We start from the raw sequence: 144,179 nt of genomic DNA, 5'->3' as shown, positions 1-144,179 counted from the left end.
ACTTTATAGTATCAGTGGAAATTTACAGCTTCTCGTTGCATCGTTTTTTTGCAGCATTTACTGGGTTAAGCAGCAAACCTATATTGCATTCGATCATTCCTCGGTTATTTCGGAATAAACATTAGTTATCAAGTTTTGCAAAATTATCGAATATCACAGAATCATTTAATAAATATCGAATGAATATAATTTATTTACAGGGAAACCCGAACAGGTAGCACTTAACTATATATTATAAAATAAGCTGCACACTCTAAATCGTTTACCTAATAAAATAATTGGATTACAGCAAATGTTGCTCGCCACGAGATTGTTCTCATTAAGATTAAAACATTTCTACTTTATTCTCAATTTTAAAGTCTGTGCATGTACGAACGTCCTACGTGCAATTAAATTACACATTTTACTCATTATTAAAATAATCGTCAGCAATTTGTAGCATTTTAAGCACTATATTTCACTCCAAAATACGAATAACAAAAAAAAGTTTCAGTCCGCTGGGAATCCATTCCCTGAGACGCTTAATTGGCTAGTTAATTTAACGGTATGGTCAGAAATTCCAGTCATTTGTCCCTTTGCAGTCACGGCCAGGATAGAACCCAAGAGTGTATTTTGCCATGTTATTATTTCTGAATTGGAGTTAATCTGAATAATACTGAACTATTGTGAAGACTTTCTGATCGACCTAATGAAAGATTTGTACGCTCTTTCAATCCTAAATAGGGCAATTGCAATATTAAATAATTTTATATGTATGTTATTGCATTTTACAGGACTACACCAGTTATATAATCAGCTGGCAGCATTTGGTGAGCCGTATAATCCATTTTATCGGACGAATTTTACACTCTTAAAAGCTTCGAAAGTAACTACAATAGTAACAACTAAAATATTCTAATTCACAGGGGAGACCTATCAGACCTCAATGTACTCAGAATAACCGTACATGGTTTTAAACCCGTAAGACATTTTTGTACTTCGTGAATCTGGTAGTCTGTGGCATTTGTATCCCAAAATGAAAAAGATCTTACTGCAAATTCCTAACATATTTTAGCTTGCTAGGATGAAAATTTAAAGTATGAAGTTGGATGCACGGTATTTTACAGGCGCTTTCCTTTAAACTATATTCGCAGGAAAAAATATTCATGTTATTAAGTCCCAAAGGACAAATTTAGATTGTCCATTAATGACTACAATTCTTAACTAGAATTAGAAACTATCTCCTAAAATCACTAATGATGCTTTTCCATGCAATGATTTCTCATCTATTTTGTCGATATGAACATTGTTCAAATAAGCGCGCGTCAAACTGCAAAAGCTGATCAGGTAATAACCACAGTTGAAGCGAACCAAGGTCGCTACTAATTGTACTGTACGTGTTTTTATAACGTGCGACATTACAGCAAAAATGCTATAGTTTGTTGTAAATTGTATCGTATTGTGCTGACGCTATAGAACGAACATTATAGTAATTTATAATTAAGCCGTGTAATTTAATCAGATTGAGGCCACCAAGTGCTTCCGAAAACTAGAGGGAGTATAATTCGCAGAAGAACACCAAAAGTCCTAATTGCACGCAATTGGGTTCCGGCAGAAATGACGATCTGAATGAGCATCCTCCACCATCACTGTGCCGAGCGTCTCAACGAAATCTGTGAACACACATTATAAATGTTCTACCCTGAGGGGGTTGATTATTTCTGTAATGAACTGTGCTTTTCAAACATGTTTTATACATATTAACCACATGTAAGTAGTAACGCCATAATTGTATCGTTTCCTATTACTGAACATGTCACTATATTCTGCAAAACTATCCAGAGTATCCTGGTATTCCAGGCGATACAGTGTAAGAACATGCGACCTGGGGGGGGGGGGGGGGGACAGAACAAACAAATCAAAACTGACAAATGAATTATTGTAAAAGCCACTCTCACATGACGCATTGAAATACTGATTAGTGAGCCTCCGCCACACACGCATCTGAAAAGCACAAATTTCTGCGGTAACAAGCAATGTTAAAAGTTAATAGCAGACACATGAAACACGAAGAATAACAAATATTTCAGCCTACAGTATAAACTTAGTTTAAATTGATTTGAAATATTTAATAATTAAAACGCACCGTTTTATTGCCGTAATGGCAACATGATTTCTTAATCAGTGATGAAATATAACAATGCTCTATCAAACTTGAGTTTATAATGTGTTTTTGTACAACAAGCGGTAACCGTAATATGGGTAGTTTGAATACTACGAATACATTCTGCTTATCGATGCGCTTTCATACAATTGTAAAAGATCGAAGTAAATATTTAATCAGGTGACTGGAGATAGGCAGCCGATGATTTGTAGATTGTAAAACAGAGATAACAGGCAGTTTACGACTTCCACTTCGCACTGTTTTTAATTAAATTCGTTGGCGTCGTGAAACAAAGGCAAGTTTGTGCGTATTCACTGCGCGCAGAACCTGTGCGGTATTTATTCTCTAAATTAAAAACAGCCCACTCTGTAACTTCACTTTTTTATGCTTTCAGAACAACTACCAGGACTCAAAAAACCGGCTTATTGCAGCAGAATGTTGTCAAATAAGGATTCCCATTAAATAAAGCAATACATCCAGTGAGACCGGGTTGCGCTCGTGTACAGAATAAGATACACCGTTTGAATGCGTTTTTTGTATTTCTTTACTTTATGAGTGTCAGTTACCAATGGAATTGTTTTCCCCGAGTTGAAATTATTTCTTTGAGAATTGAGGCTGCAGCAGCTAAAAAGGACAGGCCGTTGAAAGGCAGAGGTACAATGATCTCTGTCTCTTCGGAAAAAGTCACAAAACGCAAGCTAACAGTCATGTATAAAAATCTAAACATTTTCCTCATAATATTTAAGAATTATACTGGGCACATATCCGTAATTCATAACATGGACCTATTGGAATTACAAACGCGTTTGTGTTTACTTAAGCAAAAACAGAAATACGGGTGGTCTTCACATAGTTTGTAAGATTGAATGCGTGAATAAATCATCTATTGTACAGTATACTGTCAAAATAACATCCAAACCATTAAACATTTTGACGACATAATGCTGATTCTCACACCACCGCGTAATACTGAAATGTTCCGAGGACTGAAAGAAAGAGACGACTGGATTTGGTCAGGCGCTTCCGATCAGCATAATAATTCATAACGATATTTAGAATGTTTAATTCCAGTAAGTATATCCCATATTTGAATGCATTCTTGATATGGGATTATTCAAACAATTCACACTTCTTTATTCAGTTTCATCTGCTCCTTTGAATCTACTGGCAATGGGCAGATGGCTGCCAAGAAGGCAGCCAGCGATGTTTTTAACAAATAAGTACAGCAAGATTACATTTAAAATATATTTTTCTTGATAATTTTCACTGAGTTTACGCTGAATTTTGAACAATTCAGAAAATTTAAGCAGGAACTCCGAGTGCATTATATTCTTTTGACTACAATATAGAAAGCATGACAAAACAAACTTTAAAGGGGTTTTGTCCAAAGTGGGAGACCAAACCATTTCTTTTGATGGACTGATAGGGCGAATGAACAAAAAATGTACTTACGCCGTACATTCGAAAAAAAAAGCCTGTCTGTGTATCGCGATCTGGGCCAGAGGCTGACGACTATTATCGCGTGTATAGGCGTAGTCTTCCAACAAACACACACACACACAAACCTATAAAGGACACTTCTGCGTAAATCAATGTATAAAAGAATGCTTGTTTATATCGACAGTGGTGTGATAATAACAGTTTTATGTGTACGTGCCCCAACAGCGAATGTGTTGCAAGTAAAATGGCTCGCTCTCAGGGAACGACGCTCATTCCGACAGCGCGCCTACGTGCGGTTGTGGACCGTTGGTGTATGGGAATTACATGCACGCGCGTATCGCTCCGTGCTTTGCGTGCGAGGACGTAAATTGTGCAAGTGGAATTATCAGCAGACTGCGCGCGCACGTACTCATGACTGCGCCTCACCGCTGTCAGTTGGGCACGTGGTTGAGGCAGTGGTTTGCTTCCGCGCACGCACGGTTCGTCCTGCTAATTGGGCCCGTAGCTCGAGAACTGGTTCGCGGCGCGTGTCAACCCTGCCGTTGGGCGTGCGGTTTTGGCAGTGTGACCTCTGTTAGTAAAGAACTTGATGTGGAGATGCCGGTGATGGACTGGGGTTGACAATTGTAAACAATTTTACAACACCAAGTTATAGTCCAGCAATTTTATTTTAAATTCACAAGCTTTCGGAGGCTTCCTCCTTCGTCAGGTGTACGATGTGAAAATGAGGTAAACGAAGTAAAGAACTTGGCTGGGGTGATGAACCCTGGTAGATGGACAGACAGCTTGGGCAATGGTTCCCGCGTGGGTGTGAAGCATGTGCGAACTCTTGTCAGCCGGTGGCAATGGTTCGTATACGTGAAACCTGCTACTTGGGTACGTACCTGTCACCCCCGCCAGTGGCGTGGTCACTGTCAGTCCTGTCAGCTGGAGCAATGACTCTCGCGCAAACCCTGCCACTGAGGGACATCCTGGCAATCGAGCGCGAGGTTCCGGTAGTACACTGTCTCTGTCGTATGCGCGACCCTTGGCAGTTGGGCGCGCGGCTCAGGGGATCCCTTGCGCACGTGAGTGAACCCCAGCAGGTGCTCGAGACTTTTTCCCCCCGTTAGGTTAGGAAACAACAGCCATATCCCATCTGCTTACTCTAATTCTGTGCCTTATTTTAAGGACTTTTCCCCTTTCTGTGGTAGTCCATTCCTGTCAAGATGGGCGGAGTAAGTATAAAAATACACTTCCTGTATATTTGCGTTGAACTTGTCAGTGTTGAGACAGTTTTCACGGGGAGCCTCACAAACATACTACTGTGACCGAGTTTCGTCCTTCTCCATCAGACTTTAGAATATTTTCCTGACGTGAAGATGATAAACTGCCCTGGGGACACCGAGGCTGGTGTTGGGGATGGCTTGATTATTTTTGGCCAAACTTGTATTCTTTACCCACTCGCAGCGACAGAGATTTGAGTAGGAAGCGGGGCCGGGGAGCTGCGCTCTTGACCCTCGGTGACTGTAAAGTGAAAGTGCAGGGCGAGGTGTTGTCCATCTAGGTATTATCTGTCGGTCAGACTGTTTCCCGTTTAATAGAGGACAATTTTGCTGTGGTCTGCTTGGGGATCCTTGGTTACTTTAACTCTCACAGCCGACTCAATTGTACAACCAGAGGGAGCGATGGCGTTGTCCCCTTGTACAATAAGCGGATTTCTGCAAATGCGATAGATTTCTGAATAAATGAAAGCTCCAGTTGAAAAAAACAATTACAGAATTGTGAATTTTTTTTTAGTATTTCTCCTTTGTGTTTGAGGTTTCTTATTATTACTTCAGTGACGTGTACTTACAGTTAACTGTTATCAAAAATATTAAGTCAAAGCTTTTACCTGCACCCCTATGGCTTATAGACCAAATGTACTGCTCAGTGTTGCACAGAAGGTTCAACTTCAATCCTTTGTCATTATTGAGTTACCCATTCTTCATTTAGTATCCTCCACACACAATTGGAGTCATCCCAGATCTGGGTCATGTCCTGGGTAACCTGTGATGGAGCCTTTTAAAGTGTTTCTCCCATGTTATATAAAAACCCTGCATACATAGAATCATAGAAAGTTACGGCACAGAAGGAGGCCATTCACCCATTGTGTCCGTGCTGGCTGAAAAAAAGCTATCCATCTTAATCCCAATTTCCAGCACTTGGTCCATAGCCCTGTAGACTATGGCACTTCAAGTGCACATCCAAGTACTTTTTAAATGAGTTGAGGGTTTCTGCCTCTACCACCCTCTCAGGCAGTGAATTCCAGACCCCCACCACCCTCTGGGTGAAAAAATCTCTCCTCAGCTCCCCTCTAATCCGAATGGAAATCCGTTTCCAGTGGTGTGCCACAGGGCTCATGTTGGGTCCCTTGCTGTTTGTGGCATATATTAATTATTTGGACTTGAATGTAGGGGGCATAATTGGCAAATTTGCACACGACACAAAAATTGGCCGTGTAGTTAATAGTGAAGAGGATAGCTGTAGACTCCAAGAAGATATCAGTGGGTTGGTGGAGTGGGCGGAAAAGTGGAAAATGAAGTTCAACGTGGAGAAGTGTGAGGTAATGCACTTAGGGAGGGGAAACAGTAAAAGGGAATAGGCAGTAAACGGGGATATATTGAGAGGGGTAGAGGAAGTGAGAGACCTTGGACTGCATATGCACAGGTCCCTGAAGGTGGCAGTACAGGTAGATAAGGTTGTGAAGAAGGCATACGGAATGCTCTCCATTATTAGTCGAGGTATAGAATAAAAAAGCAGGGATGTAATGATGGAACTGTATAAAACGCTGGTAAGACCACAGCTGGAGTATTGTGCGCAGTTCTGGTCACCATATTACAGGAAGGACGTAATTGCTCTGGAGAGAGTGCAGAGAAGATTTACAAGAATGTTGCCAGGGCTTGAAAATTGCAGCTACGAGGAGAGATTGGATAGGCTGGGGTTGTTTTCCTTGGAGCAGAGGAGGCTGAGGGGAGACTTGATTGAGGTGTACAAAATTATGAGGGGCCTAAATAGAGTAGACAGGAAGTACCTGTTTCCCCTAGTGGAGAGATCAAGAACTAGAGGACATGGATTTAAGCTGATTGGCGGAAGAATTAGAGGGGACATGAGGAAAAACTTTTTGGTGGGTGTACCGAATTTGCTGCCCGAATTGGTGGTAGAGGCAAGGACCCTCAATTCTTTTAAAAAGTACCTGGACCTGCATCTAAAGTGCTGTAAGCTACAGGGCTATGGACCAGGTGCTGGAAGGTTGGATTAGAATGGGCACCTGGTTGTTCTTCGAGCCGGCGCGGACACGATGGGCCGAATGGCCCCCTTCTGTGCTGTATCTTTTCTATGGTTCTGTGGTTCTAATCCTTCTATCAATTACTTTAAATCTATGCCCCCTAGTCACTGATAAGGGAGATAGGTCCTCCCTATCCAATCTATCTAGGCCCCTCATAATTTTATACACCTCAATTAAATCACCCCTCAGCCTCCTCTGTTCCAATGAAAACAACCCTAGCCTATCCAATCTTTCCTCATAGTTAAAATTCTCCAGTCCTGGCAACATCCTCGTAAATCTCCCCTGTACCCGCTCTAGTGCAATCCTTTATTGTAATGTGGTGACCAGAACTGTACTCAAGCTGTGGCCTAACTAGTGTTTTATACAGTTCTAGCATAACCTCCCTGCTCTTATATTCTATGCCTCGGCTCATACCTCATACACATTTAGAATCATATAATTTTACAGAAGGAAGCCATTTCGTCCATTCCGCCAGCTCCCTGAAAGGTTTAAAAGGGGTATTGGATAAGTATTTCAAAAGGAAGAACATAAAAGGAAATAGGGAAAGGACCTGGGGGATGGGATTGACGTAGATTGCTCCATTTGAAGAAATGGCATTGGCACAGGTGCAGTGGTAGAATGACCCTCTTCTGTGCTGTAATTTCTATGTTTGGTTGAGCACTTTGTTTTTTGTCAGCCAGAAACAATATTATTCCATTCCTTAGCATCAAACTATGTTTATGAAATGATTATATAGTACAGTTCAGTGTGTTTTCTTTATTTAAGGGGATAAGCATAGATAAGCATACGCGGTAGAAAGAAATAGAATGGTATGCTGACAGAGTTAGATGAAGTAGGAAGGGAGGAGGCTAGTGTGGAGCATAAATGCCGGCATAGACCAGTTGGGCTGAATGGCCTGTTTCTATGATGTAGACGTGATGTAACTCAATATTGTTTGAGTTTGAAGTTAGTTATTGTTGTAAAACAATTTTTCAAAGTTGTAAATAGCTAATATCATTCAATATCATTTGACACTATACTTGCTGCACTGACGTCTTCTTTCATTGGTACCTTTGTCAGTGTTAGGATGTTTACTTTTAGTTTTTTTCATCAATCCATTAAGCAGATTATTTTATCTCTATGAAGTCTGATGAATCCTCAATTCCGATAAGAGTATCCCTCTCATAATGTATGCATCAGAATTTTCCCTTGTCCTATTTCATTTTGCCAATCTACCTTAATTCAGACAAAGGTTTATTGGGTGTAAAAATAGGAGGTATGTGTACCTCATGGATAGGATAGAACTTGCCACGGGGCAAGTTTAAAGAGATCTAAGGGGTTAGTTGACTTGTTGCTTGTCATGTCCAATGTGAGGCAGCTACTACAATTTCTGGGCTTCTTGTACCCTTCTAACTAGGTTATCTCAGATCTCAGGTCACTTATAGATGAGTCCCAAATCTCCATACCTTTGGCAGTGTTTATCCTTGCCTGGCGTACTAGGCAAGCTTTCAGTAACATGAACAGGAAACAAATAACAAACCCTGTCTAGTAATTATTTTTTAAGCAACTGGAATTTATCTTATGCTACCTAAATTCCCAAGCATCATATTAGACCTCATTTTAAGTTTAAGCAAATTAATTAAAGTAACAATGAGTAAGTGAATAATCTCAGTAATATAATACAATTATATACTTATAGTAGAAGTTTATTATCTGATTCTTTGAGTAGACAAAATAATAAAAAGATTGCAACTCTAGGAACCAAACTATACCTTTGCAAAAACAACTTTTAAATATATAATTATTTTTCTTTAATTTCTTACCAATGTGGGAGTCTAAATTAATCTAAACCTTTTCTTAGAAATTTAAAACCATTTTTTTTCTCTTTCAGCAATTTCAAACTGACCATCCTGCAAAAGAGTTAATATGACTTCCTGGATTTTGAATATCCGACCACTCAAATTTGAACTGTCAGTCATAAACAAACTGCACTAATTACCCAATATTGATTAAGTTTGAATTAATCTCTCTCAAGCCTGTAATCACTGAAACTTACAACACTGTATTGGAATGAACTTGGTGCAGGAATCTGAACTGCAGTGAATTTTTTTTACATATGTACTATGATTGGATTTAAAATAACAGACACCAAACCAAAATTAGACAAAAATACCTAATTTTTATTAAAGTAGCTATAAACAACATGAATAGAATGTAGGCCTATTTTACCACAACAGGTGAGTTCAAATTTCTAGGAGGCTGTATAAAGAAAGAACTTGCATTTATATAGCCCTTTCCATGACCTCAGAACACCCCAAAGCGCTTTACAGCCAATTAAATACTTTTTGAAGTGTAGTCACTGTTGTAATGTAACAAATGCAACAGCTAATTTGCGCACAGCAAGGTCCTACAAACTGCAATGTATAATAACCAGATCATCTGTATTTTTTAGTGGTATTGGTTGAGGGATAAATATTGACGAGGACACCAGGGAGAACTCCCCTGTTCTTCGAAATAGCGCCATGGGATCTTTTACGTCCACCTGAGAGGGCAGACAGTTTAACGTAGCATCTGAAAGATGGCACCTGTAACAGTGCAGCATTCCCTCAGTACTGCACTGTGTATCAGCCTAGATGCTCTGGTTAGGCTGCACTTAGTTGCTGAAACTTAAGGGGGCTATTTGGGCATTAGAGGTAATGTAGAGGAGCACAACAAGGCTGGCCCCTGTGTCAAATGAAATAGCTATCCGAAATGACTTGATAAGCTAGGGCTTCTCAACCTCAAGAAGAGGTGTCTCAGATGGGAAATTACAGAGCAGGAACAGGTAAATGAGGCCAGAACATTAAGTTAATTTAAAAATAAACAGCTATATGCTGTAATGGGAAGATTGTAGGGCTGGTATGATATGAAATGGGTTGAAGGATCCATCCACATCTATATTGTGATCCACTCTGCAGCCCATAGATTTGAATCCACATTGTGGTTTTACTGGGAGAACGGGAGGGAGACTGATCTGATGGGGATGACAGCATTGAAAGTGGTGGCAACGCATTTGTAAATCAGATTGACAGAGGCATCATTGTTGCTGTGGATGGCAGGCTAGAGCAGAAGATTGGGAGTTAGGGAAAATAGATTGAGGGAGTTAGGAGTTAGTTCTTCCCAGAGGTGGAAGTCGAAAGTGGGAGGCTTAGGGACATATTGCAACAGTTCCCACAGCTAGTTGATTCTTTTAGCATCCTTCTCACACTTCTGAACAGGATACAAGACAAATCATCATCTGATTTTAATCTTTTTCGCACCTGTAGCCTCCCACATCCACCACAATCTTTCTCGACATTCTCCCTTTTCCCATTAGCCCTACTATGGTCGTTGCTCCTTTCAATTTTCCTAATTTTTGCTTAACATGCTCAAAATACGCCCTGTTTCACATTTTTCCTCGTCCCTGCATCCTCACTTTGTTGAAATCACGATTCATTGCATAGTCTTCTACTCTAACTCGTTCTTTCCCAGCACCTCAAAACTGGAACTCCTTGTTACAATTTGGGATTTATTATCAATATCTTTTTTCATATAAATGGTTTAACTACCATTTTCCATAAGAAGACCAAGTTTCCTATGAGCTGAAACTTGTGTCTTTATTCTTTGTCATATGGAGATTAGCATAGACCAGATTTAACAATTGACTCCAGTAAATTGCTACATGAGGAAAAATACCAACGTTCCTTTCATTTGCACCTGCTTTTTGGACACAATTGGGAGGAATTGTGCAGAGCCACAGAACCCAGTTTGCAACTGTTTAGCCCCAATATTTCCTGTGGCTTTCAAATTTCCCTGTGCTTCAGTCAGGCATTTCTGTTAAAATTGCGGTTGATGCTGTCATCGGCACCTGCTTTCCACTGCTTCCACCAGTTGCAAATAATGTGTAAATATGATGCAGTTGCCCCTATAAAGTGGGTGCTGAGCAGAGTGAGGGTATGTCACTGAGGCCATTATTTGGATAGGAGCAGGCAACCAGCATTTCTCAAGTGAGTTTCTGACTGATAATGTTTCTGACAGCAATATTACTGAGTTCCAGGGTGGTATTAATGATATTGGACTTGCTTTTGGTGCTGTGGAGTGCTGAATAACTCTGTCCTTGACACCAGAATGGCATCCCATTATACTTGGCATATAAGGAGGGAAATGATGACGGAAATGTAGGAAACTCTTCTTGATGATAGGGAGTGCAGGCACCACAGATAGAGGAGGGCACTATCCTGCCCCTGTCCTGCTGGCTACGTTGACCAGCTCTGCTGCAGTTTCCTGAAGCTTAACACAGAACAATGTATCCTATGTTAAGCTTCAGGATGCATTGTATCCTGCTTAGTTTTACCTTGTGCAGAAACTATGTGACATGTTGCAGGCTGAATTGGAGCCATTGTGCAGGGCTGGCATGGCATCGTCTGTCAAAGTAAAGATGATCATCACTTTGCATTTGCCTCAGGAGAGGAGTGTTCATCGGTGACATCTGCAACATTAGTCAGCGTGCAATCCATAGGTGCACTCACAAAGTGACAAATGCATTGTTTGCTAGAGCTGGAGTATTCATCAACTTCTCCATGGAATTCAGGGATCAGTAGGCATGTGTACTAGGCTTCTTCCAAATGGCTCGGTTTCCAAAGGTCCATGGAGTCAGCAGTAGCATGCATATACACTACTGCAGCGGAATATCATGGTATGAATAGGAAATGATTGTACTTTGTTAATGTGCAGCTCGTGTATGACCACTCCCATAAGTCTATGCATATGAATACTGGATGTCCAGAGAGTATGCACAATGCTTTAATTCTTAGGTAGTAAAAGGTTCCCCCACTGGTAGTGGACACACCTCGAAGGGTTACCTCTTGGAGTCTAGGGTACCCAGTGCGGCACTGGCTCATGCCACCTCTGTGCCATTCTCAAACCCCAGCACAAAGAAAGTACAATGATGCCCATGCCTCCTATCATAGAGCACACAATAGGCATACTCAAACAGTGGTTCTGGTGCCAGCACAAGTCGGGGGCATCCTGCTCTACTGACCAGCAAAAGTGATCAAAATAAGAGTAGTCTGCTGTATGATTCACAGTCTGGATATCAACTTCGGCACAGGCCTGGAGGAAAAGCAGCAAAATTCCTTAGAAGAGATCTGAGGAGCCAGAAGATAAACAGGTTGCTGCAGCAGCTTTTTTTTTTAACTTGTTCATGGGATGTGGGTATTGCTGGCAAGGCCAGCATTTATTGCCCATCCCTAATTGCCCTTGAGAAGGTGGTGGTGAGTCACCATCTATGAACTGCTGCAGTCTTTGAGGTCATAGCAAGTTGTATAACTGAGTGGTTTGCTAGGCCATTTCAGAGGGCAATTAAGAATCAACCACATTGCTGTGGGTCTGAAGTCACATATAGGCCAGACCAGGTAAGGACAGCAGGTTTTTATGACAATCTGGTAGTTTCATGGACCACCATTACTGTTCCTAGTTTTAATTCCAGATTTTTATTTAATTAATTGAATTTAAATTCCCCAGCTACCATAGATGGGATTATGAACTCATGACTCTAGATTACTAGTCCAGTAATATAACCACTATGCTACCATACCCCCTTATGAGCTGCTAGATCCTTTCACCTAATATTATGACGTGCAACTTTCTCCTGAAATACCCTGGAATATTCCCATAAGCATTACATTCCTCAAAATCACCACTGAACTTTAAATTTTCTCCACATCAACCACAACCCCCTAAACAAAAAACAAAGGTCCTCTGCCCAGCACAGCACTTACAAATGAAGCAGTCAAAATGTCTCTGTACACAGAATAACTTGTATCAAATTATTTATCAAAATAAGTGTCTCTGAATCTAAGGCCCCGATATTTACTCTCGGGGCGGGGAAAGTGGGGTGGGGGGGTAGGGGAGATTTTCGGACACAAAACCCAGAAATGAAGCAGGTCGAATTCTGCGACCTCAATTTGATTGAACGATTAAATTTTTTCTTCCGGGTTTTGTGTCTCCTGCTGCAGAGCGGGCGTCATGTTTACCTGCATGACGCAATCTGAAGTCCACTATTTAAAGGGCCAATGCAAAAATGGAATTTGAAGGAGCCAGTAGGAATTTAACCATGGATTCATAAAGAGCAAGGCCAGCACCCGGATTCACTGATGCTTCCCTTGAAGTATTGCTGGGTGCAGTGAGGAGCAGGATGGACATCATTTTCCACAGCAATGGGAAGAAGAAACCTGCTTCTGTTCCAAGAAGGTGTGGCTGGAGGTGAGCAGCAGGAGCATTGTGCCTGTTCTTGGATGCAGTGCAGGAAGCACTTTAATGACCTAACCAGGTCAGGAAAAGTGAGTGCAGTTGCTGATTCAACCACATCCTGTGGTGTACAACAACTCTCCCCCCCCCACTCTGTCTTGCAAAACATACTCCATCACATCATTCCTCACACCCACTTAAGTTTCAGCAGCACCCATCCTTCACTTTCTATGCACTTCCTCAGCTCCCCATGTATCCATCCACCACTGCCACTCACCCCAAACTATATGCAATGTGATGCATCTGTCTGATAGTCAGCTTCACCCAATGCACTACATCCATCAGGTGACTACGTGACCTTCAGTCACTCTCAGGTCTGTTCTTTCGCCCCTTGTAGAAGAAGAGTGTGCAAACCGCAAGGAAGAGGGAGAGGGAGAGGACTGGAGGTGGCCCTCCACAAATTGTGCAGCTCACTGATGCAGAGGAGGAGGCCATGGAGATAAACATCCCTCAATCGGAGATGGAAAGACTGGGAACTCGCAGAAGCCTGGTGACAGAATTTAGAACATCTTTCACACATATGCTGACTTTACTTCATCAACGACTGAACTATGAGAAGCCTGAGTATGGTGATTGGCAAGATTGTTACTGTGCCAGGACCAATTCATTTCACATTTTTGTTCCAGGGCCTTCACGCATACAAGATTCTGCAGCGATGCATGACAATGATTCCTCAGAGGACCTCATTCCTTCTGAGGGTGCAACGTCACAGGACATATAGCCATGCACCAGTGCAAATACTCGCACTTTGGTAGGTCCTGTTGCACAATTAGTTGGGTTTTCACCTGGTGATTCATAATTCACAAGTGAGCACGAGCAGACACTCGTGGCAGAGGCAGCTGAGGAGAGTCTGCATCGGAGGGTGCTCTCCTCTCCAAGCTCTGCTCAGCTGGACACAGATGTTGAACCCCGGAGGCTATCGTTGAGAATGGTTAAGGTACAGCTGCAACTTTGCGAGATACAGGCAAACATGCCACGCATACAATTGTGGAGAGGATGGGGAAGCCCAACTCCAACAGTAGTGGATTGGTGTCGCAGGTAATTGCGAGAATGTCTGCCATGGAGAGAGTGGCCACCTCCGTGGAGCTTGAAGCATGGCTCTCAAATGAGTCTATGCAGGAAGAGGTGTCTGCTGCATTAAACAGGATGACAGATACCTTATTCATGATCTTACAACACTTCGCTGATGTGCACCAAGCTGCTATCCGGCAGAGTGGTAGGACTGATGTGCTGGCCCAGGAGAGGGATGATGGCGAAAGGGGACATGGAAGTGGGAACTCCACTCAAAGTGCTCCTACGTCTCACCTGTTGCCCCCACCAGTATCCTACATGCTGTCTTGTTTCCCAGTGGGTGAGTCTGCCCCTGCGCAGGCACAGGTGGAGCAGTATTTGGTGAGGCCCTCATGGGTTCGAAAACCCAGAGGTCGTAGGCCAAAAGCACCTCAGCAGTCAGGGCAGGGATCTGAGCAGCCTGCCACTATCTCTGCTGAAGCCACAGGGGTTGTACCACATAGAAGAGGCGTAAGTTCAAGCAATTATAATTCACCAAGGGTATGAACATGGGTATTTGAAGAAATGTAATGTTGTGAAGTTTCCTTTTTTTATATCGGCACACAAAATTTATTGATTAGTACCACTTCCACGTCCTGCCCATTATTGCATTGCGAGTGCCAACTCGCCCTTTCATTTGCTTCATGATGAATGTCAATACATGATGGGACCCAATGGATGGGTGTGCAGTGGGTTTATGCATGGTTGAAGGACTGCTTTGTGCAAAGTGGTAGGGGATAGTGGGGTGGTGGTGGGAGCGGGCCGGAGTATTCCAATGTTTCTTTTTCCCACCCTAACCGACTAAGTAAACTGTTATCCCTGGCTGCAATCTACACGGCTAGTCTAGTGATGGATGCCTCATCTTCATATTGCTTGTTGTCGTCCTTCTCCTTCTCTTCAATGTTCTCACCATCAGAAGATGAGCGCCTTGGTCGTCCTCCACCTCTAATTCACTCTGCTGTGCAGTGTTGTACAGGATACCACTATGATTCGGGACACCCTCACTAGCGAGTACTGAAGGGAGCCTCCAGCTCTATCTAGGCAGCTGAAGCACATCTTCAACATGCCGATGGCTTGCTCGATGACATCTAGTGGTCATGTGGCTCTTACGCCTCATTGGTGGGATTCCTCACAGGTGTCGTTAGCCAAGTTTGAAGGGGGTATCCCTTGCCTCCTATGAACCAGCCCTTAAGTCTGTCTCCTGGTAGGAAGAGGTCTGGAATGTTGGACTGCTGCTGTATAAGAGGCACCATAACAGCTGCCAGGGAATCTGGCACACACCTGCATGAATCTCCTGTGGTTGCACACCAGCAGTGCTTTGATGGATTGAAACCCCTTGCAGTTGATGAAAACTCCTGGCTCTCGTGGTGGTCCTCTGATTGCCATGCGTGTGCAATCGATTGCACGCTGCACCTGTGGGAAGCCAGCTAGAGAGGCGAAACCGACTGCCCGCTCATTCTAGCTATTGTTGTCGCAGGGGAAGTTCACATAAGCGGACGCCCTGGCAAACAACCCATCTGTCACCTGCCTGATACATTTATGTGCAGCCGACAGAGACCTTGGAGATGTCTCTGGTAGCACACTGGAAGGAACCAGAGGCAAGGAAATTGAGGGCAGTGATGACTTTTGCAGTGAAGGGCAATGCGTGGCCACCAGGTCCAGCAGAGAGCAGCTCTTCTCGAAGGAGGCTGCAGATGTCTGCAACCACCTACTGCCTTAATCTGAGCCTGCGTAGGCACTGCTCTTCGGATAGGTCAAGGAGGCTCAGCCTCTGTCTGCAGACCCTCTCATATGGGACGTGCCTCCTGCGACCTCGGCCCCTCTGTTGCTCCCCTCTCTGCTGTTCTCCAGATCTGTGTTGTGCACCTCTCTTTCGTGCACCTGGAGATCAACGTCGCTGCCATGGATGGTGATTGTCTTCCTCGTCCAACATCCTAGTGAATACATCAATGGCGCCTCCCATCCTGTTCATGTCCGTTTGACAGCCTCTAAAGTTCTGAAAAAGCTGTATGAACACCGAACTCTCTGCCAAACGTTTGCCAGAGGGAACTGAGACACCAGCTGTAATCATTGAGCTATCAGTGGGTGCTGCTTCTTAGTGCTGTCCCTATGCAGGAGCCAATGCAGTGGCTGTCAGGTGTGTGTCATTGAGATGCTCCTGAATTGTTCTGCTTGAAGCTGCTGCACCTTTTTTTATTTGTACTTGGGATGTGGGCGTCACTGGCAAGGCCAGCATTTATTGCCCATCCCTAATTGCCCTTGAGAAGGTGGTGGTGAACCACCTTCTTGAACCGCTGCAGTCCGTGTGGTGAAGGTTCTCCCACAGTGCTGTTAGGCAGGGAGGTCCAGGATTTTGACCCAGCGACGATGAAGGAACGGCAATATATTTCCAAGTGAGGATGGTGTGTGACTTGGAGGGGAACGTGCAGGTGGTGTTGTTCCCACGTGCCTGCTGACCTTGTCCTTCTAGGTGGTAGAGGTCGTGGGTTTGGGAGGTACTGTCGAAGAAGCCTTGGCGAGTTGCCTCTGCTTGTGCGTCAGCCTGGCTTTTCCACTTCTAATCTTGGTGAAGTAATTTGGGTGGGTGGGACGTTGTTTGGTGTGAATGTGTTACAATCTGAAATCTTCAGTAATTGGAAGGTTGCACCTGCCCCTATTCTTAGCTCCCATATCAGTGTGTCCAGGAATCAGCAGGTTCACAGACCTCACGGCACCAATGATATTGTGGATGCCACATCTCTCGCCTTATTTGAAACAGCTCATAAGCTTTCCTGGCCAACAGGAACTAATATTGCTACCCAAGGCCATTATGGCAGTAGTTAGTGATGTCATAAAACCTTTGCGGTGAGGGACTGTGCTGCAATTACCATTAGTTACAAGACTGTTGTATGCTTTCCATGCCTTGCCTGTGAAGCCCACACATGTGACTAGCAGACTCCTCCAAACATCCCACCATTTTCTCAAGGGAGATTCCTCAAAGATTCCAAAAATTGCTTATGCTATGAAATCGTTCTTTTTTAAAAAATAGGTTCCTGAGATCTGAATCTCTGGCCACAGCAGCCAGGGAGGCAGGCAACCAGCCCTCCCAAACAGGTGCATCCATTTCCAAGTAGCTGGCATGCTTTACCTGATACATGGAAACTTTGAGATCATTGCTTGTGGTTGTCAGTGTATTCCTGAGCATGCAAGAGGAAGCAGTGTCACAAACTCTGAGCTGGGGTGACACTCTCTTCTTCAGCATCTTCCTTATAATTCTAGCCCTAGATTTCCAAGGCATACTCCTTGAACATGATGAGATTAGCCATTGTGCAGAGGACCCCTCTAGTACTGGTTGTCTCCAAAAATTGTTTGCAGATTTTCCCTACGAAACAAGACAAAGACAATCAAGATGAGTATGTGTACTTGAACTCTGACTATCCCCATTTGTTATGGTGCACATCAATGGTGAGGATAGAAAAAGACAGCATGGCAGGTGGAAGTCAGGGAAGGAATGGTATATGGATTGTTCTGGTGTGCTTGTGCATAAGGAAATGAAAGTGAACAAGGGAGATGGTTCAGCTTTATAGACTGTCATGGATCAGTGCAAAGAAAGGGAAAAAGTGGATAGGTGAAGGGCCCAAGATGATGCAAGTACTACAGAAAGCAGATGGATCATGTCCACTGCCTACCTTAATTCTCCTGGTGAGATTGTAGAATTTATTCATGCACTGTATCCACATTCTCTTTACAGTATTGGAGTCATTTACCCTGCCTGTGGCTTCCTGTCAAGCTCTTCAGACCAGTTTATGCCAGGTTTATGCCAAGGTTCAGCCACAACAGGGGAACAAAACCTCTATTATGCTCTCACTGTGCCCAGCAGTATCTGTACTGCATCCCATCAAAGCAGGGACCAATCAATTTTCTGAAAATACTTTTGCAAAATGTTTTAGCTGCCATCTTTTGGATACCTAGTCCACTTGTATCTTCAGTTCTGGCTGAATCCACCTTACGCACAAGTGACAATATCTGAGCTTACTTCATTCTCACCTTTCTCTGATCGCAAACACTTAAAGTTAAATGAAACTTTTCTCTGCCTGTAACCAGCTCATACAGCCTCATAAGCTAACTTTGGTATTTTACTCCCTGTCCTTAATATGTTGTACCTGTAAAGGCACCTTTCTATGTGTGCTAGGTAAAGGTTCTTACAGAACAAAGAGAACCTAAGCAAAGTAACAAAGACAGATACTGCAACTTCTACAAAGACAAAGAGAGACAGCTTGCTCTCTCTATTACTGAACAACTTGTAGAAAATGATTACTACAGATGGTCTACACTGTTAGTAACTGATGGGTGTAAAAGCCTTCTATTTTATATCTTGATTTCATAGGGAAATCTCCTGACATTTAATTAACCAATCAGGGTGACACGAGTGCTAGAAGGTCTAGTCTCCCTATTCTGTCCCATCAAACCTGATAAATGTAGAGTACTGTGGCTGTCAATTAGTCACTGGAACATGGCTTTCCTCAGATTTGTGATTTTTATGACCCCCTACTGATCCATTTTGCATTTCAAGGGTTTTTCCCCACACATATGGGGAACAGCAACATTTTTATTGCAAAATGTCATATATATATATACTGCATTTTCTGGGGTCATTAATTAGAGCCTTTTATGGCTTTAATTGCTTGATGGCTTTTAACATATTTGGTTACAAGAGCCTGGGTCATTTGAATTAGCTTAGAAAGCTGATAGCTTAGTAATTTCCCAGATTCAGTTCCACAGTCAAACACCATTTTAAGTGAGCCACTTCCAAGCTAATGTCCATTTTAGGCAGTTTACAGGGCATTTCACCTACAAATCTTGAAGGCACCCTTCGGGTAATTTATAGGCCACTGTTGCTACAACACATCACTTATCCTAGCACCTGGGAAGCAAGAAAGCATCCAGTGCTGTTTGTTTGGACTGTCGTGTTAATGTCTCTAACTGTTGAATCTCCTATCACTGCATTTCCAGTTGTGTTGCTGTCCCTCTCCTTGCCTGCTCCCTACCTCTTATTGGTGTGGCTAGCCTCAAAAATTGTTTTCCCTCCCTGATGTGTTGAATTGTCTCCACTGCCTTCTCAAGTTCTGAGATTTTGAGCTCAAGCAATGTGAGTTGGTGGTACTTCCCATGTTTGCCTGAGTCAATACCTGGGGGTAAATTTTGACCCCCAAGAATGAGTGGGTTGGGGGCAGGTGGGGAGTAAAAATACTCAGTTTTCAGAGTGGGATGGCATCCTGGCTCCAACACACCTGTTTCTGGGTTTAACCTAGGCAGGTTTGTCTGCAGGTGGAGAGCAGACACCAGGAAGTCTTGCCCCCACTTAAATCCAGTGGGCCGATACTTAAAAGGGCAATGTACCTCATTGAGGTACTTAATATTTTGTGTATTGGAATAAAATGAATTTAACCTTACCTGTTCGGGTTTCCCATCACTTCCCATTCATGTCAGGTGAAAGCAGGCGGTAAGGGCCAGATCCATGAGGTGAGTGCTTTTATTGCACTGCTTGTGGGATTCATGCCCAACAAGCTCAACTGGTCAACAGGACCCCCATAATCAGCCTATGATCCCTCTCTCCCTCTGATCCCTGGCTGCAGCCTGATGCAGCAGGCCTTCCTGGCCAACAGCCAGCCAGGCTGGCTGCCGAGTGCAAAACCTGGAAGTGCCATTGATGGGCCTCATTAAGCATCCACTTACCTTCCGGGTTTCACCACCCGGAAAACTCCCCCCCCCCTCCCGGCTCGCAGTTAAAATTTACCCCCTGGTGTTTGAAACTCCCATTTTTAGGTTTAGTTAGCTTGTTCTACTTTAAAGTTGATTTTACTTGTGTGTAATATCAACTAGTCTACATAAACTCTCACTCTATAATGTGTTCTCAGTTCTAGTTGGAACTTGTGCAACTCCCTCTCTTTATATACCTTCAGACACAAATCCGTTTCAACTGGTCAATCAGTCTCCAATTACACAGTATCTAATTAAAACCTGGCCAGGGAGCTACTTACAGTTGACTGACAGTTAACTGCCAACTGCTAACTTCCAGTTACATAAATTAAAATCTAATCTTTAAATTCAGTTCAATGAAAAACACAATTGTACGATAAAAGCACTACTTACCCAGTTTATCAGCTACTCTTCACTGAATTCCCATTATCAACAAATTCCCATTTTATAAGTCCTTAATCTCACCAGGTTCACAGGAGTCTTAGTAGACTCAATGCTCAACATGTCCAGGCAATGCAAAGCAACAATCACCAAAGCCAATAGAATGTTGAACTACAAAGCAGTAGAATATAAGTCAGAGAAAGCTTTGATCAAACTGTACAGTGCTATGGTCAGACCACACCTTGATTGCTGGTTCTGGTCATTGAGAAACAAGGGAAGCATTCAAACGCTGGATGCAGTGCAGACAAGAACCAGAGGCTGATCCCTGGTGTCAGGGGTTTATATTATGAGGAAAGACAGGGGACAGGAAAATTGGGCAAGATCCCTGTCCATTTACTGGTCGGTATTTATCTTCTAACATCCCTTCCACTGGATGCCGTAAACACGTGATGAAATAGGGTCAGGCATAACCAAATAGGACAGTAATAATGGAGTGATGTCATATGTCATATTTTTCACCATGACTGGCAGAGCAACACTTGGGGCATCATTTTAGCACCCGCTATCGGGTGCGTTCCTGGCGGGGGGGCTCTGAAAATCGGGGAATCCCGGAGCGGGACCGGAGCCCGGCTCCAACCCGCCCACTTCCGGGCTCTCCACTGACGCGCCGGCGTGCGCACGCAGCCCCCGCTAGTGGGAATCCCGCAGGCAATTAAAGCCAGCGGGATGCCACTTGAAAGTATTTATTGTGCTATTTCAGGTTATTAACTGACCTGATTAAGGGATTATGTGAGGAGGGGTGGGATTTTATAGAAAACTGGGACTGTTTCCCATACTGGGGGAAACACTCCCAGTTCAAATGGTCGTGTTGCAGCTGTCAGCCTGTGGCAGCTGCAAAGGTCCATTTGACAGGTGGTGGGGGGAGACCCTCACTCATTGCAGGAGGCCACTCTGTCACTTGGGACAAAGTTTGGCCTCCACCACCCTCCTCTTGACAAGAAAATTCACCAACTTGCACACTTACCCCGGGGTCCAGAGACATGTACCTACCTTGCGGACCCCCACAGATGTACATCTTCCGGATGGGGGCCGTCGCAGCTGCAGTCATGACCTCCTCGGAGGGCGAACAGCCTCACCAGCCTCGCCATCCACGCCGTCCACCTCTGACACATGGAGCTCCACAACAGAGTGCTGTGACACATCCACCTGTACAGCAGGAGGGAGGGCTACCGCAGAGAGAGATGCGTCGCAGAGGGCACTACCCTCGCCACAGGATCCACAGACCAAGGCTCAGCTTTTCGGACCTCTCTGAGCAACAGTGCACACGGAGGCTCAGAGTCACTCGACATGTAGTCGTGGACATCTGCAGCCTCCTTCATGCCGAGCTGCTCCCGGCTGGCCCAAGCACCATCTTCTTACCTGTCGCTGTCAAAGTCACCACTGCCCTCAACAACTTCTCCTCCGCATCCTTCCAGGGTGCCACCGGGGACATCGCCAACGTCTCTCAGCCATCAGCACAAAAGAGCCCTGCAAATACACCTACACCCACTCTGCAGTGACACAATGGGTGGCATCAGTTGTGGGTCTTCATAGTGATCCTCAGGAAAGGGCATTATTGCACAAACCAGACAAGATTCGCAAAGACGTGGCAGTAGTGGTGCCAATATAATATGTAATGTGATTTGGTCAGAAATTCAATATAAGTAACAACCATGACAAACCCTCAAACACCCTTGTGCATCCCCTTCATGCTCACGACACGTTTGCCTTACGCTTCCTACTGCACATATGTGATGCATGCCCTGTGGCTGCAGCACAGGTAGTGGCAGGTTGAATGAGGCTGACTGTGAAAGAGATGCACGAGAGGGTGAGTATGAGATAGAGCTATGAGATTGTATGAATCATAGAATCATAGAATCATAGAAGTTACAACATGGAAACAGGCCCTTCGGCCCAACATGTCCATGTCGCCCAGTTTATACCACTAAGCTAGTCCCAATTGCCTGCACTTGGCCCATATCCCTCGATACCCATCTTCCCCATGTAACTGTCCAAATGCTTTTTAAAAGACAAAATTGTACCCGCCTCTACTACTGCCTCTGGCAGCTCGTTCCAGACACTTCACCACCCTTTGAGTGAAAAAATTGCCCCTCTGGATCCTTTTGTATCTCTCCCCTCTCACCTTAAATCTGTGCCCCCTCGTTATAGACTCCCCTACCTTTGGGAAAAGATTTTGACTATCGACCTTATCTATGCCCCTCATTATTTTATAGACTTCTATAAGATCACCCCTTAACCTCCTACTCTCCAGGGAATAAAGTCCCAGTCTGTCTAACCTCTCCCTGTAAGTCAAACCATCAAGTCCCGGTAGCATCCTAGTAAATCTTTTCTGCACTCTTTCTAGTTTAATAATATCCTTTCTATAATAGGGTGACCAGAACTGTACACAGTACTCCAAGTGTGGCCTCACCAATGCCCTGTACATCTTCAACAAGACATCCCAACTCCTGCATTCAATGTTCTGACCAATGAAACCAAGCATGCTGAATGCCTTCTTCACCACCCTATCCACCTGTGACTCCACTTTCAAGGAGCTATGAATCTGTACTCCTAGATCTCTTTGTTCTATAACTCTCCCCAACGCCCTACCATTAACGGAGTAGGTCCTGGCCCGATTCGATCTACCAAAATGCATCACCTCACATTTATCTAAATTAAACTCCATCTGCCATTCATCGGCCCACTGGCCCAATTTATCAAGATCCCGTTGCAATCCTAGATAACCTTCTTCACTGTCCACAATGCCACCAATCTTGGTGTCATCTGCAAACTTACTAACCATGCCTCCTAAATTCTCATCCAAATCATTAATATAAATAACAAATAACAGCGGACCCAGCACCGATCCCTGAGGCACACCGCTGGACACAGGCATCCAGTTTGAAAAACAACCCTCGACAACCACCCTCTGTCTTCTGTCGTCAAGCCAATTTTGTATCCAATTGGCTACCTCACCTTGGATCCCATGAGATTTAACCTTATGTAACAACCTACCATGCGGTACCTTGTCAAATGCTTTGCTGAAGTCCATGTAGACCACGTCTACTGCACAGCCCTCATCTATCTTCTTGGTTACCCCTTCAAAAAACTCAATCAAATTCGTGAGACATGATTTTCCTCTCACAAAACCATGCTGACTGTTCCTAATTAGTCCCTGCCTCTCCAAATGCCTGTAGATTCTGTCCCTCAGAATACCCTCTAACAACTTACCCACTACAGATGTCAGGCTCACTGGTCTGTAGTTCCCAGGCTTTTCCCTGCCGCCCTTCTTAAACAAAGGCACAACATTTGCTACCCTCCAATCTTCAGGCACCTCACCTGTAGCGGTGGATGATTCAAATATCTCTGCTAGGGGACCCGCAATTTCCTCCCTAACCTCCCATAACGTCCTGGGATACATTTCATCAGGTCCCGGAGATTTATCTACCTTGATGCGCGTTAAGACTTCCAGCACCTCCCTCTCTGTAATATGTACACTCCTCAAGACATCACTATTTATTTCCCCAAGTTCCCTAACATCCATGCCTTTCTCAACCGTAAATACCGATGTGAAATATTCATTCAGGATCTCACCCATCTCTTGTGGTTCCGCACATAGATGACCTTGTTGATCCTTAAGAGGCCCTACTCTCTCCCTAGTTACCCTTTTGCCCTTTATGTATTTGAGGATTGGGTTGAGTGGTAGTGGCGGGATGAGTACTGGCGAGGTGAGTAAGTGCAGGTAAGATGAGGATGAGGTTTGAGTGGGTGTGAGGGGTGATGTGACAGAGTAGTGTTGGCAGTGCAGAAGGAGGTGTGGGGTGGGGGCGGTGATGTGGCAGATGGAGTGTAGGGGAATGAGTAAGTGTACTCACTTTGGCTGACCTACTGAGGTCATTGGAGCGCCTCCTGCACTGTATGCAGGTGCGTGATATGTTGGTGGTGCAGGTGACCTCCTCTGCCACCTCGAGCCAGGCCTTCCTGGTGGCAGAGGCAGGCCGCTTCCTCCCGCTCGCCGGGGGGAAGATCTCTGTCCTCCCCCTCCTCCTCACCCCATCTATTGATACCTGGAGTAAGGCATCATTAAACTGGGAGCAGCCTTCCCCCTGGGCTGCTCCATGCTGTAATTTTTTCTATTTGTTGCAGCATCTGTCAGTGGAGGACTGCCCCTTTAAATAGAGCTCCTCGAGCTGACAGATCTTACTGCGCATGCGCAGCCCGCCCGATGCGTAGATCAGCAGTGGGGAACCCGGAAGACCAGGTAAGTGGATCCAATTGGGCTGCGATCGCGCGGGTGGCTGCCTAATTTCACCGGGCGCGTTACCCATGCGCCCAATAGCCCCCCCACTGCAAACCCGCAGCCCTGGTAACATCAAGCCCTTGATGTAAGGGGCGTCCAACATTGCTAGGGCTGGTGGACGCCTTATAAAATTTAAAAGAGCCACCTTAGTGAGTGCAATCAATTGTGGGGCAATCAATTCGCTTTCCCCTACTGGTACTTTGAACAAAATCTGTCAAATGCCATATGCTTTTTCCGGGCCTGACCGCATTTATTGCAAATCCCTAGTTATCTTGAGGAGGTGGTAGTGGACTGTCTCCTTGTACTGCTGCAGACCTGATGGTGATAGTGCTTCCACAATGGTGTCAGATAAAGAATTCTGGAATGTTGGTCCAGCAACGATGAAGGATATATGTCCATGTCAGGAAGGTGGTCACCCCGCAGCTATGGAGATTTCAGGCGGAATGAGAGTGGGTGACCACTGGACAGACTAGGAGGAACAGGCAGGCGGTGCTCTGGGAGTGTTGCACTCACAAACCAGTATTACCAGTGAGGGTGTTGGCACCTCGGGGGAGTGCAGTCAGGAGCAAATCCACTGTACTCTGGGAGACTCGGCTGCACAGGAGGGCAAAAGAAATGCAGTTGTTATAGGGGATTTGATAGTCAGGGGGATAAACAGGTGTTTCTGCAACCACCGACATAAGTCCCACATAGTGTGTTGCCTCCCTGGTGCCAGGGTAAAGGACATCACTGAGAGGGTGCAGAACATTTTGAGGGGGGAAGGGGAACAGCCAGAAGTCGTGATCCGTGTGGGAACCAATGACATAGGAAGGAAAAGGGTCGAGGTTCTGCAGTCAGAGTTTCAGGAGGTAGGAGGAAATTAAAAAGCAGGACCTCAGAGGCCGTGATCTCTGGATTACTCCCAGTGCCAAGCGCTAGTGAGTATAGGAATAGTAGGATAAGACAGGTGAATGCGTGGCTGGAGCAATGGTGCATGAGGGAGGGCTTCAGATTCCTGGGGTATTGGGACCAGTTCTGGGGCAGGAGGGATCTGTTCAAGATGGACGGGTTGAGACCAATGTCCTCGCGGGGAGGTGAACTAGTGGTGTGGGGGAGGGTTTAAACCGATTTGGCAGTGGGATGGGCACCAGGATGAAACATTAAAGAGGAGAAACAAGGTGCACAGAGGACTGGGAGGGACAAGTAGCACTAGAGTAAAGAATTATTCAGAAATGGGAGGGATCAGACAGGGGGAAAATGCAAGGCAATCTAAGATGAGTTTAGAGTGCATGTGTGTAAACACATGTATCATGGTAAATAAGGTTGGTGAGCTACAGATTCATGTCGCCACATGGAACTATGATATAGTGGCATTAACAGTGACCTGGCTCAAAGAAGGGGAGGATTGGGTACTTTATATTCCTGGCTACAAGGTATTCAGGAAAGATAGGGAAGGAAAGAAAGGAGGGGCAGGGTGGGAGGGTGTTGGTGGCAGTATTGATCAAAGAAACTAGTATAGCAGTGGAAAGGGATGATGTAATTGAGGGGTCAAAGACAGAATCTATTTGGTTAGAATTGAGGAATAATCGAGGAACTATTACATTACTGGGTGTATACTATAGGCCACCAAAAATTGGGAAGGATATAGAGAAGAAAACCTGCAGGCAAATTACTGAAAGATGCAAGAACAAAAGAGTAGTGATAATGGGGGTCTTCAATTATCCCAATATAAACTGGGACAGTAACAGTATAAAGGGCAAAGAGGAGGAGGAATTCCTCTTGGTGAGGGACTCGATGATGGTGACATGTTGAAGGTCAGGGGAGATGCCTGGGTTTCTCTTGTTTGAGATCGACATTACCTGGGACGTATGTGCTAAGAATGTTACCTGCCACTTGTCAGCTCAACCCTGGATGTTGTCCAGGCCTGCTGGCAAGGCTGCTTCATTATTGGAGAAGTTGTAAATGGAACATAGGAACAGGAATAGGCCATTTAGCCCATCAAGCCTGTTCTGCCATTTAATGAGGTCATGTCTGATCTGTGACCCAACTCCATATACCTGCCCTAGCCCCATATCCCTTAATACCTTTGAATAACAAAAATCTATCGATCTCAGATTTAAAATTAACTGTTGAGCTAGCATCAATTGCTGTTTGCAGAAGAGAGTTCCAAACTTTTACCACCCTTTGCATGTAGAAATGTTTTCTAACTTCACTCCTGAAAGTCCTGGCTCTAATTTTTAGGCTTATGTTCCTAGCCCTAGACTCCACAACAAGCGGAAATAATTTCTCTCTATCTACCCTATCAGTTCCCCTTAATATCTTGAAAACTTTGATCAAATCACCCCCTAATCTTCCAAATTCAAGGGAATGCGTTTCTAGTTTGTGTAATCTCTCCTCGTAATTTAACCCTTGGAGTCCAGGTATCATTCTAGTAAATCTACGCTGCACTCCCTCCAAGGCCAATACATCCTTCCTAAGGTGCGGTGTCCAGAACTGAACACAGTACTTGAGGTGTGGTCGAGCCAGATCTTTTTATAGCTGCAGCATAACTTCTACCCCCTTGTATTCTAATCCTCTAGCTATAAAGGCCAGCATTCCATTAGCCTTTTTGATTATTTTCTCTACTTGTTCATGAATATAAGAGCAAGGAGGTTATGATGGAGCTGTATAAAACACTGGTTAGGCCACAGCTGGAGTACTGTGTGCAGTTCTAGTCGCCACACTACAGGAAGGATGTGATCGCTTTGGAGAGGGTGCAGAGGAGATTCACCAGGATGTTACCAGGGCTGGAGCGCTTCAGCTATGAAGAGAGACTGGGAAGATTGGGTTTGTTTTCCTTGGAGCAGAGGAGGCTGAGGGGGGACATGATTGAGGTGTACAAAATTATGAGGGGCACAGATAGGATGGATACTAAGGAGCTTTTTCCCTTCGTTGAGGGTTCTATAACAAGGGGGCATAGATTCAAGGTAAAAGGCGGGAGGTTTAGAGGGGATTTGAGAAAGAACTTTTTCACCCAGAGGGTGGTTGGAGTCTGGAACTCACTGCCTGAAAGGGTTGTGGAGGCAGGAACCCTCACAACATTCAAGAAGCATTTGGATGAGCACTTGAAATGCCATAGCATACAAGGCTACGGACCAAATGCTGGAATATGGGATTAGATTAGACAGGGCTTGATGGCCGGCGCGGACACGATGGGCCGAAGGGCCTCTATCCGTGCTGTATAACTCTATGACTCTATGACTCTATGATATTTTAATGATCTATGTACATGGACCCCTAAGTCTCTTTGGACCGCCACTGTTTCAAGCTTTGCACCATTTAGAAAGTACTCTGATCTATCCTTTTTAGGTCCAAAGTGGATGCCCTCATACTTGCCTACATTGAAATCCATTTGCCACAGTTTTCCCCATTCACTTAATCTATTAATATCTCTCTGTAATTTTATGCTTCCATCTACACTGCTTACAATGCTGCCTATCTTTGTGTCATCGGCAAACTTGGATATGTGGCTCTCTATCCCTTCATCGATGTTGTTAATAAATACAGTGAATAGTTGAGGTCCCAATACAGTTCCCTATGGGACACCACTAGTCACATCCTGCCAATTTGAGTACCTGCCCATTATCCCTACTCTCTGTCTCCTGCCGCTCAGCCAATTTTCTAACCAGGTCAATAATTTGTCCTCAATTCCATGAGCTTCAACTTGAGCTAACAGCCTCTTATGAGGGACTTTATCGAATGCCTTCTGGAAGTCCATTTAAACAATATCCATAGACATTCCCCTGTCCACTACTTTAGTCACCTCTTTCAATCAGGTTTGTCAGGCATGACCTACTCTTTACAAATCCATGCTGGCTCTCTCTGATCAACTGAAAATTTTCACTGTGTTCAGCCACTCTATCCTTAATTATGGACGCTAGTAATTTCCTGACAACAGATGTTAGGCTAATTGGACTATAATTCCCTGGGTTCCCTCTCTCACCTTTCTTAAATAGCGGAGTGACATCTGCAATTTTTCAATCTTAAGGAACGGTTCCTGAATCGAGAGAACTTTGGAAGTTTATAATTCGGGCTTCTACAATGTTTTCACCTACTTCCTTTAAACCCTGGGATGGAAACCATCTGGCCCTGGGGATTTGTCACTTTTTAGTGCCATTATTTTCTTCATTACTGTTAATTTGCTTATGCTAATTATGGTGAGTCCCTGTCACTGATTCAAAATTAGTTTCCTTGGGGTGTCCGGCATGCTATCCTCTTCCTCTACTGTAAATACGGACGCAAAGTAATTATTTAACATGTCCGCCATTTCCTTATTTTCATTTATAATATCACCATTATCAGTTTTTAACAGGCCCACATTGCTCTTGACCACCCTCTTTTTCCTAATATAATTGTAAAAAATGTTTGTGTTGATTTTGATATCCCTTGCAAGTTTCTTTTCATACTCTCTTTTTGTAGCTCTTCCTATCTGTTTTGTCACCCTTTACTGTTCATTGTATCTCTCCCAGTTGCCAGGATCTGTGCTATTTTTTGCATTTTTATATGCTTTTTCTTTCAGTTTTATGTTGTCCCTTACCTCTTTTGTCATCCATGACAGTTTTTTTGACAAGTAGAGATCTTGCCCTTTAGGGATATAAACTGGCTCTATATCACGTTAAATTCTTTTTTGAACACCTCCCACTGATCTTCTGTTGTGTTACCCATTAACAGATTTGCCCAGTTCACTGTGGACAGTCTGTCTCATCCTGATGAAATCGGCCTTACCTAAATTTAGAATCTTGGTAGATGATATGTGTTTCTCCCTGAATATTGTGGAATCATCAGTGATCAGCCTCACTCCTGATCTTATTAAGAAGGGAAGGTTATTTATGAAGGTTAATTACAGAAAGATGCAAGAATTATAGAGTAATGATAATGGGGGACTTCAATTATCCCAATATAGACAGTAACAATGTAAAGGGCAAAGAGGGGGAGGAATTCCTGAAATGTGCTCAAGAGAACTTTCTGGAACAGTGTGTTTCCAGCCGAATCAGGAAGGAAACAGTGCCGGATCTAGTTCTGGGGAATGAAGTGGGGTAGTTGAAGCATGTTTCAGTGGGGAGGGTTCTAAAAGCCGTGGCTACAGAGATAGTGGATGCATTGGTTATGATCTTCCAAAATTCTCTAGATTCTGGAACGGTCCCAGTGGACTGGAAGGTAGCAAATGTTACCCCACTATTCAAGAAGGGAGGGAGAGAGAAAACAGGGAACTACAGGCCAGTTAGCCTGACATAGGTCATCGGGAAAATGCTGGAATCCATAATTAAGGAAGTGGTAACAGGGCACCTAGAAAATCATAATATGATTAGGCAGAGTCAACATGGTTTTATGAAAGGGAAATTGTATTTGACAAATTTATTAGAGTTTTTTGAGAATGTAACCAGCAGGGTAGATAAACGGAAATCAGTGGATGTAGTATATTTGGATTTTCAAAAGGCATTCGATAAGATGCCACATAAAAGGTTGTTACACAAGGTAAGGGCTCATGGGATTGGGGGTAATATATTAGCATGGATAGAGGGTTTGTTAAAGGACAGAAAATAGAGAGTAGGGATAAATGGGCCATTCTCGGGTTGGCAGGCTGTGACTAGTGGGGTGCCGCAAGGATTGGTACTTGGGCCTCAGCTATTTACAATCTATATTAATGACTTAGATGAAGGGACCAAGTGTAATGTATCCAAGTTTGCTGACAATACAAAGGCAGGTGAGAAAGTAAGATGTGAGGAGGACTAAAAGGCCCCGATTTTCAAATGAAATTGTGGGTGCGTTGGGGGATGGGGTGCTGCGAAAATCAGGAAAATCCCGAAGGGGTGAGGAAGCCGGCGGAATGATAGTTAAAGAAACAAATGTACCTCAGTGAGGTACTTAAGGTACTTTATTTCTGACACAGTAGATAGTTAAACCGATTTTAAAATTATCTGGGCGGCTTTCCCACGGCTTCCAATTCACACCTAAGGGCCGGATCAGGCAAAAATAAAGTAAATAAATTAAATAAAAAACCATTGCACAAAGTTAAAAAACAAAATAAACCTACCTTTCCACCGATGTCACCTGCACCCCCCCCCCCCGCTCCAATGTCCGATGTCCCCCTCTCTGATGTCCCCCCCGCCCCCTGATGTCTCCCTCTCCAATGTCCCTCTCAGCCCCCGATGTCTCCCTCTCCGATCTCCCCCTCTCCCTCCCCCAATCTCCCCCTCTCCCCCCAGATCTCGCCCTTTACCCCCCTGATCTCCCCCTCAACGCCCCCCACTCCGATCTTCAGGGCCCTCCACTCTCTGTTCCAGCGCCGGATGACGTCTCTCTCTCTTTCTCACCCCGCAAGGAGTTGCAGCTTCTGTCGGAAGCCAGCCTGTGAATCATGCTGGCTGCCAGGCATGAAACCCAGAAACAAATTTAATCACCATCAATTACATTGTGATCGTGTGGGAAAAGTTACTTTTTTTAATTCGGGTTTGTCATGCACACCTTCACCCTCCTGCTGCCGTCCCGCCACCGTTTCAAAATTGAGCCCAAAGAGTCTGCAAAGGGATATAGACAGATTAAGTGAGTGGCAAGAAGATGGCAGATCAAGTTATTCACTTTGGTAGGAAGAGTAGAAAAATAGAATATTTTTTAACTGGTGAGAAACTATTAAATGTTGGTGTTCAGAGAGACTTGGGTGTCCTCGTACAAGAAACACAAAAAGTTAGTATTCATGTATAGCAAGCAATTAGGAAAGCAAATGGCATGTTGGCCTTTATTGCAAGGGGGTTGGAGTACAAGAGTTGTACAGGGCTTTAGTGAGACCTTACCTGGAGTACTGTGTACAGTTTTGGTCTCCTTATCTAAGGAAGGATATACTTGCCTTGGAGGCGGCACAACAAAGGTTCACTAGATTAATTCCTGGGATGAGAGGGTTGTCCTATGAAGAGAGGTTGAGTAGAATGGGCCTATTCTCTCTGGAGTTTAGAAGAATGAGAGATGATCTCATTGAAACACAATCTGCCTTTAATAAATCCATGCTGGCTTTCCCTAATCTATCCACCCTCGTCCAAGTGATTGTTAATTCTGTCGCGGATTATCATTACTAAAAGTTTCCCCACCACTGAGGTTAAACTGACTGGCCTATAGTTGCAGGGATGGTCCTTACACCCTTTTTTGAACAAGGGTGTAACATCTGCAATTCTCCAGTCCTCTGGCACCACGCCCATGTATCCACGGATGTTTGGAAGATTATGGCCATCAGCTCCGCAATTTCCACCCCGACTTCGCTCAGCAACCTAAGATGCATTTCATCCGGACCGGGTGACTTATCTACTTTATGTACAGCTAGCCTTTCAAGTACCTCTTCTGTATCAATTTTTAGCCCATCCAGTATCTCAACTACATCTTCCTTTACTGATACTCTAGCCACATCTTCTTCCTTGGTAAAGACAGATGCAAAGTACTCATTTAGTACCTCAGCCATTCCCTCTGCCTCCATGAGTAGATCTCCTTTATGGTCCCTAATCAGCCCCACCCCTCCCCTTACTACCCGTTTACTGTTTACATGCCTGTAGAGGACTTTTGGATTCTCTTTTACGTTGGCCACCAGTCTATTCTCATACTCCATCTTTTCCCCTCTTATTTCCATTTTCACTTCTCCTCTGAACTTTCTATATTCTGCCTGGTTCTCACTTGTCAACCTGACATCTGTCATACGCCCCTTTTTTCTGTTTCATCTTACTCACTGTCTCTTTTGTCATCCAGGAAGCTCTGGCTTTAGTTGCCTTACCTCTCTGCCTCGTGGGAATGTGCCTAGACTGTACCCGAACCATCTCCTCCTTAAAGGCCGCCCACTGTTCAATTACAGTTTTGCCTGCCAATCTTTGATTCCAATTTACCCCGGCTAGATCGGCTCTCATCTCATTGAAATTGGCCCTCCTCCAATTGAGTATTTTTACTTTAGAGTGGTTCTTGTCCTTTTCCATAGCTATTCTAAACCTTATGATACTGTGTTCGTTGCTCCCTAAATGCTCTCCCACTGACACTTGCTCCACTTGGCCCACCTCATTCCCTAGAACCAAGTCCAGCAATACCTCCTTCCTCGTTGGGCCGGAAACGTACTGGTTAAGAAAGTTATCGTGAACACATTTCAAAAATTCCTCCCCCTCTGTGCCCCTTATATTATTGTTATCCTAGTCTATATTAGGATGGTTGAAGTCCCCAGTTTTGACAACTCTATAGCTTTTGCACCTCTCTGTAATTTCCCTGCAAATTTGCTCCTCTGTATCCTTCCCACTAGTTGGTGGCCAGTAGTGTAATGGCAACTCTTTTATTTCTTAACTCTAACTAAATAGATTCTGTCCTTGGCCCCTCCAGGGCATCCTCTCTCTCCAGTACTGCAATATTTTCCTTAATCAATATTGCCACCCCCCCCCCCCCCCCCGCTTTCTTTGCTTCCCTATCTTTCCTGAATACCTTGTATCCAGGATTATTTAGTACCCAGCCCTGCCCTTTTTTGAGCCAAGTCTCCGTTATCGCCACAAAATTGTATTCCCATGCGGCTATTTGCGCTTGTAGCTCACCAACCTTGTTTACCATGCTTCGTGCGTTTACACACATGCACTGCAAACCAGTCTTGGACTTTCTTGTACTCTCTCTTAGTCTGATTCCACCTAATACTGTACTATTACTTGCTTTAGTACTATTTTTCTCGCCTGATCCTTTGTGCCCCTTCTTTCTCCTTTCCATTGCTACTTTCAGGTACCCATCCCCCTGCCAAATTAGTTTGATCCCCCCCCCCCCAACCCACAGCACTGGCAAACCTCCCTACGAGGACATTGGTCCCAGCTCCAGACTAGCAACTGTCAGAAAGGTAGTGAATTTCTTGAGTGTGTCCGGGATAGTTTTCTACAGCAGTATGTCCTAGAGGCAACAAGGGGGAAAGCCATACTCGATTTAGTAATGAGTAATGAACCAGATTTAGTTAACAGCTTAACTGTGCGTGAACATCTATCCAATAGCGATCATAACACGATCAAGTTCAAGGTAGTGTTCGAAAGGGAAAAAAGTGAATCAGCTGCTAAGATTCGAGACTTGGGTAAGGCCGACGTCAATGGGATGAGACAGAGACCGTCCACAGTAAACTGGGCAAATCTGTTAATGGGTAAAACGACTGATGATCAGTGGGAAATGTTTAAAGAAACATTTAACGTGATACAGAACTGGTTTATACCCCTGAGGGGCAAGAACTCTACTTGCCAAAAAAAATACAGCCATGGACAACTAAAGAGGTAAGGGACAGTATAAGACATAAGGAAAGGGCATACAAAAAGACAAAAAATGGCACAGATCCTGGCGAATGGGAAAGATACAAAAATCAACAAAGGGTCACAAAACAGATAGTAAGAGCTACAAAAAGAGAGTATGAAAAGAAACTTGCAAGGGATATCAAAACCAATATGAAGAACTTTTATAGTTATATTAGGAAAAAGAGGGCGGTCAAGAGCAGTGTTGGCCTTTTAAAAACTGAAAGTGGGGATATTGTCATTGACAATGGGGAAATGGCGGACATGTTGAATAATTACTTTGTGTCAGTATTTACAGTAGAAAAAGAGGATAGCATGCCGGAAATCCCAAGAAAATTAATATTGACTCCGGGACAGGGACTCAATAAAATTAACATAAGTAAAACAACAGTAATGAAGAAAATAATAGCACTAAAGAGTTACAAATCCCCGGTACCAGATGGTTTCCATCCAGGGTTTTAAAGGAAGTAGGTGAGCACATTGCAGATGCCCCAACTATAATCTTTCAAAGTTCTTTAGATTCAGGAACCATCCCTCTAGATTGGAAAATTGCACATGTCACTCTGCTTTTTAAGAAAGGAGAGAGAAGGAAACCAGGGAATTATAGACCAGTTAGCCTAACATCTGTTGTGGGGAAAATGATGGAGTGTATAATTAAGGATAGGGTGACTGAACACCTCGAGAATTTTCAGTTAATCAGAGAGAGCCAGTATGGATTTGTGAAAGGTAGGTCGTGCCTGACAAACCTGATTGAATTTTTTGAAGAGGTGTCTAAAGTAGTGGCCAGGGGAATGTCAATGGATGTTATTTATATGGACTTCCAGAAGGCATTTGATAAAGTCCCACATAAGAGACTGTTAGCTAAGGTAAAAGCCCATGGAATCGAGGGAAATGTACGGACTTGGTTAGGAAGTTTGTTGAGCGAAAGGCGACAGAGAGTAGGGATAATGAGTAGGTACTCACATTGGCAGGTTGTGACTAGTGGAGTCCCGCTGGGATCTGTCTTGGGGCCTCAATTATTCACAATATTTATTAACGACTTAGATGAAGGCATAGAAAGTCTCATATTTAAGTTTGCCGATGACACAAAGATTGGTGGTATTGTAAGCAGTGGAGATGAAAACATAAAATTACAAAGTGATATTGATAGATTAGGTGAATGGGCAAAACTGTGGCAAATGGAATTCAGTGTAGGCAAATTTGAGGTCATCCACTTTGGATCAAAAAAGGATAGAACAGGGTACTTTCTAAATGGTAAAAAGTTAAAAACAGTGGATGTCCAAAGGGACTTACGGGTTCAGGTACATAGATCATTGAAGTGTCATGAACAGGTGCAGAAAATAATCAATAAGGCTAATGGAATGCTGGCCTTTATATCTGGAGGACTAGAGTACAAGGGGGCAGAAGTTATGCTGCAGCTATACAAAACCCTGGTTAGTCCGCACCAGGAGTACCTGTGAGCAGTTCTGGACACCGCACCTTCGGAAGGACATATTGGCTTTGGAGAGAGTGCAGCGTAGGTTTACTAGAATGATACCCGGACTTCAAGGGTTAAGTTACGAGGAGAGATTACACAAATTGGGATTGTATTCTCTAGCGTTTCGAAGGTTAAGGGGTGATCTGATCGAAGTTTATAAGATATTAAGGGGAACAGATAGGGTAGATAGAGACAAACTATTTCCGCTGGTTGGGGAATCTAGGACTGGGGGCATAGTCTAAAAATTAGAGCCAGACCTTTCAGGAGTGAGATTAGAAAACACTTCTACACACAAAGGATGGTAGAAGTTTGGAATTCTCTTCCGCAAACGGCAATTGATGCTCGCTCAATTGCTAATTTTAAATCTGAGATTGATAGCTTTTAGCCAACCAAAGGTATTAAGGGATATGGGCCAAAGGCAGGTATATGGAGTTAGATCACAGATCAGCCATGATCTTATCAAATGGCGGAGCGGGTTCGAGGAGCTGAATGGCCTACTCCTGTTCCTATGTTCCGCTGAAGTGCAACCCATCTGGTCTGTACAGGTCCCATCTTCCCCTGAACTGGTCCCAATGCCCCAGGAATCTAAAGCCCTCCTGCACCATCTCTCCAGCTATGCAGTCATCTGTTCTATCCTCGTATTTTTATGCTCACTAGCGTGTGGCACCAGAAGTAATCCGGAAATTACTACATTTGAGGTCCTGCATCTTAATGAATACTTTGCATCTGTATTCACTAGAGAAGAGGATGCTGCCATTGTAGCAGTAAAGCAGGAGGTAGTAGTGATATTGGAAAGGTAAAAATAGATAAAGAGGAGGTATTTAATAGATTGGCAGTATTCAAAGTAGAAAAGTCACCCGGTCCAGATGGAATGCATCCTATGTTACTGAGGGAAATAAGCGTGGAAATTGTGGAGGCTCTAGCCACAATCTTCCAATCCTCCTTAGATATGGGAACAGAGGACTGGAAGGTTGCAAATGTTACACCCTGTTTGAAAAGGGGAGAGTGATAAACCTGACAATTACAGGCCAGTCAACCAATCATCGGTGGTGGGGGGAAACTTTTAGAGACAATAATCCGGGACAAAAATAATTGGCACTTGGAAAAGTACGGGCTAATAAATGAAAGTCAGCATGGATTTGTTAAAGGAAAATTGTGTTTGACGCACTTGATTGAGTTCTGTGAAGTAGGACATTTAGGTCTGAGATGAGGAGAAATTTCTTCACTCAGAGGGTGGTGAACCTGTGGAATTCTCTACCACAGAAGGCTGTGGAGGCCAAGTCACTAAATATATTGAAGAAGGAGCTAGATAGATTTCTAGACACAAAAGGCATTAAGGGGTATGGGGAAAGAGTGGGAATATGGTATTGAGATAGACGATCAGCCATGATCATATTGAATGGCCGAGCAGGCTCGAAGGGCCAAATGGCCTACTCCTACTCTTATTTTCTATGTTTCTGATGGAGAGGGTTGATGAGGGTAGTGCAGTTGATGTTGTGTATATAGACTTTCAAAAGGCATTTGATAAAGTACCACATAATAGACTTGTTAGCAACATTAAAGCCCATGGGATTAAAGGGACAGTGGCAGCGTGGATACAAAATTAGCTAGGGGACAGAAAGCAGAGAGTAGTGGTGAACGGTTGTTTTTCAGACTGGAGGGAAGTATACAGTGGTGTTGCCCAAGGGTCGGTATTAGAACCACTGCTCTTTTTGATAAATATTAATGACCTGGACTTGGCTGTAGAGAGTATAATTTCAAAGTTTGCAGATGACACGAAACTTGGAAATGTGGTAAACAATGCAGAGGACAGTAACAGACTTCAGGAGGACATAGACAGACTAGTGAAATGGGCAGACACATGGCAGATGAAATTTAATGCAGAGAAGTGTGAAGTGATGCATTTTGGTAGGACGAATGAGGAGAGGCAATATAAACTAAATGGTACCATTTTATAGGGAGTGCAGGAACAGAGAGACCTAGGGATGCAAAAATCTTTGAAGGTGGCAGGACAAGTTGAGAATGCTGTTAAAAAAGCATATGGGATCCTGGGCTTTATTAATAGAGGCATAGAGTACAAAAGCAAGGAAGCTATGCTAAACCTTTATAAAACACTGGTTAGGCCTTAGCTGGAGTATTAGGAAGAATGTCAAGCCCATGGAGAGCGTACAGAAGAGATTTACTAGAATGGTACCAGGGATGAGGGACTTCAGTTATGTGTAGAGACTGGAGAAGCTGGGGTTATTCCCCTTAGAACAGAGATGGTTAAGGGGAGATTCGATAGAGGTATTCAAAATAATGAATGGTTTCGACAGAGTAAATAAGGAGAAACTGTTTCCAGTGGCAGAAGGGTCGGTAACCAGAGGGCACAGATTTAAGGTGATCGGCAAAAGAGCCAGAGTCGATGTGAGGAAACATTTTTTACGTAGAGAGCTGTAATGATCTGGAATGCACTGCCTGAAAGGGTGGTGGAAGCAGATTCAATAATAACGTTCAAAAGGGAATTGGATAAATACTCGAAGGGAAAAATTGTACTGGGCTATGGGGAAAGAGCCGGAGACTGGGATTAATTGTACAGCTCTTTCAAAGAGCTGGCACAGGCACAATGGGCTGAATAGCCTCCTCCTGTGCTGTACCTACTATGATTCTATGATACTGTGTGTGTGACTTAGAGGGGAATTTGGAGCAGGTGATGGTATTCCCTGCCACTGCTGCTCTTGTCCTACTCAGCGGTAGAAGTTGCAGGGGAGAGAGGTGCTGCCGAAGTAACCTTGGTGAGTTGCTGCAGTGTATCCTGTAGATTGTACATATTGCAGCCACAGTTTGTCAGTGATTGAGGGGGTGGACATTAAGCCTGTTAGCAGGAGTGCCAATCAAGTGAACTGCTCTGTTCTGGATGGTGTTAAGGTTTTTGAGTGTTGTAGCTGCACTCATCTGGGTCAGTGATGAGTATTCCATCAGTGTCCTGATTTGAGCCTTTTCGATAGTGGATAAGCTTTCAGGGATCAGGAGGTTGTTGCAGAGTGTCCTGCTCTTATAGCCACAGTCGTGATAGAGGTGGATATAGGTGATCCAGTTAAGCTTCTGGTCAGTGGTGTCCCCCTAGATGTTGATGGTGAGGGACTCGATTATGGTGACATGTTGAAGGTCAGGAGAGATGCCTGGGTTTTTTCTTGATTGAGATTGTCATTACCTGGCACTTAGGTGCTATGAATGTTACCTGCCGCTTGTCAGCCCAACCCTGGATGTTGGCGAGGCCTGCTATAAGCTGACATGGCTGCTTCATTATCGGAGAAGTTGTAAATGGAGCTGAACATCCACATTTCTGACCTTATGATGGAGGGATGGTCATTGATGAAGAAGCTAAAGATGGTTGGGCCTAGGACACTACCCTGAGGAACCCCTGCAGCAATGTCCTGGGGCTGAGATGATTGGTCTCCAACAGCCGCTACCATCTTCCTTTGTGCTAGGTATGACTCCAGCCACTGGAGATTTTTCCCCCTGATTCCTATTGACTTCAACTTTACTAAGGCTCCTTGGTGCCACACTCGGTCAAATGCTGCCTTGATGTCAAGGGCAGTCACTCTCACCTCACCTCTGGAATTCAGCTTTTTTGTCCATGTTTGGACCAAGGCTGTAATGAGGTCTGGAGCTGAGTGGTCCTGGGGGAACCCAAACTGAGCATCGGTGATCAGGTTATTGGTGAGTATGTGCCACTTGATAGCACTGTCGACGACACCTTCCATCACTTTGCTGATGATTGAGAGTAGACTGATGGGGTGGTAAGTGGCTGGATTGGATTTTGTCTGCTTTTTGTGCTCTGGACATACCTAGGTAATTTTCCACATTGTCGAGTAGATGCCAGTGTTGTAGCCATACTGGAACAGTTTGGCTAGAGGAGCGGCTAGTTCTGCAGCACAAGTCTTCAGCACTACAGCCGGGATGTTGTCGGGGCCCATAGCCTTTGTTATATCCAGTGCACTCAGCCATTTCTTGATATCACGTGGAGTGAATCGAATTGGCTGAAGACTGGCTTCTGTGATGGTGGGGATATTGGGAGGAGGCTGAGATGGATCATCCGCTCGGCACTTCTGGCTGAAGATGATTACAAACGCTTCAGCCTTTTCTTTTGCACTCACGTGTTGGACACCGCCATCATTGAGGATGGGGATGATCATAGAGTCTCCTCCTCCCGTTAGTTGTTTGATTGTCCACCACCATTCACGAATGGATGTGGCAGGACTGCAGAGCTTTGATCTGATCTGTTGGTTGTGGAATCGCTTAGCCCTGTCTATAGCATGTAGCTTCTGCTGTTTAGCATGCATGTATTCCTGCATTGTAGCTTCACCAGGTTGGCATCTCATTTTTAGGTACGCCTGGTGCTACTCCTGGCATGCTCTTCTAAACTCTTCATTGAACCAGAGTTGATCCCCTGGCTTGTTGGTAATGGTAGAGTGAGGAATATGCCGGGTCATGAGGTTACAGATTGTGCTGGAATACAATTCTGCTGCTGCTGATGGCCCACAGTGCCTCGTGGATGCCCAGTTTTGAGCTGCTAGGTCTGTTCTGAATCTATCCCATTTAGCAAGGTGGTAGTGCCACACAACATGTTGGATGGTGTCCTCAGTGTGAAGATGGGATTTCGTCTCCACAAGAACCGTACGGTGGTCACTCTTACCAATACTGTCATGGACAGATACATCTGCGACATGTAGATTGGTGAGGATGAGGTCAAGTAGGTTTTTCCCTCATGTTGGTTCGCTCACCACCTGCCGCAGGCCCAATCTGGCAGCTATGTCCTTCAGCACTCGGCCAGCTCGGTCAGTAGTGGTCCTACCAAGCCACTCTTGGTGATGGACATTGAAGTCCCCCACCCAGAGTACATTCTGTGTCCTTGCTACCCTCAGTGCTTTCTCCATGTGGTGCTTAACATGGAGGAGGACTGATTCATCAGCTGAGGGAGGGTGGTAGGTGGTAATCAGCAGAAGGTTTCCTTGCCCATGCTTGACCTGATGCCATGAGATCCAGAGTCAATGTTGAGGACTCCCAAGGCCGCTCCCTCCTGACTATCACTGTGCCGCCACCTCTGGTGATGGATGAGTCTGGGACATTGGCTGAAAGGTATGATTCTGTGAGTATGGCTACATCAGGCTGTTGCTTGACTAGTCTGTTAGACAGCTCTCCCAATTTTGGCACAAGACCCCAGATGTTGGTGAGGAGAACTTTGCACGGTCGACTGGGCTTGGTTTGCCTTTGTCACGTCCGGTGCCTCGTGGTCCGTCTGGTTTTATTCTTATTATGACTTTATGTAGCGAGATTGTACAACTGTAGTGGCTTGCTCGGCCATTTTGGAGGACAATTAAAAATCAACCACATTGCTGTGGGTCTGGAGTCACATCTTCCTGGGTCAGGGGTCATTACATATGCACAGTGGACTCCATGGGGAATTCCCGCATTTCAAAAGGAAACTCGCCAGTACAAAGACAGAGAATCTCGAAGGTGTTGCAATGCAGATACTGCTGCAGCACCGGAATATCCAGAAGCAGTGTTAAAGGTGCAGAAATGCTCTGAAGATTAGAGGAGATGTCCCACTGAAGGCCTCGGCCAAGACCAGTGCCTTCAACAGGCAAGTATTGGGAGAGGAGGCCACTACAAGACCTTCTCCCTTCATAGGGGGCACATCAGAACAATTACTGGCACTACCCCGGGCCTAGCCACCCTCCCCATAGCAGCCCCAGAAAGCAACAAGTCCCACCCTCTATTTCCATTTTCATGCAGCAGATGGGGAAGGAGCAGCTAACAGCAGTCCTGGCAGGGTAGGAGGAGTGAAATCCTGGTCGAGACAGTGAGGTGCAGTAAGTCTCGACCCAATTTTGCCTTTCCTTGTGCTGCAATCCCGCTTGATTTCAGATGGGATCATGGAGGAGAATCCCCCCCCCACCCCCGCAGTGTCTGCCCTCACTAAAATGAGTCAAGCTGTGGAATTGCCTTTGTGTATTACAACTGTTATTAAGTTATAAGGCATAGTTTTGTAGTTTACATCATACATAATCTCTGAATAAACAAAAAAAAGCCAAAATGTCCATCATGAGTGGGAACAGGATATTTTCAAATATTTCCAAAGATAGTATCGTCTGTTGTCATCTGTTAAATTTAATATAACAAAATGTAATAAGTTAAAACAAACTTAATCTGGCATAAATTTAAACAGACAGCTTCCTTCCTTTTTTGCAGTTTTTGCCAAAACTGACCATATAGTATTCTCTTAAATTAGAAAATATTTTATTACATGGTTTTTAAAGAACATTTACTCTGTACTATTTAAAAGGTGTTGTGAATGATAATCACAATTCAAATTTCTGGAATAAAAGTAAAGATGACTGCTTATTTTATCCACTTAAATCACTGAAAAAGGAGCCAACCTTAGGGTACACTTTCAACTTTCCAATTAAGCATTTGTTAGATAGTCTGGACTGTTGAATCGAATGTAAATCCCATGCAGGCTCATTAGTAAGGGATTTTTGAATTCCACTGAGCACCAAAGACACATGTTGCATTTTAACTTTTACCACTTCTAGCAAAGCTAGCTATGAACCGAACATCAGGGAAAATACGCTTTTTATATATAGGATTAGAACCAAATGGGGAGGCCAAAAAAGTCAAACCCTGTTCCACCAACTTGTTAGCCTTCTGGTGGGCAGTTGAAACTTTTAGACATCAAAGAAGTTTTTGAGAGGTTAGCACATTACAGCCTATTTTAATAATTGAGATGAATTATATAAGTAGTTTCCTAATGGTATGGTTCATAATAATATCTCATTACCTGAGAAAAATAGAAAGTTAACCTCGCAAAAAAATTGAGCAAATCTTTAGTTAGTGGTTTATATAATTTAAAGCAATATACTTACCAACTCATTTTGTACGTTTGAGATATCAAAGACTATGACATGGATAGCAGTTAACCTCTTACATGGGACTAATTGTTAGTACATTCGTAACAAACTTAAATATCCTGTTGAAAACAAAAAGGTTTATTGCAAGTGTTATGAAGTGTTTTCTGTTAGTCTGCAAGTTTTAAGCTTTCCTTGTGGTTGAGAATTGGTATTGGAGTGATAAATGTTCAGAAGAATAGATTAAACTTTAAAGCTCAGTAATTTTAAGGAAATCACCAATTTTCATAACTTTCCTTTCATTGCATCTTCATGGGGTGCAACACTGTTACATTGGGAAGTCAGACATAAATATCTAATCAATTGGTTTAAAATTACTGTTGACAATTTTAGACGACGAATACTTAATGCGTTTGTCTGAGATTCCTCTACTTGCTACTTTAACACAGATATTAATCAGTTTATTTTAAATAGGTTAATACCTACGTTACAGTAATAAAAGAGGACTGTTATACAAATGTGTTAAACATTTGGCTATTAATCTGGCTAACAGCGATTTCTAAGTTTATTTCTTTTGATATATAAGTCTAGACTTTCTAGTCCTGGAGCAAAGGAGCCAGAACTGGATTGCAGCAAATGATGTGCTTATTAATGCTGCAAAGTCCAATGTCACACTATTTTGTGACAATTTAAATAAATTTTGCAGGCTCCCAGCCTAGTTTGTGCCTGTAAGTACTTCATTTTTGTAATATGCAGACCAGCTGATACTGCATATTATAAAAATGATATAGAGGTACTAGAAAAGGTGCAAAGAAGATTTACTAGGATGATACAGAACTGAGAGGTTATACTTATCAGGAAAGCTTGAGCAGGCTTCTAGAAAAGAGAAGACTGAGGGGTGACCTGATAGAGGTCTTTAAGATTATGAAAGGGTATGATAGGGTAGACATAGAGAACATGTTTCCATTTGTGGGAGCCATAAATATAAAATAGTCATTAATAAATCCAATAGGGAATACAGGAGAAACTTCTTTACCCAGAAAGTGGTTAGAATGTGGAACTAGCTACCACAAGGAGTAGCTGAGGCGACTGGCATAGATGCATTTAAGGGGAAGCTAGATAAACACATGAGGGAGAAAGGAATAGAAGGATATGCTGATGGAGTTAGATGAAGCATGGAGGGAGGAGGCTTGTGTGGAGCATAAACACCGGCATGGACCTGTTGGGCCGAATGGCCTGTTTATGTGCTGTACATTCGATGTAATTCTCAATAATTCCCTCACCCCCTGATATCCCCACCATCACAGATGCCAGTCTTCAGCCAATTCGATTCACTCCATGTGATATCAAGAAACGGCTGAGTGCACTGGATACAACAAAGGCTATGGGCCCTGACAACATCCCGGCTGTAGTGCTGAAGACTTGTGCTCCAGAACAAGCTGCGCCTCTAGCCAAACTGTTCCAGTACAGCTACAACACTGGCATCTACCCAACAATGTGGAAAATTGCCCAGGTATGTCCTGTCCACAAAAAGCAGGACAAATCCAATCCGGCCAATTGTCGCCCCATCAGTCTACTCTCAATCATCAGCAAAGTGATGGAAGGTGTTGTCGACATTGCTGTCAAGTGGCACTTACTCACCAATAACCTGCTCACCGATGCTCAGTTTGGGTTCCGCCAGGACCACTCGGCTCCAGACCTCATCACAGCCTTGGTCAAACATGGTCAAAAGAGCTGAGTTCCAGAGGTGAGGTGAGAGTAACAACACTTGACATCAAGGCAGCATTTCACTGAGTGTGGCACCAAGGATCCCTAGTAAAATTGAAGTCAATGGGAATAAGGGGGAAAACCCTCCAGTGGCTGGAGTCATACCTAGCACAAAGGAAGATGGTAGTGGCTGTTGGAGACCAATCATCTCAGCCCCAGGACATTGCTGCAGGAGTTCCTCAGGGTAGTGACCTAGGCCCAACCATCTTCAGCTTCTTCATCAATGACCATCCCTCCATCATAAGGTCAGAAATGGGGATGTTCGCCGATGATTACACAGTGTTCAGTTCCATTCACAACCCCTCAGATAATGAAGCAGTCCGTGCCCGCATACAGCAAGACCTGGACAACATCCAGGCTTGGGCTGATAAGTGGCAAGTACATTCGCGTCAGACAAGTGCCAGGCAATGACCAGCTTCAACAAGAGAGAGTCTAACCACCTCCTCTTGACATTCAACGGCATTACCATCGCCGAATCCCCCACCATCAACATCCTGGGGGTCACCAATGACCAGAAACCTAACTGGATCATCCATATAAATACTGTGGCTACAAGAGCAGGTCAGAGGCTGGGTATTCTGCGGCGAGTGACTCACCTCCTGACACCATCTACAAGGCACAAGTCAGGAGTGTGATGGAATACTCTCCACTTGCCTGGATGAGTGCAGCTCCAACAACACTCAAGAAGCTCGACACCATCCAGGACATAAGAACATAAGAACATAAGAAATAGGAGCAGGAGTAGGCCAATCGGCCCCTCGAGCCTGCTCCGCCATTCAATAAGATCATGGCTGATCTGATCCTAGCCTCAAATCTAAATTCATGTCCAATTTCCTGCCTGCTCCCCGTAACCCCTAATTCCCTTTACTTCTAGGAAACTGTCTATTTCTGTTTTAAATTTATTCAATGATGTAGCTTCCACAGCTTCCTGGGGCAGCAAATTCCACAGACCTACTACCCTCTGAGTGATGAAGTTTCTCCTCATCTCAGTTTTGAAAGAGCATCCCCTTGTTCTAAGATTATGCCCCCTAGTTCTAGTTTCACCCATCCTTGAGAACATCCTTACCGCATCCACCCGATCAAGCCCCTTCACAATCTTATATGTTTCAATAAGATCGCCTCTCATTCTTCTGAACTCCAATGAGTAGAGTCCCAATCTACTCAACCTCTCCTCATATGTCCGCCCCCTCATCCCCGGGATTAACCGATTGAACCTTCTTTGTACTGCCTCGAGAGCAAGTATGTCTTTTCTTAAGTATGGACACCAAAACTGTATGCAGTATTCCAGGTGTGGTCTCACCAATACCTTATATAACTGCAGCAATACCTCCCTGTTTTTATATTCTATCCCCCTAGCAATAAACGCCAACATTCCGTTGGCCTTCTTGATCACCTGCTGCACCTGCATACTGACTTTTTGATTTTCTTGCACTAGGACCCCCAGATCCCTTTGTACTGCAGTACTTTCCAGTTTCTTGCCATTAAGATAATAACTTGCTTTATGATTTTTCCTGCCAAAGTGCATAACCTCACATTTTCCAATATTGCATTGCATCTGCCAAATCTCCGCCCACTCACCCAGCCTGTCTATATCCCCTTGTAGGTTTTTTATGTCCTCCTCACTCTCTACTTTCCCTCCCACCTTTGTATCATCTGCAAACTTTGATATGTCACACTCGATCCCCTCCTCCAAATCGTCAATATAGATTGTAAAGAGTTGGGGACCCAGCACCGACCCCTGCGGAACACCACTGGCTACTGGTTGCCAGTCCGAGAATGAACCGTTTACCCCAACTCTCTGCTTCCTGTTAGATAACCAATCCTCCACCCATGCCAGAATATTACCCCCAATCCAGTGATTCTTTATCTTGAGCAATAATCTTTTATGTGGCACCTTGTCGAATGCCTTCTGGAAGTCTAAATACACTACGTTCACTGGTTCCCCTTTATCCACCCTGTACGTTATGTCCTCAAAGAACTCAAGCAAATTTGTCAGACATGACTTCCCCTTCGTAAAGCCATGCTGACTTTGTTCTATTAAATTATGTTTATCCAAATGTTCCGCTACTGTCTCCTTAATAATAGACTCCAAAATTTTACCTACCACAGATGTTAGGCTAACTGGTCTATAATTTCCAGCCTTCTGCCTACTACCCTTTTTAAATAAGGGTGTTACATTAGCAGTTTTCCAATCTGCTGGGACCTTTGCCGAGTCCAGAGAATTTTGGAAAATTATTACCAAAGCATCCACAATCCCTACTGCCACTTCCCTCAAGACCCTAGGATGTAAGCCATCAGGTCCAGGGGATTTATCCGCCTTGAGTCCCAAAGCAGCCCGCTTAATTGGCACCCCATCCACCATCCTAAACATTCACTCCCTTCACCACCGACGCACTGTGGCTGCAGTGTGTACGATCCACAAGAGGCACTGCAGCAACTCGCCAAGGCTTCTTCGCCAGCACCTCCCAAACCCACCTAGAAGGACAAGGGCAGCAGGCACATGAGAACAACACCACCTGCACGTTCCCCTTCAAGTCACACGCCATCCCGCCTTGGAAATATATCGCCATTCCTTCATCGTCGCTGGATTAAAATCCTGGAACTCCCTACCTAACAGCACTGTGGGAGAACCTTCACCTCACGGACTGCAGCGGTTCAAGAAGGCGGCTCACCACCACCTTCTCAAGGGCAATTAGGGATGGGCAATAAATACTGGCCTGGAAACTCAAACAGCTGCCATGCAGACTCTGGGCTCAAACCTGTGATTTGCCTTGGAGAGGTAGCTTCGCCTTGCAGAGGCAGATGTCCATCTTGGAGAGGTTGGTGGAACAAATCAATAGGGGCTTTTAAGATGTCACTCATCTTCCGCAGCCTGCTCTCCCATAGATCAGTGGAAGTGATGAGCCCCAGCCCACAGAAGTGCCAGTGATGTGATGGTAGCAGTGTGTGTTGCCCTCCCTCAGGATGTCAGCAAGTCTGCTCCTTTACCATGCCCTCAACCAATACCCACCATAGTGCTCGGAAATCAGCTGGGCCATACTGTCTCGGCAGCAGCCGAGGTACAGGAGTCTGCAGCATTATCTTCACAGAAGTGCACCCAGAAGTCACCGGTTATGAGCACCACATGAGCAATAACAGTCTTCCGCTAGCTTTGCTGTGGCCACTAGGGGAGCACTTCGTCCGATAAGAACTGCTTCTCTCAATACAGGCCTCTCTGTATGGCTACATTGTGTAGTATGCTATTTAGCCACAAAGCTTTGCCTGTCAACCTGTTCTATAGGAACATTGGAACAGGAGTAGGCCATTTAGCCCCTCGAGCCTGTTCCACCATTCATTGAGATCATGGCTGATCTGTGATCTAACTCCATATAGCCGCCTTAGCCCCATATCCCTTAATACCTTTGGTTAACAAAAATCTATCAATTTCAGATTTAAAATTAACAATTGAGCTAGCATCAACTGCCATTTGTGGAAGAGTGTTTCTAACTTCTACCACCCTTACTTCCATATTTACTGCTGACATTTGCCACCCCTCACTCAACCTTACAGCTCTGTTGTTGCATCCGAGGCATACTCATACTTTAGCAGGGTGTATATTCAAACTGTCACTTACAGTTGATAGACTTTACACACTCACATCTTCCAACTGTTTTGTAATATCACTGTAACCTAGCTGTGTGATGCATGGTCATTCACCAACACACAAATTGGCCTGCAGACTGGGCACATGTGTATCACTGTGTATGTGCTCCTTCAAATTATAAGAGCTCAAGATTATTTATCTTCTTTGATGAAAATATGGGACAGAGAGAAGGTGCTATCGTGAGGGGACCGAGCAGTGACCCTCAACGGTCCTGCTCCTCCCGGCTCCACATTCAGTTAAGTATTTTTTTAGAAACTTATCGTTTGGTGGAGCCCTTTAAGGACTGTTGGTTAGACGCTGTAAACATGGTTATCCTGAACGCAGCAGACCTGACGTCAGCTGCATGCAGAGCAGGCCAATTTCAGGGATACTGCATTGAGCCTGAGGCATAAAAATGGAGGGAAGTGCTAATCTTAACTGCCACTGGCAGTCCTGTACTTACAGCAAATGCCATAACTCTGCAACTGGCTCCTTGCTTATTCAGAGTTTGCAAAGGCAGTTGGGCTAAGTCATTGGTAAATAGGTGTGCTGAGGCCTGCAGATGTGGTTGCTGGCATAATAGCAGGTACAGGCAGTTCTCCTAGTGTCCTGGCCAACATTCCACCCTCAACCAATACTATCAGGACCAAGCAGTCCACTTGATCAGCAGCTCAACCACTACCTTAAACATCCACTCCCTCCACCACCAGCACACTGTGGCTGCAGTGTACTATCTACAGGATGCACAGCAGCAACTCGCCAAGGCTTCTTCGACAGTACCTCCCAAAATCCCGACCTCTACCATCTAGAAGGACAAGGGCAGCAGATGCATGGGAACACTACCATCTTCAAGTTCTCCTTCAAGTCACACACCATCCTGATTTGGACATATATCGCCGTTTTTTTGTTGCTGGGTCAAAATCCTGGAACTCCCTACCTAACAGCACTGTGGGATTACCTTCACCATATGGATTGCAGCGGTTCAAGAAGAAGGCTCACCACCACCTTCTGAAGGGAAACTAGCGATGGGCAATAAATGCTGGCCTTGCTAACGGTGCCCATTTGCTGTTTGCGGCGTCCTGCTGTATGCAAATTGGCTCCTGCATTCATGTATACAACAGTGACTGCACTTCAAAAGACATTCATTGATTGTTAATGCTTTGGGACATCCTTAGGATGTAATAAGACACTATATAAATGCAAGTTTTTTTCTGCTGACCTCCCTGGCATTCCTTCTTCCATCTTATACCATTTGAACTATGAAACACAGGGGCCAATTTTCAGGTATAGTGCACATCAGGCGTACAATGGGCAGAGCAATGCCTGCCCAATGACGTGAGTCATAGTTAGGTCTTGTTTGATAGGCAAGCTGCCAATGCTCAATGAGACGGGAAATCCGATGGCTCCTCCTTGAAGCCGATCTAGAAGTCCTTGCTTAAAGAGGGGAGGGAGGAGACAATCCATGGGGATGGGGGAGGGGGGGTTGGCAACCAGCAGTGGGCTGGTACCAAGAGAAGCATGAATGCTCCTTCTGGCCCCTCAGAAATCAGTGCCACAGGTGTCTCTTTAGTTTTTGGAGAGGCCTGCGATGGTCCCTTTAAGAACCGTTGCTTAGGCTGCTCAGCGTTCAGTTCCAAATTGGCACAGCAAGCACTCTGCCTAGGTGGAACATGAAACTGGCATTGGGGACCTACAACCGTCATAGAACCCCAATTTAAATATTTTAATAAGGCTCCCACTTGTTCAGGCAGGAACTCTGTCTGCCAATTTTGAGGCCCGCTCAAAAATTGAGTCAGGGGGGCCTAAGGCCATTGGCAGTAGGTTATTTTTTAAAATTTCATCTGCCTATCACATTTCAATGTGAATGAAATGGTTCACAGACAAAAATCACCCTCACTGTCTTTGGGGTGGATCAAAACCAACCTCTATTATTAATTTTGCCGTGGCTTGGCAACTGCCACAGGACTTTTCTTTCATTTGTAATCCTTGAGCTCCTGCTAAAGTTGGTATTGGAAGAGCTTTTTTATGGGCCCTCTTTTTTTCATCTGTTTCTGTTCTGCTAATGTCTTGTAAGTGCTTCACCTATAGTCCACTTTCTGCTGAATTATTGTCGTGGCTGTCATAGTTATGTAGCACTGAGGCTCAGGAGCCACATATATCAATGTTCCAACGGATTTGCATATATCTCAAATTGCTGGTGTTCTGATGTAGTGAAGTCCACAGAATTCAAACATGACAAACCAGCAAACAAAAAATATAAGCACAAATAAGACTGAGTTGTTTGGGCTTTGAGGACATGTGGCCCCAGGGCTGCAGGATGGATAATTAAAAATTGACTTTTTTTGGGATGTTTAAAAAATGCCTACCAATATTAGTAAATAAGAATAGTCCCAGAACAAAAGTCCAAAAAATTTCAAACATTTATTAAAAAAAATCTAAGAAAACAAAAGAATACTATAAAGGTACTATAAAATTAGAGAAAAAAATAAACATAAAAAGCCAGTGCTCCTTTAAGGATGGTGCACACGGAGCTTCCCTTTAGCCCAGAATGGGTATACAAGGCAAACAGCATGAAATGTGCAAAAGAAGTCTCAAGCCAATTAACCAACCAACAAGAAAATTATGGAGAAGGCCTACTGATTTGATTTGCCAACCCTTATTCACAAGATCCTTGCCAGATAAACCATTGAGAAACATCAGAAATTCTGCAGGACTAGGCTGAATTGGTAACGTTCTAGGTAGGGGAAAAAATTACAAAATGTGACCTATTAAGATGTTAGATCAGTTAGGTCATGACATTGAGACATTGATTAAATGACCTTTACATAACCACTTGGTAAAAAGGTTATGTTCCAATCTTAAAACTCCAGTATGTTTTTTCAGTTAAATGGAAAACGCTCCTTGTCCCCTTTATGGTTCTATCATTGATTTGTCCCTTTCCTTCCATGTTTGATCTTCAATCAACATAAATAAATGTTCAACCTCGTTCAATTAATGTGGTGTAGGGATACAGATGTTCCAGTGTTTCGTGAACTTGGACAGTAGTCAGTCAAAGAAAGCCACACTAACACGGTAGTTTTGTTAATCAGTGCGATTATTTAATGATTCAAACAATTCACACAAGTATCAAACAAATCAAGCAACACATACGACCTTAAAACCAAGGATTTCAGTGTCAAGGCAGTAGTGATCAGCTCTCTCGTAGCTCTTGAAGTTTCTTCTTTTGTAGTTGGATGTCTTTCCTCTAGGTGGAGCTTCTTCAAGCTCCTCGAACTGCAGTAAAGAATCTGCCACGATGTCCCATTTTTATATGTTGGGCTAGTTGGGGTGTGAGTAAAAGTCAAGGGAAGTCCCATTTTGACTACTCGAAATTAAGGGAAGTCCCATTTTGGCCACTCACCCATTATTACATCAATGATGGACGGTTGGCTGTTAGTTCTCGTGCATCATTCAACTTCCCAAGATTGTTTAAAACTGTGTGAAACCAGGTGCAGCCTCTCGACCATGTGAAACCACCGTTTGAAACCTTCTGTAGGTTCTCGACTGTGTGAAACCAGATGCAATAGTTTTAGTTGTCTTTCCTAAGGATTTCTAACGGTCTCAGCACTGTTTACCAAGTTGGTATCTATCTGTTGTTTTGAAAACCAAAGGCCTGCTTCTTGAAGCTTCGTTCTTATCAGTTGTTTTGAAAATCAAAGGCGCATTCAAAGCTTCTCGAAGCTTCTGTACATTGCTGTGTTTGCAGTTTAAACTCACACTGTCCAAACGGTTTTGAATTCACAATGTTTAAAGGGTTTTAACCTCTGCTCTTCAGTCACGCCTCAAGTGACTCTGTCTGATCTTCTGACTGATTCACTTCGTACACCTTGAGCATTGTCCTTGGTGTTAGGTTTTTATCATTGGATCATGTTCCTGTTCAGGACAGGTTTGCCAAGACATATGTAAAAAGACTATTTCCTTGCCATGTTTTTGGATTAAACATCTGATTACACATAAGCAAATTATCATTACAAACACTAGAATACATTGCGTACAGATTAAAGCCATCCTAATTATTCTGAGCCATGGGTGTTGCCTGATATTATACACTGCTTCCCACCATTTGTGGTCTCCCAGCTTTTGTATCTTTTGTTCCATAAGCGCGTTAGCTTGTCTCATCTTCACCAGGTGGTGAAGTGAGGTGTGTCACTGTGCCAGTATGTACTTAAGACTTAATGACAATGGAGGAATAGGGTGACCAAAGGGTACTATGGCTTGCAATGCCTCCTCTTGTGGTGTGAGATTAACATGAATCTCCGTTACATTGTGTGGTCGTATTGGCATGAGGGTATGTTCCCCAACCTGAGTAATTTCCATGGGTGTGAGGAAGAAAGGGGGATAGTTGGCATGGCAGATGGTAGTGCCATGCCTGAATGTATCGTCACTAGTGGTTATACAGTACCAACCTCGGTTCTGATGATACCCACCCACCGATTGATAACTCTTACCAGGCACTCAGGGTTCTCATCTCCCAGGGTGAACCCGCAGGTCGACATATTTCTCCACAGTATGTCGCATCGACAGATCCAGGTGGATGCTACCAGTCTACAGCAAGTCAGGTCCACCTCATTCCATTCTCCTACGTGACGCTTTACCAGGTGTTTGGGAAAGATGGTGAGTTCTTTGAAGGTACTCCCCTCAAGTGTACCCACTGAATGTGCTCTAAATACTTCCCTTGGCTTGTCCCGTATTCGAGGCACTGCTATCAATTGTGAGAGAACCATTTTACTCTTTGTGGTTTTCAATCCAAATATACCGTTCCAAATCGCCGAGCCTTGCTTAGGCCATAATCTGCCTTATACCTCTCCCGTAAATGTTTGTCAGTAACCTATTTTGATATTTTGTTCTCTATATCGTTCAATCCTTGTTGTATCTGATTTAATACAAAACCCCAGTACATGCTGCATGTGATGGCTTTGGCAACATTCTGGTCCTTATACTCCCAATTACTTCCATTGATTATGTAATTTACTCTTGCCATTATTTGCTCCATGCCTATTGTTAGGTCGGTTATTGGCACTGTGCCCTGTTGGGTTTCATATATCAGATCTCTTTCCCCTTAATCAAGATGAAATGTCTTTTAAAATGCCCTCCAGTTGTTTCTGCATCGATTCATCATGTTCCCACATTGATTCATTATCTAATCTATTCCATGCTGAAATGCCTGCAGTAATCCTGATACCTAGCCACTCAGTTGCACCCCTTTTCTGTATTTAATGGCCTGGTTTGTGAGGTGGTGGGGGCCATGCTTGGTCTATATCTAGCCCTACATTGCATTGGTGGAAGTCACGCACTATTTCTTGCAGCATTGCACTATATAATTTAGTGTGGGCCAGATAGCATAGCTCTGGTGGAAATGTTATCTCTGATAGGGATATCAATACCAGTACCAATTCATAACGGATGTCATTATGAACTCCGTTCTGGGTCTGAATGATGACTGATCGATTAGATGGCCCTGGCTCTGTTTCTGAGCATTCCCCTTTAAGACTTTCTTCCTTAGGTTTTCTTCGGGTACCATTCCCAGAGTTCCCTTCCAAAAAATGTTTGGTCATTATAGATGTCATTTGCTGTTAAAAACACTCATATGCCTCATTACACAGAACATTGGGTAAATGCATCCTTGAAAGATCAAGAATTACAGGAAAAATTTCATATCTTACATCATTATACAACCATTCATGAGTTTCATAAGTCACCAGATCGTTTTTGGGTCCTGGGTTTAGGGTTGGGCAAGGTGGCTCCCTAGCCAAGGTCCCAATTTTATTGTTACCTCAAAGGAACCCAACCCTGAATTTGGAAATCCAAATTTCTACGTCCCTCTTTACTTTAATTTTAATCCCTCTGATAGGTACCAGTGCGTTTAACACTATCCTAATTGTTTCATTAACTAGTCGGTTTCTCTATGGAGCATGTGTCAATGCCTTGGTTAAAAGGTTTTTTCACTCTCCTAAGCCACATTAACCATTTCACCTCCACCTGCATGGTGCCGATGTCTCGGGTAGTGGCGAGGCTATCAAATGCAGTTTTCTCATTGTTCATTATAGGCGAGGACACAAACATCGCCAAGAGAAAGCTACCAATTTACCATTTCATCTCATTCACGAGCCTGGTAGGAACTTTACCGTCCAATACAATATTTACAGTTTGGTTCAATAACTCAATACATTTTTTTGTTTGTTTTACTTAAGCTCTTCTTGGACCGCTTTTTATTTCCCAAAATATCCCGCTATATTGTGCTTGAGTCCATTTTATCATTTCAAAATTATCCCAATTCCGAACAGCAGTATTGTTGGACTGACAGGACTTGTCAATTGGGCAGGAATCACTTAGACTTAAAATTTTATTATCCCCTTAAATGTCAGGTAAATTTTCCCTTCTCAAGTGCTTGAACAGCAACAATTTATCTTATCAATTTCAATTTCATAAACAAATTATGCCCAGGCTTGGTGGTTTTACAGTAGAGTCAGAAGTGCTTGTAATTACTTTTGGATACATCTCCATATCTCCCCCCCCCCACCTTTCCCTCGAGCACTCTGTCTTGGAAAATAACAAATAATCCTGAATGGGTTAAAGCCGAGCCTTTGAGAGGCAAAGTCTTAGTCCAAATTGTCACCGTGCTGTGACATTTGATATCTGCTGATGTCTGGAGATAAGGTCTTAAATTCTTAACACCACTGGATCGCTTCCTGGACCAACACTTTTGCGGTCCCCTGTTTTAAAAGAAAAGAGAAACAGAAAATCCATTGTGGCTCTTCTTGAGAGCTTAAAAATTTTATACACTTGATTTAAGCACTGTGACAATAGCCCTCAATGATCTTGTTTAAAGAATAGTCCCTTTAACCGAACAAACCCAGAAAAATATGTTCAGAAAAACATGGGAGTGACTGCTCAGCTTCCCTGTCCTATCTCCCATGGTTTCTCTCCCTCTTTTGGAACACATTGGGCTCGATTTTACAATGGTGGAGGGTTGGCAGCAGGGGGGTGAAGGTGTGCGTGGCAAACCCGCATGAACAAAACTTACCATTTCCGATGCGATGGCACGTTGATTGATAGTGATTAACGTCTCTCCGGATTTCGCGACCGGCAGCTAGCCTGATTGACAGGCTGGCTGCCGTCAGGAGCTGTAGCGTGAGGGTGCGGGGGAGGCGAGCAAGAGAGAGTGAGACGTCATCCGACGCTGGAACGGAAGACCGGGGTGGGGGGGAGAATGAAAGATCCAGCGCTGGACTGGAAGACCGGGGGAGGGGGAGAGGGGAAGATCGGGGGGGCGGGGGAGAGGGGAAGATCGGAGCAGAGAGGGGAAGATAGGGAGGACATCATGGGAAGACTATGAGGACATCGGGGGAAGAATCAGGAGGACGTCGGGGGAAGATCGGGGGGGTGAAGGGGGGACATCAGGGGGGTGAAGATGGGGACATCAGGGGGTGAAGAAGCGGACATTGGGGGGGGTAAAGAGGGGGACATCGGAGGGGTGAAGAGGGGGACATCGGGGGGGGGGTGTGAAGAGGGGGACATCGGAGCAGGAGAAATTGGACATCGGAGCAGGTTTCAAAGGTAAGTTCATTTAGTGTTTTCACTTCCTTCCATAGTTTTTAATTTAGTTTCTTTTTGCCTGATTCAGCCCTTCACCAGGCGTGAATCAGAAGCGGTGGGCAAGCTGCCCAAGTAAGTTAAAAATCTTTCTAATCACTTACTCTGTCGCAGGTAAAGTGCCTTAAGTACCTGAATGAGGGACCTGTTTTCAGGTCGCCCGCATGCACACAGGTGGGTCCCTGGGAAACTTGGAAGTCGACAGGCTGGAGCCAGCTTCCGAACCCAAACAGGATTTCCGTGATTTTCGGAGCTCCCCCGCCCCGAACGCACCAACAATTGCCTCCTAAAATCACCCCCATTGTTTTTATTGAGGGATTATGAAACTGTTCGTACAGTGACTGCCACTCAGAGCTGAAAGCTCAAAAGGTAATAAACTTTAGCAATGTGGAAGTAAGGTTTAATTACTTCTTGCTTGTCAAAACCTTAGGGGTGGGGGAGGAGTCAATCACAATAGCATGTCTCAGATGTAACCAAATTAAGAAAACAGTGCTTTGTAAACATTCAAATTGATTTAAAACAAGACCACGCATCTTTAATTTAAATTGTATAAAACAATAGCAGTTTTTAGCTGTCATCCAATTAATACAAAGTACTTTGAAGAAGTTCAAATTGATCTTTTTTTCCCAAAAAATTCTTTGTGTTGTTAAAACAGTGATAACTTGCACAAGGATGCCAATACAATTAAATTCTGGATAATAAAATCTGTTAAAACAAGCAGAAATCATTATTAACATCACTATTGTTTGAACACATTCTTGTCAGGAAGACAGCATTTCAGTTTGTTTATCTCAGTTTAAAAAGAGTAGGTTGTGCCTGGCATTTTTATCTACAAATGTTTCAGATAAAACTCCAATTGTTGTTACAGCATATAGCATTTATTTAGGAGGTGTCCAAAATGTATTGACTCTTATATAGTTAGTCCAACTACAAGACATCTCCAGATTGTTGGTATAGAGAGAAGAGATAGAGATCTTTCAATCATTACTTTTTTTTCGGTCACTTATTTTCTGACCACAGTCAATCACAAGATCAAAAGGTGCTGTCAGTTTGCTAACAGCTATCACATTCCAATATAACCAAGATGATTAAACAAAATAGAATCACCTCAAATGTCCCAAAATGTTAACACATCAATTCACACTCTCCGATTCTCAACACAACTCCAGACACATCAATTCACCTGACATTCACTCCTTACCCACTTCAAATCATCAAATCTCATGTCTGGAATTAGAAACTCTCACATAATTTACAATAACCAGAATTTCACCATGGCCACAATAATAATCTGATTTTCACAATTTAATAGGTTAGTTAACCTCAATAACTCCAATTTAATTCAGCAATACCAAAATTAAACACAAGACTGAACAGATCACGTGCTTACAAAAAAACCCAGTAAATTACATTGCACAAAAGGGGAAAACATAAAGCAAGCATGAAAGGGGGCGTAGCTGCAACATTGAAAAGGAAGCACTCACATAGGCTTTTAAAGAGACAGTACACTGAAAACAAAAGAATATGTTCTATAGCTTCCTCCTATATTCCATCATAGACTAATTTAGCCTTTTTCACTTAAACCAATTTTCAATTTCCATTGTTTCCTACTAATTCAATTTTGTACCGATTTAAAACCTCAGGGCTGCCTTCAAATCCTCCCTTTGTTTTTCTATGTTTCCCAATTATCTAACGTCGCTTGTTGAGCTGCCTGATTTAGGGTCAAATTACTTTCTTTAACCAGGGCTTGACTTTGAACGTACTCTATTGGCCTTCCAGGGTCTGGATACGTGTTTCACTATTCTGACCATCCTTCTTTCCAATTATCAAGTGTCTTTCCCAATTGTTCCTTTACCTCTTCCATTTCCCTCTTTAGATTAGATACCTCTGTTTCTAACCCAAGCTTTTCCTTCTTATCATTAAGAAGAATGAGAGGTGATCTAATTAAAACATACAAGATTATGAGGGGGCTTGACAGGGTAGATGCTGAGAGGTTATTTCCTATGTAGAGTCTAGAACTAGGGGGCATTGTCGCAGAATAAGGGGTCGGCCATTTAAGACTGAGATGAGGAGGAATTTCTTCACTCAGAGGTTTATGAATCTTTGGAATTCTCTACTCCAGAGGGCTGTGGATGCTCAGTCATTGAATATATTCAAGGCTGAGATAGACAGATTTCTGGACTCTAAGGGAATCAAGGGATATGGGCATCAGGCAGGAAAGTGGAGTTGAGGTCGAAGATCAGCCATGATTTGATTGAATGGTGGAGCAGGCTCGAGGGGCCATGTGGCCTACTCCTGCTCCTATTTCTTATGTTCTTATGTTTTACTATCTTTTTGTTTGCTGAGGGCTAATAGCCGCACAGCTTTAACCCGTTTCTTTAGCCTTTCTTCTAACATACATATCCACCTATCATCATATGCTTTGAAGGGGTCTGTCTGATGGTCCTATACCGGGAACCATTCCTCACACCTTGGTAACTCCTTCTCTATGTATCCTTGAATTCCTGTTCAGGCGACACTTTCTGTAGTGATACAGATGTTCCAATGATTCGTGAACTTGGACAGTAGTCAATCAAAGAAAGTCACACTTATGCGGTAGTTTCATTAATCAAAGTGATTATTTAATGATGCAAACCATTCACACAAGCATCAAGCAAATCAAGCAATACATATAACCTTAAAACCAAGGATTTCAGCATCAAAACAGTAGAGTGATCTTTTGTTCTTCTTTTGTTGTTGGATGTTCTTCCTCTAGAAAAAGCTCCTTTAAGCTTCTCCAATTGCAGTAAAGAATCTGCCATGATGTCCCATTTTTACATGGTTTTTGCGAGGTGGGGTGTGAGTTAGCCCCATTTTGTCCACTCAAAGTTAAAGGAAGTCCATTTTGGCCACCCACCCATTGTTGCATCAATGATGGACGGTTAGCTGTTAGTTCATGTGTCACTCAACTTCCCGAGATTGTGTGAAACTGTGTGAAACCAGGTGCAGCCTCTCGACAATGTGAAAGCACCGTGTGAAACCTTCTGTAGGCTCTTGACTGTGTGAAACCAGATGCAGTAGTTTTAGTTGTCTTTCCCAAGGATTTCTAACTGTCTCAGCACTGTTTACCAAGTTGGTATCTATCTGTTGTTTTGAAAACCAAAGACCTGCTTCTTGAAGCTTCGTTCTTATCAGTTGTTTTGAAAACCAAAGGCCCATTCGATGCTTCTCGAAGCTTCTGCACAATGCTGTGTTTGCAATTTAAGCTCACACTGTCCAAATGTCTGAAAGGTTTTGAATTTACAATGTTCAAGGGGTTTTAACCTCTCCCCTTCAGTGGCTGTACTTTCACTGTGTTAAATTGTTATGAACAGTCCCTTCAATGTCTGTGTTCTGAGTACAGCACAGTATCATGTAAAATTTGTCTAGTCTTCTCCTCCCAATCCCATAGGGACCCTTAACATATGTCAAACCATCCTAGCTATCCTTGACTCATGCCAAATCTATTCCATCTTTTGCTGTACTTTAGCTTCAGTCAGGCCAACCAGATAGGCCTCAGAGAGAGTCCACACCATATTATCATCCATTGTTGTCAGAGAGCCAGCTTGCTGTCAGTGGTACTATGAAATACACACTGGAGAGAATTCCATCCATACTAGCGAATACCACTTATCAACTGACATAAGACGTCATCAAATTCTTAATCTATGAGTTCTCTGTAAAAGTTTCAGTGTCTATTCCTGTCATCAAAGAATTTCCCAAGCAACAAGAGGAGGCTAGTACATTGATTAAACCCCACTTCAATCTGCCTGTTAAATATAATGGGGCTGAATTGGATCTCGTTGCACCTGATTTCCAGGTAGTAAATGGGTGAAAGGAGGTCCAATTTAGGGGGTCAACCTCCTGTATCCAAATAGTATCAGAAACACGTCCAACGGCATATGGGTTTGGGCACTGTAGAGGCCTCTCTGGTGACCACCTAAAATAGATGTTAGGATCCTTGAAAATACTAATAAGGAGCTAATGCCTGTTTTAGGATCCAAACAGGATATTGGTTTGCCCTGAACGCAGCAGGTGTCGGACTGCTGCGTTCAGGATTACCTGGTGTACATGTGGTCTAACCAGCATTCCATAAAGAAACTGCTGGAGGCTACCATCAAACAGGTAAGCTTATAAAAAAAACTTACCTGAATGTGGAGCCATTGAAACCATGGGCCGCTGCTGGCCACTACTCGCCCTCCTTCCTATTTCCTCCTCCTCCCCCACCTCCCCACCAATTCACTTTAGATCCTTGGCCAGCCTCCCAACTGACTAATCTTGCTGTTCCCCCCACCACCACCACTGGCAAGCTGACTCTGGGGTCCACGACTGGTTCCCACAGCTCACCGGTACTCTACTAATGAGGCCAGCGGACCAATTTGCCATGGTCCTGCCACCAGCCTCAGCGAGTGTGGTACCCAGATTGGGAGCGTTCCAATTTCTAGGCCATAGTCTCTTTATCTAGTCTCTTTAACCCAGGCCCAGAGCCTGAATGTGGCTTCTCCACACACCTCTACCTTGGGGTTAAATCTTTGCTCTGGATCTTTCAGAGGACCTTGTTAATGTTTGCAGGTTTTTCATCCTCTTCTCTTCGCTGTGGATAATAACCGAAGAAATTTGGGGATGTGCACAAGCAAACCTTTGTTTTCAGACATTTATACTGTATCTCCAGTGTCCATTGTAGTTCAGCAAAAATCCTGTAAGCACTTCCTGCCGTTGGCAACTGTGCTGTACCAATGCAGTCAAGACATGGCAAGACCTCTGCCCAGGATGCATGGATGTATATTTTGAGCTTCCCTCAAGATCTGTATGTCAAACTTTTACAGATGTCTTTTGATAAAATTGAGTAATAGAGCTGTTTCAGGGCTTCAAATAGCATCAACACAAATTTTGAGCCATCCCTGGAATGGCACTCTGGGGCAAATCTGCTCACCATAAGGTAGCCCACACCATCTACAGCCTTTGTCAGAGTCTGCAGCTTTTTCATGGCTTCTTTTGATCTCATTCCAACCCCAACCACCACCAAGCTCCCAGATGTATATGCAAGAGTACATTCTTTATTCTGTGGCAAAATGAGAGGAGACCACCTCAACTGCTTTGATTAGGAAAATGTGCTTAAATGGGGTTTCGACTGAAGTTACAGAGCACAGCAAGAGAAGCTCCGAGGAAAGTCAACGTCAGGGTTTCCACCCTATCTTGCATCCCAAAACCCTTAAACAAATTTATCAGAAGAAAAATTCATAATAGTAACATTTCCCCAGATCAATCAATCATTTGCCTAGGAGACTGACTAGCCAGGGGAGTCCTCAGGGTTTAACTATTTTCACAGTCATTTAACCTCATCATCAAACGTCTTCCAAGTACACAATTGCCAATACAGAATACTTCTCTATGGCCTTTCATCAGTCTTCAGGGTATTCACAAAATATCTGCTCATTATTACAGCCCACTTAGATTGCAGATCTTGTAAGTGCATTCTTATTTACACAGTTGGCTCATTAGAGTTCCCTGTTAAGAGGCAGTTCAGGCAGCAGTCCAGCAAGCCTTCGTCGCATTTGAAGAGCTTGTTTTCCTAGTGAATTATGAGAAATCCCAATTGAAGCCTTAGCAGCAAGCAAGTTACATTTCTTAACAATGCTACGAAAATCTTTTTTTGCTGCCTAATGATGGCAACCAATTATGGTTTCCAAAGTAAAACTGTCCATGATATTCCAGCTGTCAGTGGCTTCTCAGCAAGTCTCCGCTGCATCAGCAGATGAAGATAGATTGAGCTTTCCCAAGATCTGATATGATGATCCAAGAACAAAATGTTCTACGGAAAGATCCATAACAGCTACCTATTCCTTCACTGATGTTGATGATAGTGGTTACTTCTGTGTTCAGCTGTGGGCACTCACACCTCCTTTTCAAAACCATCCTCAGCTCATCTGTCCTTACAAAGTACTGCCCCATTCGCAACTTCCATTTCCTCTCCAAAGTCCTTGAATGTGTTGATGTCTCCCAAATCTGTTCCCATCTTTCCCACAGCTCTCTGTTTGAATCACCCCAATCAGGTTTCCATCCCTGGCAAAACACCAATACGGCCCTAATGAAAGCCACAATTGACATCCTTTGTGAGTGTTACCATAGTGTATTATTCCTCCTCGTCCTTCTTGACCTCTCTATTGCCTTTGATGTGCTCTGACCACATCATCTTTCTCCAATCTTCTACTCCATTGTCTAGCTCAATGGAACTTGGCATCCATTTATTTCTGATTATGTCTCTGTGAAGCACATTGGAACATTTTTTATACTAAAGCTGCAACATCTTACTGTCATTGACTATCCTCGCATGGTTCCACTCCTACCTATCTGATTGTGAACAAAGCAACTTTAGCAATGTTCCCTTCCTGCCCACGCGCCATTATCCCCAATATCACTGGCTGGAGAGTCTAGAACTAGAGGGCATAGTCGCAGGATAAGGGGTTGGCCATTTAAGACTGAGATGAGGAGGAATTTCATCACTCAGAGGGTTGTGAATCTTTGGAATTCTCTACCCCAGAGGGCTGTGGATGCTGAGTCGTTGAGTATATTCAAGGCTGAGATAGATGGATTTTTGCACTCTAAGGGAATCAAGGGATATGGGGATCAGGCAGGAAAGTGGAGTTGAGGTTGAAGATCAGCCATGATATGATTGAATGGCGCAGCAGGCTCGAGGGGACGTATGGCCTACTCCCGCTCCTATTTCTTATGTTTTATGTTCTTATGACCTAAGGATCTATCCTTGCCCCCATTCTCTTTCTCATCTAATTGCTGCCCCTTGGTGATATCAGTCACAGATATAGAGTCAGCTTCCAGATAACGACACCCAACTCTATGTCTCCACCACTTCTTTTGACCTCTTTACTGACTTTGTATTTTTAGTCTGCTTGTCTGCCATGCACTCGAGGATCACCTGCAATTTCCTGCAGTTAAACATTGGGAAAACCAATCTCATCACCTTTGGCTCCCACCACAAACTACATATCATTGCCACTGATTACATCCTCATCCCCATTTCAGGCTAAACCAGACAGTTTTAAACCTTGGAACCATATTCAACCCATCAAAATAAATGGCCTTCTTCCACTTCCACAACATCACCTGCCTCTGCCCCTACCTCAGCCCATTTGCTGCAGAAATGCTTTAACTATGCCAGTGCTTTCCTGGCTGGCCTCCCATCTTCCATTCTCCGTAAACTTCAGCTGATCCAATACACTTCTGCGCATATCCTAACCCACACCAAGTCTTGCTCACCCATCAATCATGTCCTCACTGACCTACATTGACTCCCAGTCTCACAAATTCAAATTTAAAATTCTCATCCTTATGTTTAATTCCTTTCATGACCTCGCTCCTCCCTATCTCTGTAACCTCGTCCAGCCTCAACACCCCCCCCCCCCCTACCAAACTCTCCTCTTGGACATCAACCCATCCATTTGCTCCACCATTGGTGCCATGACTTAAGCTGTCTAGCCCTTATGCTCTGGAATTTTCTCCCTAAACTCCTCTGCCTCTCCAGCTCCCTCTACTCCTTTGCAACCACGCTTAAAGCCCTCCTCTTTGATCACCATTCTTCATAGCTCCTTCATTGGCTTGGCGTCCTTTCTTAAATTTCACCTCTGTGAAACACTTTGGAACATTTTTCTACATTAAAGATGCTACAAAAATGTACCTTGTTGTTGTATCCGGTCTTGTCTCACCAGGTGTTTCTCAGTCCGGCATTGAAGAAGCACACATGTGAATGACGTGAATACCCAATACAGATCACAAGCGCATACTATTGTTTAGCCCTAAGTTATGCTATTGCTACTCAGTCTAAGCCTTATCAAACACTGCCCTTAACAAAAGTTCAGGTATATGTGCCAATTGCATAAGTACCTCTCCCTGTTGTAGTTGGTTAGCAGTGGCTGGAGTCATACCTAGCACAAAGGAAGATGGTAGTGGTTATTGGAGGCCAATCATCTCAACCCAAGGACATTGCTGCAGGAGTTCCTCAGGGCAGTGTCCTAGGCCCAACCATCTTCAGCTGCTTCATCAATGACCTTCCCTCCATCATAAGGTCAGAATTGGGGATGTTTGCTGATGATTGCACATTCGCAACCCCTCAGATAATGAAGCAGTCTGTGCTCGCATACAGCAAGATCTGGTCAACATCTAGGCTTGGGCTGATAAGTGGCAAGTAACATTCGCACCGGACAAGTGCCAGGCAATGACCATCTCCAACAAGAGAGAGTCTAACCACCTCCCCTTGACATTCAACGGCATTACCATCGCCGAATCCCCCACAATCAACATTCTGGGGGTCACCATTGACCAGAAACTTAATTGGACCAGCCACATAAATACTGTGGCCACAAGAGCAGGTCAGAGGCTGGGTATTCTGCGGCGAGTGACTCACCTCCTGACTCCCGAAAGCCTTTCCACCATCTACAAGGCACAAGTCAGGAATGTGATGGAATACTCTCCACTTGCCTGGATGAGTGCAGCTCCAACAACACTCAAGAAGCTCGACACCATCCAGGACAAAGCAGCCCTCTTGATTGGCACCCCATCCACCACCCTAAACATTCACTCCCTTCACCACCGGCGCACTGTGGCTGCAGTGTGTACCATCCACAGGATGCACTGCAGCAACTCGGCAAGGCTTCTTCGACAGCACCTCCCAAACCCGCGACCTCCACCACCTAGAAGGACAAGGGCAGCACGCACATGGGAACAACACCACCTGCACGTTCCCCCTCCAAGTCACACGCCATCCCGACTTGGAAATATATCGCCGTTCCTTCATCGTCGCTGGGTCAAAATCCTGGAACTCCCTACCTAACAGCACTGTGGGAGAACCTACACCACACGGACTGCAGCGGTTCAAGAAGGCGGCTCACCGCCACCTTCTCAAGGGCAATTAGGGATGGGCAATAAATGCTGGCCTCGCCAGTGACGCCCACATCCCATGAACGAAAAAAAAATATGCTGAACCTCTTATTTCCTTAATTCTTCCTTGCTGAAGTTGGCTTTTCCATAATTAAATATCTAATAATAGATTTTACACCTATTTGTTGCTGTTAATACGTTTGTATTGCTCAAAATGTCAGTAAGAAAGTTTGACCAATTTTATCTGAAGACCCAGTTCAAAAATCACCCACTACAGCAGAAAAGAGGCCAAGTGTTTTAACTCCCAGACTTCATTTAAATGGCGCCGGCCAACTTCCCACCTGTTCTGGGTGAGAAATCGGCTGGATGAGATGCAAATTCGGGCAACCCGGATGCTATCCGCTGAGAAGATAAGATTGGAAATAAACATCTACCATTCCAAATTTATTGTCCCCTGAGCAAAGCTGCACATGTTTCTCTACAACTGGCTTCAACAGGGTCAATTTTGACTTTTGGCGACTGACCAGTGGAGACACCAACAGTCCCATAATCCTTTTGATCACCATCCTCACTACCATCAACTGATTGCCTTTCTTCAGTCCACATATAAACACCAACACCAAATCCTAATTTGTTAGGGGGATGGGTACCAGGATGTAACAATGGAAAGGAGAAACAAGGAGCACAAAGGATTGGGAGAGAAAAATAGCACTAAAGCAAGTAATAGTACAGTATTAGGTGGGATCAGACTAAGAGAGAATACAAGAAAGTTTAAGACTGGTTTGCAGTGCATGTGCGTAAATGCACGAAGCATGTTAAACAAGGTTGTTGAGCTGCAGGCGCAAATAGCCACATGGGAATACGATGTTGTGGCGATAATGGAGACCTGGCTCAAAAAAGGGCAGGATTGGGTATTAAATATTCCTGGATACAAGGTGTTCAGGAAAGATAGGGAGATAGGAGTATTGATTAAGGAGAATATTGCAGTACTAGAGAGAGGATGTCCTGGAGGGGTCAAGGACAGAATCTATTTGGTTAGAGTTAAGAAATAAAAGAGGTGCTATTACACGACTGGGTGTATTCTATAGGCTACCAACTAGTGGGAAGGATTTAGAGGAGCAAATTTGCAGAGAAATTACAGAGAGGTGCAAAAGCTATAGACTTGTGATAACTGGGGACTTCAACTATCCTAATATAGACTGGGATAACAATAATAATATAAGGGGAACAGTGTGGGAGGAATTTTTGAAATGTGTTCACGATAACTTTCTTAACCAGTACGTTTCCGGCCCGACGAGGAAGGAGGCATTGCTGGACTTGGTTCTAGGGAATCAAGTGGACTAAGTGGAGCAAGTATCAGTGGGAGAACATTTAGGGAGCAGCGATCATAGTATCATAAGGTTTAGAATAGCTATGGAAAAGGACATGAGCCACTCTAAAGTAAAAATACTCAATTGGAGGAGGACCAATTTCAGTGGAATGAGAACAGATCTGGCCCAGGTAAATTGGAATCAAAGACTGGCAGGCAAAACTGTAATTGAACAGTGGGCGGCCTTTAAGGAGGAGATGGTTCAGGCACATTCCCACGAGGCAGAAAGATAGAGCAACTAAAGCCAGAGCTCCCTGGATGACAAAAGAGACAGTGAGTAAGTTGAAACAGAAAAAAGGGGCGCATGACAGATGTCAGGTTGATAACTCAAGTGAGAACCAGTCGGAATATAGAAAGTTCAGAGGGGAAGTGAAAAAGGAAATAAGGGGAGCAAAGAGAGAGTATGAGAATAGACTGGTGGCCAACATAAAAGGGAATCCAAAAGTCTTCTCCAGGCATGTAAACAATAAACGGGTAGTAAGAGGAGGGTGGGGCTGATTAGGGACCATAAAGGAGATCTACATATGGAGGAGATGGGGTGACTGAGATGCTAAATGAGTACTTTCCATCTGTCTTTAGCAAGGAAGAAGATGCTGCCAGAGTCTCAGTAAAGGAAGATATAGTTGATTTACTGGATGGGCTAAAAATTGATAAAGGAGAGGTTCTTGAAAAGCTAGCTGTACTTAAAGTAGATCAATCACCCGGTCCGGATGGGATGCATCCTAGGTTGCTGAGGGAAGAATGGGTGGAAATTGCGGAGCTACTGGCCATAATCTTCCAAATATCCGTAGATACGGGGGTGATGCCAGAGGACTGGAGTATTGCAAATGTTACACCTTTGTTCAAAAAAGGGTGTAAGGACCATCCCAGCAACTATGGGCCAGTCAGTTTAACCTCAGTGCAGGGGAAACTTTTAGAAACTAAAATTTGTTAAAGGCAAATCGTGTTTAACTAACTTGATAGAGTTTTTTGATGAGGTAACAGAGAGGGTAGATGAGGGCAATGCAGTTCATGTGGTGTATATGGACTTTCAAAAGGCGTTTGATAAAGTGCCGCATGGTAGGCTTATCATCAAGATTGCGGCCCATGGAATAAAGGGGGCAGTAGCAACATGAATATGAATTGGCTAAGAAACAGGAAACAAAGAGTAGTGGTGAACGGTTGTTTTTCGGACTGGAGGGAGGTGAATAGTGGTTTTCCCCAGGGGTCAGTGCTGGGACCACTGCTTTTCTTGATATATATTAATGACTTGGACTTGGGTGTACAGGGCACAATTTCAAAATTTGCGAATGACACAAAACTTGGAAGGGTAGTAAAGAGTGAGGAGGATAGTGATAGACTTCAAGAGGATATAGAGGCTGGTGGCGTGGGTGAAAAACAAGGAGAGGCAATATAAACTAGGGTGCACAACTCTAAAAGGGTACAGGAACAGGGAGATCTGGGGTTATATGTGCACAAATCGTTGAAGGTGGCAGGGCAGGTTGAGAAAGCAGTTAAAAAAGCATACAGGATCCTGAGCTTTATAAATAGAGGCATAGAGTACAAAAGTATAGGAATCATAATGAACCTTTATGAAACACTGGTTCAGCCACAACTGGAGTATTGTGTCCAGTTCTGGGCAAGGCACTTTAGGAAAGATGTGAAGGCCTTAGAGAGGGTGCAGAAGAGATCTATTAGAATGATTCCAGGGATGAGGGACTTTAGTTACATGGATAGACTGGAGAAGCTGGGTTTGTTCTCCTTGGAACAGAGACGGTTGCGAGGAGATTTGTTGGAGGTATTCAAAATCATGAAGGGTCTGGACAGAGTAGATAGAGAGAAACTGTTCCCATTGGCGGAAGGGTCAAAGACCAGAGGACATAGATTTAAGGTGATTGGCAAAAGAACCAAAGGTGACATGAGGAAAAACTTTTTTACACAGCGAGTGGTTAGGATCTGGAATGCACTGCCCGAGGGGGTGTTGGAGGCAGATTCAATGATGGCCTTCAAAAGAGAACTGGATAAGTACTTGAACGGAAAAAAATTGCAGGGCTATGGGGAAAGGGCAGGGAGTGGGACTAACTGGATTGCTCTTGCATAGAGCCGGCGCAGACTCGATGGGCTGAATGGCCTCCCTCTGTGCTGTAACCTTTCTATGATTCTATGATTCTAATATCCCTTCCAAGTATTTTCATATTCCGTTTTTGCACCTCATTACTTTTGCCCAAAATATGCCTTGTAGTCCTTTGCATTTGGTTCTATGACAATGTCTGAGGCTTCTCAAAAGAAATCCAACGCTAGACAGCGCCACAATAGATAACTATGCTTATGGTTGTCCAGGCTGATTCTACGTCATCCGGTAAAGTACCAAGTGCGTCGAACTTGTTTTGCACTGAGACAGAGTATTTGTTGGAAAGTTTTGAAGTCTCGTGGACACATTGTGCATCGTATGTCATATAAGGTACACTCTTTTGTTGAAATCGAGAGGTAATTGTTATTTTTGCATCGAGAAGATGATGATCTGTGCCTCTATAAATCCAGTATTATTTGTCCTGGCTTTCTTTTATCAGTATGATTTCTGAAAATAACCTTGTGTTATCTATTTTATAGCACCGCCCATGCTCCAAGGAAACCAGCTCGCAACTTCACTTCCATTCCAAACTACAGCTCTGCAGAGGCAATCTTATGTGCAGGTAAGAGGTGCTAAACAAACCTTTATATTTGGGTGAAAATATAGCAGCACATATGAAGAAAATGTTCAGCAACAAGTGAGTTATATGTACAGCGGGTAGCAGTTTTTTTAGACTTCAGTTATGCTGGGAGAAAGAAAGAAAGACTGACGTGCATTTATATAGTGCTGTTCATGACCTCGGGACGTCCCAAAGTGCTTTACAGCCAATGAAGTACTTTTGATGTGTAGTCACTGTTGTAATGTAGGAAACATGGCTGCCAATTTATGCACAGCAAGGTCGCACAAACAGCAATGTGATAATGACCAGATCATCTATTTTCGGTGTTGGTTGAGGGACAAATATCGGCCAGTACACTTGGAGAATTCCCCTGCTCTTTGAATTAATGCCGTGGGATCTTTTACATCCACCTAAGAGGCAGATAGGGCCTTGGTTTAACATTTCATTCGATAGACAGTACCTCCGACAATGCAGCATTCCCTCACTACTGTGCTGGAGTATCAGCCTAGATTGTGTGCTTACATCTGCTGTAGTGGGACTTGAACCTACAACCTTCTGACTCAGAGGTGAAAGTGCTACCACTAAGCCATGGCTGACACCTTAAAGCTAGATGCTACTGATACATTTTGAAAAATTGGGTACACTACACATGCTCAGACTGAACAATTTGTCTTTGGCTAACATAGGCACAGCGCTGGGAAAACAGTCCATTACCAGGCTTTTGAGAGAGACTGAGGGCTTCAAGTAAAAACTTTAATGAAGGGATTAAAATACAAAAAAGACAATTTGATGGGTAAATGTAATCATGTTATTGTGGAATATGTGATGATTTTAATTTTTTATTTGTTTAAGACCTTATTTTGGACATTAGGGGTTAGAAATTTGGTTGTACTCATTTCTGGGCAAGCAAGGGGGTGAATATTGAGGGCCAATGCGGAATGCTGCTTAACATAGTTAGGTAGATAGTTGAGGTACTTGAGAGACCTCATTGAGTGGAGATTTTGGCGGGGGTGCAATTTTGAAGAATCCTCATTGTGTTTCCCGTGCTGTGGGAAACACTCCCTGTTGTAGCAGACGTGTTTCAGCCAGCAGCCAGTGGGAGATGCAAACGATTATTTGACAGGTGGGGGGAAAGCCTCATTTATTGCAGCAGGGCTCTTTGTCACTTCAGACAAAGTTTTGGCTGCAAGACCTTTGTCTTTCCACTCAAAATTCTTAATTTATACCCAAAACTCTGCTGTGCAAACACACTTTGCGGACCCCCTCAAACTCACACGGTCAGGATAGGGGGGCGCCATAGCTGCATTCATCACTTCATCCGAGGATGAGCAACATCACCTGCCTCGCCAGGCACGCTGTCCACTTCTGTCACGTGGAGCTCCACAACATAGTGCTGCGCCACAGGCACCTGCACAACAGCACGGAGGGCAACAACAGAGAGAGCGACGTTGCAGGAGGCACTACCCTCGCAACAGGGTCTACAGACCGGGGCTCAGCTTCCTGGCCCTTTCTGAGAAGCAGTGCAAACGGAGGCTCAGAATCAGTCGCCAAGTAGTCACGGACATCTGCAGCCTCCTTCATGCCAAGCTGCTCCCAGCTGGCCTGAGTAGCATCTCCTTACCTGTCGCTGTCAAAGTCACCACTCCCCTCAACTTCTTTGCCTCCAGATCGTTCCAGGGTGCCACCGGGGACGTCGCCAGGGTCCCTCAGTCGTCTGCACACAAGTGCATAAGGCAGGTCACTGACAGCTTGTTTTGCAGGGCCTCGCACTTCGTCAACTTCCCCATGGATGATCTCAGCCAGACGGAGAGGGCTGTGCGATTCCACTGTGTGGCTGGCTTCCCACGGGTGCAGGGTATAATCGATTGCACCCATATAGCAATACGAGCACTTCCACATGAGCCAGGACTGTTCATCAACAGGAAGGGCTATCACTCCATCAACACTCAGCTCATCTGTGACCACTGCAAGAGATTCCTTCACATGTGCGCCAGATACCCTGGCAGCTGCCACGATTCCTTCATCCTCCGGGAGTCCAACATCCCACCCCTCTTCCACGCACCGAACACCCGCAAGGGCTGGCTCCTCAGGGATAAGGTATACCCCCTGCACAGGTGGCTCATGACACCTCTGAGGAACCCCACCACCGAGTAACAGCGTCAATATAACGACAGCCATATCCCTACTGGGTCTACAATTGAGCATGCTATAGGGCTGCTCAAGATGCGCTTCAGGTGCCTTGCTCGTCTTGGGGGAGCACTTCAATATGTACCAGATGGAGTGGGACGCATTATAGTCGTCTGTTGTGCCCTGCACAACAGGGCACAACAGAGAGGGGTTGCCGCTGGAGGAGGTCCCATCCACATCTGCCACCCACATTGAGGAGGAGGAGGACGAGGATGAGGAGGAGACGAGGATGAGAAGGAGGAGGCAGAGGAGGAGGCTCAACCCATGGGCAGAACAGCGGCTCACTTGGCTGCTCGTGAGGCCAGGGAGTCACTGATGTGTGAATGGTTCTCCTAACATTAGACAGTGTGAAGAGTCCAGTCCTCACCACCTGGACAGAGCAGCGGCCACACCAGCACCACCCACCCCCCCACCCCCTGCACAAAATAGTCCTGCAATTACACATACACCCACTGTAGCGTGACCCAATGGGTGGCATCAAGTGTGGGCGTTCATGGTGAACCTCATGAAAGGGCCTTATTACACAAGTCAGTTAAGAATGGCCAAGACGTGGCAGTAGTGGTGACAATAATAATATTTAATGTGTGATTAACAAAAATAAAATAGAAATAAAAAACATGACAAACCGTCAAACACCCTTGTGCATCCCCTTTGTGCTCACAAGACCTCCGCCTTTTGCTTACGACTATTCCTACGTGGTGCATCCCCTGTGGCTGCAGCAGAGGTAGTAGCAGGTTGCTCTTGTACACGCCCTGAGCGATTAGATGCTTTGGGCCTACGCCCTCTGGGTTTCGGTGCCCGTGAGGGGCCCTCCAAAGACTGCTCCACCTGCATCTGTGCAGGGGCGGACTCGGCCACCTGGAGAGGAGGCAGCATTGTGGGTACTGGTTGAGAGGGAGGCAATGTGTGAGACATGGGGGTGCTTTGAGTGGCGTCCCCACTTCCATGTCCCCTATCGCCATCTTCCTTCCCTTGGGCCAGGCCCACACCACTCCTACCACTCTGCTGGATGACAGTCTGGAGGACATGTGAAGCCTTGTAAGGCCAGTGCCAAATTATCTGCCTGCCTGTTTAAGGCCGCAGAATGTTGTTCACCCGGAGTCCGAAGGGCCATTGTCAGGGCCTCAATGGACTCAATGGTGAGCCGTGCTTGAAGCTCCATGGAGGCTAGTCTTCCCTCCATCGCAGACATTCCCGCACTTACCCGCAACACTATCTCAGAGATGCCCTCACGTCCCTGTGACACTATCTCAGAGATTCCCTCCTGTACCTGTGCCATCGTTCCACTTATGCAGGAGTTGGACTCCTCCATCCTCTGCGCGATTGTGGAGAGTGCGCTTGGCACCTGTTCCAGCACCTTGCAAATGTGCTGCTGCCCCTCGATCATTCTCCTTTTCATGGATGGCCTCCAGGGTTCAGCATCTGTGTCCAGCTGAGCAGAGCCTGGAGAAGAGTGCTTCCACCAACACAGACTCTCCACAGCTGCCACCGGTGTCTGCTCATGCTCACATGTGTGTGGTGACTCACCATGTGCGACCCCAACTAAGTGAGGACGGGGACCCACCGAGGTGTGTGTATCTGCGCTGGTGGATGACTCGCTTAGATGTTATGGTGCCGCCTCAGAGACCAGCAGGTCCTGTGAGGAATCGCCCTCCACCGTCACAGCAGTCGCTGAAGGCCCTGTAAGAGAGCAGAAGGCAATATTAAGCATGATAACAGATGTTGAGGTGCTGAAAATGGCAAGGCATGTTAACATCAATTGCAATTGTATGTGCTGAATGTTAAAGTTCCATCACCAGCCATTTGTCGGGTGCCAGTCTCGGCGATCCAACGGACAGGCACTCGAGGGTGCGGCTCAGTTCCAGAGCCTCCTGCTCCGTGACTGTGAGGTTGACTAGATGTTGTGGCTCCCCTCCGGTCCTTGCCCTCTCCCGTGCATTCTGGGCTCTCTTCTATAAGGGCAGAAAGTACAGAAGCGTGAGTGAATGATGGTGACGTGGCCAACCGCTGAATGCATTGGTTTGGGTGAGGCTGACCGTGAAAGAGATGCATCAGAGGGTGAGTATGAGATAGAGCCTTGACATTGTGTGAGTTGAGGATATAGTAGGATGAGTACTGGGGAGGTGAGGAAGTGGTGAGGAAGTGCAGTTAAGTTGAGGATGAGCTTTAGTGGGTGTGAGGAGTGATGTGATAGAATAGTGTTGGCAGTGCAGAATGAGTTGTGGGGTGGGGGCGGTGATGTGGAAGACGGGGTGTAGGAGAATGAGTAAGTGTACTCACCTTGGCTGACCTAGTTAGGTCATTGAAGCGCTTCCTGCACCGTATGCAGGCGCGGGAGTCATTGCTGCTGCTGGTGACCTCCTCTGCCGCCTTGATCCAGGCCTTCTTGGTGGCAGAGGCAGGCCACATCCTTCCATCTGCCAGGTAGAATATATCCCTCCTCCTCCTCCTCACCCCATCCAGTAGCACTTGGAGTGAGGCATTACTAAATCTGGGAGCAGCCTTTCCCCTGGGCTGCTCCATTCTGTAATTTTGGGTGTTTGCTCCAGGAGCAGCATTGGAGGACTGTCCCTTTAAATAGGGCTCCTCCAGATGACAGCGTGTGATGCGGGTGCGCAGTCCACCCGCTGCGCAGGTTTCCGATGAGAAACCTGGAAGCCACGTTAAGTGGCTCCAATTTACCCACAATCGCGTGGGGAATGGATGGATTTCACTGGGCGGGTTACCCACTCGCCCAGTCGCCCTCCCCCCCCCCCCCCACCCCTGCTGCCATCCTGCCTCCCTGGTAATATCGGGGCTTATGTTTTTCCTTCACCAGCTGGAAATGTGTGCACGCTTCCTGCCCGCCAAATTGGGGGCTTAGTGTCTGAAAAACGAATGCTGCGCAGGTGGATTTAGAGGCCTAGAAGTTTCAGTGACTAGAAAAAAAATGCAGATTATTTTTAAAGATAGCTTTTTGAGTGATTTGTGCATAAAAGATAATATAGTGCCACCTAGTGATGTGACACATAATAAGTGTTGATATTTAAAATTGGAATTCCCATTAGAAAAGTTTACACAGCATTTTACAATGTAAAATCACGACGCAGGATGTGCCCTATGGAAGTTTTTTAATAATAGAGTTAGATGTGGACAAAATTGTCATCCTAACACTGTAGTGCATGGCTGTGATTTCCCACTTCTGCAGTCGCCTGCCAGCAGTTTTCAGCATATTCACTTTATTGCACAGAAAACCTTGAGCTGACGAGTGTGGAAGCAGAAATCCCCGGCCCATGTGTCTTTTGGCTCCTATTCCCAGCATAAACAAAAGATGCTTGAATTTTCTGTCGAATTATGGGGGGAGCTATTACACCGGCTACACTCCACAGCACCTCCATCATGTTCCACTGGAAGTGACATCAGGTGTATCATGTGCTGTATTTCCTGTAACTTGAGCTCAAGCAACGGTGGATGCTTGTGCATTCCTGGTATCCACAGTGGAATTTAACTTTCAAATGGCCAGTTTTGCTAATGCAGTCGATCATAGAGTAATCGATTGCATTAAGGAAACCACCATATTTGAAAACGGGAAGGATGTTCACTTTTTGAAAAATCTTGAGCTTGGTCTGCAGGCCAACCTATGTTACGCCAAAGCATCACTGTGATTTTTATTCCCCCCCCTCCACCTGAGGTATGTGAGTCAGGGTAGGGGCACAATTAAGGGGTGGAATTCCCATCCACTGTGTTTCAGCTGCCAGTGCAGCTTCCTGGGAATTTCTAGACCAGAGTAAGGTATTTTTACCCTCTCCCAGCACCGATGCTAAGGGTGTAAAATCACATGTATGTTGAAGGGGAAATACTAGGCAAGAACAAAGTTAGACTACCATTACTGTGTCCCTTTTAACCATTGTATACTTTCTACGCAGTGCATTGCGCCATACATTAAAGGTGTGTATGTATAAAGCAAGGATTATTCCAAAATAATTGGTTTAGATTTTCTATTTGAGTTATGCCAGCTCTGAGACTTGAGCAGTTAATTCTTCGCGAACCACTCCAACACCTCCCCGCAATCCCCACCATTTTTAAAAAAAATTGTTCTCAGGATGTGGGAGTTGCTGGCAAAGCTGGTATTTATTGCCCATCCCTAGATGCCCTACCGGGGTTTCCTGCCAGATATGATGGAGGTTGTAAAGTACATCCAACCAAAGATGGACAGGCGGATTATAATGGATTCAAATGATGGAAATATTTCATCTGACATTTTTCTCCATTTATGCCAAAGCAAAACTGAGCACAAGGAATGCCTGTTCGTCTCTGGTGTCCAGCATTGCTATGGGCGGCAGAGGGGCCATTTAAATTTTAATGGACCAAAAAGTCCATGTAATTGATCACAGGATAATTGATTGCATATACTTAGGCATCTTTTTTTAAAAATTCCGAAAGTTTAACGAGCAGCACAGAGGCGCCAACTATGCTATGCTGTGGCAGTCCTCCATGGCCTGCTACTGCCAATCTCCACCAAAGAGACTTCCTACTGCAAGCATCTGTGTTTCACTCACACCAGTAACAACAACAACATGCATTTATATAGCGCCTTTAACATAGTAAAACATCCCAAGGTACTTCACAGGAGCATCATTAGACAAAATTTGACACTAAGCCACCTAAAGAGATATTAGGACAGGTGACCAGAAGCTTGGTCAAAGAGGTAGGTTTTAAGGAATGTATTAAAGGAGGAGAGTGAGAGAGAGATAGAGAGATGGAGAGGTATAGGGATGGATTTCCAAAGCTTAGGGCCTGGGCAGTTAAGGCACAGCCACCTTTGGTGGGGCGATGGAAATTGGGGATGTACAAGAGACCAGAATTGGAGGAGCAAAGAGATCTCAAAGGGTTGTAGGGCTGGAGGAGGTTACAGAGATAAGATGGGGCGAGGCCATGGAGGCATTTGAACACAAGGATGAGAATTTTAAATTCGAGACATTGCCAGACTGGGAGCAAATGTAGGTCAGTGAGTATGGGGTGAAGGACGAATGGGACTTGGTGCGGGTTAAGATACAGGCAGCACAGTTTTGGATGAGCTGTAGTTTACAGAGGGTAGAAGGTGGGAGGCCGGCTAGAACAGCATTGAAATGGTCGAGTTTGGAGATAACAAAAGCATGGTGCATAAAAGTATACTATAATCAATCAGGGTAAATAATGCTGCCGATACCTCTTTGCATTACGGAAGCTATATATTTTGAATTTTCACAGACTTTGTCTAAAATCTTTGCATTTTGACAAACACTGTTCTCATTAAACTCAACTTCATCTTAAATAGCGCAAAGATTACACTTGTGCAGCAGCTACCACTGTGGAAAAGTGTGCAGCCAATGTCAACAGTTTACTTCATGTGTTTTTAATACAACCAGCTGTGTGAATATGTGTGAAACTAATCCAGTTACTTGTAAAAGCTTCATAAACCTGTTGCTCACTTCTTAGCAATAACAAAACACATAGTGCACAGAGTTTGTTTTCTTTCATAGTAAATTTTCAAGGCCATTGTTCTGCTTAAGGAGCCATGTTTGTTGGTTTTGGCTCACACCCTTTCTCTTCTCTGAAGCTAAGTTATCCTCAGGCACTCATACAAGTGTGTATTAAGTGACTTCAATGTAGTTCATTCAGCACTTTAGCTCTGGTGAAATTTGGCTGTGTGACTTCCTGGCTGGAGGTTGCATCTGTTGTATAAATACCTAGTTAACTTTGTAAACAATTTTACAACACCAAGTTATAGTCCAGCAATTTTATTTTAAATTCACAAGCTTTCGGAGGCTTCCTCCTTCGTCAGGTGAACGATGTGAAAATGAAATCCTCAAAATGAAATCGCATTTATAATTCACAGAACAATGCTTGGTGAGTACAGACAGTTTTTTCAACTGCCCGTTGCCAAGGCAATCAGTGTGCAGACAGACAGGTGTTACCTGCCAGGTCTCACAGAATATACAAATCGCAAAAAAAAAAACAACAAACAAAAAAAAAACAGAGATAGAGAGGTAGAAACATAGAAAAGACAGCAACTGACCCGTTATATTAAAAACAGATAACATTTGTTCGCTGGTGGGGTAACGTGTAGCGTGACATGAACCCAAGATCCCGGTTGAGGCCGTCCTCATGGGTGCGGAACTTGGCTATCAATTTCTGCTCGACGATTTTGCGTTGTCGTGTGTCTCGAAGGCCGCCTTGGAGTACGCTTACCCGAAGGTCGGTGGATGAATGTCAATGACTGCTGAAGTGTTCCCCGACTGGGAGGGAACCCTCCTGTTTGGCGATTGTTGCGCGGTGTCCGTTCATCCGTTGTCGCAGCGTCTGCATGGTCTCGCCAATGTACCATGCTCTGGGGCATCCTTTCCTGCAACGTATGAGGTAGACAACGTTGGCCGAGTCACAGGAGTATGAACCATGCACCTGGTGGGTGGTGTCCTCTCGTGTGATGGTGGTATCTGTGTCGATGATCTGGCATGTCTTGCAGAGGTTACCGTGGCAGGGTTGTGTGGTGTCGTGGACGCTGTTCTCTTGAAAGCTAGGTAATTTGCTGCGAACGATGGTCTGTTTGAGGTTGGGTGGCTGTTTAAAGGCGAGTAGTGGAGGTGTGGGGATGGCCATAGCGAGGTGTTTGTCCTCAGAGCATGGAACATTGGCGAGACCATGCAGACGCTGCGACAACGGATGAACGGACACCGCGCAACAATCGCCAAACAGGAGGGTTCCCTCCCAGTCGGGGAACACTTCAGCAGTCATGGACATTCATCCACCGACCTTCGGGTAAGCGTACTCCAAGGCGGCCTTCGAGACACACGACAACGCAAAATCGTCGAGCAGAAATTGATAGCCAAGTTCCGCACCCATGAGGACGGCCTCAACCGGGATCTTGGGTTCATGTCACGCTACACGTTACCCCACCAGCGAACAAATGTTATCTGTTTTTAATATAATGGGTCAGTTGCTGTCTTTTCTATGTTTCTACCTCTCTATCTCTGGTTTTTTTTTGTTTGTTGTTTTTTTTTTGGTGATTTGTATATTCTGTGAGACCTGGCAGGTAACACCTGTCTGTCTGCACACTGATTGCCTTGGCAACGGGCAGTTGAAAAAACTGTCTGTACTCACCAAGCATTGTTCTGTGAATTATAAATGCGATTTCATTTCGAGGATTTCATTTTCACATCGTTCACCTGACGAAGGTGGAAGCCTCCGAAAGCTTGTGAATTTAAAATAAAATTGCTGGACTATAACTTGGTGTTGTAAAATTGTTTACAATTGTCAACCCCAGTCCATCACCGGCATCTCCACATCATAGTTAACTTTGGAATAAGCAACAAAAGAATATGCTTCTTCGTTATAAAATTAAACTATAGCACATGCCTATTTATCTATGCAACTTTGATCTAGGTTTTCCCATGTGTAAAAGCAGACTGTGACCTTTTGAGGGTTTTATTAGCAATTTTAAAAATATAGTAGACCCACTGTATCATATTGTTTTTAGTAGCCATACAAAAAGCTATTATGGGACAGAAAGTAATAGACAAGATGCTTATATACTTTCTGTTAATGAGGGCTGTAAACTGTGTCATATCAAACATCACGGTTTATCAAGAAGTCATTGAAAGGTCTTCTAAAATCTCATTTTCTGTGATAAAATGACTACACTGGTCCATACAGTTCTAATGTTTAATATTATAAAGGACAATTAGAGAAATTTGTGTGATTATAGTATGTCTATTCTGTAACTTTGTTGCTTGATAATTCTAACATTGTAGGTTTGTTATATTTTATTTTATGGCAAAGATGCTTTTTACAAGGTTTGAATCTCTGGTGGACTATATATTAAGACTTTCAAAACAAATAATGTTAAAATTATGCCATTTAAACATGCACTGAGTAGGAGTTTCACTCATAGCATTAAATGCTTTAAAAATGGATTTTCTTTTCTTGCATTTGCTACGATGCACTTTTAGAAAAATTAGGAAAAGAATTACTCTATGTTGAGTATTTGATGATTTTATTTAACTGGTACAATGTTATTAAAAAAACAGACATTATAGATTTTGTTTCTTTAGGTGTGTATAGAGATTTGTATATCTGTAGTGAAACTAATTTGCTGTCAGACACTGGAGCCTTCTGGAAGTCGGGCAGGCTCCAGAAATTAATTTATCCAAATAACCAACCTTTTATAGGCCAACCGTATAGGGACACCAAAATGGTCTAAGCAGGCAAAGTCCTCTTTTGAAGTCTGGAATGTTTTGACTGACTTAAAACAGGCGGCAGGAATGAAAGGATAATTTTCAGTGACCCATGGGATTTTTCACAATTTTTGAATATGAGGTACAAAAAAAGAGAAATTGCTTGATCTAATTTTTAAAAAGATTTAGCTACAAAGGAGACGTAGAGTCCGAGCATCAAATCTTATTAGGACAAATGCTAAAATTACTCTGTAATTTTTTACTGTCTGAGTCGTCAACCTATCTACAGGAAACTGCACTCTGTGGACTTCAGAAAAGAAAAAGTGACATTCCTCATCAAACTTTAAGCTTTTGGTTTAGGTCTTGGTTAAGTACTTGTATGATACTTGAAACAATTGAATGTATTGTTTTACTAAGAACATAAGAAATAGGAGCAGGAATAGGTCATATGGCCCCTCGAGCCTGCTCCGCCATTCAATAAGATCATGGCTGATATTCCAACTCAACTCCGCCCTATCTCTATATCCCTCGATTCCCTTAGTGTCCAAATATCTATTGATCTCAGTCCTGAATATACTCAACGACTGAGCATCCACAGTTCTCTGGAGTAGAGAATTCCAAAGATTCACAACCCTCTGAGTGAAGAAATTTTTCCTCATCTTGGTCCCTTATCTTGAGACTATGACCTCTAGTTCTAGACTCTCCAGCCAGGAGAAACAGCCTCTCAGCATCTACCCTGTCAAGCCCTCTAAGAATTTTATACGTTTCTAAGAATTCTATGTTTCAATCACTTCTCATTCTTCTAAACACTAGAGAATATAGGTTCATTCTACTAAATCTCTCCTCATGGGACAACCCTCTCATCCCAGGAATCAATCTCGTGAACCTTCGTCGCACCCCCTCTAAGGCAAGCATATCCTTCCTTAGGTAAGGGGACCAAAACTGTACGCAGTACTCCAGGTGTGGTCTTACCAGAGCTCCATATAATTGCAGCAAGACCTCCTTATTCTTATAGTCAAATCCCCTTGCAATAAAGACTAACATACCATTTGCCTTCCTAATTGCTTGCTGTACCTGCATGTTAGCTTTCTGTGATTCATGTACAAGGACACCCAAATCCCCCTGACTACCCACATTTCTTAGTTTCTCACCTTTTAAAAAATATTCTGCTTTTCTATTCTTCCTATCAAAGTAGATAATTTCACATTTCCCCAGATTATACTCCATCCACCACCTTCTCGCCCACTCATTTAACCTGTCTATATCCCTGTGTCCTCCTCACAGCTTACTTTCCCACCTAGTTTTGTATCGTCAGCAAACTTGGATACATTACACTCAGGCCCCTGATCTAAGTCATTGATATATATTGTGAACAGCTGAAGCCCAAGCACTGATCCTTGCGGCATCCCACGAGCTACAGCTTGCCAACCCGAAACTGACACATTCATTCCTACCCTCTGTTTTCTGTCCATTAATCAATCCTCAATCCATGCTAATCTATTACCCCCAATCCCATGAGCCCCAATCTTGTGTAACAATCTCTTGTGTGGCACCTTATCGAATGCCTATTGAAAATCCAAATATACTACATCCACTGGTTCCCCTTTATCTAGCCTGCTAGTTATATCCTCAAAAACTCTAATCGATTTGTCAAACACATTTACTCTTTCATAAAACCGTGTTGACTCTGCCTAATCATATGATGATTTTCTAAGTATCCTGTTACTACATCCTTAATAATAGATTCTAGCATGTTCCCTAGTATTGATGTCAGGCTAATTGGCCTATAGTTCCCTGTTTTCTCTCTCCCTCCTTTCATGAATAGCAGGGCTACATTTGCTATCTTCCAATCCACGGGGACCATTCTAGAATCTAGGTAATTCTGGAAGATCAAAACCAATGCGTCTACTATCTCTGCAGCCACCTCTTTTAAAACCGTGGGATGTAGGCCATTTGGTCCAGGGGATTTGTCAGCTTTTATTCCCATTAATTTCGCCAATACATTTTCTTTACTAATCTTGATTGCTTTAAGTTCCTCACTCTCATTAGACCTTTGGTTCCCCACTATTTCCGGTATGTTTTTTATGTCTTCTACTGTGAAGACAGATACAAAATATTTGTTTAACAGCTCTGCCATTTCCTTATTCCCCATTTTAATTTCTCCTGTCTCTTCCTTTTTGTAGAAGCTCTAACGATGTGTTTTTATATTTCTTGCTAGTTTACTCTCATATTTTCTCCCCCTTCATCAATTTCTTATTTTAGACTTCCAATATTATAGAGATTTGCTTAAAATATAAGCCTTATTATTATTCATTTTCAAAACGTATTAAGGCAAAGTGTTGCTGCTAAGGCACTAATCTCTTTTTCACTTACATCTTTTCTCCTTCAATTCTATTCATAACATTGGTTTTATATATTGACTAGCTTAAAATAATGCACATAAAATATATTAATCTGTGTTTATTTTCTGCATAATGTGTGATTTTTAGAAAGAAAACATTTGTTGTTAGCATAAGAAATAAAACAAGAGTTAAAAGCACAAACTCAGATTAAAGAGTATGATGTAGTAGCCATCACGGAGACCTGGCTACAAGCTGGGCATGATTGGAAGCTAAATATTCCAGGCAGTAGAATCCTTATAGAGGACAGAGAAATTGGGAAAGAAGGGGAGGGGGTGTAGTAATATTAATAAAGGCATAATTGCAGCTGTAGAAAGAAGAGATTTCAGTAAAGGCGATCAGACAATGGAAACATGATGGGTAGAGTTAAGAAACAACAAAAGAATGCAAGACTGGTAGAAGTAGTCTACAGACCTCATGATAGTGGTAATGTAATGATTGGGGGGAAGGGGGTCTATAAATATGGAGATCAGGAAAGCCACGTAGCAAAACCAATGAAGTTATAATGGGAGACTTTAATTTTCACATAGACTGGAAGATGGAGAACAGCTCAAGTAATAAAAACAATGAATTTCTAGGGAATAGGCCATACTAGATTTAGTTATGAGTGATGAACCAGAATTAGTTAACAATCTGGTGATAAGGGAACATCTTGCAAATAGTGAAGATAATGGGGTCGATTTTGCAATGGTGGTGGGTTGGCAGTGGGGGGTGAAGTTGCACGTGGCAAACTCGCATGAACAAAACTTACCGTTTCTGACGCTGATGATTGCTGATGATTAACGTGCTCTCCGGGTTTCGGGCCCGGCAGCTACCCTGATTGACAGGCTGGCTGCCGTCAGGAGCTGTAGCGTGAGGGGGGGAGAGAAAGAGAGAGAGAGCGAGACGTCATCCGGCGCTGGAACGGAAGATCAGGGAGGGGGAGAGTGGAAGATCGGGGGGGGTGGGGGGAGAGGGGAAAATCGGGGGGGAGAGGGGAAGATCGGGGGGAGAGGGGAAGATGGAGAGAGGGGAAGGTCGGGGGTAGAGAGGATGATTGGGGGAGAGGGGAAGGTTGGGGGGGAAAGTGGAAGATCAGGGGGAAGGGGAAGATCGGGGGGGAGGGGGAAGATCGGGAGGGTGAAGAGGGGGACATCGGGGGGGTGAAGAGGGGGAGATCAGAGAGGGAGACATCGGATATTGAAGCAGGGTGGAAAGGTTGATTTTGTGTTTTAACTTCCTTCTATGGTTTTTGATGTAATTTATTTTGTTTATTTTTCCCTGATCCGGCCCTTCACACCTGGTTTCACCAGGCGTGAATCAGAAGCGGTGGGCAAGCCGCCCAAGTAAGTTAAAAATCGTTACATTCACTTAATCTGTCACAAGTAAAGTGCCTTAAGTACCTCAATGAGGTATATTTGGCTCTTTAACTAACTTCCGGTTTCGGGTCTCCCACGCGCACACAAGTTTGGGAAACTCGGAAGTCAGCGGGTTGGAGCCGGCTTCCGAACTCGAACGGGATTTCCGCAATTTTCGGAGCCCCACTGCCCCCAACGCACCCGCAATTTCCCCCTAAAATTGAACTCAATGTGATTGAATTTGATATTAGCATTGTGAGGAATAAGGGAGAGTCAAAAAAACAAGGCTTTAAATTTAACTAGGGAAAACGTCAAAGGGATGCGAAATGTATTGGCCACAGTAAACTGGGTGAACTGTTAATGGATAAATCTACAGTCAAATAGTGGGAAGTATTCAAAAAAGTATTTGGTACAATACAAAACCAGTACATACCCCTAAAAGGCAAAGGCTCCATTTGTGTAGTTAGCAAACATGATCAACAAATGAGATAAGAGACAGCATCAACAGATGCGGGGGTGGTTGCGGTAGGTAGAATAGAACACCTGTGCCAATTGTGGCAAACCTTAAGTGAAAGCACAAATCAAAGTTTAAGTCTAATTCCAATAGTAGGAGATAAACAAAGTAAAAATGTTAATAAAGTAAATGAGAAAGGTAAAAAGCATTGGAGCGGTTCTTGCATTAATTCAAGGAGTCGGGCAAATAAATGTGTGGTCTGGAAGGTTTTGCAGGGGTTGATAGATTGGACATCATTAGTATCACAGAAACATGGTGGAATGATTCCGCAATGAGATACATATCTGGAAGTATTTAAATTGCTTAGAAGAAACTGTATCAGGAGAAAAGGAGGCAGTGTTGCGGTATATATAAACTCCAGTATTGAGGCACAATTGAGAGAGGATATAAAACAGAATAGGGCAGACACAGAATCACTTTGGGTAGAATTAATAGAAGGTAATAGAGGTAATCTATTACTGGGAGTATGCTATAGACTACCAGGGCAGGTTGAATTCCTTGATCTGGAGCTATGGTATGAGATATGAGTGGCAACTGGTAAGGGACCAATTATAGTAGTTGGAGATTTCAACTTACAGAAATTGGCTGGGACAATAATGCCTCTTCAGGTACGAAAGGGAAGTGATTTCTAAAGTTAATGACAGGCTGTTTTATGACTCAGTTTGTAAAAAAGCCAACGAGGGAAGAAAACATCCTGGATTTGATTATGAGTAATAGGGACGATCAAATCTCCAACACAAAGGTGGGTAAGCTTTAAGTACCAGCGATCATAATGTGATCACATTTGACACAACAATAATTGAAGAGGTTACTAAAACCCAAACAAAATTGCCAAATTTTAAGAGGACTGATTTTAAGTGCTTGAGAAGTCTTGTCAGAGTGTGCCTGGAAGGTTTGAACATGGATAGGAGAGTGGAGGAACTGTAGAGTTCCTTCAAGGAGGTGATTCCGATGCAATGAAGCAATGTGTACCCATGCAAAGCAAAGGTACCAAGCTTAAAGGCACTCCTGTCTGGTTAAATGGGCAGGATTTTAAAAGGGAAAAACGGATGGGTTGGGGACGGGGGTGCAATCAAAATCGATGTTTTTGGAAACGGGCAGACATCCCGGCTGGAACCGCCCATTTTTTGAATGAGACTCACGCAGATCTGTGTGCATGTGCACATCAGTCACCAGGAAGTCCCACCCCCACTTAAATCCAGCAGGCCAATAATTAAAGGGGCAAATGTACCTCATTGAGGTACTTACGGTAGTTTATTTTTTGTGTATTGGACACTTAAAATTATTTTAACGTTACCTCGGCGACTTTCCCACGGCTTCCGATTCACGCCTGATGAAAGCAGGTAGGAAGGGCTGGATCAAGGAAAAATACACAAAATAAATTCAATAAAATTATATTTTCCATTGTAAAAAAATTAATAAACATACCTTAAAAACTATGTCACCTGGACTCCCCCCCACCCCCACCCCCCCAATCTCTGATGTCTGATGTCTCCCCTCTGATCTCGAAGTCTGATGTCCGATGTCTCCCTTCTGATCTCGATGTCTCCCCCCATCCCTGTACTCTTCCTGCCGGCATGCCCATGGGGATTACCAAGCAACTCTTAGAGAAGAAAACAAAAGCATCTAAGGCCACGAAAGAAAATGGCACAGAATTCAGACGGATTCAATACCAAAAGGCATGCCTGGAATGTAAAAGAGGAATCAAAATGGCAAAATAAAAATTGAATTGAATATGGCAAGAGAAGTGAAGGATAATAATTTTTTAAAAATCAGTTATATGAAGGTATGCTCTGTCCCACCGGAAGGACAGACCGATCAGAGGTGGCGGTACAGTGATATACAGTCGGGAGGGAGTGGCCCTGGGAGTCCTCAACATTGACTCTAGATCCCATGAAACCTCATGGCATCAGGTCAAACATGGGCCAAGAAACCTCCTGCTGATTACCACCTACCGCCCTCCCTCAGCTGATGAATCAGTCCTCCTCCATGTTGAACACCACTTGGAGGAAGCACTGAGGGTAGCAAGGGCACAGAATGTACTCTGGGTGGGGGACTTCAATGTCCATCACCAAGAGTGGCTCGGTAGCACCACTACTGACCGAGCTGGCCGAGTCCTGAACGACGTAGCTGCCAGACTGGGCCTGTGGCAGGTGGTGAGCGAACCAACACGAGGAAAAAACTTACTTGACCTCGTCCTCACCAATCTACCTGTCACAAATGCATCTGTCCATGACAGTAGTGGTAGGAGTGACCACCACACAGTCCTCGTGGAGACGAAGTCCCGTCTTCGCACTGAGGACACCATCCAACGTGTTGTGTGGCACTACCACCGTGCTGAATGGGATAGATTCAGAACAGATCTAGCAGCTCAAAACTGGGCATCCATGAGGTGCTGTGGGCCATCAGCAGCAGCAGAATTGTATTCCAGCACAGTCTGTAAACTCATGGCCCATTACCAACAAGCCAGGGGATCAACCCTGGTTCAATGAGGAGTGTAGAAGAGCATGCCAGGAGCAGCACAGGCGTACCTAAAAATGAAGGTCCAACCTGGTGAAGCTACAACTCAGGACTACATGCATGCTGAACAGCGGAAGCAACATGCTATAGACAAAGCTAAGCGATTCCACAACCAACGGATCAGATCAAAGCTCTGCAGTCCTGACACATCCAGTCGTGAATGGTGGTGGACAATTAAACAACTAACGGGAGGAGGAGTCTCTGTAAACATCCCCATCCTCAATGATGGCAGAGTCCAGCACGTGAGTACAAAAGACAAGGCTTTGCAACCATCTTTAGCCAGAAGTGCCGAGTGGATGATCCATCTCGGCCTCCTCCCGATATCCCCGCCATCACAGAAGCCAGTCTTCAGCCAATTTGATTCACTCCACGTGATATCAAGAAATGGCTGAGTGCATTGGATACAGCAAAGGCTATGGGCCCCGACAACATCCAAGCTGTAGTGTCATAGAGTCATAGAGTCATAGAGTTATACAGCACGGATACAGGCCCTTCGGCCCATCGTGTCCGCGCCGGCCATCAGCCCTGTCCACTCTAATCCCATATTCCAGGATTTGCTCCGTAGCCTTGTATGCTATGGCATTTCAAGTGCTCATCCAAATGCTTCTTGAATGTTGTGAGGGTTCCTGCCTCCACAACCCTTTCAGGCAGTGAGTTCCAGACTCCAACCACCCTCTGGGTGAAAAAGTTCTTTCTCAAATCCCCTCTAAACCTCCCGCCTCTTATCTTGAATCTATGTCCCCTTGTTATAGAACCCTCAACGAAGGGAAAAAGCTCCTTAGTATCCATCCTATCTGTGCCCCTCATAATTTTGTACACCTCAATCATGTCCCCCCTCAGCCTCCTCTGCTCCAAGGAAAACAAACCCAATCTTCCCAGTCTCTCTTCATCGCGGCTAGTGCTGAAGTCTTGTGCTCCAGAACTAGCCGCGACTCTAGCCAAGCTGTTCCAGTACAGCTACAACACTGGCATCTACCCGACAATGTGGAAAATTGCCCAGGTATGTCCTGTTCACAAAAAGCAGGACAAATCCAATCCGGCCAATTACCACCCCATCAGTCTACTCTCAATCATCAGCAAAGTGATGGAAGGTGTCGTCGACAGTGCTATCAAGCGGCACTTACTCACCAATAACCTGCTCACCGATGCTCAGTTTGGGTTCCGCCAGGACCATTCAGCTCCAGACCTCATTACAGCCTTGGTCCAAACATGGACAAAAGAGCTGAATTCCAGAGGTGAAGTGAGAGTGACTGCCCTTGACATCAAGGCAGCATTTGAACGAGTGTGGCACCAAGGAGCCCTAGTAAAATTGAAGTCAATGGGAATCAAGGGGAAAACTCTCCAATGGCTGGAGTCCTACCTAGCACAAAGGAAGATGGTAGTGGTTGTTGGAGGCCAATCATCTCAGCCCCAGGGCATTGCTGCAAGAGTTCCTCAAGGCAGTGTCCTAGACCCAACCATCTTCAGCTGCTTCATCAATGACCTTCCCTCCATCATAAGGTCAGAAATGGGGATGTTCGCTGATGATTGCACAGTGTTCAGTTCCATTCGCAACCCCTCAAATAATGAAGCAGTCCAAGCCCGCATGCAGCAAGACCTGGACAACATCCAGGCTTGGGCTCATAAGTGGCAAGTAACATTCGCACCAGACAAGTGCCAGGCAATGACCATCTCCAACAAGAGAGAGTCTAACCACCTCCCCTTGACATTCAACAGCATTACCATCGCCGAATCCCCCACCATCAACATCCTGGGGGTCACCATTGGCCAGAAACTTAACTGGACCAGCCATATAAATACCGTGGCTACAAGAGCAGGTCAGAGGCTGGGTATTCTGCGGCGAGTGACTCACCTCCTGACTCTCCAAAGCCTTTCCACCATCTGCAAGGCACAAGTCAGGAGTGTGATGGAATACTCTCCACTTGCCTGGATGAGTGCAGCTCCAACAACACTCAAGAAGCTCGATACCATCCAGGACAAAACAGCCTGCTTGAATGGCACCCCATGCACCACCCTAAACATTCACCCCCTTCACCACCAGCGCACAGTGGCTGCAGTGTGTACCATCCACAGGATGCACTCTAGCAACTCGCCAAGGCTTCTTCGACAGCACCTCCCAAACCCGCGACCTCTACCACCTAGAAGGACAAGAGCAGCAGGTACATGGGAACAACACCACCTGCATGTTCCCCTCCAAGTCACACACCATCCCGACTTGGAAAGGTATTGCCGTTCCTTCATCGTCGCTGGGTCAAAATCCTGGAACTCCCTTCCGAAAAGCACTGTGGGAGAACCTTCACCACACGGACTGCAGCGGTTCAAGAAGGCAGCTCACCACCACCTTCTCAATGACAATTAGGGATGGGCAATAAATGCTGGCCTCGCCAGCGACGCCCACATCCCATGAACGAATGGAAAAAAAAATTGCAGTTGGAGACATGTCCGACAGATGTGTTTGTCCGAAGGTCTCACATCCTGCAGGAATTGTACATCACTGTCCCTTGCTATGCTGCTATTCTTATTATAAATGTTAGTTAAGTTATAGTTAAGTTTATATTCTTATCTACTTAAATTTTAATTAAACTACTCTGCTCCTCCTTCCCTCTCATCTCTGAACTCCCAATCTAGCCAAATTCTCATGATATCAGTATTGTTTTCACTCTGTATCCACCTCACTGTGTTACCAGCTCACTCTGCGATGTGCTATCTGCTCAATTTGGTTCGTGTTTTCTTGCCAAATTCCTTTGTGCACTGTTTTCTCCATTTGGTCCTAGGTTCTGCAATAGAGTGCACAGCATGAGCCTGTTTTCCACATGCTGTCATGAATGCTGCCTTGGTGTCCTCAGGGAAGGTGCCCTGAAATGTTACCCAACTCATGCAGCTGCATGTCCATTTAGGTACCTTTGAAACAGAGGAGTGCCTGCTCCTCATTCACTTAATCACAGAATCAACTTTGTGCCTCCACATTGTACTTCCTTTCACTTCATTTATGCTTGACAGTTCTCCGTTTTCTCCGCAGCCTTGGTCAATGCTCATAAATTTCTGAAATGGATTCTGAAACTTGAAAAAACTGAAATAAATATTTGTCGTCATATGCAGGCACTTGTCCTTAAATACACACATGCCTTTAATTTGGACTCCATGGCCAGAAATTCTACCTACTCCTTTGGGCTGGCTCCCTGCACAAGAGCAAATCTGCGCAGGCAGCTGTGCATAATTATTTTAATAAGCTCGAGTAAAAATTTTGGAGCAGTTGGTGCACTTCTGCATTAGGGCAGTTTGCTCTTGCAATGTGGTGCAAAAACCTGGGAGTGCAATTTCAGGCCCATAGTTTCCAGTTTCTTCCCAAGGGCTGCATGAGGCACTAGATTGAAAGCCTTATGAAAATCATTGAAGCCAATGTAAATGGATTTTCCCTGAGCTATGAAACATTTGTACATAACCACAACCTGCTAATATAAGGCAAATAAATAACATTCCAAAAGATCTAAACCATTTAAGCAGTTGGACTAAGGTAGATTTATTTCAATGTAGATAAATGTAAAGTAATGGAATAGGAAAAATCAAATGTGTTTACATGATGAAAGGATGTTCTTTAACAAAAATGAAAGTGATTACTGATTATTTATTGAACATTTCCAGCCAATGTGTTGCATTCAAAAAAGCGAATCAAATACAAGGATCTAGTTCAAGGCCATTTGACTCTAAGTTGAAACAAGTTATTCTAACCTTGTATATGTCTTTGGGCATTATTTCAAGAAGACCAAGGAGTTTTCCCAATGTCTTGGCTAACATTCTTCCCTCAACCAATATTACCAATAACGGATTCATTGTCATTAATTGTGTTGTTATTTATGACCTTGCTGTGTACAAAATAGCTGCCATATACTTGACAATAATCATTACACTTCAAAGTAATTAATTCTGTGCAAAGCATTTTGAGATATTTCTGGGAGATGCTTTTTAAAGTTTTCAAGTCTTTGTTGATCACTGGTGAGGTCACAGTTGGAATAATAGCCCTGAAATTCCTGGAATAGGTAACATCCAATTCCGCCTGGCAGGACCTGGAATGTGGGATGTAGCCTAGCTCTGCCAGGATTCCACTCCATTTTGACTGGCCCTTAAATTCCAGTCGGGGGAGTGCGGATGTTCATGCCCCATGCCAAAAGGCCATGCCAAGGGCACTTCGCGAGCTGCCCTGGGAAATTCTTCCCTTTATGCCCTTGAAAGGCCTCAGTGGAACTCATGCCAGTTGAAACCTGGTTTGACTCCATTTGAGGCCTTCTGAAGGCCCCATATCTTTCCTGGAATAAGGTAATCAATCATAAGTGCCAGGTAATGTCCATCTCGAACAAGGGAAAGCAATGTCATCTCTCTTTGAACTTCAGTAGCTCCACCATCAACATCATGATTGACCAGAAGCTGAACTGGACTATCCATATCAAATGTAAGGAATCTTACAACACCAGGTTATAGTCCAACAGTTTTATTTGAAAATCACAAGCTTTCGGAGATAGAATCATAGAATCATAGAAGTTACAACATGGAAACAGGCCCTTCGGCCCAACATGTCCATGTCGCCCAGTTTATACCACTAAGCTAGTCCCAATTGCCTGCACTTGGCCCATATCCCTCGATACCCATCTTCCCCATGTAACTGTCCAAATGCTTTTTAAAAGACAAAATTGTACCCGCCTCTACTACTGCCTCTGGCAGCTCGTTCCAGACACTCACCACCCTTTGAGTGAAAAAATTGCCCCTCTGGATCCTTTTGTATCTCTCCCCTCTCACCTTAAATCTGTGCCCCCTCGTTATAGACTCCCCTACCTTTGGGAAAAGATTTTGACTATCGACCTTATCTATGCCCCTCATTATTTTATAGACTTCTATAAGATCACCCCTTAACCTCCTACTCTCCAGGGAATAAAGTCCCAGTCTGTCTAACCTCTCCCTGTAAGTCAAACCATCAAGTCCCGGTAGCATCCTAGTAAATCTTTTCTGCACTCTTTCTAGTTTAATAATATCCTTTCTATAATAGGGTGACCAGAACTGTACACAGTACTCCAAGTGTGGCCTCACCAATGCCCTGTACAACTTCAACAAGACATCCCAACTCCTGCATTCAATGTTCTGACCAATGAAACCAAGCATGCTGAATGCCTTCTTCACCACCCTATCCACCTGTGACTCCACTTTCAAGGAGCTATGAATCTGTACTCCTAGATCTCTTTGTTCTATAACTCTCCCCAACGCCCTACCATTAACGGAGTAGGTCCTGGCCCGATTCGATCTACCAAAATGCATCACCTCACATTTATCTAAATTAAACTCCATCTGCCATTCATCGGCCCACTGGCCCAATTTATCAAGATCCCGTTGCAATCCTAGATAACCTTCTTCACTGTCCACAATGCCACCAATCTTGGTGTCATCTGCAAACTTACTAACCATGCCTCCTAAATTCTCATCCAAATCATTAATATAAATAACAAATAACAGCGGACCCAGCACCGATCCCTGAGGCACACCGCTGGACACAGGCATCCAGTTTGAAAAACAACCCTCGACAACCACCCTCTGTCTTCTGTCGTCAAGCCAATTTTGTATCCAATTGGCTACCTCACCTTGGATCCCATGAGATTTAACCTTATGTAACAACCTACCATGCGGTACCTTGTCAAATGCTTTCCTAAAGTCCATGTAGACCACGTCTACTGCACAGCCCTCATCTATCTTCTTGGTTACCCCTTCAAAAAACTCAATCAAATTCGTGAGACATGATTTTCCTCTCACAAAACCATGCTGACTGTTCCTAATTAGTCCCTGCCTCTCCAAATGCCTGTAGATTCTGTCCCTCAGAATACCCTCTAACAACTTACCCACTACAGATGTCAGGCTCACTGGTCTGTAGTTCCCAGGCTTTTCCCTGCCGCCCTTCTTAAACAAAGGCACAACATTTGCTACCCTCCAATCTTCAGGCACCTCACCTGTAGCGGTGGATGATTCAAATATCTCTGCTAGGGGACCCGCAATTTCCTCCCTAACCTCCCATAACGTCCTGGGATACATTTCATCAGGTCCCGGAGATTTATCTACCTTGATGCGCGTTAAGACTTCCAGCACCTCCCTCTCTGTAATATGTACACTCCTCAAGACATCACTATTTATTTCCCCAAGTTCCCTAACATCCATGCCTTTCTCAACCGTAAATACCGATGTGAAATATTCATTCAGGATCTCACCCATCTCTTGTGGTTCCGCACATAGATGACCTTGTTGATCCTTAAGAGGCCCTACTCTCTCCCTAGTTACCCTTTTGCCCTTTATGTATTTGTAGAAGCTCTTTGGATTCACCTTTGCCTGATCTGCCAAAGCAATCTCATATCCCCTTTTTGCCCTCCTGATTTCTCTCTTAACTCTACTCCGGCAATCTCTATACTCTTCAAGGGATCCACTTGATCCCAGCTGCCTATGCATGTCATATGCCTCCTTCTTATTTTTGACTAGTGCCTCAATCTCCCGAGTCATCCAAGGTTCCCTACTTCTACCAGCCTTGCCCTTCACTTTATAAGGAATGTGCTTACACTGAACCCTGGTTAACACACTTTTGAAAGCCTCCCACTTACCAGACGTCCCTTTGCCTGCCAACAGACTCTCCCAATCAACTTCTGAAAGTTCCTGTCTAATACCATCAAAATTGGCCTTTCCCCAATTTAGAATTTTAACTTTTGGGCCAGACCTATCCTTCTCCATAGCTATCTTAAAACTAATGGAATTATGATCACTGGTCCCAAAGTGATCCCTCACTAACACTTCTGTCACCTGCCCTTCCTTATTTCCCAAGAGGAGGTCAAGTTTTGCCCCCTCTCTAGTCGGGCCATCCACATACTGAATGAGAAATTCCTCCTGAATACACTCAACAAATTTCTCTCCATCCAAGCCCCTAATGCTATGGCTGTCCCAGTCAATGTTGGGAAAGTTAAAGTCCCCTACTATTACCACCCTATTTTTCTTGCAGCTGTCTGTAATCTCCTTACATATTTGCTCCTCAATTTCCCGTTGACTATTTGGGGGTCTGTAGTACAATCCTATCAAAGTGATCTCTCCCTTCTTATTTTTCAGTTCTACCCATATGGACTCAGTGGGCGAACCCTCGGATATATCCCCTCTCACTACTGCCGTGATGTTCTCCCTAATCAAGAACGCAACTCCCCCTCCTCTCTTACCTCCTGCTCTATCTTTCCTATAGCATCTGAACCCTGGAACATTGAGCTGCCAGTCCTGCCCCTCCCTTAGCCATGTTTCAGTAATAGCTATAACATCCCAGTCCCATGTACCCATCCATGCCCTGAGTTCATCTGCCTTGCCCATCAGACTTCTTGCATTGAAATAAATGCAGTTTAATCTAGTCTTCCCTTGGTCTTTGCCCTGCTTTCTCAGACCATCTGTCCGGTCATGTTCTGTACACTCTCCCTTACTGCCTTTTGTTTCTGTCACCACTTTATTTCCCACTGACTTCCTGCATCGGTTCCCATCCCCCTGCCACATTAGTTTAAACCCTCCCCAACAGCACTAGCAAACACTCCCCCTAGGACATTGGTTCCAGTCCTGCCCAGATGCAGACCGTCCAATTTGTACTGGTCCCACCTCCCCCAGAACCGGTTCCAATGGCCCAGGAATTTGAATCCCTCCCTCTTGCACCATCTCTCAAGCCACGTATTCATCTTAGCTATCCTGTCATTCCTACTCTGACTAGCCCGTGGCACTGGTAGCAATCCTGAGATTACTACCTTTGAGGTCCTACTCTTTAGTTTAACTCCTAACTCCCTAAATTCAGCTTGTAGGACCTCATCCTGTTTTTTACCTATATCGTTGGTGCCTATATGCACCACGACAACTGGCTGTTCACCCTCCCCCTCCAGAATGTCCTGCAGCCGCTCCGAGACATCCTTGACCCTTGCACCAGGGAGGCAACATACCATCCTGGAGTCTCGGTTGCGTCCGCAGAAACGCCTGTCTATTCCCCTTACAATCGAGTCCCCTATCACTATAGCTCTGCCACTCTTTTTCCTGCCCTCCTGTGCAGCAGAGCCAGCCACGGTGCCATGAACCTGGCCACTGCCACCTTCCCCTGGTGAGCCATCTCCGCCAACAGTATCCAAAACGGTATACCTGTTTTGGAGGGAGATGACCGCAGGGGACCCCTGCACTGCCTTCCTACTCTTCCTCTGTCTGTTGGTCACCCATTCACTATCTCCCTCAGTAATTTTTATCTGCGGTGTGACCAACTCACTGAACGTGCTATCCACGACTTTCTCAGCATCGCGGATGCTCCAAAGTGAGTCCATCCGCAGCTCCAGAGCCGTCAAGCGGTCAAACAATAGCTGCAGCTGGACACACTTCCCGCAGGTGAAGGAATCAGGGATACAGGAAGGAGCCCTGAATTCCCACATCCCACAAGAGGAACATGACACGGCGCTGGGATCTCCTGCCATGACTTAACCCTTAAATTAGCTTAAGAACAACTACAATGTCAAGAGAAAAAAAAAGGAAAGAAAAACTACTTACCACTCCCTTTAAGGAGTTTACTCCTTTAAATTGTTCTCAATTTAGAGAATGTTAACTACACTAGGGACCTTGATTCACTAAAAAATAAACGCTACTTCCTATAAGACCTGCAGACCTTCCCTTTCCTTTTACTTCAGTTACTGCAGATAAGGAGAAATACTCACCTGAACCTACTCACCAATCAGGTGCCTCCCCTGTGTCGCGTCCCGATCTGATTCCTGACGTCACTTCGAACTCGGTCTCAGCTCCGCTCGGCTCGGCTCCTCTCAGCTGTTCTCAGCGCTCTGAAATCCCGCCTTTTATCGGACGCTCCCTCCGCTCGGCTCGGCTCCTCTCAGCTGTTCTCAGCGCTCTGAAATCCCGCCTTTTATCGGACGCTCCCTCCGCTCGGCTCCTCTCAGCTGTTCTCAGCGCTCTGAAATCCCGCCTTTTATCGGACGCTCCCTCCGCTCGGCTCGGCTCCTCTCAGCTGTTCTCAGCGCTCTGAAATCCCGCCTTTTATCGGACGCTCCCTCCGCTCCGCTCGGCTCCTCTCAGCTGTTCTCAGCGCTCTGAAATCCCGCCTTTTATCGGACGCTCCCTCCGCTCGGCTCGGCTCCTCTCAGCTGTTCTCAGCGCTCTGAAATCCCGCCTTTTATCGGACGCTCCCTCCGCTCGGCTCGGCTCCTCTCAGCTGTTCTCAGCGCTCTGAAATCCCGCCTTTTATCGGACGCTCCCTCCGCTCGGCTCGGCTCCTCTCAGCTGTTCTCAGCGCTCTGAAATCCCGCCTTTTATCGGACGCTCCCTCCGCTCGGCTCGGCTCCTCTCAGATTATCTCCTTCGTCAGGTGAGTGAGTGAATGAGAGGTTCTCAAATCGCATATCTTATATTAGGCTGGGAATCAAAGGTGTCGTTGGTGTTCAGACAGGTTAGCCACGGAAAACAGTATGTCCCAGTATACTGAATACACAAGGGTCAAATTACACAGACAAGGAGAGAAAGAGACCCGAAAGGCAAAGAGAGAGAGAGAATGTCCAGTTGTATTAAAAACAGATAACTTCTTTTATATTTCCCGCTGGTGGGGTTACGTGTAGCGTGACATGAACCCAAGATCCCGGTTGAGGCCGTCCTCATCGTTTTTTTTCTTGGACACACAAATCTCCATCAAAGACGGGCACCTCAGCGCCTCACTCTACCACAAGCCCACGGACAACCACACGATGCACTTTTCCAGCTTACTCCCTAACCACGTCAAAGAGGCCATCCCCTATGGACAGGCCCTGCGAATACACAGGATCTGCTCAGACGAGGAGGAACGCGATGGACACCTACAGAGACTGAAAGACGCCCTCGTAAGAACGGGATATGACGCTCGACTTGTCAATTGACAGTTCCGACGGGCCACAGCGAAGAATCGCATAGACCTCCTCAGAAGACAAACACGGGACGCAACCAACAGAGTACCCTTCGTCGTCCAGTACTTCCCCAGAGCGGAGAAACTACGCCATGTTCTCCGCAGCCTTCAACATGTCATCGATGACGATGAACACCTCGCTAAGGCCATCCCCACGCCTCCACTACTCGCCTTCAAACAGCTACCCAACCTCAAACAGACCATCGTTTGCAGCAAATTACCCAGCTTTCAGGAGAACAGCGTCCACGACACCACACAACCCTGCCACGGCAACCTCTGCAAGACATGCCAGATCATCGACACAGATACCACCATCACACGAGAGGACACCACCCACCAGGTACATGGTTCATACTCCTGTGATTCGGCCAACATTGTCTACCTCATACGTTGCAGGAAATGATGCCCCGGAGCATGGTACGTTGGCGAGACCATGCAGACACTACGACAACGGATGAACGGACACCGCGCAACAATCGCCAGACAGGAGGGTTCCCTCCCAGTCGGGGAACACTTTAGCAGTCAAGGACATTCAGCCACCGATCTTCGGGTAAGCATTCTCCAAGGCGGCCTTCGAGACACACGACAACGCAAAATCGTCGAGCAGAAATTGATAGCCAAGTTCCGCACCCATGAGGACGGCCTCAATCGGGATCTTGGGTTCATGTCACGCTACATGTAACCCCACCAGCGGGGAAAAAAAAGAAGTTATCTGTTTTTAATACAACTGGACATTCTCTCTCTCTCTCTCTCTCTCTGCCTTTCGGGTCTCTTTCTCTCCTTGTCTGTGTAATTTGACCCTTGTGTATTCAGTATACTGGGACATACTGTTTTCCGTGGCTAACCTGTCTGAACACCAACGACACCTTTGATTCCCAGCCTAATATAAGATATGCGATTTGAGAACCTCTCATTCACTCACTCACCTGACGAAGGAGATAATCTCCGAAAGCTTGTGATTTTCAAATAAAACTGTTGGACTATAACCTGGTGTTGTAAGATTCCTTACATTTGTCCACCCCCAGTCCATCACCGGCATCTCCACATCATATCCATATCAACACAGTGAATATAAGAGCAGGGCAGAGGCTGAGTACTCTGTGATGAGTGGCTTACCTTCTGACCCTGAAAAGTCTCTCCACCATTTACAGGGTTCAAGTCAGCAATATTCACTACTTACCTGGATGGGTGCGACCACAACAACCTCCATACAACCCGCTTCATCAGCGCCCTTACCACTGGACCTAAAATCTACCCACTCCAGCATGTACAATCTACAAGATACACAGCAGCAATTCACCAAATTTATTTCTACAGCACCTCCTTTGCCTTGACCTCTATCATCGAGAAGGACAAAAGCAGCAATGTTGTGAGAACACCGTCACCTACAAATTCCCATCCATTTCTTGCACCATCCTGACTTGGACATATATTTCCGTTCCTTCATTGTCATTGGACCAAAGTCTTGGAATTCCCTATCTAACACTATTGTGGGAGTAACATCGCCACAAGAATTGCAGCGGTTCAAGGGGACCACCTTCTCAGGGAAATTAAGGATGGGCTATAAATGCAGCCTTGCAGGTGTCACCAATATCCTAAGAATAAATTTTTAAAAAGGCAAAAGTGGCTCCAGTGGGAGTCAAAGACATTAAAAAATATATTTGGCCTATCCTGGCCTTGGAAGGACTTCAGGTGGTTTGGCAAAGCACCAGTTCATATTAGAGAGACGGATTGGGTTGGGCCAGACGACCGCTATTGATGCATACTTGCAGGTGTTGTCGACCTGCCCTGGCTTTGGGACATGTTTCCAGCCTGAGGTAGTGTGGGGAGGGATTCCATTCCACTGCATTTACACCAGCAGAATGGGGCTCTGGGAATTTCCAGATCATAATGTCTCATTTTCAGTCACCTACCTTCAAAAGCACATTAATGCATTGGAAAAAGTTTAGAGAAGAGCAACAATGATAAATTATGAGGAAAAAGTAGTTGAGTTGGATTTGTTTTCACTGGAGAAAAGAAGATTGAACAGGAATTGTTTTACTTGGGTCATCTATTTATGAGAGATAAAGAAAACAATTGATAACCCGCACAATAAAGTCTGTCCGTTCCCCATGCGATCGTGGGTAAATTAGAGCCACTTAATGTGGCTTCCGGGTTTGGCGTCTGAAACCTGCGCAGCGGGCGGACTGCGCACCTGCATCACTGGCTGTTAGCTGGAGGACCTCTATTTAAAGGGGCAGTCCTCCAATGGCTGCTCCTGGAGCAAACACCCAAATAGAACAATGGAGCAGCCCAGGGGAAAGGCTGCTTCTAGATTCAGTGATGCCTCACTCCAAGTGCTACTGGATGGGGTGAGGAGGAGGAGAGATGTGTTCTACCCGGCGGACAGGAGGAAGTGGCCTGCCTCTGCCAACAAGAAGGCCTGGCTCGAGGTGGCAGAGGAGGTCATGAGCAGCAGCAAAATCTCTCGCATCTGGATCCAGTGCAGGAAGCGCTTCAATGACCTAACTAGCTCAGCCAAAGTGAGTACACTGACTCATTCTCCTACATTCCGTCTTCCACATCACTGTCCCACCCCCTAACTCAATCTGCACTGCCAATACTACTCTATCACATCACTCCTCACACCCATTCAAAGCTCATCCTCAACTTACCTGCACTTCCTCACCCCTTTCTCATCTCCCCAGTACTCACCCCACCACTACCGCTCAACCTAATCCTCATACAATGTCATGGCTCTGTCTCATACTCATCCTCTGATGCATCTCTTTCACGGTCAGCCATACCCAAACCAATGCATTCATCAGTTGGTCACGTCACCATCACTCGCGTCTGTACTTTCTGCCCTTATAGGAGAAGAGAGCCCAGAATGCACAGGAGAGGGCAAGTACCGGGGTGGGGGGGGCCGCAACAGATGGTCGTGCTCACAGACGCGGAGTAGGAGGCGCTGGATCTGAGCCGCACCCTCGAGTGCCTGTCCGTCGGGGACACCGAGACTTGCACCCGACAAACATCTGGTGGCAGAACTTTAACAGTTATCACACACAATATGAATTGATGTTAATGTGCCTTGCCATCTTCAGCACCTCAACATCTGTGATCATGCTTAATATTGCTTTCTGTTCCCTTACAGGGCCTTCAGCGACCGCTGTGACAGCGGAGGGCGTTTCCTCAGAGGACCTGCTGACCTCTGAGGGTGCACCGTCACATCTGAGCAAGCCATCCACCAGCGCAGACACGCACACCTCGGTGGGTCCCAGTCTGCAGTTAGTTGGGGTCGCACATGGTGAGTTACCACACTCGTGAGCACGAGCAGACACTGGTGACAGAGGCAGCTGTGCAGAGTCTGCGTCGGTGGGAGAACTTTTCTCCACGCTCTGCTCAGCTGGACATAGATGCGGAACCCTGGGGGCCATCCTTTAAGAGGAGAATGATCAAGGGGCAGCAGCACATTGGCGAGGTGCTTGAACAGGTGCCATGTGCACTCTCCACAATTGCGCAGAGGATGGAGGAGTCCAACTCCTGCATGAGTGAAATGGTGGCACAGGTAAGGGAGGGAATCTCTGTGATACTGTCACAGGGATGTGAGGGTATCTCTGAGATACTTCACAGGGATGTGAGGGCATCTCTGAGGTACTGTCACAGGGATGTTAGGGCATCTCTGCGATAGTGTCGCGGGTAAGTGCGGGAATGTCTGCGATGGAGGGAAGGTGAGCCTCCATGGAGCTTCAAGAGCGGCTCACAAATGAGTCCATTCAGGCCCAGACAATGGCCGTTTGTACTCAGGGTGAACAACATTCTGCTGCCTGAAACAGGAATTGCAGATACACTAGCACTGGCCTTACAAGGCTTCACACATGTCCTCCAAATTGTCGTCCAGCAGAGTGGTAGGAGTGGTGTGGGCCTGGCCCAGGGGAGGGATGATGGCAAAAGGGAACATGGAAGTGGGGACGCCACTCAAAGCGCCCCCACGTCTCACCCGTTGCCCCCCTCTCAACCAGTACCTGCAATGCTGCCTCATCTCCAGGTCGCCAAGTCTGCCCCTGCACAGGTGCAGGTGGAGCAGTCTTTGGAGGGGCCCTCATGAGCGCTGAAACCCAGAGGGTATAGGCCAAAAGCATTTAATCGGTCAGGGCATGAACAAGAACAACCTGCCACTACCTCTGCTGCAGCCACAGGGGATGCACCACGTAGAAGTAGTCGGAAACAAAAGGCGAAGGTTTTGTAAGCACAAAAGGGATGCACAAGGGTGTTTGACGGTTGGTCAAGTTTTTTATTTATATTTGCTTTTTATTAAATGCACATTAAATATTATTATTGTCACAACTACTGCCACGTCTTGGCCATGCTTGGCTGGCTTCTGTAATAAGGCCCTTTCATGAGGTTCACCACGAACGGCCACGCTTGATGCCACCCATTGGGTCACTGTACAGTGGGCACATGTGTAGTTGCAGGACTGTTTTGTGCTGGGGGGGGGGGGACTGGTGTGGCCGCTACTCTATCCAGGTGGTGAGGACTGGACTCTTCACACTGCCTGATGTTAGGAAATCCGTTCACATGTCAGTGACTCCCTGGCCTCACGAGCAGCCAGGTGAGCCGCTGTTCTGCCCATGGGTTGCTCCTGCTCCTCCTCCTCCTCCTCCTCCTCAGTGTGGGTGGCAGATGTGAATGGGGCTTTCTCAAACGGCACCCCTCTCTATTGTGCCATATTGTGAACACACGACTATTATGCGTCCCACTTTGTCTGGCGCGTATCGAAGCGCTCCCCCAGAACTATCAAGGCACCTGAAGCGCATCTTGAGAAGCCCTATAGCACGCTCAATTGTAGACCTGATGACGATGTGGCTGTCGTTATATCAACGCTGTTGCTTGGTGGTGGGATTCCTCAGAGGTGTCATGAGCCACGTGTGCAGGGGGTACCCCTTGTCCCCGAGGAGCCAGCCCTTGCGGGTGTTCGGTACGTGGAAGAGGGGCGGGATGTTGGATTCCCGGTGACGATCCGGATTCTTTCCCCTCAGTCTGGTTCAGTAAAAACTGAAGTCGAATACATTTTAAAGTTCAGCACAACTTTAATAGCAGGGTTCTTAGTCTGCAGCATTGATTTGGACTTCTGATAGAGTCCCTCTATGCTGGCAGAGCAAGAACAAAAACATACAGAAATCCACACGTTTTTATACAAATCAATAGGGTTGGAACATACTTAACGAGGGTCAACACCAATCATAAGCCGGGCATAGGTTGCAATGCGAGGTTACATTATTTCCGGCCAATCATAAATCGTCCATGTGCTGATCATGCTGCTGTTAGACATCAAAGGGGATACTTCCTCACCTTCCAACTTGGAATGTTCTTCCCTGTTCCTTCTGTTCCTTATCTCCCAACCTGGAATGTCTTTCAACTTTGGCTAAGCTCGTTACCTATATTGATCTGCCATAAACATGGAGACATTCAGACCAGTCCTTGAATCACATCAAAGACTCTACATTGATAAGACCATGCAAACCTGCTGACTACGCAAACATATGGCCCAGCAGGAGGGCCAGGCCACCTGTACCAATCTCAGTTACTAACTAATTAACCCTTCCTAACCATTTTGCATTCTGCTTCTTTGCCACGTAGGCATCTTAATATTTTACCGAAAACTGACCACGTAGGGATTCTCATTCCCCCCTTTTATCATTTCATGATAACCAATTATTACGGTGCTCACTGGTTCTGCAGGTTCTGCAGTGCAGCAACATTTAAGTAAGCAATAAACTATAAGAATCATAACAATGAATATGACTAGCCCTTGAACTAGAGAAGTCCCAATAGAACACAGACATGTTTCATCAATACGCCTTTGTACTCTTATCTGTTCTCAGGAACAGACTCCTTCTAAACATCTCTCAAGTAAGTTGCGAATGTCCTTGGTCAGCTAAACCTATTCATGTTAATTTGAAAAGGCTAACATAGTCAAATATCCTATGGTGCTTTATATTTTGTTTCCAGCCTAACTGGACTGAATGGTACCTTTCAGACCATTTTACACCTGTGAATTGGTGCCCTCCCCATTATATCCCTTAATCCAAATTCTCCCGTTAGATGCTGTACCTCATCTTAACCAGGTTCCCTTCGTGTTGGACACCAGTCCGGGTGGAAGAGAGGCAGAGCATCTGATAATCCTATCAAACTATAATTGTCTTCCCTTTTACATGCACCTTACCCCAGCGGGTGCTACTCCCGGTACCATTAAGATGTGTTCTTAGTTGAAACCACAGAGACAATGGGGACATTCTCACCCAGGCTCTGTTTTACTATCTTTGCCAAACCCTTCATCCTCTGCTTACATTTATTACATGCAATGAAAATCAAGAAGCACATTACAACAAACTGCACTACGACTAATACATATGAAATTAATCTAATCCAAGGATGGATCTGTATATTCAGTCCCAAATTCCAGAGGTCATTTCACCAGGTGGTGACTTTAATTTGGTCAATGTCATGCTTAATGTTGTTATTGTCCTGTTGTAGGTTATAATAAACCTTCTGGGAGAGGCGTATCTCCATTCGCAATGCTTTCAAGTATTTAGGCAACAGGGGTGTCAGATACCCAAATGTGTCCTGATATGCTTTTAAGTCCTTTCTGACATTCTCAGAAACTTGTAAGGTGGTGAGGTTATGCCGGTGTATCTCTACCAGTTCCTCGGGTCCAATCCGAACCAGGACTTCAGAAATGGAGTAGAATTCTGGACTTAAAATATCACAAGTTAGATTGGCATATTTAAACGTTTTCAAATTAGTTGTAACACAGTATTCGCCCTCTCCGGCATATGCCACTTGAGTGGGTTTTAGATCCGCCTCTAGGCCCTCCATGGTACAGTTAATATCCTGATTGGTACCGGTATTATTAAACCCACACTGTGCTTCTAGGCTGTGTCCAACACTATGTGGACACACAGTGACAGCATGTCTAGTAACACATCCCTTTAATTTTGTTCCAGCCAATCAGCTTAAATCTACGTCCTCTAGTTCTTGAACCCTCTGCTAGGGGAAACAGGTACTTCCTGTCTACTTTATCTGGGCCCCTCATAATCTTGTAATTTTGTATCCATTGTGCGGATATCTTCTAAATATTGTTTCTCCCAATTTTATTGTTAACTGACGGGAACCTAACCCTGAATTTTGGAAATCCAAATTACTGTGTCCCTCTTTACTTTAATTTCAGTCCTTTTGATTGATCCCAGTGTTTCCTGACTGTTTCATTAATTAGTTGGTTTCTCTATGGACCATGTGTCAATGCCTTGTTTAAAAGGATTTCTCACTCGCCTGGACCACATTAACCATTTTCCTGTTGTGCTGTTGTTAAGTAACTGAGCCTGTCTGAGACTCATTCTTCAATGTATCTTCTTCATGTATCTCCGCATACTAGCAGCATCTCATAGGAATGAGCTTAGTGTTCTTGGATATTAACTTTCTGCTGGCCAGTCTCTTCTTCCTCATGGTATTTCCGAACATTTTCCATGGCACACATCATATGTCCTGTAGGATTCAGTCCTGTAAAAACAACTGGTTTGTTTAAAGAGTGGTTGTAATAGCTCACCAGGCCATAGGCCTTTGTAATCATGTTCTTCATCCTGATCTCCGTTTCAGATGATGGCAACATACATTTGTATCTTTTATGTCCACTGTAGCCATTCTTAGGTTTTCAGGTTATCTTATCAAAAAGATCAGGGGTGTCTAGAGTGCTTATCTCCCCCTGAATGGTCCCGATGTCAGGGTAGTGGCCAGGCTATTGAGTGTAGTTTTCTCATTGTTCATTATAGGCAAGGACACAAATATCTCCACGAGAAAGCTATCAATTTACTATTCTCAACTACACTTTCCTGACTTCCACTAGATTGTATATTTATGCCAGATTGATTTTTTTTATCATGCCCAATTCAATGACTTTAGAGAAATTCCCATATCTCCCCACCTCGAGCACTCTGTCTCGGAAGACAATAAATAGGTTAAAACAAAACAAATCAAAATGTTTTCAAAAGAAGAGAATCAGGTTGATATCACCATGCTGTGACATTTGGTATCCGCTGATGTCTGCAGCTAAAGTCTTAAATCTTTAACACCACTGGATCGTTTCCTGCACCAAATTTCTCCAGCAAAGGTTGCACCGTAACTTTGTAACTACTCTTGGTAATCCTGCACCATCAACACTCACGTGGTCCCAAATAAAAACCAGGGTCACCTGTTTTAAAAGAAACACAGAAAATCCATTGCGGCTCTTCTTGAGAGCCCAAGTGATTAATTTGTCAAATCTTCATTTATTATTTATTTATCCAAAGGAATAATCCCTATACCCAAAACAAATTTAGAAAACAAAACAGGAGAGAGAAATTGCCTAGTTCCACTCTCGCCCTCTCTCTGAAGCACGCAGCCTGTCTGAAATAAACACTGTCTCTCCCACATACAGAGGAAGCCTCCGAAAGCTTGTGAATCTAAAACAAAACTGCTGGACTATAACTTGGCGTTGCAAAATTGTTCACAATTGTCAACCCCAGTCCATCACCGGCATCTCCACATCATACAGATGTACGCAGGGCTGCAGACTGGAATTTCTAACTCCAAGTCCTAATCTCTGTGTTTTCAAGATGTAACCACATTAAGCAGATATCATTAGCAGCCGCCTGCTAAGATACGTTATATTCCTCTTTTATTAATTTATTAATGGTTTGGGCATGTGTTTCTAGCACTGTAGCTATCCTTTGCAAATATATGGTCAGCATTTGATCCTCAGACAATTCCTTATCTGTATTTTCATTTATCTTTTAATAGATCTTTAATGCGAGACCCTAAATCTCTGACCTTTTGATCTAATGTTGTCAAATCAATGGTGTTAACAACTGAGGCAAAGGCAGTTGCTATATCACTTATCACAGATCTTTACGTCTCCATATTTGCCTATCTCTTTTTACGATGTCCACCTTCATTCCATGTCACTCTTTGTTTTAACACTTGAGTTAGGAGGTGTTGATCTAATTGTTGAGTTTTCTTAGCATTCTCAATGCGAGTTATATAATTTGTCAGGGAAGGTCTCCCCTCTTTGGTCAGATCTTATATTCTACTATTAATTTCAAATAAAATTGAATAGCCCCAGAACTTGTCAAAACTTCCTTATCATACTGTGGCAGGGTAAAACTGATAGGCGTTTAGTACCATGTGTCAGTACATAGCTCAAGTAATGGACTTCCAATTGTCTAACCTATGCTTCCTTTTCATATGATTTGTTTTACATTCCTTTCTTATCAATTTTTCACTGTAGCGTGAAAACTTATATTTCAGTCAATTGTAGCCTTTGGCATTTCCGAGTGATTGGGACAATTTTACTAATATAACCTATACCAATTGTTACCTCATGTTCACCTGTGTTCTGGGCAAGCCTCAGACAGTTCTCAACCGACTGGGTCATTTCTATCTGTTTGAACTGGTCTTGGCATGACAGTCTGGCTTCTTGGGATGGAAGGGGTTAATATTAACTTGCTCTTGTGGTAGGAGTAACTTGATCCTTCTCCCTTTTGAGATTAAGTTCCCACCTTCAAAATTTCACTTCACACAGGTTTGACTGATTTTTTTACTTCTCACATTTGTGGATTGCTTTATCCTATATTTTTGCGCACTATTTTCTCACATACTTTTAGTGGATGTGATTATAATCAACGCTCCGAGCTGTTCCAGCTTTCCGACTTTTCCTATCACAATGATCCTGATAGTTTTTTTAATGTATCCCATTAATTTTTAACCTCTTTTTAAACCACAGCCAATCACAAAATAAACATTCAAAATGCCAATTTTTTGAAGATCCCATGTCTGGAATTTAACATGCCCACACTTTATAAGAACCAGAATTTAATAGGTCACTTAACCTCAATAACTCCAATTTTAATTCGGCAGTATCAGAATTAAACACACGACAAGACAGATACATTACACAAAGGAAGAAAACACGCAAGACACAGTAAGAAGGGGGTGTGGCCCACAACACCGACAAAAAAAACACTGATCAAGACAGGCTTTTTAAAGGGACAGTACACTTAAACAACAAAACCTTTCTTTTTCGGGTCTCTGTCTTTTAAACATTTGTCTAGTCACTTAATTCTATCCATATTTTTTTTTTACAGTACTGTCTCCATAAAGCAATTAGTTCTTTGGCTGTGGTACCTCTGTTATTTTTCCAAATTAATTCCTGAGCCTTTTTGGCGGCATCTAAGTTTTATCAATAGTTCCTGTTTATATCCAATCACCAGGAACTTAAACCCTGACTACCCTCAGTGATATTAACCACTGACCTACCGCTTACAAGTTATTCCCTCAGTGATATTCGACCACTGACCTCTTCCTGCTATATCTGTGTATTCGCCAGACTGACCTGAATCTTGTAAGGACGCCACACGAGTGTTAGCGATTGGACGATTCGTCGTCAGACTGACGGATTGGAGGAAAACCGACGTAGTAAATTAAGACTACTTACATCGGGGCGCCATTTCCTTCCTCCGTGTCTGAGACAATCCGCCTCTTACTCCGCGAACTCTCGGTGAACGACCGTTAAGATCCCACCGCTGCCACCAAATGACGATCCGGATTCTTTCCCCTCAGTCTGGTTCAGTAAAAACTGAAGTCGAATACATTTTAAAGTTCAGCACAACTTTAATAGCAGGGTTCTTAGTCTGCAGCATTGATTTGGACTCCTGATAGAGTCCCTCTATGCTGGCAGAGCAAGAACAAAAACATACAGAAATCCACACGTTTTTATACAAATCAATAGGGTTGGAACATACTTAACGAGGGTCAACACCAATCATAAGTCGGGCATAGGTTGCAATGCGAGGTTACATTATTTCCGGCCAATCATAAATCGTCCATGTGCTGATCATGCTGCTGTTAGACATCAAAGGGGATACTTCCTCACCTTCCAACTTGGAATGTTCTTCCCTGTTCCTTCTGTTCCTTATCTCCCAACCTGGAATGTCTTTCAACTTTGGCTAAGCTCGTTACCTATATTGATCTGCCATAAACATGGAGACATTCAGACCAGTCCTTGAATCACATCAAAGACTCTACATTGATAAGACCATGCAAACCTGCTGACTACGCAAACATATGGCCCAGCAGGAGGGCCAGGCCACCTGTACCAATCTCAGTTACTAACTAATTAACCCTTCCTAACCATTTTGCATTCTGCTTCTTTGCCACGTAGGCATCTTAATATTTTACCGAAAACTGACCACGTAGGGATTCTCACCGGAGGATGAAGCAATCTTGGCAACTTCCAGGGTATCTGGCGCAGAAGTGAAGGAATCTCTTGCGGTGGTCACAAACAAGCTGAGTGTTGATGGAGTGATAGCCGTACCTGTTGATGAACAGTCCTGGCTCGTGTGGAGGTGCTCGTATTGCTATATGGGTGCAATCGATTACATCCTGCACCCGTGGGAAGCCAACCACAGCATGGAATCCCACTGCCCTCTCTGGCTGGCTGTAGTCGTCCATGGGGAAGTTGACGTAGCGCGAGGCCCTGCGAAACAAGCTGTCAGTGACACCTGCCACCCACATTGAGGAGGAGGAGGAGGAGGAGGAGCAGGAATAACCCATGGGCAGAACAGCGGCTCACCTGGCTGCTTGTGAGGCCAGGGAGTCACTGACATCTGACTCGTGTACAGATGACTGAGAGAGCCTGGCGATGTCCCCGGTGGCATCCTGGAATGATCCAGAGGCGAAGAAGTTGAGGGCAGTGGTGACTTTGACAGCGACAGGTAAGGAGATGCTGCCCGGCCCAATCGGGAGCAGCTCGGCATGAAGGAGGCTGCAGATGTCTGCGACTACCCGACGACTGACTCTGAGCTTCCGTGTGCACTGCTCCTCAGAGAGGTCCAGGAAGCTGAGCCTCGTTCTGTTGCGAGGGTAGTGCCTCCTGCGACGTTGCTCTCTCGGTTGTTGCCCTCCGTGCTCTTGTGCAGGTGCCTGTGGTGCAGCACTGAGTTGTGGAGCTTCATGTGGCGGCGATGGACGCTGTGCCTGGAAAGGCTGGTGATGTTGCTCGTCCTCGGATGAAATTATGAATGCAGCCATGGCGCCCCCATCCTGACGGTGTGAGTTTGAGGGGATCTGCAAAGTAGGTAGATATGTTTGCATAGCAGAGTTTTGGGTGGAAAGTAAAAATTTTGAGTGAAAACACAAGGGTCTTGCCAAAACTTTGTCTGAAGTGACAGAATGCCCTGCTGCAATAAATGAGGTTTTCTCCCTACCTGTCAAATAATCATTTGCATCTCCGACTGGCTGCTGGCTGAAACATGTCTGTTGCAACAAGAAGTGTTTCCCACAGCACGGGAAACACGCTGAGGATCCTTCAAAATGGCACCCCTGCCAAAATGTCTACTCAATCAGGTATCTCAAGTACTTTATCTGTAAAACTATACAAATGATCATCCCGCCGACTTTAATTGTGGGTGGGACTCCCGCATTCGGAAGGCGCACACGCACCCGAACATTTGGAGCCAGGCTCCGAACCCGCTCCGGATTTGTACGATTTTAGGAGCCCCACTGCCCCCAACGCACCCGCTCCGCCATCTGAAAATCAGCCCCCATATCTGCCATCATTGTGAATGGCTGAAGCCCTCATGCTCCCCCAGTACAAGTTAAAAAAAACTTTTTTGGTATCAATTAACTGCATGTGTCTTCCTCAGCAATTTGTTGTGAAAAAACTCATTGTGACTAGAACATCATTACATTAACATATCTACACATCAATATATTAACATATATTGATAATTAAAAATTGTGGTTTAATATGCCGGCCCCGAAACTGTTTGGTCTTTTCCAGTGGACAGCCATTTTAATTCTGGCTGCAAACTTCACAGGGACCCAGAGGGAACTTCCTGGCATAACTACCAGGATTGCACCCCTGCAGATTTTTGGGGTCACAAAGTTTTGTCCTGCTGCTCCCTCATCCCCTTGACCCTTTACCACCTTTCATCTTTGCCTTGCCAGCATGGTACAGTTTCTCTTATTCTCTCTTATCCTTCCCCTAGAACAGTAAAATAACTAGAACTCAAAGTTAATAAGTAAAATCGAAATAAACAAGGGTGTGTCCATCCACTCTTTAGCTGTAGAGCTGGTGCTAAGCGGTTTGGCTTTACACCAACACTGCAGTTACAGTATAAATGCAGCCTGAATACGGCATCAGGGCTTGACCTCATGCCAGAATTAAATTGAAAGAGACTCCCCAGAGGAAGCAGTCTTATTCAGCTTTGCTTGGGAATTATTTTGGGCCTTGGCACCCAATTTACACTATAAGTTTAGCATTGATGGAAAGCAATTTTAGCTTCACAACAATGCTAAACTGGACCGAGCTACATTTTTCCACAGTGTTGGATTTACCACCAAAATTGCACTGAAACTGCACTTCTTCCTGCCAACATAACTTCGCTGAGAACTATCCCAATTTTTATCAGTGCATCTTCATTACATATTCATGACAGAATCACAGCGATATTATTTAGGCAGCCTACCTCTGTTTTTTTTTATTCGTTCATGGGATGTGGGCGTCGCTGGCAAGGCCAGCATTTATTGCCCATCCCTAATTGCCCTTGTGAAGGTGGTGGTGAGCCGCCTTCTTGAACAGCTGCAGTCCGTGTGGTGAAGGTTCTCCCACAGTGCTGTTAGGTAGGGAGTTCCAGGATTTTGACCCAGAATACCCAGCCTCTGACCTGCTCTAGTAGCCACAGTATTTATGTGGCTGGTCCAGTTAAGTTTCTGGTCAATGGTGACCCCCCAGGATGTTGATGGTGGGGGATTCAGCGATGGTAATGCCGATCAATGTCAAGGGAGGTGGTTAGATTCTCTCCTGTTGGAGATGGTCATTGCCTGGCGCGAATGTTACTTGTCACTTATCAGCCCAAGCCTGGATGTTGTCCAGGTCTTGCTGCATGCCGGCACAGACTGCTTCATTATCTGAGGGGTTGCGAATGGAACTGAACACTGTGCAATCATCAGCGAACATCCCCATTTCTGACCTTATGATGGAGGGAAGGTCATTGATGAAGCAGCTGAAGATGGTTGGGCCTAGGACACTGCCCTGAGGAACTCCTGCAGCATTGTCCTGGGGCTGAGATGATTGGTCTCCAACAGCCACTACCATCTTCCTTTGTGCTAGGTATGACTCCAGCCACTGGAGAGTTTTCCCCCAGATTCCTATTGACTTCAATTTTACTAGGGCTCCATGGTGCCACACTCGGTCGAATGCTGCCTTGATGTCAAGGGCAGTTACTCTCACCTCACCTCTGGAATTCAGCTCTTTTGTCCATGTTTGGACCAAGGCTGTAATGAGGTCTGGAGCTGAATGGTCCTGGCGGAACCCAAACTGTTGTGGGCAGGGGAGGAAAATCCAGTGTGGCCACAGCGGCTGAAAGGGCCAAGGCAGCCATTTTATGTCTGTGACAATCTGACTCAAAGCGTTATCTGAGATTGGTGTTTCTTCAGCGCACGGTTCCCATAAATATAAAGACTCTCAGTTGAGCTGTTAATATCTGTAGTCTGGCAAAGGACACAGCTCATCAGCTTGAGAAAAGGAGGTCCACAAAAGGCATGAGGTATGTTGTGGAAGGATGTGGCCTCAGCAGTCAGTGCCACCTCATCCCCTTAAGGAATGCCATCTGAAATCTGGGTTGCTTTGAAACTGATGGCCTGCAGAGTGCCATTACTGTTTCTACTTTCTTCTTAAAGGGAAAATGGTTCACAACCAAAGAAAACTGAAGAGTCTAATGCCGCAAATTATCAGTCACACATCTCAGAACGTCCTACCACTGTAGGGGAAGTATAAGTCTACGACTAAAGAGCACTCAACAGTAGGCACAAAGGGGAGGCCTGGTGCATTTAAATAGGAAGGTGGTCAGATTTGTTGTCAATGAGATATTTTGGACATTGACAGGTTACATGCAGAATGATCTAGGACAAGATGGGGGAACGCCAGTGCAAAGGAGTAGCAGAATGATCACCAATTCAAAGCCTTGTTAGTTTTGAAGAGAGATCAACGTCAGCAAGTGACGTTTTTTTATGCATTCATGGGATGTGAGCGTCGCTAGCAAGGCCAGCATTTATTACCCATCCCTAATTGCCCTTGAGAAGGTGGTGGTGAGCCGCCTTCTTGAACCGCTGCAGTCCGTGAGGTGAAGGTACTCCCACAGTGCTGTTAGGTCGGGAGTTCCAGGATTTTGACCCAGCGACGATGAAGGAATGGCAATATATTTCCAAGTCAGAATGGTGTGTGACTTGGAGAGGACCGTGCAGTTGGTGGTGTTCCCATGCACCTGCTGCATTTGTCCTTCTAGGTGGTGGAGGTCACAGGTTTGTGAGGTGCTGTTGAAGAAGCCTTGGTGTGTTGCTGCAGTGCATCCTGTAGACAGTACACACTGCAGCCACGCTGGCTGGCGGTGGAGGGAATGAATGTTTAAGGTGGTGGATGGGGTGCCAATTAAGTGGGCTGCTTTGTCCTGAATGGTGTCAGCTTCTTGAGTGTTGTTGGAGTTGCACTCATCCAGGCAAGTGGAGAGTATTCCATCACACTCCTAACTTGTGCCTTGTAGATGGTGGAAAGGCTTTGGGGAGTCAGGAGGTGAGTCCTCATTGCGGAATACCCAGCCTCTGACCTGCTCTTGTAGCCACAGTAATTATGTGGCTGGTCCAGTTAAGTTTCTGGTCAATGGTGACCCCCAGGATGTTGATGGTAGGGGATTCAGCAATGGTAATGCGGTTGAATGTCAAGGGGAGGTAGACTCTCACTTGTATGGCGCGAATGTTACTTGCCATTTATCAGCCCAAGCCTGGATGTTGTCCAGGTCTTGCTGCATGCGGGCACGGACTGCTTCATTATCTGAGGAATTGTGACTGTAATGGCAGTACTCATTTGGCAGTGAGCTCAGATCTTAGTCAGCTTAAGGTCTCCCTTATGAGCTGTGCCAACAGCAATTTGGCAGCTGACACAACTCAGTTACTGCTTCTTGCAGATGTTGAATTGCTGAGTTCCCTTGCATGGATCTGTGGTCAGCAAAGCATGGGTACTAACCAGTAGAGACCAGAGACCACCTACGGTGCCTGTTCAGCCTGGCATTTCTGTAGTGACCCTCCTGATCCTGCTGTTCTTTATCCTAAGAGCAGAGGATTGAGGCAGACTTCATTGGTTGCCGAAGCCAAGTCCACAGGATTAAACTTTTAAAAAAGTTTTAAAATAGTTAAGTATATAGGGGCTGAAATTCCTGGGTTTGGGGAGAGTGCAAATCAAATGGACCTTAATGGGGGCATGAGGGGGTAGGAATTTAGGGCAGAACCTGGATCTTCTGGGATTCTGGCCCTTTAAAGATATCTTAGTAAATCAAGATCATTGGGGGGAGGGGGAGTCTTCCGCCAACTCCCCTTATGTCCAAAGGGGGTTTTAGGGCCATGTCTGGGTACCCAGCAGAACTACCCAGCAGAACTCACATTTGCTGAGGGCAGGTACACATTCCATACTGGGCCTTCCCAAGTCTATAAACATTTCAAAGAAGATAGGTAATTGATCCCAGAGGGCATTAATTACCTCATAATGCCAGCATTGATTTCCCTGCGGCGAACTGAAATTTTTGTTAAGTTTAATGTTTGGCCAGTAACAGGCTTCTGGTTCATCCACTCTGTCACTCCAATTCTCCAGCGCTTCTTGGGGCAGGAACCTCTGCAGTGCATCTACAGGCGCGGGCAACTAGCCCCTGTTATTAGACTCCGTACTGGGATTTGGGAGGGGATCAATATAGATCATTATAGATAAGTGTGAGGTGGTGCAGTTTGGTAGGAAGAATAAGGAGGCCACATACTGCTTGGATTTTAAGAGTCTAAATGGGGTAGAGGAGCAAAAAGATAGTCACTAATATATCCAATAGGGAATTCAGGAGAAACCTCTTTACCCAAAGGGTGGTAAGAATGTGAAACGTGCTACCACAAGGAGTAGTTGAAGCAAGTGACATAGATGCATTTAAGGGGAAGCACAAGAGGGAGAAAGGAATAGAAGGATATGCTGATAGGGTTAGATAAAGAGGGGTGGAAGGAGGCTGTGTAGAGCATAAACCCCGGCATTGACTAGTTGGGCTGAATGGCTTGTTTCTGTGCTGGAGACTTTATGTAACTCTATGCAATTCCCAGTGGGCATCTATTAAATTTTAAATTTACTTTAAAAAAATCTTAAATATTTGAAATGCACTTCAAATAAACCTTAAGACCATAGATGTTTACAGCATAAAAAGATACCATTCGGTTCATTACATTTTTGCCAGCTCTTTTCCAGAGAAACCCAAAACTAATCCTACTATCCTGTGCTCTTCCCATAGCTCTGCATCTTTCTCTCTTCAAATATTTATTTAATTTTCACTTAAAAACTGCAGGCCCTGAAAATCCACAGTGGGGTGAGAAAGAGCACATTCCAATGTAAGTGAGTGGGGCATGAGAAAGGGGTTTTGAGGAGTTGACCTTTGGCAGTTTGACAATACCACCTGCCCACAAAATAGGCCAGAAATGCTAGCCAAAGCTTGCCAGGCCGGGGGACTTGCCGTGTGCTCCCCTGGGAATGGGGAAGAAACTGTCCCGAGTGGCCCCCTGTGTCAGGGTGTTGCTTGTAAAATATGAAAAAAAAATTAGTCCCTAATGCTTAAGGTCCAGGTGGGCCCCACAAACACTCTTGTTACTGAGGTACACTTGGTACCAACCCTACGCCAGGTCCTGGCTATAGAGAGAGAGAAATGGAAACTACTGACTTAGGAAGTCCCTGCTCCCTTTACAGCAATGGCCTTGTGAGCGTAGATAGAGGCTGCACTCCCACAAGACCATGCCAGAAACTTTTCCCTATGACCATGTCCTGGTCGAGTTTGGGGCCATTCCGCAAGACTCCTATGCTGTTCCTCCAGAGTTTCTGCCAATCTTCTATCAAAGCTACGGCAGTAGATCGGGAGAAATGTCCCGCCGTTGGAAATTCTACACCTTTATTCTAGTTAAAAGCAATCAGAGCCAATGTATGTATTGAAAACTATTTTTTCTCTAGTCCAGATGATTTTTTAACATCACACCCTTTAATGTTTTTCTGTTTACTGACAATAGAACCACAGGAAACAGGACGGCTGATTTTTTTTCCTGGACAGGATAATAACGTCACATGTACATGTACTTCCACTATTTAAGAATGTCAGCTTGGATCTGTTCTTAGCACTTTTGCTGCTGAATCAGAAGGTTGTGGGCTTACCCATCTTCATTATGGTACTGAGAGGATGCTGCATTGTCAGAAGTGGTGTCCTTCGGCTGAAATGTTAAGCTGAGCCAGTTATGGTGGTTCATAAGATCCCATTGGCACAATTCAAAGAAGAACATGGAATTTTCCTGGTATCCCAGTCAATGTTCTTCTTTCAAACACTTATCAAAAAATACATATTAACTGGCCATTCATCTCATTAACATACGTAGGATCTTGAAGTTTGCACATATAGAACACAAAGCAAATCTTTCAAAAAAAAACCTTTGACCCCTCTATCCTTGCAAACTTCCGCATGATCTACAACTTCCCTTTCCTCTCCAAAGTCCTTGAGCGTGTTGTTGCCTCCCAAATCTGTGCCCATCTTTCCTGCAACTCCATGTTTGAGTCTTTCCCATCTGGTTTCTGCCCCGCCACACCACTGAATCGGCCCTAATCAAAGTAAAAAATGACATTCTCTGTGACTGTGACCGCGACCGTGGTGCACAATCCCTCTTCATCCTTCTTGACCAGTCTGCAACCTTTGACATGGTTGATCACTCCATTCTCCTCCAATGCCTCTTGTCCATTATCCAGCTGAGTGGAATGCCCTCGCCTGGTTCCACCATTACCTATCCAATCGTAGCCAGAGAATCACCTGCAATGGCTTCTGATCCTGTCCCTGCGCTATTACCTCTGGAGTCCCCCAAGGATCTATCCTTGACTCCCTCCTAGTTCTCATCTACATGCTACCTCTCGGCAACATCATCCGAAGACACAAAGTCAAGTTCCACATGTATGCTGATGATACCCAGCTCTACCTCACGACCACATCTCTCAATCCCTCTACTGTCTCTGTGTCGTCAGATTGCTTGTCCGACATCCAGTCTTGGATGAGCTGAAATTTCCTCAATTAAACATTGGGAAGACCGAAGCCATTGTCTTCGGCCCCCGCCACAAACTCCATTTCCGAGCCATCGGTTCCATCACCCTCCATGACCACTGTCTCAAGCTGAACCAGACTGTTTGCCAGCTCCGCATCCTATTTGACCCTGAGCTGAGCTTCCAACCCTATATCATCTCCATCACAAAGACCACCTACTTCCAACTCTGTAATATCGCCCGTCTCCACCCATGCCTGAGCCCATCTGCTGCTTAAACTCTCATGTATGCTTTTGTAACTTCCAGACTTGACTATTCTGATGCTCTCCTGGCCAGACTTCCATCTTCCACCTTAAACTTGAGCTCATCGAACTCTGCTACCCGGATCCTAACTTGCACCATGTCCCATCCACACATCACCCCTATGCTTGCTGATCTATCTGTCCGGCAACGCCTCGAATTTAAAGTTTTCATCCTTGTGTTCAAATCTTTTCATGGCCTTGCCCCACCCAATCTCTGAAGCCTCCTCCAGCCTAAAATCCTCCACGAACTCTACATTCCTCCAATTCTGGCCTTTTGTACATCCCCCACTTCCTTCACTTCACTATAGGCAGCCATGCCTTCAGCCATCTAGGCCCTAAGCTCAGGTATTCACTCCCCAAACCTCTTCACCTCTCCACCTCTCTCTTCTCCTTTAAGGCACTGCTTGAAACCTACCACTACCACCAAGCATTTGGTCACATAGAAACATAGAAATAGGAGCAGGAGTAGGCCATTCGGCCCGTCAAGCCTGCTCCGCCGTGCAATATAATCATGGCTGATCCTCTATCTCAATACCATATTCCCGCTGTCTCCCCATATCCCTTGATTTCTATGTCTAGAAATCTATCTATCTCCTTCTTAAATATATTCAGTGACTTGGCCTCCACAGCCTTCTGTGGTAGAGAATTCCACAGGTTCACCACCCTGTAAATGAAGAAATTTCTCCTCATCTCAGTCCTAAATCCTACCCCGTATCCTGAGACTATGACCCCTCCTTCTGGACTCCCCCCAGCCAGGGGAAACATCCTCCCTGCATCTAGTCTGTGTAGCCCTGTCAGAATTTTATACGTTTCAATGAGATCGCGTCTCATTCTTCTAAACTCTAGTGAATACAGGCCTAGTCGACCCAACCTCTCCTCATATGACAGTCCTGCCATCCCAGGAATCAGTCTGGTGAACCTTCGCTGCACTTCCTCTATGACAAGTATATCCTTTCTTAGGTAAGGAGACCAAAACTGCACACAATACTCCACCTGTTCTCATGTCTCCTTTTTGGCTCGGTGTCAATTTTTGTCTATTATACTCCTGTGAAGCGCCTTGGGATGTTTTACTATGTTAAAGGCGCTATATAAAGGTAGGTTGTTATTGTTGTTGTTGATTATTTTGTATAAGGCAGTGGTTACAGTACTGTGTGCAGTTTTGAGCACTACATTGTAGAAAGGACATAAAAGTCAAAGATAGTGTAGATTCACCGGATGTTATCAGGGATACAAAACTATAGTTGTGAGGAGAGACGAGCTACTGGGATTATTTTCACTGGACACGGACAGCAAGAAAAGATTTAACAGGGTTTTCTTAAAATTATGAACGGTTTTGATAGGCTCAATTTTCTCTGGCTGGAGAATCAGTGATACGGGGGTCATCAAGAGAGTGAGGAAAGAGCTTAGGAAAATTTTCTTTACTCCGTGAATTGATAGAACACCAAATGCTTTGCCACAGTGAATAGTTGAGTCAGAGGCCATTGTATCTTTTAAGGAAAAAGTAGATAAACATTTGAAACAGAGGAAGATATGTCAATGGGAAGACAGTAGGGCATTGGGAGTGGGATTAGTTTTGAATTGCTCGAGCAAAGAGCTAACACAGACTCAATGGACTGAATGGCCTCCTTCTGTACTGTAAACCTCTATGGTTTTATGGTTATAATGGAAATGATATTTGCCTGCATGACAACAATTTGCATTGCCAGGTAATTTATTGTATGCAAAGCACTTTGGATGTTTTGGAAAGAAGTGTTAAGCAGTTTTTTTTGCCAAATAAAAGAAAAAAATACTTACATGCTGATTAAATCAAAGAACAGATTAAATAATTCACCACCTAAAAATACTTGTAAAACTCAAGTTAATCAAAAAAAATGAAACAAAAACAGACTAAAATAATGCTTGTATTAACCCGTATGCATTTTCCTAATCCAGAAGGAGTTTGCCATGTTTAGCCTTTACATTTATAATCTTCCCTTGGTAGCTAAACCACATCTTGGTCATCTTCATTGTGGACTCTGATGAAGGGTGCCACCTAACACCTTTCTTTTTCAAATGCTGATTGACCTGTTGTTCATTTCTAGCTTTTCTATATTTTAAAATTCTTAGCAAAAAACATTTTTACAGCACTCTCATTGTTTGCCAATTGAAAAATATGCAGGCATGTGTTATAAGTGGCTATGATTCAAACATTTTTTAGGGTTTTAAAAAGAAGAACAAATCATTTTAGAATGAGATTTCAAGAAACAGTTTATTTCAAGGACAGTAGAAGGGGTTTATGAGTAATGCTATGACTGCAGCTGTCAGATTGCCCTTTACTGTTTTAGCAGAAGCATTGCATCAGGTGTTCTCACAGGAGGTCCTTATAAAAACCTAGTACACCAACAAAGGTCTCCACAAAAATCTAAGTGAAACTTGAAAGCATTTGGGGAAAATACTAAATAACACTTCTCTTGACTTTGATTTAAATCAGTTATGATTCTGAATCACAAACTAATCATGGGATGGGATGATCACGTTGAAATGTGTAAACATGTAAACATGTAAATATTTATCCAGTTCAACAGATTAAAATAATGTGACAAAACAGGGCCAAATAACACAATTCCACATGGCATACATTTGTTGCACATGGTTCCAGTTAGTTGACTTGGATTAAAATAAGAAAAACTTCAACAATATTTGTTACATTATTTGGCACTAATAATTGTTGCATCCATATTTGGTAAATGCAGAGTATTCCTAAAAGTAGTAGTGCTGGTTCAGTATTAGTGCATTCATTTGTACTACTAGCTGCTACTTTAAGAAACCATCATCTTTGTGAACTCAGGAAGTGGAAGTGGACGCGTAGTAGGGGTGGAGACATCAAGCCCAATTTTCTGCTCTGTAGCCATCCAATTTAGGGTGGATCTGTGGCACATGGGGTGGAAAGTGGGTCTGGAACCCACACTGCCAGATCCCCATCCATTTTTACATGCATGGAATCTTCCATCGGAAGTGACACCTCAAGCTCCCACCCAATTTTGAACAGATATACTTAAATGGAGGAATAATGACATTGTGATGTTATCCATCATATTTTCTGTCATGCTTTCATTCCCACCTGCCATAATTGATGCCTGCATAGAACAAGCATTCCACTATTTCTAGGTTCAATGGCAAAGACAGAAATCAGTCTAAAGGGGCTTTGAAGCATGTATAAAGTTGCTGCCAAGTCTCATTTTAACCACTGTTTTGGATCTTCTTTTTTGTTTCATGCTACTTACTAGTACTGTAACATATACCTTGGGGTCTGCTGCTAGGTTACTGCCAATTTTTGAACACTGACAGAGCTCCGACCATAGTTGGCCGACCAATGATGTGACAGCTAAAGGAGCTGTTCTCTTTAATAGGTGATGGTGGATATCAAGATTGTACCACCAACAACCTCTTAAACCAATCTTAATGTTCAATGTTTCTAAATGAGACTATTTAGCCAATTTGACTTTCTTGGAGGAAGAGAAGCAGGAATGGAAGGAAGACACGCTGATTGAGTTGCACAGAAGGTAATGACATTCACCCACCTTTGCCCACTCACCAGAATCTATAGACCATGTTGCTTCAACCTGCATGTCACCGATGAGAAATGCATGAAAAAGCTTAACTTCACAAGGGACACCATCAATGAATTGTGCCTCACCTGCCCTCTTACTTTGCCATTATCAACCTTCTCTGCTCTCAGCCTCCTCAGGAGTTCAAGGGCTTTTTCTTCATAAGGGATGAGAGCCTGAGGTCAGGAGGGAGGGGCACCACCTGTGGCCAATCTCTCCTCAGCATTGTGCTCTGTCTTTTCCTGTGAGAACAATGCAGACAGCATAACTGACTTGAGAATAACACGAGATGCCCTCCAACCCATTTTCTCCAGAGCATCACGGAGCGAGGACAGATGCATGAGCAGAACCATTACATTCCAATGGAGGCTTTCAAAGGGGAGCATGTAAGGCAAGGAGAGAAGGAACAGTTGGCGACATACATTCTTACTATAAAGAGCAGGATTCTTACTATAAAAGGCAATGATGGCACATGTAACCATTAATGGGAATCTCTTGAAGGCGTTATCACAATGTGGGAAGGTATGTAAGTGCCTAATTTGCTTAGTACAATGGAACAATACATTCTTGGAAGTGGACTCCACTTATCTTGCCTGATTTGTTCAGGTCATTAAACTTCTTGCAGCATTATATAGCTGTATTTTGAGGTCACGAAAATGGCACTAATGGCCAAGCCCACCTCCCTCCATTGGGCCTGAATTGTTCCTCTCATCGGCTTCCTCCCCAGTGTGCAAAAAGAACATCCGTCTTCCTATATGTTCTGTAGTAACAAATCCACAGCTGAATCAGAGAAATTGGGGGCCCAACATTCACTTCCTGCCTTTTCTGACATTTTAAAGAAAGAAGTTGCATTTATGTAGCACCTTTCACGACTTCAGGACATCCCAAAGCATTTTACAGCCAATAAAATATTTTTGAAGTGTAGCCAATTTTGTAATGTAGGGCAATGCAGCAGCTAATTTGCACACGGCAAGGTCCCACAAACAACAATGAGATAATGACCAGATAATTTGTTTTAGTGATGTTGGCTGAGGCATAAATATTGGCTAGGACACTGAGAGAGCTCCACTACTCTTCTTTGAATAGTGCCATGGACTCTTTTACATCCACTTGAGAGGGCAGATGGTACCTCGGTTTAACATCTCATCCGAAAGAGCACTTCCAACAGTGCAGCACTCCATCGTTACTGCACTGAAGTGTCAGACTGAATTATGTGCTCAAGTCGCTGGAGTGGGACTCAGAGGTGAGAGTGCCACCACTGAGCCAAGGCTGACACCTTTTGCTTTGAATTAATTGCTCTGTCCTGTTGCTGTGATGGCTGACCCTTTAAGCTATGGTGGTTTAAGTCATGCTGCAGCATGCCATTTTCCACAGCCTCAGATGTTGCCACCAGTTTGTGGCGGTTCTCCCACTTGGACCTCACCCCATAATATTTGAACTACTTGACCTCAGAAAATGTGTCGGAGGCAGCACCGACTTTGTCAGGCAGCCTGAGTTTTGCTTAATCACATTTCTACCAGATTTATAGCCAGAGCAGAAGATCCCTCCTATAGGGGGAATTTTAACCCCCCCCCCCCCCCACCACAATGGACGGAAGAGGGTCGTGGGGGGGTGGGGGGGCGGTTAAATCATCAAATTCGCAAAACCCAACCCCAACCGCATCTATTTCCATTTTAACCGCAGCAGATATCAGGGCATCCGAGTAATCTTTTTTTAAATTAATTCATGGGATGTGGGCATCAGTGGTAAGGCCAGCATTTATTGCACATCCCTAATTGTCCTTGAGAAGGTGGTGGTGAGCTGCCTTCTTGACAACTGAATGGTTTGCTAGGCCATTTCAGAGGGCAGTTAAGAATCAATCACATTGCTGTGGGTCTGGAGTCACATGTAGGCCAGACCAAGTAAGGACAGCAGGTTTCCTTCCCTAAAGGACATTCGTGAACCAGATGGGTTTTCACGACAATCCGGTAGTTTCATGGTCACCATTACTGATACTAGCTTTTTTTTTAATTCCAGATTTTTATTTAATTAACTGAATTTAGATTCCCCAGCTGCTATGGTGGGATTTGAACTGATGTCTTTGGTCCCGGCCTCTGGATTACTAGTTCAGTAACATAGCCACTATGCTACCATACCCGGTAACCCGCTCCGGAGGGATGGGTCCATAATTATAATATTTAAATGAGGCTCCTTCCTTGGGATTTTGGCTGTGATTTGAAATTAACACCTCTTACATTGGTTTCCGGGGGTCAGGAAACTCGTCAGTGAAACGGAGACGAGACTTAATGGCATTTCATGTGGAGGTTAAAGGTCAGGAGTCCCAGTATGAATAAAGGCTCAGTGCTCACAGCTGCTTTCTCAGTTCCCTCTGGTAAAAGGATTGATGGGAGTACTTGTTGTGAGAGACTTATTTGTACAGTTTGGAGGTGTTCATACAGAAAACATCAGGATGGGTGGTGTCATGACTGCTTTTGATTGGACTTTAGATGAGAAAAACAATCAGCATCCACAGCAGCAAAGGCGTGCTATGGAGGGAGCTGCAAACAGAGAGGGGAGCAACAGAGGGGTCGAGTTCGGAGGAGGCACTACCCACCTAACAGGGTCTACAGACAGAGGCTCAGCTTCCGTGACCTGTTGGAAGAGCAGTGCTTCCGAAGACTAAGATCGTCATGCCAGGTGGTCGCAGACATCTGCAGTCTCCTAGATGAAGACCTGCTACCTGCTGGATCTCGTGGCCACGCATTACCAGTGGCTGTGAAAGTCACCACCGTCCTCAATTTTTTTGATGTGGAGATGCCGGTGATGGACTGGAGTGGACAAATGTAAGGAGTCGTACAACACCAGGTTATAGTCCAACAGCTTTATTTGAAATCACAAGCTTTCGGAGCTTTCCTCCTTCGTCAGGTGGAAAGCTCCGAAAGCTTGTGATTTCAAATAAATCTGTTGGACTATAACCTAGTGTTGTACAACTCCTTACATTTACTCAATTTATTTGCGACTGGTTCCTTCTAGGGCACTACCAGAGACATATCGAGCGTCTCGCAGTCGGCAGCACGTAAATGCATAAGGCAGGTGACTGATGGATTGTTTACCAGGGCTGGGAGGTATGTAAACTTCCCCTGTGATGACAATAGCCAGAATGAGCAGGCACTCGAATTTGTGGCTCTGGCTGGTTTCCCAGAAGTGCAGAGTGCCATCGATTGCACACATGTGGCAATCCGAGCACCACCAGATCAACCAGGAACATTCATCAACCGCAAGGGATTTCATTCCATCATTGTTCAGCTCTTGTGCAACCACAAGAAAAGGTTCATGCAGGTCTTTCATTTTGTATGAAATGTGAAAGAAATATTGTCATGGTGAAATATAGAAAAGTATGGCACAATGAAACGATGAACAGAAAACATTTATGGTTAGTAAATTATTAAGAAACCTGCGTAAATTGACAATGTTAAATGAAGTTATATTCACTACATAGCTTTTAACCTCAAAATTCAAAATATCAACAGTAAATCACTGCATGAGGCAAATGCTAAAATACTATAAATCAGTGCAACATTAAACTTTGTAAATATATAGGGGTAGATTTTCAACTTTCCACCTAGGCATAAAATTGGTGTTGCAAACTGGCGTTGCCCATTATAGAAATCATCCAATTTTTTACTTCCTCATAACGGGCGGCTGATCCACAATACCAGTTTTATACCTGGGTGGCAAATTGAAAATCTACCAAATAATGATATATTAAAGTGTAAAATACAAATAATTTTTGAGGTGGGTAGTCTACTCTTCTTAATTCAAAGTTGTTTAATTCAAATATCTGATAATTTACATTTTTTGAGAGATAAATTCTTACTTTGCTATGTTATTTACCCTATTTAATTTGAATTATTAGTTAATTCAACATTTTTAGGTAAAAAAATAGCTTTGGATTATCAGGAGTAGAGCGTAACTCATGACATTGCGGAGAAACTATCCACTTCAAAACAGAACGTCCCTCTGAAACTACATAGGAAGGGTTTTCTTTTTCTACTCCTTTCTCCTGGGCCCAAGTCAAGGCATAGCGATTTCAGGTGTGCTCTGCCTGACATGACACAAATCTATGTTCAGGTCTTTACTAAAGGCCCAATGTTCCCCAGGTGCAGGCATGCCCCTTGGCAGAGCCCTGCGCCCAGAATTGGGGTAGAAAGAGGTAAAGATAAATTTGCACAAAACATTTGTTAGATCACAGTTAACATACAGCGTGTAGTTTTGGAAATTAAAGTCATAAAGAGCACACAGTGTAGATTCACCAGATTGATGCCAGGGATGGGAAACTACAATTATGAGGAGAGATTTCAGATACTAGGACTATTGCCACTGGAGCAGAGAAGAAGAGTAAGAGGAGTTTTAATAGAGGTTTTATAAAATTAAGGAGGATTTTGATAGGGCAAATAAAGAAAATCTATTTCCTGTGGTTGGAGAATCAGTGACGAGGAGCTATCAGTTTAAAACTGTCACTAAAAAGTTAGGAAAGAGGTTATGTAAGAGGAGGCGGTCTACTCGCTAGGATAGAGTTCTGAGTTCTAAATTTGCATGGTGTACGGCAGCTAACACAAGCCACTCTAATACTGCTCTCTTTCTCATTCCAAACAGTCAACCTCTTTTTTACTTCTCTTCACACAACACACGAATACTATTTTCTTCTCACATGCTACCACTTGCACAAGCACCAAGTACTTCCATCACTCCTTCCTCCGTACACATTTCACACATTTCCTTTTATATTCATCACCTCCTCATCCTCATTCCATCTTGCCTATTCATCCCTCACCACATCCACCATATGCACATAATCTACACATCTCCACGTACCTTCTCAACTGCCACTTACTAACACCCATCCTATATTTCTGCAGGAGAAGACTGTAAACAATACCAGGGAGAGGACCAAACCGGGTGGAGGAGTCCCCTAATTATAGCCCTCGCACAGGCAGAGCAAGAAGCCCTGGACATCACTGGCCTAAGGCAGAGCCATGAGTGTCAGCAAAGGAGAGCTTGGCGGCGTACCTAAGCAGGATGTCTGCATATTACTTGTATCCCTTCATTCAACTCAACAAATATGCAATAAGCTTAGCAACTACAAATTGCATTCTCAAAACTGTCACCTGCTAATGTCCAGCTTCTATCTCCCAACCTACTGGTGTCCCTTTTCTCTTTCTTATAGGTCCTTCTCAACAGCCAGAGGGTCCTGCAGAAGAAGACATCTCGGAGGAGGACAATCCTCCTGAGGATACAGCGTCAAGCGTTCTATCCTTCCCAGGCACCAGCTTAGACACTGCCAGTCCACATGTGGTAGATAGTGAGTTAATGGAGTCTGCACATGGTGAAACACCCAGCACCAGAGGGCAGCAACTACTGGTGGCAGGGATAGCCCAGGAAAGAGCTTGCTGGATGGCACAGCCCTCTCCCAGCTCAGCTGAGGACGACGAAGGTGAGGATTTCATGGGCCCAGTCACGAGAAGAAAACTGCTGGACTCGCACGAACAGTTGTATGAGATATTGGAAGGTGTGGCAAGGAGTTTCAGCACCATGACTGAAAGTGTGGAAGAGCCCACATCCAACTTGTGTGGTGTCATCTTGCATGGCATCACCACTCTGCAGTCTGTCCTGGAGAGTGTGGTTACCTCCAGGGACGCTGCAGCTGGTCCCTCACAACGGGATTGGTGTTCGCCATTTTTCAGCTTTGTTGGAAGCTCAAATGGCTGCCATGCAGACTCTGGGCTCACAATGGAGAGATTGGTGGATCCAATTGATAGGAGTTTTGAAGAGGTCAGACATCTATTGCAGTCTCTGCTGTCCCATAGATCAGTGAAAGTTCTGAGGACCAGCCCCATGGGAGTGGCGCTGGAGCGATGGGAGTGGCATGTGTTGCCCTCTGTCAGGAGGTCAGCGTGTCTGCTCCTTTGCCCCCCCCCCAACCAATACCAGCCATGATACCAGGAAGTCAGCAGGGCCAGACTGCCCCAGCAGAGGCCGAGTTGCAGTAGTCTGCCGCCATGCCCTCATAGGCTTGAGCACCCAGAAATCACTGGCAACGTGCATCTCAAGGGTCCCCACTTGAAGACCAGTATCCTTCCACCAGCTCTTCTGAAGCCACTAGGGGAGAAGTTCGTAGAAGTAGTAGAGTTAGTAAACCAGCTTTAAAGAAAAGCACAGTGGGTTGATCACTTGGATGCAAAATGAAGGGAAGGCATTTATTATGTTTGGCAATAAATTATTCACCTTTATTACATTTGGCACTTTGGCCTGCAGTGTAGTTTAATAGCACCTTCTGAGTCTGCATTGTCGATTATGTGATTGATATAGAAGTTATCTGAATGGTTTCAATATTTTTCAGTCCAGGAGTGGTGAAGGATGTAACAAGAACTGTTATGCAAAGGGGCTCTGTCTAAGTTTTCGGGGCAATGATGAGCTGTGAGTTGATCCTTGACATCTCTGTCTACAAGGTGTTGAGATCACCCTCCTTTCTCTGCAGCTTCCTCTCCTTCCCTCTGGTCTTCCTCATCTGATGACCACTATTGTTGCACCTCCTAAAAATGCAGGTCTCTCTGTAATACATTGTTGTGCAATATGCAGCAAAGCACAATGCTGCACAAGACTCTATCTGGGACATATTACAGGAGACCCCTGAGCAGTCAGGACATCTGAACATTTGCTTGAGCATTCCTATGGTGTGTTGTCTAATGATCCTGGTTGTGCCCTGGCTTCAGTTGTATCTGCTGATCTGGTGTAGTGAGAATCCATAGAGGTGTCATCAGCCAGGTCTGCAGGGTATATCCCTTGTGCCCCAGCAGCCATCCTGTTGTGTTCCTCACAGGGTTGAATAGTGGGGGTGGGCAGTAGACTGTCTAAGGATAAAAGCATTGTGGCAGCTCCCGAGATATTTTTCTTAAACCTGCATAATGCTGTTCCTGTGATCGGTCATTAACTGGACATTGATACAGTGATATCTTTTCTATTGATGAATGTTGCTGGCTCGTGTTCTGGTGCCCTGATGGCAATATGTATGCAGTCAATGATGCCCTGCACTCTAGGAAATCCAGCCACTGCTCCAAAGCCCTGAACTCTGTCCTGTTGACTGCTGAGGTCGGTGAGGAAGGCCATGTACTGCTCTACCTGGCAAAGAAAGTATCGGTGACCTGTCCAATCTTAAAATTAGAGCTAAGCCCCCCCGTTCAGGAGTGAAATCAGAAAGTACTTTTTCATACAAATGGTAGTGGAAATCTCTCTCCCAGAAGGCTATGGATGCTGGGTCAATTGAAATTTTCAAGCCTGAGAACAACAGATTATTATTAGGTGAGGGTACCAAGATATATGGATCAAAGCCAGGTAAATGGAGTTGAGGTACAGATCAGCCATGATCTAAGTGAATGGCAGAAGGGACTCGAGAGGCTGAATGGCCTACTCCTGTTACTATGTTCCTAAGCTTAATGCAGCTGTGTGCTGCAAACTGTGATATGCGGGAGGTGTCCCCTGTAGCAGCTTGAAAGGATCCAATGGCAAATAAATGCTTTTTCTTTTCGTTTTTGAAACTCCAGAATGATTGGTTTTGTATTTGGAATGTCTGGAAATGTAGTAATCTGGATGTAAATTTAGTAATACTATTACTCCAACAAAAGAGAGAACTAATGGGCCCGATATTAGCACCCGCTATCGGGTGCATTCCTGGCGGGGGGGGCTCCGAAAATCGGGGAATCCCGGAGCGGGTCGGGGGCCGGGCTCCAACCCGCCCACTTCCAGGTTCCCCACAGACGCGCCGACGTGCGCGCGCAGCCCCCGCATGTGGGACTCCCGCAGGCAATTAAAGCCGGCGGGGTGCTGCTTGACAGTATTTATTCAGGTATTTCAGGTCATTAACAGACCTGATTAAGGGAGTATTTCAGGAGGGGTGGGATTTTAGAAACACATGGGACTGTTTCCCGTACTGGGGGAAACACTCCCAGTTGAAATGGACGAGTTGCAGCTATCAGCCTGTGGCAGCTGCAAAGGTCCATTTGACAGGTGGGGGGGGGGGAGACCCTCACTCATTGCAGGAGGCCACTCTGTCACTTTGGACAAAGTTTGGCCTCCACCACCCTCCTCCTAACAATAAAATTCACAAACTTGCACACTTACCCCGGGGTCCAGACACATGTACCTACCTTGCGGACCCCCTCAGATGTACTTCTTCCGGATGGGGGCTGCCGTAGCTGCAGTCATGACCTCCTCGGAGGGCGAACAGCATCACCAGCCTCGCCGGCCACGCCGTCCACCTCTGACACGTGGAGCTCCACAACACAGTGCTGTGACACATCCACCTGCACAGCAGGAGGGAGGGCAACCGCAGAGAGAGATGCTTCGCAGAGGGCACTACCCTCGCCACAGGGTCGACAGACCGAGGCTCAGCTTCCTGGACCTCTCTGAGCAGCAGTGCACACGGAGGCTCAGAGTCACTCGACATGTAGTCGTGGACATCTGCAGCCTCCTTCATGCCGAGCTGCTCCCGGCTGGCCCGAGCACCATCTTCTTACCTGTCGCTGTCAAAGTCACCACTGCCCTCAACAACTTCTCCTCCGCATCCTTCCAGGGTGCCACTGGGGACATCACCGATGTCTCTCAGTCGTCTGCACAAAAGAGCCCTGCAAATACACCTACACCCACTCTGCAGTGACACAATGGGTGGCATCAGGTGTGGATCTTCATTGTGATCCTCAGGAAAGGGCATTATTGCACAAACCAGACAAGATTTGCAAAGACGTGACAGTAGTGGTGCCAATATAACATGTGATGTGAGTTGGTCAGAAATCAAATATAAGTAAAAACCATGACAAACACTCAAACACCCTTGTGCAGCCCCTTCATGCTCACAACACGTTTGCCTTACGCTGCCTACTGCACATATGTGATGCATGCCCTGTGGTTGCAGCAGAGGAGTGGCAGGTTGAGTGAGGCTGACCGTGAAAGAGATGCATGAGAGGGTGAGTATGAGATAGAGCCATGAGATTGTATGAGGATTGGGTTGAGTGGTAGTGGCGGGATGAGTACTGGCGAGGTGAGTAAGTGCAGGTAAGATGAGGATGAGCTTTGAGTGGGTGTGAGGAGTCACGTGACAGAGTAGTGTTGACAGTGCAGAAGGGGATGTGGGGCGGGGGCGGTGATGTGGCAGACGGAGTGTAGGGGAATGAGTAAGTGTACTCACTTTGGCTGACCTACTTAGGTCATTGCAGTGCCTCCTGCACTGTATGCAGGTGGGTGATATGTTGGTGGTGCAGGTGACCTCCTCTGCCACCTCGAGCCAGGCCTTCTTGGTGGCAGAGGCAGGCCGCTTCCTCCCGCCCGCCGGGGGGAAGATCACTGTCCTCCTCCTCCTCCTCACCCCGTGTATTGATACCTGGAGTGAGGCATCATTAACCTGGGAGCAGCCTTCCCCCTGGGCTGCTCCATGCTGTAATTTTTCCTATTTGTTGCAGCATCTGTCAGTGGAGGACTGCCCCTTTAAATAGAGCTCCTCCAGCTGACAGACCCTTGCTGCGCATGCGCAGTCCGCCCGACGCACAGCTCAGCAGCAGGGAACCCGGAAGACCAGGTAAGTGGATCCAATTAGGCTGCGATCGCGCGCAGGGCAGACTGATTTCACCGGGCGCGTTACCCACGTGCCCAATCGCCCCCCCCGCCACGAACCCGCAGCCCTCCTAATATCGAGCTCAATAAGTCTCATAGGCAGGTTAATTGAATGTAGGACATTTGTAGAACACTCACTCGGAGTTCAGCTAGAAGAAAATGAAATTAAAACCACCTGAAGAGACCAGGTTCAGCGACAGTGCAAAGACTTTAAACAGTTTCCTATCGAAGCTTAATTGGCCATAGATTAAAATCATTATATCTAGAACTATTGGCTCTTTATGTGGCTCCTAAACTATGAATATACTTGAGTCATCAGTAATCTTTATGTGAATAAAACTGCTTAAGTGAGAAGATAATTATAATTTTATTTGATCCATTTTTTTTCTTTTAAGCATGTTTTTAAAGTTTCATGTTTGTTTTTTAACATAGGTTACAATTCTATATGAACTAAATAAAAAATGAGAACAAAATGATTTAAGATATTGTAACATTATGTACTTATTGCTTGCTCCATTCTTGTCTTGTACAGTGATGTGAGAAGGAGGAGGGCATTATGCAGGAACTTTCTATTATTTGCCCGAAACCTTTATTGAGATAAAGATGCTACGACAACCCGTTGCTCAAGTGAACAAAGAGTTCTAGAGTTGAGAGGAGGTTGCTGGCATTTCCTTATCAAATCATTCAATTTGCGGGCCCTGGGCACAACTTGTAAGGCCCACTTTCACTGGGCCTATTATCATTTGCACCTTCGCCAGGCATAGATCCAGGAAAGTGATGTGGGAGGCATTCTGATGCCACTTCCGTATCATTTACATTTAAATGTTCCAGCCTGTTTCAGAACAAACTACTCCAAGGACAAATACAAAATTATATATCTGTACATTATTCTAAATTCTGCATTCTCTTCACAGGACTTTTCTTTATTGGGATCTGTTGTTAGATGGATTTAAGGATTTTCTATGTAGCTGCTCTTAAACATATCAGTACATCTGATATCAGGGTAGTGGAAATCTGGAACTCACTTCCGCCACAAAGCTGTTCTGGCTAGGTCAATTGAAAATTTCAAAACTGAGATTGATAAATTTTTGTTACGCAAGAGTATTAAGGGTTACAGAACCAAGGCAGGTCGATGGAATTAAGATATAGATTAGCCATGATCTAACTGAATGATGGAACAGGCTTGAGGGGCTTAATGGCCTACTGTTCCTATGTTCCTATCTTCACCAATGCCCATTGTTTAGGTAGAGAAATTGGTTTCAAATTCATCTTTCAAATAAATGGCCTACTGATAGTAACTGTGTTACATTTCAAAATGTTTGTGTTCAATTGTTTCATCTCTGAATGTTCTTGTTGTCCTGTTGGCACACTGCTTTGTGCTTCACAAGATAACAAGGTAGATATGGTGGAGGAAGGTTATTCAACTCATTGGAGTTCACATATCTAGAAAAAAATCTAAGGGATGATTCTGTGATTCCACACTCTCAGGATGAACAATGAACCCTTTTTCCAATGAGGAATAATATGGATTAGTACAGTAAGCTCCTGATTTTGCCAGCTGATCACCAAACAGCATTCTGACTGACTATATAGGGCCAATTTTCCAGATCTTTGCCACTGGGGAACATTCATATCCCAGGTACAAAGATCAGGAATACAGGTGGCAACCTATTATACTAAATCGTGACCCCCTTTACATTGTCCAGGATTTATGGGTCTTCCCAGGGGGAATGGAGCTGTGCCTCGCACCTCACTTTTTTCATGTTGGCCTGACCTAATTGGAGAAGCACCTAAAGAAATCAGCCATTACGCCTAGCACTGGACTGTACAGACCAGAAGGTCTATGGGATGCTGGGGTAACCTGGAGATGGAAGTAAACTGCAGGTATTATCTATATGGACTTCCAGAAAGCATTCGATAAGGTTCCAAGAGATTATTAGCAAAAATGAGAGCACATGGAATTGGTAGCCTTTTGACGGGTTGGAAATTGGTAGGGAGGTAGGAGACAGAGTGGGGATAAAGAGTAGATACTCTGATTGGCGGGACGTAACAAGTGATGTTCACCAGGAATATATTCTGGGGCCTGACCTTTTCACCATATTTATTAATGACTTGGATGAAGGAATGGAGAGTTGTATATCCAAGTTTGCAGATGCCACTAAGTTAGGAGAGACAGTAAGTAGTGCAGATGGGAGCAGAAAGTTGCAAAGGGACATAGGCTGATTAAGTGAGTGAGCAAAACTATAGCAAGTGGAGATCAATGTGTGCAAGTGTGAGGTCATCCACTTTGCATCCAGGAAAGATAAATTGGAATATTTTCTAAATGGTAAGAAATTTGGAACTGGAGTGGAGCAAAGAGATTTGGGATTCCAAGTACACAAATCATTAAAAGATAGTAGACAGATACAAAAAGCAATCAAAAGGGCTAATGTGATATTGGCCTTTATCTTAAGGGGACTGGAATACAAATGAGAGGAAGTTATGCTTCAGCTGTATAGAGCCTTGGTCAGACCCCATCTGGAGTGCTGCATTCAGTTTTAGGCACTACACCTCAGGATAGATGTATTGGCCTTGGAGGCAGTGCAGCGCAGATTCACCAGAATTATACCAGGACTTAGAGGGTTAAATTATGAGGACCGGTTAGATAAATTTAGCTTGAATTCCCTTGAACATAGAAAATTGATGAGTGATCTAATTGAGGTGTTTAAAAGGATTTGATAAGGTAGATACGAATTGGTTCTCTGAATTGGTGTTCTTCATTTTAAGAAGTACAATTTTAAAATATTGAAATAGTTGCATATTAGAATAGAAACTATTGCCTCTGTTAGGGGAATCAAGAACAAGGGTACATAAAATTAGAGCTAGGTTATTCAGGAGCAAAATCAGGAAGCACAAAGGGTAATAGAAGTCTGTAACTCTCCCCCCCAAAAGGCTGTGGATTCTGGGACAGCTGGAGCTTTCAAGACTGAGATAGATTGCTTTGTGTTAGGTAAGGGTATCAAGAGATACAGAGCAAAGGAGGGTAAATGGACTTGAGGTGCAGATCAGCCATTATCTCACTGAATGGCAGAGCAAGCTCGAGGGGCTGAATGGCCTATTTCTGTTCCTAATATTCCTATTGCCAGCCCCACATCTCTCCCATGCATTTGGCATACACTGCTTAACTGATTTACTCAATCTTATCATAGAATCATAGCATGATACAGCACAGAAGGAGGCCATTCAGTCCATTATGCCTGTGCCAGCTCTTTGAAAGAGCTATCCAATTAGTCCTACTCCCCTGCTCTTTCCCCGTAGCCCTGCAAATTTTTCCACTTCAAATATTTATCCAATTCCCCTTTGAAAGTTATTATTGAATTTGCTTCCATCACCCTTTCAGGTAGCGCATTCCAGTTCATAACAACTCATTGCATTATTTTTTTTTCCTCATGTCGCCTCTGGTTCTTTTGCTACTTACCTTAAATCTGAGTCCTCTGGTTACCGACCCTTCTGCCACTGGAAACATTTTCTCCTCATTTATTCTGTCAAAACCGTTCATGATTTTGAACACCTGTAACAAATCTCCTCTTAACCTTCTTTGCTCTAAGGAGAACAATCCCAGCTTCTCCAGTTTCTCCACATAACTGAAGTCCCTCATCCCTGGTACCATTCTAGTAAATCTCTTCTGCACTCTCTCTAAGACCTTGACATCCTGCCTAAAGTGTGGTGCCCAGAATTGAACACAATACCGCAGCTGAGGCCTAACCAGTGTTTTGTAAAGGTTTAGCGATTGCCTATTTAACTGCCTTCTCAACTTGTCCTGCCACCTTCAAATATTTGTATACATACACCCCCAGGTCTCTCTGTTCCTGCGCCCCCTTTAAAATTGTACCATTTCGTTTATATTGCCTCTCCTCATTCTTCCTACCAAAATGTATCACTTCACACTTCTCTGTGTTAAATGTCATCCGCCATGTGTCTGCCTATTTCACAACTCTGTCTATGTCCTCCTAAAGTCTGTTATCCTCCTCACTGTTTACTACATTTTCGAGTTTCATATCATCTGCAAACTTTAAAATTATGCCCTGTATACCCAAGCCCAGATCATTAATATATATCAAAAAGAGAAGTAGTCCCAACACCAACCCGTGGGGGACTCCACTGCACACTTCCCTCAACTTGTGCAGGAGAAACTGACACACAATGCCCACGAGAGGCAGGTCACTGGAAGGGGCATCCTAGCCTTAAACAATAAACATCCTATGAGGAGATGGCCATGAAGTTCATGGAGAGACGCTTTCCTCTTGCCGTGGGAGATGGTGAGATTGGAGGCATATTGCCAGTACCATTAGTGACTGAACAGCTACACTGTCACCCTGCCATCCCTGTGAAGCACTACACATTCATAAGCTTCCATCCCATTAGAACATAAGAACATAAGAAATTGGAGCAGGAGTAGGCCAATCGGCCCCTCGAGCCTGCTCCGCCATTCAATAAGATCATGGCTGATCTGATCCCAACCACAAATCTAAAGAACACAAGAATTCGGAGCAGGACCCGGCCACATAGCCCCTGGGCCCTCTCCGCCACCCACAGGGCATTGACCGATCCGAACTCAGCTTCATGTCCAATTTCCTGCCCGCTCCCCATAACCCCTAATTCCCTTTACTTCTAGGAAACTGTCTATTTCTGTTTTAAATTTATCTAATGATGTAGCTTCCACAGCTTCCTGGGGCAGCAAATTCCACAGACCTACCACCCTCTGAGTGAAGAAGTTTCTCCTCATCTCAGTTTTGAAAGAGCAGCCCCTTATTCTAAGATTATGCCCCCTAGTTCTAGTTTCACCCATCTTTGGGAACATCCTTACTGCATCCACCCGATCAAGACCCTTCACAATCTTATATGTTTCAATAAGATCGCCTCTCATTCTTCTGAACTCCAATGAGTAGAGTCCCAATCTACTCAACCTCTCCTCATATGTCCGCCCCCTCATCCCCGGGATTAACCGAGTGAACCTTCTTTGTACTGCCTCGAGAGCAAGTATGTCTTTTCTTAAGTATGGAGACCAAAACTGTATGCAGTATTCCAGGTGCGGTCTCACCAATACCTTATATAACTGCAGCAATACCTCCTTGTTTTTATATTCTATCCCCCTAGCAATAAAAGCCAACATTCCGTTGGCTTTCTTGATCACCTGCTGCACCTGCATACCAACTTTTTGATTTTCTTGCACTAGGACCCCCAGATCCCTTTGCACTGCAGTACTTTCCAGTCTCTCGCCATTAAGAAAATAACTTGCTCTCTGATTTTTCCTGCCAAAGTGCATAACCTCACATTTTCCAATATTATATTGCATCTGCCAAATCTCCGCCCACTCACCCAGCCTGTCTATATCCCCTTGTAGGTTTTTTATGTCCTCCTCACTCTCTACTTTCCCTCCCATCTTTGTATCATCTGCAAATTTTGATATGTTGCACTCGGTCCCCTCCTCCAAATCGTTAATATAGATTGTAAAGAGTTGGGGACCCAGCACCGACCCCTGTGGAACACCACTGGTTACTGGTTGCCAGTCCGAAAATGAACCATTTATCCCAACTCTCTGCTTCCTGTTCGATAACCAATCCTCCACCCATGCCAGAATATTACCCCCAATCCCGTGATTTTTTATCTTAAGTAATAATCTTTTATGTGGCACCTTGTCGAATGCCTTCTGGAAGTCTAAATACACTACGTCCACTGGTTCCCCTTTATCCACCCTATACGTTATATCCTCGAAGAACTCAAGCAAATTTGTCAGACATGACTTCCCCTTCATAAAGCCATGCTGACTTTGTCCTATTAAATTATGCTTATCTAAATGTTCCGTTACTGTCTCCTTAATAATAGACTCCAAAATTTTACCCACCACAGATGTTAAGCTAACTGGCCTATAATTTCCAGCCTTCTGCCTACTACCCTTTTTAAATAACGGTGTTACATTAGCAGTTTTCCAATCTGCCGGGACCTCTCCTGAGTCCAGGGAATTTTGGAAAACTATCACCAAAGCATCCACAATCCCTACTGCCACTTCCCTCAAGACCCTAGGATGGAAGCCATCAGGTCCAGGGGATTTATCCGCCTTGAGTCCCATTATTTTACTGAGTACCATCTCTTGAGTGATTTTAATCGTATTTAGCTCCTCCCCTTTATCTCAAAGAGGTATTCTCACCCATTATCAGTTTCTACTCTCCTTTCCAGCAGATTCACCAAAGTACAGGGAACGCAGAAGGAAAATTACAAAGATGAGGAAGAACAACAGAGATCAAACTGCCTCCTTGTGAGCTATGTGATGGTGAGGAAGAAGAGAAGGATGATGAAGAGGGATGGCCAATCTTGTAGAGGCATGTGTCTCATTGTAGCACTCCTCTGCTGCTGTTCATGCCACTCTTAGTGCGGTTGTCATCCAAAGAAGCAGGGGGTAGGTTTTATCACGCAGAAGTCATCTGTTGACATGATTTCCTTCCCTGAAGAGGTCAGGGAAAACCAGCAACCCCATAGAACTAAATGACCCTATCTCACTGCTGCCTTGCTGTGATGCTAAAGGTGGAAAATGTCCCAACGCCCCCCCCCCCCTTAAAGTGCATCAGTCATCTGATAAATGCATCCTTGTACTGCAACCTAGCTGATAATAGAGAGATTGTCCATGGCTGCTTGAAATAAGCCTGTGCCATAAAAGTTGAATGTATTGGCCAACTTCATAGCTACAGAAAGTGCAGTGTGGGCAAATGAACATGGCTAAAGGTCCTCATGCAGTAGGTGACAGAGCCATCCTATTGCCTCTTGGGTGAAGCACATACTTCTTACACATTTCCTCAGTAAGGCCCTCATATGACTTGTACTGCCAGTATATTTTGTGGGGGCGGGGGGTAATATCTGGCCAGCTGCATCCTCCTTAAATGCTGCCTGCCTCTCCTTTGCTCCATCCTGTGTTGCGCCTCTTCTTCGTCTATGCTAATGGCATACAAGAGTATGCCCATAGAGAATGCCTTACATGCTTCTGAGGAGCCTTACTGTGGGTAGGAGGTGGCGAGGGTGAAAACTTGCCAATGGTCTGACCCTGTCAGAACCAGTGAGAAACAAGTCCAGTTGTGTATAAGAAGAATAGCAAAATAAAAAAAGAAATTGTTAATAAAATACTCCAGACTCTTCAGGCTTAGAAACTCCTCACGTCCATCTGTCTCAACTGATGCTGGCAACAGCTGTGTTACAATTCTCAGTCTAAGTTACCCTGAGTGCATTGCGAATGTAGAAACAGAAAACTCAGAGCTGCAGCGCCACGGCCCTTCATCACATTTAAATGAGAGTACTCGGGATTCAGCAGGTAGTTCATTGGAAGAGTCAAAAAATGTGAGAGGGAGCAATTTTATGGTGGAAAACCAATGAAAACAGCTATTGAATGATTTTTCTGCCACAAAAAGTTACTTGTCCCACCAGAAATGTGCCAAAAAATGGTAAGGAAATTTACCCCCGCATAGTTTACCGCAGTAGTCATGAACTATTTGTTATTTTCTATTTACTAGAGAACATAACTCAATTTAATGATTGTTGCGTCATTGCTATTATCACTTGTTCTTTTACCATTTAATAAATTTGATTGGCAGTTACAACCTAGTGCAGAGTTATTCTGCCACCTTCCAAAGACAAGGAAGATCAAATGTAGACACATAACTAAAACCAGTGAGGTCAAATAAACACAGGGATAGAAGCAGACTGTTTCCAGTAGTTGAGGGGTCTAGAATGAGGGGCCATAGACACAAAATTAAATGGAAGAGATTTAGAACAGAGAACAATAGAAACTTCTTTACACAGAATTTGAGGTTGTGGAATTCTTTTCCAGAGTTAGAGGCAGAAATGATGTCAACATTCAAGATTAAATTAGGAGGATGAAGGAAAAGGAGATAAAGGGATATAGGATTAGGGTGGGTAGAGGTGATTAGGACAATTTGCTTGCGTGGAGAGTAAACGCTGACATGGACTGGTGGGGCCAAATTGCCCAATGCCAATTTGTAACTTTTATGTATTTCTATGGAGAACATGTTACTATTTCCTTTCCTACTGAGTGGTAGGAGGAAGTAATTATTGATTATAATTACTATTTTATATTTATCCTTAGTTTTAACCCCATTGCATTTGTTAGGGTTCTCACATCTTCTCTTGACAGCCCTCTTACTGTTATAGTGCTGGAAGAATTTCTTGCTGTTATTTATAAGCCTTGCAGCTAAATTAATTTCCAGATGCCTCTTTTCCCTATTACCCTTTTAATGTACTTTTGAATGTACTTGTGTTCATCCCACTGGCCCACCTAACGTTTCTCTTTGTAGGCCTTTGAGAGTTTGTTTTTCTTATGTATTTCATCTCAGGTTGTTTTGTAGTTGCTTTCAGGGTCATGCTTGTTTAATCTGCACTTGCTAATCCTATGTATGTATGTATCCTATATGCTCAACAATATGCCTCTAAAGTTATCCCATTAGCCCTGAATGGAAGTGTTATTAACCAGTTCTCCCCAAACAATTTGCTTAAATTCTTAAAATCATAGAAAGTACAGCATGGAAAGAGGCCATTGGGCCCATTGCACCTGTACCAAATAGTATTCTTTTATATTCTTTTTTCAAATACTTATCCAATTTTATTTAAATAATGTTATAGTTACTGATGTGATAACCACTTCAGGTAAAATATTCCATTATATTCTGTGTTAAAACATTTTGAACTTCCTTCCCCCTCCCTGTTCTATGGATAATTTGGAGTCTTAAGACCTCTTGTTACCAATTCATTAGAAATCTCTCGCTATTTACCCTTTCCAAACCGTTCATAATTTTGATAACCACTATTAGAACCCTCTTTAACCTTCTCTGTTCCGGTGAAAAAGCCCAAATTTTTTGAATCTTTCTTTATAACTATAACCTTTGACTCCCGGTATCATTCTAGTGAATCTTCACTGTATCCTTTCCATTGGCTCTAATATCTTTTGTGTTGCCCAAAACTGTACATAATACTCCGCAGTAAAAAAAAGTACCACCACAGATCTCTGATGCAAGTGACTGCCCATATCCTATCAATTTACAAATCATCCATTTACGCCTATTTGCTTTGCATCCCCTAGCCATCTCTCTATCTAAATGGCTACATTATTTGTAGTACCATGAGCCTTGATTTTCGTAAAAAGTATCTCAGTTGGTACCTTATCAAATATCTTCTGAAAGTCCATATATATAACATCAACCCTTTTTCCTTTATCTTTACACACTGAGGCTAATATCCGAGGCCCTTCCAAGGCACTCATATTGGACCTTTGGTGGCAGTCTGCTGAAAAGGCCACAAATTAGGCTGAGACCAGATAAGCCATCGATGTAGGAGGGAATTGGGTATAGGAGCAGAGATTCCCTACATCAGGGGGTCCAGGCTGGGTCCAGGCTGGACTTCCAATGAAAAATCAGAAATGAGGAGATAGGGAAGACACAAATCACCTGCAAGGAAAGTGGCTGGAAAAGTGCCAATAGGAAACTGGAAGGACTTATAAAACAATCCGTTCTAATTGGCCATTTAGGAGAACCTATGAATGAAGGAGAAGATAAACTGAACTAACCAAATTGCTCAAAACATCTTTTGAAAAAAAAATTGCCTGCCTTTTTTTGGTCCTCAGCCTAGTGAGTATGGGCTTTAAATAAGGTTTCTAACATCATTTAAAAATTAAATATTTCACAATAATATGATTATACTTACTTTTAAATTTGTCTTTGTGTAACTTCATTAATATTTTTATGTAAAGACTCAAGCCTTTTTCGAAAGCCTGGGCTTGAAGTAGGTATTTGCACTAAGGGCTATGAGCCTATTAGCTTCAGGAAGGTGAAAGTCTAAGCATGTGTAGAATTTCCCATCATACAACAGTAGGATTCTATCAGTGCAAGTGGCAGGCTATTCCATCACTCGAAGGGTGTATCTCTTTATCGTGTAAATGGATTTTTAAGTTTCTTTCTGTGTTTTTCCCAAAATTTGAAAACAAGTTGCAGAATGACATTTTTCAGGTAAAATTTCATGCTATCAACTATGAAATTTAGCTTAGAGAGAAATAGTTAAGGATAGCTATCCATTCAGGGTGGGAGAGACAGAGGAGGAGACAGAAATAATGGGGCCAATTGTCCTTTGTCTAGTGTTCTGTGTGCACTACTTATGGTGCATTAGGTAGAGGAAAAGTGGGCAGTGATCCATGATACATGTTTCCTGGGGCATCCCCAGTGTGAGAAGGAAGTTCCCATGTGAAACAGTTGAGACTACTTACATGACTTGTAAATCATAGGAATGATATTAAAATAAGTTCACATCATTGTCCACAGATTTGACTAGGTGGACACTTGCTCTGAAAACTGCCAAAAAGAATTGGGCATTAGGGCAAATTGGATGATTAGCAGATCTGTAAAGGAGCAGCAAACAACTTCTACTTAAAGCAACAATAACAACTTGCATTTATACAGCACCTAAACATAGTAAAATGTCCCAAGGCGTTTCACAGGAGCGTTGCCAAACAACATTTGTCAACGAGCCACATAAGGAGATATTAGGACAAGTGACCAAAGGCTTGGTCAAAGAGGTAGGTTATACGGACGGTCTTAAAGGCGAAGAGAGAAGTAGAGAAGTGGAGAGGTTTAGGGAGGGAATTCCAGAGCTTAGGGCCTAGGCAGCTGAAGGCATGGCCGCCAATGAAGGAGCGATTAAAATCGGGGATGCTCAAGAATTGGGGGAGTGCAAAGATCTTGGTGGGTTGTAGAGCTGGAGGAGGTTACAGAGATAGGGAGGGGCAAGGCCATGGAGGGATTTGTAAACAAGGATGAGAATTTTAAAATCAAGGTGTTTCCGGATGGGGAGCCAATGTAGGTCAGCGAGCACAGGGGTGATGGGTGAACGGGACTTGGTATGAGTTAGTATACAGGCAGCAGAGTTTTGGATGAGGTCAAGTTTATGGAGGGTGTAAGATGGGAGGCCAGCCAGGAGAGCATTGGAATAGTCAAGTCTAGAGGTAACAAAGGCATGGATGAGAGTTTCAGCAGTAGATGAGCTGAGGCAAGGTCGGAGATGGGCGATGTTACGAAGGTGGAAGTAAGCGGTCTTCATGATGAAGTGGATATGTGGTCAGAAGCTCATCTCAGGGTCAAATAGGATGACAAAGTTGTGAAAGGTCTGGTTCAGCCTTAAACAGTGGTCAGGGAGAGGGATGGAGTCAGTGGCTAGGGAACATAGTTTGTGGCGGGGACCGAAGACAATGGCTTTGATCTTCCCAATATTTATTTGGAGGAAATTTTTGCACATGTCAGACAAGCAATGTGACAAATAAGAGACAGTGGAGGGGTCGAGGGAGGTGCTGGTGAGTTAGAGCTGGGTGTTGTCAGTGTACATGTGGAACCTAACGTGTTTTCGGATAATGTCACCAAGAGGAAGCATGTAGATGAGATAATTGACTTATCTCAGGTAAGTCAATTTGTTTGATTCTTCAGTGCATCATGGATTTGCTAAGAGGGTGGAGATCATCCAGCAGCCAGTGGGCCAAGAAACTTCCAGGAATTTACACAGCAACCGGTCTTTAAGATGAAGTGAACTTAAAGGGCCAACCTCGGCTGAGGTCAAGTCAAGTACCTTTTTCAACATACGCTGGAACAAGTGGGGAAGGGAAAGTTCAGAGCCAAAAATCTTCAGAGCCAATAGTCTTTCTTCATCACAAATTGGAGTTTCAAAGTTTCCCAGATAAACACAAGGGCCTAGACATTTGATAGCGCTGTGCCTATTTTTTGGACGCTAAACGGGCACATAGGTCTCAATATGGTGGGCAGGAATGCACGCTCATATCCAGATGGTGGTGCGTTGCCCACCATACTGGATTGGGCTTCTCCGTTGGCATCAGGAACGCATATCTGAAGTATTTAAAGTTAGGAGTAATGTATTCCAATTAGGGTCCTGTGCTTCTTGGAGGACCTTCTTTTGATTTTGGTATACCTCAGCGCCTGACTCATCAGGTGCTAAACTCACACAGCAATGTGTGGCACTAACCAGTAGGAAAGACCCCTCACCAATGCTATTTAAAGGGATCATGCAGTACTTACTGGTTGCTGTTTTGTCATTTCAGGCCCCTGGTTAACTTCTGGGTATTTTTTTGTGTAATCCGTAACTCTGGAAAGTTCAATTTGATTGTGGAGAAGAAAATTTTGCTGGTGTTGCACTGTTGTCGGCTGTCTCATAGATAGTTTGACTGCAGTCATGGGTGGTCTGGTAGAACTGCCTTCAGAGCTAGAGGACAAAGGGAAGCAGCAAGGAAGACAGCAAAGAGCAGGAGCAGCTGCCACAAGAGGGAGGAGGAGGAGGAGAGTACAGTGAAGGAGGCCATATCCACTGCGTGTATTCAGGAGGCACTTCTCATACCTCAACTTCACTGAGGAGCAATGTATGAGACACCGTTGCTTCACTAAGGAGGCTGTCCCCTGCTTTAGCCACAGCTCGAGCCTTGCATCAAGGTATGCACAGCACCGCCCGTGGCTGTCAAAATCACCGAGGCCCTTAACTTTTATGCCACGGGCTCCTTCCAGGCTGCAGCAGGTGACATCAGCGACATATCACAGCAGTCCACCGCTGTATCAGAGAAGTCACTGAGGCTCTCTATAACAGGAGCACCACCCACATCTCATTCCTCATGGACAGAGCAAAGCAGGATGAGAGAGTACTAGGTTTCTCCTGAATGGCAGGCTTCCCCTGGGTAAAAATGCCAATTGACTGCACTTACGTGGTCCCCATCACCAAACTGGCATCTTTATCAGTCTTCATCAGTTGGAAGGGATTCCACTCCCTCAACATACAGCTAGTTTGCAACCACAGGCAGCATATCATGCAGGTCTGTGCCTGGGATCCTGGCAGCAGTCATGATTCATTTATCCTGTACCAGTCCTTTGTGCCGCCTTTATTCCAACCAAGCTGTCAAGTTGCAGGCTGGCTACTTGGTGAAAAGAGAGATACCCTCCGGACAGGGCTCATGACTCCTGTCAGGAACCCGGGCACAGCTGCAGAGCTGGCCAACAATAAGAGCCATTCCGCCTCAAGAAACGATCAAGCAATCGGTTTTCTCAAGCAACACTTCTGCTGCCTGTACCATACTGGAGGCGCTTTGCAGTACACCCCTGAGCGGGTATCCAGATTTGTGGTCATCTGCTGAATGTTCCATAACATTGCCATCATAAAGGACGAGCAGTTACCACCTCCTGGGCAACAAGCAGGAACGGAGGGGGAGGAGCCTAAAGAAGATGAAGAGCACTGGCAGTTGAAGTGAGGCCTCACCCACCAGTGCCTCTAGCTGCTGGGCCTCAGAGCAGTTCATTGAAGAGCGCTTACCTAAACCATTCCTCCCACCCCAATACACCAACAGTCCTGCAATCCTTACCATTGTCCTTACTACCACAATCCAATTGCCTTCCTTCAGTCCAAGCTGATGGGTCTTGCCCTCACTTCACTACAAAGATAAACACCAACACTGAATCCAGACCAAAAAACAAATTTATCAATCAACTCAATTCCATCTCTATCTAACAGTTAACAGAAATAATTATGAATCACCCTTGTGCAAGCCCTTAGTGCCTGCCTTGTGTGCTCATTTTCCTATCTTAGTGCTCCTACGAAGTGTTTCCCCAATTGCTACAGCCTGGAAGGAAGAAGGCTGCTGTGTTTCCATTGAGGACACTTCAGATGGCTGTGGTGAGTGAACTCAAGCAACTTTAGGCCTAGAGGGCTCGGCTGCAGACTACAGCATCTTGGTGTATAACTGAACAGTCTGGCCCAGCTGGCTGTTTGGCACTAACAAGGGCACTGGCAGAGTGGGTGGTGGAGGACCAGGCACGCTGTCATCCCGAGACCGGACAGCAGGTGTCTCTCCTATGGAGTCAAAGCTACTCTCCTGGGACAGCGCCTCAGCACTCTTGCAACTGTTGACCGGAGGTCACCGGTTACGGTTATTGGCTTAGTACAAAGAGGAGAAGAGTCAATTCTCTCTTAGCTCTCAATTCACTTTATTCACGTCGTTAGATCATATACATATAGCTTATACGTCTGGTTAGATATAGACATGCAGTTTGCACCAGGTTATACAGTTTTATACCCAAACTAGGATCTAAACGCGCACCCAGTAGGTTTCTCTGACACTCCCTGAGTGGTCACAGAATATAAAGGCTAATACCCAAAAAGGAGAGCTGACGCTGGCCAGGCGTTCTGTTCTCTCTCTCTCTTTTGACGTTGTCTCTACGTCCCTGACGTAGGTTCTTCCACTTCTGCGATGGTTGGTCTTCGGACTCTTCGCTGGCTCCACGCCCGAGATTCTTCATTCTTATTCCGAATCTTATCTCTTCAAGCTGTGCTGTCTCTCTCCCGTTGGTTTAGGCGTGCTCGCCTAGTCCGTGTCTTCTCCTCATTGGCTCTGTCCCAAGGACTTAGGTAGCATTACCTCATTACTCCTTTTCTAAATAAGGACTTGTGTCTTATCACATCTCCGTTGTCTTTCACGAAACTTAGCTAATTCAAACCGGTTCCAGCCAGCTCAGGCCAGCGACTGAACTCAGGTTACTTCAGTTCAAAAGTTGCTTTTGCCTGTGTGTCAGCAGTTTGGAATAAACTCAGTAGTTTCTGCGTCCCCTGGCCAACACAACTCTGTGCAAGAACAGGGTCCAGGCATGACAGGATGCTCTGGAGGCCCCTGTCAACAGTGGCCCCCAAAACCAAGATGGCAGCCATCTGAATTACCATGGCAGCTGTGTGAGCTGTTAGGAGAGGCTTCATTACAGTGGGTGCCATTTTCACGTTGATGGAACTCAGTCTATGTTGGAAAGAATGGTCTCCGTGCTCTGCACGAAGCCTTGACACAAGTTGGAGCTGGACTCCTCCATGCTCCATGACATTGTGTGCAAGCTTGCTGGCAGGCTGCCCAGTGCACCTAGCATTTCCTGATATATGCCCAGCAGCCTTCTTTGGAAGGCTGGGCCTTTGAAGTCAACATCTGAGTTCTCTGCAGCACAGCTAGAAATGCAAACTCACCCTCCGGCAAGCTGGCACCTAGTTAATGCAAGTGGCATCAACCTCACACTCTAGGTCCTGCATATGTGGCCGGCGATTCACCGCTTGACGACCCCTCCTCTAGCCTGACTCTAAAGTACACATGGTGCCAGTATCTGACCTGGTGCTTGCGAGGGTAAGGTTAAGTTGATGCTACACCTTCAGGAAGGCTGGGCTCCTCTTCCTTCATTGGCAGAGGGGCACCCTCATTTTCAGCAACTGAAATGAAAGAGAACAACAAAGGTTAGCTTTTAGCCTGAACGGAGAGCAGAGAGAGCTAAGTGGCTGGTGAGAGCATCTGCCGCTTGTCATGCAGAGTGTGTACGGTGAGATAAGGGAAGAAGAGGATAAGGATGTGATGAAACCCTTCACAACATCTCCCCCAGTGTTTCCAGTCGCCACGGCCGTGACTCTCCCCCCGCCCGTGATGGCCAGCATGTTTATTTCGAGGGGGAAGGGTGTGCAGGCGGGCCTCATGCTCCTGTAGTGGCAGCTTCCTGTCTCAAGTTGTGGGTGACTTTCTCCTGCAATAAAGAATGGAGTGAGTTAGTGACAGTCTTGTGAGGTGTATAGAGAATGTGCCTATCATGATTGAATAGCCGGTATGCAGTGTGCAAGATGTGAGAAGTGGGGAAGTGTGGGTTACAATTACGTGAGTGTGTGAGTCTGAGGAGAAGGAGGTCTAGTGAAGTGTGGTGCAGTGATTGTAGGAGAGTGAAGGGACATGGGGAGGGGAGTATTGTGTGTACTGAGGTTGGAAGTGGTAGAGTTGTGAGCAGAGAGTAAAAAAGCAGTGTTGTTACATTGACAACTCTGGTGAGATCATTGAACTTCTTTCAGCATTGCAGCTATGTCCTTGGAGCTAAGCTCTTGATATTGATCTCAGCATCTTTTCTCACTGGCAATGGAGTTGTTGCCTGGAAGGCTTTCTGCTCCATTGGGGGAGTAGGGTCTCCCTCCT

At 44.6% G+C, this 144,179-nt stretch overlaps 1 long non-coding RNA gene across 1 annotated transcript; it reads left to right on the top strand.

Annotated features, from left to right (window-relative positions):
- Positions 1–53,832: 53,832 nt before the first annotated feature.
- LOC137306632 (uncharacterized) lies at positions 53,833–126,021 on the top strand. The gene is made up of 3 exons (XR_010958917.1): positions 53,833–53,899; positions 68,249–68,331; positions 123,382–126,021. It is a non-coding gene; the product is annotated as an uncharacterized lncRNA (long non-coding RNA).
- Positions 126,022–144,179: the final 18,158 nt, after the last annotated feature.

This window comes from Heptranchias perlo, chromosome 3 (assembly GCF_035084215.1).
Source record: "Heptranchias perlo isolate sHepPer1 chromosome 3, sHepPer1.hap1, whole genome shotgun sequence".
In the NCBI taxonomy this organism is placed as follows: domain Eukaryota; kingdom Metazoa; phylum Chordata; class Chondrichthyes; order Hexanchiformes; family Hexanchidae; genus Heptranchias; species Heptranchias perlo.
The sequence above is the reverse complement of the archived record's forward strand: the minus strand, read 5'-3'. Positions and strand labels throughout refer to the sequence as shown.